Source organism: Acinonyx jubatus, chromosome B4, assembly GCF_027475565.1.
Source record: "Acinonyx jubatus isolate Ajub_Pintada_27869175 chromosome B4, VMU_Ajub_asm_v1.0, whole genome shotgun sequence".
Taxonomy (NCBI): Eukaryota; Metazoa; Chordata; class Mammalia; order Carnivora; family Felidae; genus Acinonyx; species Acinonyx jubatus.
This window is the reverse complement of record NC_069387.1, coordinates 38,553,189-38,663,107: the sequence shown is the minus strand read 5'-3', so window position 1 is coordinate 38,663,107 and position 109,919 is coordinate 38,553,189. Positions and strand designations below refer to the sequence as shown.

At 44.9% G+C, this 109,919-nt stretch overlaps 2 protein-coding genes across 2 annotated transcripts; both read right to left on the bottom strand.

Annotated features, from left to right (window-relative positions):
* Positions 1 to 793: 793 nt before the first annotated feature.
* TIGAR (TP53 induced glycolysis regulatory phosphatase) lies at positions 794 to 27,102 on the bottom strand. The gene is made up of 6 exons (XM_015061425.3): positions 26,263 to 27,102; positions 18,839 to 18,876; positions 14,574 to 14,695; positions 6,935 to 7,012; positions 3,705 to 3,815; positions 794 to 2,853 (listed from the first exon to the last, which is right to left on the bottom strand). The coding sequence occupies exons 1-6, from the start codon at positions 26,766 to 26,768 to the stop codon at positions 2,422 to 2,424; spliced, it is 1,287 nt and encodes a 428-aa protein (XP_014916911.2). The 5' UTR covers positions 26,769 to 27,102; the 3' UTR covers positions 794 to 2,421.
* Positions 27,103 to 40,177: 13,075 nt separating this feature from the next.
* CCND2 (cyclin D2) lies at positions 40,178 to 70,515 on the bottom strand. The gene is made up of 5 exons (XM_015061426.3): positions 70,019 to 70,515; positions 67,992 to 68,207; positions 65,173 to 65,332; positions 55,769 to 55,917; positions 40,178 to 45,712 (listed from the first exon to the last, which is right to left on the bottom strand). Exons 1-5 carry the CDS (start codon positions 70,211 to 70,213, stop codon positions 45,563 to 45,565), a joined length of 870 nt encoding a protein of 289 aa, XP_014916912.2. The 5' UTR covers positions 70,214 to 70,515; the 3' UTR covers positions 40,178 to 45,562.
* Positions 70,516 to 109,919: the final 39,404 nt, after the last annotated feature.

Sequence of the window (109,919 nt, the reverse complement as noted above, 5' to 3'; positions counted from 1 at the left end):
TAAGAACCAAGTCCACAGACTCCAGCAAATATGGGCCCATGGGGGTATGAACAGAGTAGAATCACAAATCATTTGGAAAGTAGAGACACCTAATAATGATGATGGGGTAACTTTTTCACCACCCGGAAAAATAATACAAAATTGAATTCTTACCTTATGCCATACAAAAATAACCTCCAGATAATCTAAAGATTTAGCATTCAAATAATCATCTAAAGCTGTAAGAAAGCAGGAGGCCTACCTTTAAGAAGTAGGAAAGGCTTCTTAAAGACGAACCATAACAAAACAGGATACAGGGATCTGACTTAATAACGAAAAAACACTGACATGAAAAAAAGCTTGATAAACATATGTAAAAGGCAAGTAAATTGTAAGATGTTACAATGTTACCTCTGCAGCTCACTAAGAAAAAGCCAAATTGTCCAACAAAGAAACTAAGCAAAGAACATATATATACCAGTGATTCATTAGTGTGGGGATCCTGTCAATACACACAAGAAAAAACACCCAGAGTCCTCAGCAATCACACAAAAGCTCATTAAAACAGTGACATTATACTCTTCACTCATCAGACTCACAGGATTTCACTAGACAGTATCAAGTGCTAACAGAAATGAGGAAAATAGGAACTTTCGAGTATTGCCAGTAAGACTGAAAATCAGGACAGCCATTGTGAAAACCCATTTGACTCTTGTCAAATTGGAGACGCACCATTTTTTATGACACAGTGCAAAGAGAGATGCAGAAGGCTGTTTCTAGAAGGACATAATGAACACACCCAAATGTCCACTCGTAGGAGGCAAAATGAGCATGTGCCACATTTATTTAATAGAATACAGTGATAATAAATGGATCCATACATACCAACATAGATAGAACCCCATGATATAGTAAGTGAAAATACAGAATACAGACTGGTGACATTTATGTACATTTTAAAAAACTCCGAGGCAACACCATTTCCTTACGATCGTGGGTAAAAACGTAAAGAATGGATGCACATATACAGTTGCGTTGCGGTGGTGGCCTCTGCAAGGTACAAGGGGGCACTGAGGGAACTGGTTAAAGAATTTCACTTACATCTCAGTGCGTTACTTCTTTAAAAAAAACGGAAGAAGAGGGTAGTTATTACTTCTGGATGGTGAGAATGTGGACATTTACTATTGCTCGTCCTTTTTAATTCCCTTCCCAAGTTTTCCCTTGTGGAGTACTCCTTCTAGTGCTCAACCACATGCTCTCTGCAGGCAAGGGGCAGGGGTGGGCATGCTGAGAACACTCTAACACTGGATCTTGACGAGAGACTTAAGTGCTGTCCAAGGTGAATTTTGACCATATGTGATTTTAGCCTTAACTGACAAACTTGACTATTAATACTCTTGTAAGTTTAGACTCACAGCATTCATGAGCATGATAACTTAAAAAAAAAAGTGTAAAACACTTCAATTTAGGTAAGGACTTTTGAGGGGCCAATCTTATGTACAAAATTCAGTTAAATAAACTCCCGCTTCTCCAGTGCCATCTGGTGGAAAAAAGAGGCAACTGTACCTTCCACAAAAACCCACAATTGTGGTTATCAGAGCAAGAGCAACATTCTTTCCAAGGAAGAGTCTTTTCCTTCTGAGGTTACTGTGTACTACACTAGTAACCATGTACGTTCTTCAGAGCCTTCCTCAAACTAAATTCTTCAGCCTGTAAGTTAAGAAAAGGCTGTTCTTCTATCTTCTTTTGCTCAGATTCCTTCTTTAATGTGTCTTAGTCAAATGATGTTTTAAATTCTTCCTCACCAGACCAATCTGCAATCATAATCTTTATTCATCCACGTTTCATACCCTCCAGGGTAAAAAATTCCAACAGCTGATTTCTAGATTAAAAATTTTAGTGTCATTCTGCTTTATATAAACTGAGGGTGGTTAAGAATTTTTAATTTAAAAACTTAAAATACAGTGTGTTCTCACTATAAATATGCAGTGGGAATTATAAATAGTTCCTTCTTTCAAGCACTGAACGAGATAGTAAAAAACATACAGTATCTTACCAAGAGCCAACAAAACAGGCTAGATTTTTTCAGTTATTAAAAAAATCAACATAAAACAAAAACAAAAAACCATAGTAACAAGGTCATTAATACCTCAATTTGCAATACCGAATTGGTTGATCCATAAACAATCCAGAGATGTAACTGAACAGGGTGGTAAAATTACTTTGGAAAATGACGACTGTACTCAAGACAAAATAAGTCAGTCCTAAATGGTTTCTTCCCTTAGTGTTCTCTGTGACCACGATTCCAGTCAAACTTCATAACCTGCTGTCATAGCTTTTTAACGGTTTCCAAATCAGCACTAGCAGAGGATGGAAATAAAGCCAAAGGCACTCCACTCCCTCAGAGGTTCAAAACTGCTAGATTTTGATGTAGACTTAAATTTAGCAAGTTTCAGTCATTCCACTGAGATGATCCTGTAGGTACATGCAAACACACTGAACTGTTGGCTTCCCTTCTTGTCCCTTCTCAAAGTTTATGATAAAGAGACTAATCCCTGTATTGGGACTGACTGACATAAATTCGGATTTGTTCAGACTTGTGGGTAAGGAACACTTAAGGTCAGTCAGAAAATAATTAAACAGGCTTTTCATGTAAGCGCCATGACTCACAACTAAGACACTGGCGACTAATCCTGGAGCACTACTGTCTGAATTAGATTCAGAGGGACAGTTTTTTCCTAAGGGAAATATCTCTGCCAGAGAAGTTTCCAGACAGTTGCTTGGAGCTCCTCGGGAAAACTGTTCATTTTCACCTGCCTCCTGCAGAATCAGCTGACAAAGAATATCAAAAAAGTCTTTTCCACGCATTTTTACCTACAAGAAAAGAAAATACAAATTAAAATAAAGTGCCACTAATGATAGTCTAAAACATACACATAAAACATAACTGACTGGATTTTCTAATATGTCAATGTAAGTACTACATAAGCAGATGAAATTCTGTTTCTATGCATTCAATCAGAAGTAAATGCCCAGGTATTTCTGGAACTATGGAAGCACATCTAGGGGCAAAGATGAGTAAAATACCATTTCTAATTCTTTCCTTCAGAGAGAGCACTTACAATCTAATTAGGGAAATTTACAAGTAAAAAGAAGCCCATAAAAGAGTGTGTCTAGGAAAGGGCACCTAGAGCAACCACAAGGACAAAAGCTCTTCTTGCCTTTACTAAACAGAAAGTCTTTAGGAGAAAATTATGAAAATAAAAAATGGTGGTGGGGGGGTGGGGATCACCAATAATGCAGTTTAAAAGCAGGACACTTCAAAGAAATTCAAGCACAGTGATGATGTCACTTAGGGAGCATTGAAGATTTTGAGACCGCAGTTACTTTGCCTGCCGCCCTCACTGAACGGCACTGCACTCACCTCCTTCCTGCTAGTACCACTGTGGGAGTTACTGCTTCATATTCAAAGAGTTTTCTTCAAGTATCACCTTAACACACATCCTTTAAATCCATTATTGGCAAGGACTGCCAACTTAATAAATAAGAAAGACAGCTTAAAAAGGAAAAATAAACACACCATATAGAATTGGTTTATGAACCAAACAACTTTCAAACCACTCAGCTGAGATTTAAAGACATCTCATTTATAAAACAAACTCAGTATTAGGTACTCTGACCTTGGCAGGTTCATGCATGTGACAACCTGCCCCAGGGCTACGTACCTGGTCTAATGTCTCTCCTCCAGGTGGTGTGAACACAGGGCATTCTTCCCCAGCTGCTTTGGCCATCGCCCTTAGCTCACTTAGTGCCCTGCCTTCTGCAACCCCGTATTTCTGCAATGGTCCAACAGACAAAAGTGCCTCAAATCAATTTGCAATACAACAAGTAAATACATGCTTATGACAAACTTGGAATAATCATTCTGGCAAGAAGCCTGGCTTCCTTTCACTGACTTCATTCTATCTTTTAAACCCATAATGAGAATATACTCAGTAGAGGGCCGTGAACCCTAGAAAATACAGTTGACACCTTGAACTAGACACTGTGTCTAGATGCGTTATAGGGAACAACACACTCAACTAGACAGTGTGGCTTTATTGGACAAATAGATCTGCACAGATTCCAGGACCAGAGACTAATGTATGCAGCAACCAAGTCAGCCACCTCGCATGCCATCTCATCTGGTCCCAATAATAGCACTCGGAGATGGGCATTTTCATCACCATATTTATGAATGGGAGAGCAGAATTTCAGAGAGGTTAAGCAACTAGCCTATATTCCTATATCTAATAATCAGCAAATTTGAAATTCAAACCCCGATCTGTGTGATTTCAAAGGTTATTAACTTTTTAGATTCATAAAGAATGAGCCACAGCAAAGGACACAGAAGTCACAAACAAAATACAAACGGCCAAGAAACTCCTCAGGAATCCATAATGTGAAAATTAAAATGGTACCTTTCGGAAGCTATTAAATTGGAAGACCAAAGAGACTACCAATAGCTACTGTTTATGTGAGAAAAACTCTCCCTCATCATTCGTGGAAGTACAAACTGGCACAGCTTTTCTGGAAGGAAATTCAGCAGTGTGTGTAATAGGCTTTTCAAAAAGTACACCCTCAACAATTTCATCTGTAGGAAATCTATTAGGCATGTGTATAAAGAATCAACTACAAAAAGATGTTTATTTTAACATTATTTACACCAGTGGAAAATCGAGTCACAACCTAGGTGTGCACCAGTAGTGGCAGCCAAGCAATATCCATTTACGGGAATAATACAGTCACTAATCAGGTGGTCGTATCCACATGCGTGTTTGGGCACTGATAAACACAGGGAGAAAATCCGGTTAAAAACCAACATATAGAAGGGGTACACTTAGAAAAATACATACACAACCAGACAGATAGACAGACAGACTGACAAACATGAAAAAAGCCAAGAGCACACATACCAAAATGTTCACCATATTTGGCATGGTAGAAATTTTAACTGTATTTTTTCCCAAACTATTCTTACTTTTAGTTCCCCACAATGATAACAGATTGCTTACAGAATAAAATATTTAAAGATAAATCATTATTTATGGTTTATACTGATGATGCCTCAAAATTCTACCACCACCAGACAGAAGTCCAACAATTAATTAAATGTTATTTATAGGAGCATATGCACATTTGTCAGGTGCTTTTCCAATTCTTAAGTTCAAATTCTTTTTCTTTAAGTGTATTTATTTATTTTGAGAGAGAGAGAGTACAAGCAGGGGAGGGGCAGAGAGAGAGGGAGAGAGAATCCCAAGCAGGCTCCGCACTGCCAGTACAGAGCCCAATGCGGGGCTCGAACTCATGAGCCATGAGATCGTGACCCGAGCCAAAATCAACAGTCAGACGCTTAACTGACTGAGCCACCCAGGTGCCACTCAAGTTCAATTCTTATATCTTTAATTATAACTGGAACAACCTATTTTATAAAGGAGAACATTAAAAATCATTAGCTCTATGACCATGGACTTGACCTCTGTGTGCCTTGGTTTCTGCAACTGTAAAAATGAGGTTTTAAATCTTAGGGGTATTGTGAAGATTAACAAACCTGCAGTTCTGAGACCCTTGCCAGAGTGTGGTGGGCACTGTGCAAATGCTCACTAATACTACTAAGGCTGGGCAGTAAGCACAAGGAAGGAGGAGGCAGATGGAGAAAACAGATCATATCCTACACTATGCTGACAGCCAGGCTGGAGCTTGGATGGGCTCCGAAGGTAAAAGAGAAACAGTGAATTGTTCTATACAGGAACGCAGCAACCAAGTTTTCCAAAGATTACTCTGGCTGCAGTGTGGAGATTAGATCAGAAAGCGAGAGCAAGGCAGAAGACAGGAGAACCACTGTTCCAGGTGATCCAGGTGACAGGGGACACTGAATACAGTAGGATGGCAGCAGTGGGTTTGCAGAGGGATGAACGATTCAAGAACTATTACACAGTGGCCAAATTGACAAGATGATGGTAGGATGTGCAAGTGGGAAGCAAGGAAGTCAAGAATGCGTAGTTTGAGTGACTGGGTAAAGCAGGAGCTACGTGGAGAAAAGATGGTGTGCTCCACTGAGCTAGAAGTAGATGTGGGGCACACACACAGACATCAAAAGTAGGCAGTTTGATATGTGAGCTCAGGCAAGAGATCTAAGCTAAAAATATATATTTGGAAATCAACTGAAATCACAGGAAAGGATGCAGTGATTCAGGGAGAGGGCACACAGAAGAATGGCCCGGACAAGGAGACCGTCTCTCTACTGTGTGATCGCAGGCCTCGTCCAGTGTTCCACTGAACTTGTAATGCTTGTATTAACACTGGAGCACTAGTTCTCAGGCACAGACTGAGCCTTTCCAAGCAGCACCTCTGCGGGAACTCTGGTATGTATTTTGGACAAAAACAGAGAACACAGGCAAATTATGAAAAGCAATTCTCAAAGATGCCCTAGCCATCGACACATCTAACCAGGTACAAAAGAAATCACAGGGCTGATGGGGACATTAGCCAGCTCATGGGCCCATAGTGAAGAGCAAAATTACTGCTCTGGGAGGACAAGCTCAGATCTGAAATTGAGATGTGGCTTTAGCTAAGTCACTATCTCAGCAAGTTTCATTTCTGGTATATAAAATGGACATAAGACAGTCTATTCAAGCTTAAAATTGGGAAGTAGGATGGGGAGGCCAAGAAGAGAACTTTGCACTTTACCTCACACTCTTCTGTACTAGTTCTTATGAGGAGACCTTGCTTTTATAATTTGGGAATTTAATAATTAAATATGATACTATCAGTGAGAATCCGTAACAGCCACTGACACATAGCAGGTTCTTAACATGTTAGCTGATTCCACATCCCTATCAGGAATGCGTCTGATAAACTGAGCTGGTTTACTGATGACTTATTGTGAAGAACAATATGTAAGTACGTTACTTACTCTTTCTCGAAGCCTTGAATCATACTTTACTGTCATATCTTTGCAAACTTTGCTCTTCTCCAATATCCCATGCACAGTCTGAAAATGGAAAGACAATGGTTTCTTTTCTCACAAAAAGAGTCATTCTAGCCAAAATGTCAAAATACATCATAGTATATAAAAAAAGAACTAGAAATAATTTTCCTTTGTGAAAGTTGCCTCTCTTCACACAGATCTGGGTATTTCCTTGTGACCGATCTTCTAGTTTGCAGGTCAGCAAATTAGAGCCCAAATCTAGACCACGGCTTGTTGTCATAAATGAAGATTTATTAGAACACAGCTATTTATGTATTGTTTGTGGCTGCTTTCACAGTACAACAGCAGAGTTGAACAGTTGTGACAGAGACCATACAGCCCATAAAACTTAAAAAAACTTACTATTTGGCCCTTTACAGAAAAGGTTCCAGTTCATTAATTCTCCATTCAGGTGTTGCTACATTGCTGTGAAACCCATCTATTGAGTCTTAATTTCAGTTATATTTTCAGTTCTAGAATTCACACTTAGCTCTTGTGCATAATTTCCAGTTCTCTGTTGTAATTCCATATGTCATTTTTTAATCTGTGCATTCAATAGTTATTTTAAAGTCCGTGTCTGGTAACCAGCTATCAAATAAATCCTGAGGCTTGTTTCTGTCATCTTTTGTTTGGGCTCATTTTTGTTCATGTTTCCTTCTCTCCTGGTGTGCCTGGTTATTTTTGATTAACAAGAAACACTGTATTTGCAAAACTAGAAATAATTTAAGTCCACAATCTGACTTGTTTTTTAACCCTCTCCCCACAAATTAAACATTATCATCATTATGGTTCTATATTGTCACTATTTGTTTACATTTCCCCTTACTTTTACCAATATCTTTGCTCACCCATCTTTTCTGAAACTCAGACTTCCCTTCTGGAATTATTTTCCTTCTTCAATTATCCTTTGAAAGTTCCTTTACAGCCTGTTTGTCTGAAATGTGTTCATTTCACCTACACCCTAGAAAATGTTTTCCTGGGTATAAAACTCTAGGTTAGTCTTTATTATCTCTTCAGTGCATTAAAAAAAATTATTACTGATACTGACAAATTTGTTGATAGTCTAATACTGGACATTAGTGGATGACGTTTATCCTTAATCTTTGGACTTTGCAATTTTGTTATTGTAAGTGTAGATATGGGTTTCTTTTTATTTATCTCCACTGGGATTTGTCACACTTTTTAGATCTGATAATGTGTTATCTTTCAAAAGTTCTGTAAAATTATCAACTGTGACTTCTTTGACCCCTTTCTCATTCTAACATCTCCTTCTGAAAGACACCAGACCTCATATCATGTTCTTCATTTTTTTTAAATTCTCAAATGTTTAATCTATTTATCACATTGTGCTACATTTCAGTTATTATTTTACATTTACCTATGAGCTAATGATCATTTCAACTATGTTTAATCTGTAATTTAGTAAATCCACTGAGGTTTTCATTTTTGGTTTATCAACTTGTTCTGTGTTTTTAAATCAATTTCATTGAGGTATAATTTACAACAAAAAAACATACCTATTGCTAAGTGTACAGTTCATTGAGTTTCGAAAAATGTATACGACTATCTACATACCACCAAAATCAAGACATGGAAGAATTCTATCACTCTAAAAGATTCCTTTGTGTCCTTTCTAGTCAATCCCTCTCACTCCTGGCCCCTGACAACCATGGACCTGCTCTACATAACTGAAGATTAAATTTATCCTTTCTGGAGTCTCATATAAATGGAACCATACAATATGTACTCTTTGTGCCTGGCTTCTTTTGTTCAGCATGTTTTTGAGACTCCTCCATGTTTTTGAGACTCCTCCACTCCTCCTCACGTTGTTGCTGAGTTGTATTCCACAGCATGAATGTATCACAGCTCATTTATCCATTCATCTACTGATGAACACGGGTGATTCTGCTCTTTGAACAGAAGCTGTTCAAATGAACAAAGCTATTATGAACAAAGCTGTTAATTATGTGTACAAGTCTTTGTGTAAACATATGTTATTTCTCTTGGATAAATTCTTAGGACCGAGATTGTTGGATCATATGATTAGTGTATGCTAAAGTTTCACTGTTTTCCAAAGTAGTTGTTCCACTTTACATTCTCACGAGCAAAGTAGGAGTCCTAGTTGTTCCACATTCTTGTGCATTTTCAAATGTTCATGTAATAGAATCTCACTATGGTTTTAATTTGCATTTCTGTCAAGATCAATTATGCTACACATCTTTCAATCTGCTTATTGACCTTCCATATTCTCTTCTTTGTGAAGTTCCTGGTCAAATTCAAATCTTTTGCTCATTTTAAAGTGTTATTCTAATTACTAAGCTGAAAAAAATTTATAAATATGGCTATATACGATACATATATATTATATATAAAATAAGATCCTTGCACTAAGAACCTTTATAAAGCTTTTTCTCTTGTGTTTTCTTTTTTTTTAATTTTTTTTTTCAACGTTTATTTATTTTTGGGACAAAGAGAGACAGAGCATGAACGGGGGAGGGGCAGAGAGAGAGGGAGAGACAGAATCGGAAACAGGCTCCAGGCTCTGAGCCATCAGCCCGGAGCCTGACGCGGGGCTCGAACTCCCGGACCGCGAGATCGTGACCTGGCTGAAGTCGGACGCTTAACCGACTGCGCCACCCAGGCGCCCCTCTCTTGTGTTTTCGTATAGAAGATATATAGATTTAGCTTTTAGATTTGTGCTGAGATCAAGTGTAAGTTAATTTTTTTGTGTTATATGCAGTAAAGGTCAAAGTTCATGTTTTCCTATATGGATAGTCCATTGTTTCAACAGCTTTTATTGAAAAGAATCCCTGTCAAGTGCTGTATTACCTTGGCACCTCTGTCAAAACCCAATTGACAAAAAAAGATTCTGACTTCCAGGGAAGATGATGGAGTAGGAGGACCCTAAATTCACTTCCTCCCAGGAGTACTACTAGATAACATTCACATCAGTATAAATAACCCAGAAAATGACCCAAAGACTGGCAGAACAAATGCCACAAGTAAAGGTAGATAAGAGGCCACAATGAAGAGGGTAGGAAGGGTAAAGACACAATGGGGAATTAAACAGACCCATGGGCCAGCCATGCGCAGGAGGGAGGGAGCAGAAGGACTGGAAAAGGAAGAGAAACACACAACAGTAAGCCCACGTGGGGAAGACAAATGCCCATTACATTTGGCTTTGAAAACTAGAGGGGTTGAATTTTCTGAGTTCTTAGAATCAGCCGGACTTAAAACTTGGAATTTTAACAACCAGGGGGTGTGGCTCTGGGAGAGCCTGGAGGACAGAGGACATAGAGCCCAAGCTCTTAAAGAGACAGCACAACCAACAGCCCAAGATACAGCATAGAAGCAGCAGTTTGAAAACTGCCTGGGGTATACAGGAGAGAAAGTTATTTACTAATCTTAGAACATGTCCAAAGGCGCAGCAGTCACAGGGACACTCCCCCAGGAAGAAAGAAGCTGACATGCAACATTTCCCTCCCCTGCTCCACAGAGTACACACATGGCCAGCTGTGAGAACCAGTGTGGCAGACATTCACTATCTAACTTGCTAACACTGCCACCTACCCCCCAGCACCTTGCAGATTCACCCCCTCCAATACACTCCTGGCCCAAGCCCATCCAGGGCATTGCCACAAGCCTGGCAGTGTGCAAGTAGCTCCTACAGTGGCCAGCACCACTCCAAAGTGACTCTGGCCCTAGGGAGAGGGAAAATACCACCAGCACCACCACCCCCACGCCCCCCCACCCCCCCCCCCCCACCAGACTGTGGCCCTAGCAGTGGGCTGGAGGCAGACAACTAGTCTGACCGCAGGTCCTGTCCACCAATAAAAGCTTCTCAGGGGACAACACAGGGAAAGTGCCCTGCAGTTTGGTGCTACCACACCTCTGGAAAATGCCTGGTCTGACTCAACTCAGGCCCAAGGCAGCCCCAAATTGGCCCACTAGCAATAAAGGGACCAAACCCTGTCCACAACAGATAAAGAGAACCTCTGCAGATGACTGGACTGGCTCAGCCATAACAGCCAGGTGCACACAGCACACATAGTAGACACCCCTGCAGTGTCAGGTTCTAGTAAACAGGGGACACTGCACTGCAGGGCACTACAAGACCTCTTCTTCACAAGGCCACTACCTTCGAGAGCAGGAGACACAGCTGACTTTCCTAATACACAGAAACAGACACGAGTTACACACAAATGAAGAGTCAGAGAAATATGTCCCAAATGAAAGAACAGGACATAATCACAGCAAGAGAGCAAAACAAAATGGAGATAAGTAATATGCCTGGTAGAGAATTTAAAATAATGCTCATAAAGATACTCACTGAACTTGAGAAAAGAGTGGAGGACATCAATGAGACCCTTAACACAGAGATAAAAAAGAACCAATCCAAGATGAAGAACACAAGAAATGAAATTTAAAATACACTAGATGGAATAAATAGGCTAGAGGAAGCAGAAGAACGAATCAGTGACCTGAAGACAGAGTAATGGAAAATAATCAACCTGAGTAGGTGAAAGATAAAAAAAATTATGCAAAATGAGAATAGATTTAGGGAACTCAGGGACACCATCAAGCATAATGGTGTCATTAATGGTCATCAAGCATAATGGAGGTCTGACTCCTTTCAGACCTAAAGACACATGCACACTGAAAGTGCGGCAATAGAGAAACATTTATCATGCAAATGCATGTCAAAAGAAAGCTGGGGTTTCAATACTTATATTGGACAAAACAGACTTTGAAACAAAAACTGTAACAAGAGACAAAGAAGGACACTACATAATAAAGGGGATAATCCAACAAGAAGATACAACTATTATAAATATTTATGCACCCCACATGGGAGTAACCAAATACATAAAGCAGTTTGTAACAAACATGAAGTAATCGATAGTAATACAATAATAGTAGGGTACTTCAACACCCCACTTACATCAATGGACAGATCTGAAAAAAAAAATTAACAAGGAAACAGTGGCTTTGAATGACACACTGGACCAGGTGGGTGTACCAATACAGAAACAACATTTCATCCTAAAAGAGCAGAATACACATCCTTTTCAAGTGCACGTGGAACATTCTCCAGAACAGATCACATATTACATCACTAAACAAGTCTCAAAAATTCAAAAAAATCAAAGTCCTACCAAGCATCTTTTCTGACCACAACAGTATGAAACTAAAAATCAACCACGAGAAAAAATCTGAGAAGAACACAAATATATGGAAGTTGAATTACATGCTATTAAATAATGAATGAGTCAACAACAACAACAACAAAAAAATCAAAGAGGAAACTAAAAAATACATGGAGACAAATTAAAATGAAAACACAATGGTCGAACATCTTTGGGATGCAGCAAAAGCTGTTCTAAGAGGGAAGTTTATAGCAATACAAACCTACCTCAAGCAAGAAAAATCTCAAATAAACCACTAAACTTACACCTAAAGGAGCTAGAAAAAGAACCACCAGGAGCTTAAAAACAGCAGAAGGAAGAAAGTTATAATAAAGAGGGGAAATATATAAAATAGAAACTGAAAAAAAAAGAGAATAAAACAGATCAATAAAACCAAGAGCTGATTCTTTAAAAAATCAACAAAACTGATAAACCTTTAGCCAAACTCATTTTTAAAAAATAATAATAAAATAAAGAGAGCACTTAAGACCAACTGACAAAAAACAATTGAGAGGAAAAAAAACCAAAACCCACAACAACAAAAACAACCTGGCCATGTAGGTGTGGGTCAATTTTAGACCCCTCAATTGAGACTCCTTTTTTCCTTTTTTCAGTCTTCTTTCTTCCTTAATTTTGGAATGTTCTGTTTCTTTAACTTCATGTTCACTGCTCTTCTACAGTGTCTAACCTGCTAATAATCCCCTACTATGTAATTTTCATTTCAGAATACTGTTATTTTTGATCTCTAGAAGATGAATTTGATTCTTTTTATTTCTTCTATTTCTTTCCTCATTATGTTCCTCGAGCACAGATGAGCTTCACTGTTTTTTTTTTTAATGTTTATTAATTTATTTCGAGAGAGACACAGAGAGCGTGAACCAGAGAGGGCCAGAGAGAGAATTCTAAGCAGGCTCCACACTCAGCACGGAACCCAATCAGGGTTCAATCCCATGACTATGAGATCATGACCTGAGCCAAAGTCAAGAGTCAGATGTTTAACTGACTGAGCCTCCCAGGCACCCCATTAATTAATTAATTCATTGTTTAAGAAAGCTCAATGCCCAACATGGGGCTTGAACTCACAACCTGGAAATCAAGAGTTGCATGCTCTACTGACTGAGCCAGCCAGGCATCCCAGCTTCACTATTAAGGTGTGATCTTTCTGAAGTGTCCACTGTATGCTTGATGTACTTAACAAGTCTCTCCACTTTGGGTGGAAGGAACACAAATGATTCCCAACCTGTGTGAACACTTGAAATTGTCTGGCTTCTGGTTCCCCAGGGACTGTTCTCTCCTGGCCTCATGAGGTTTCACCTACGCATGTGCAGACTGTAATCTACCAAGAATTTAAGGGGCTTCCTATACATACTTCTAGAGTTCTTTCTCTGTGTTGCTCCCTCTTCCAGCACTCTGCCCGACGATCTTTATTTAACCTCCCCAAATTCCAAGCTTTGTCTCCTCAACTCCCTGAGACCACTGGCTCTATCTGGCCTTTCCTGCCAGCATTGGGAAATTACTTCAGGTGGAACACCAGGACAATCCAAGGGTTGACGTTACTTGTCTCACTTCATTCGGGGACCACAGGCCCACACTATCTGAAGTCCAATGTCTATAAACAGTTGTTTCACAAATTTCGCCCTGTTTCTCTAGTTGCTTTTGCAGGGAGACTATATCCTAACCCTGTTATTCCCTCATGGTTGACACAAAGTCACCTTCCATTGAGTTTTTAGACATTTATTTGGTTCCTTTTTAATTCCCTGGGGTCATTTTTATAGTACTCTGATCCCTAAAGATATTTCAAACGTGTCATTTATTTCTCTACAGTAACATAGTTCTTTTTTAGCCATGTCTGGATTCTACTATTTGATGTCTTTGTGAGTTAAATTCTCCTACCTGGTGTTCCTGCTGGCTCTCTCATAAACCTTCTTTGTCTTTTTAAAGATATTTCATTAGGTATTTTTCCCACGCTACTCTAATTTAAAAATTAACAAGGGGCACCTGGGTGCTCAGTCGGTTCAGCGTCCAACTTCAGCTGAGGTCATGATCTCACAGTTCATGAGCTCGAGCCCTGTATCAGGCTCTATGCTGACAGCTCAGGGCCTGGAGCCTGCTTTAGATTCTGTGTCTCCCCCTCTCTCTTCCCCTCCCCCACTCAGGCTCTGTCTCTCTCTCTCTCAAAAATAAATAAAAACATTTAAAAAAATAAAAATAAAATTACTAAATCAAAATAAAGTACAAAAGTAAAATGAAAAGAAAGAAGTTCTGTTGGTGGGGGAAGGAGAGGATTGGGGGTGTTATCTGCATGTGATTTAATTTCCTACGATTCTGGTAGCAGTTTTCAAGGTTATGACTGTTGATACTCTTGACTCATCAGTCTAAACCTTGACTGTAAAACTTACCTGCCTTGTCCTTGTGAGGTCACTGGAGAAAACATGAGTAAATTTCACATTATTAAGAAATATGCCAGCAGCAGCTGCTTGTTTAAATCCAGTTTCCGAAAGAGGCTCGTCTACTCCTTGTCCTGTAATAGTAAGAGAAGGAACAATAACATTCAAATATATATACATAAGGGATGCAAATAAAATCACATTAAGAGAATATAATTTATCTACACTTTATTTAAAATATTTCTTTGGAGGGGCAAGTGCATGGCTCAGTCGTTAGGCCTCAGACACTTGATTTCGGTGCCCGTCATGATCTCATGGTTCGTGACACTGAGCCCTGCGCTGAGATTCTCTGTCTCCCTTTCTCTCTGCCCCTCCTCTGCTTGCACTTGCTCTCTCCCTCTCAAAATAAATAAATAAACATTAAAAAAATATATTTCCTTGGTTATTGTTCTACATAACTTTTCAGAGAACTGGAAACAAGTAAATTTAAGCTATAATCCTATAAAGACTCAGGTATTCAAATGTTTCCCAAAAGAATGTCTGCCTAATGGGAGTAAGAGGATGAGAATTCAGTTGTCTCCAGCTCTCCCCTCTCTTGTGTGTGTCTGCCCACCCCTTCGTTACCTGTATCTTATTAATACTGGCTCTAATCTTATGTTCTCCATGCAGGTGCTTCATTTGAATGGTAGGATCATAACCTAAAAAGTTTCCTTTCTTAATCTCCATTGCCCAAATGTCCAATATTGTATTATTCCCTCTCTTCCTTCTTCCCTTTAAAAAAAAGGTTGGAACCTCCGTTTCCAGGAGAAAGGCTGATTAAACACTCTGAAGGGTCCTCCCATAACAAAAGAACCAAATAGGTGCGCTGTGTGTGTGTGTGTGTGTGTGTGTGTGCGCGCGCGCGCGCGTCTCAGGGTATAAGGGAACTCTCCAAGAGGAGATGCAAAGCAACCAAAATACTCTGAGTTGAAAGCTAAGTATAAACATTAGAAAACAGAGACGACTTGGTAATCAGCACAAGCAAGGGAGTGTTTGGAGGAGGGAGGCTGCTACATGGAACAGCGAGGTAGGAGAACTGAAACTCCACATCCCTGGATGCCAGAGATCCTATAAGGAAGCTAGTATAGTTTCAGGTCCGTAGTAAAATCAAATGCAAATTCTCTTCAGAGCAAATCTGACTTAACAAAGGCTAAGAAGTGTTCTACTAATTTATACTTAATAATAATTCAGCCAATGGAGGTGCCTGGGTTAAGCATCTGACTTTGGCTCAAGTCATGATCTCCAGGTCCCTGAGTTCAAGTCTCTCATTGGGCTCTATGCTGACAGTTTTGAGCCTGAATCCTGCTTCGGATTCTGTGTCCCCCCTCTCTCTCTGCCCCTCCCCCACTCGTGATCTGTCTCTCTCAAAAATAAATAAATAAATGTTAAAAAAATTGTTAATAATTCAGCCAATGACTTAACATACAAGAAAACAATCCTCCATGAACAAAAGTCACCAGAAACAACAGATAACAGATTCAGAATAATTAATACTTTAGACATTGAAATCAGCATATAAAGACTATAAACTGTGACTAAAACATAAAGACAGAGTAACAAAAATAAGCAAGTAACAAGAAGCCATCCAAAACAACCAGACCGCTTTCTCAAAGAATCAGACAGATCTTCCAATAACGAAAAATAGAATTGCTGAGGAGGGAAACAATCCTTCAGTGGATGAAAGGAGATTCAGTAACAGAAAGGCTTAATGAACTCAAAGACAGGGCTCAGGTTTTTACCCCAGATGCAGCACAGATAAAGGAGATGAAACACATCTCAGATATATTAGACACACGAAGGAGAGAATGATATTCCTTAACATATTTCTGACTGGAACTCCAGAAAGAAGAAAATGAAGGAGAAAAAATATGAAGAGATAATGGCTGAGAATTTCCCAGAAATGAGAAAAGATATAAATCTACAGATGAAGAAAACACCAAGCAGGATAAAATAAAAGGGAAAAAAAAAAAAAAAATCCCCCCTAGGTATAAGAAACTGCAGAATACCAAAATCAAATAAAAGATTTTAAAAGCAGTTACAGAGAGAGACAGATTGCCTACCATGGAACATGATTTGGCTGAGAGAAGACTTCTTAACAGGAGCAATGGAAGCCAAAAAAAACCAGCACACTAACATCTCCCAAGTGCTAGGAGTTCTGTCAGTCTAAATTGTCTAGGCTAAAAAAGGTTGAATAGAATTAAAATAAAATTGTCTGGAATGGAAACAATTAAAACTCTCTTTACCACCAACCAATCTGCACCATGGGACCTTTTAAAGAAGATACTTCAGGAATGCAGGTCTGAGATGCAAAAGAAACTATGAGAGAAACTGGTAAATATATATGCAAATCTAAACAAACATTATCTAAATAACAAATTAAATAATACCTATGTCATGTGGTTAAAAAAGGATAGGACTAAGATACTAAGCGATAATCATACAAGTTCTTTGTATTTGGGGGGGGAAAGATGCATAGATATTATACTTCATTAGGTATGAATGGTAAAAATTTAAAGGTAACCATTGAAAGAATAGGTGGGGGTTGAGAGAGGGGAAGGAGGAAGAGGAAGAGGAAAATCAACTATGTAGTATCTATGAAGTAACACTGAAGGCAGCACAGAAAGGTTGAAAGGAAAGCAATGGAAAAATATATACCAGTCAAATTCCAACCCCCAAACAGCTGGAGAAGCTATATTACACTCAGAAATGCAGGACTTTATGACAAAACGATTGTGAGGATTACTATAAATAATCAATGATCTAATTCACTGGAAAACAGAATGACTTTTAAACCTGTATGTACCTAATAAAATAGTATGTAACTATACAGGAGCGGAACACATAAAGCACAAATTGATAGAATTTCTGGTATTAAAGGATAAATTGGCCATCACAGTGGGATATTCCACATCTCAACCATAAAATCATATTTAGGTCATGCAGGCAAATCTGTAAATTGACAAAATTAGCAAAGCACACAAGATTAGAACAATAAAACAGAGGTTGCTTATTTGACACCTAACTCCAAACCCAACAATTAGAAAATACAGATTTTTGTCAAGCATAGAATGGTAGATTTATAAACACTGACCGTGTTCACTGATTTCAAAGAGATATCAAATAAACCATCTTGTCAGAAAGAATACAAAATATAATTGGAAGTCAACCAAAAAAGATGAACAAAAAAAAAAAGCTTAGCCATTTGGAAATTTAAAAGATAGTTCTAAATAATTCATGGGTCACCGAAGACAATTTAAGACACCTGATGCCGATACTTACAAAATTACTACATTATCAAAACTGTAGGTATGCAACAAAAGTGGTACTTGGAAATACATGTCTTGAATGCTGTAACTTAAAGAACTAAGCATTTAACTGACAAAGTTAGGAAAAGAACACAAATGTGGAAACAGGTGTGACCACAAACACTTTTATTCCTGCTCCATTGTCAGCGTGGAATGAAATGAGACAAGTACTAAAGAACCAGGTGTTAAATCCAAAGGCTAATTTGGGTGGGGCACGTGTCACCAGAAAACAAAGGTTCATTTAATTATCAGACTAGTTTTCAGAAGCGGGAGTCAGGCACACTGGGTATGAAAATCAGTTTCTGCAAACTCCAGATGTCCCTAACCAAAAAAATAAAATGAAATGCTTTTGTAATCACCGCACAGAAATAGTACGTCTGACTGAGAGTTCACCCAAGATATACACGCTAGACTTGCTGGATCACAGGGAGATTAAGATCTGAACCCAAATTAGCAGAACAAGGGAGGAAGAATCTGTTCGGAATAAAGCAAGAATCCTGTATGAGAACAGGAATTCGCTTTTTAAACCTCTTCTTTGTTACTACTAAAAATAATATAACCACCTTAAGCAGAAAAATACCATTAACTAACTAGCCAGCAAACTTCATGTTTCCAAATATGAAATCATTTTAAATCACAGCAGTTACATTTTAAGACCACTAGACCCAACATAACTCTTTAATCAGCTGACTGGGCCACTGTGAAGCTACCCATAAGCAACTTGGAATCCGGTTCTTTACATCCAGTTCCTTAAGAAACTTATTCCTCCTAGTTACCATCTGCTCTGATCCTATTTCTGTAACTATGATGCTTTAATTCTTTAATACTGCTCACAATACAGAGCTGTCCCCAGGCCCCCCTCCCCCACCAACTCTGATTTGCTTACATATCACATTAACACTAGAGGAGACAGCTAAAATAAAGTATACTAACCTTGAATTATTTTCTCCTTGTTAAATCTTGTTTCTCCACTAAAATAGAGAGAGGGGGGAAAAAACCTTTATTACCAAATAGGTTATTTTTGAAATCAGAAAAAAAAATCATCAATGAAAGGTAATGATATTCACAAAGGGAGCATATGAACCTTGTAGCATACTTCACAATCTAACCTATAAACATAAAATTTGTTCTAAATTGATATTTACAAGCATCTACTCTAATGTACTTAGTTGATTTGGGCTAAGAATTTCATACTGACCCAAATTAAAATGTATAAATCATGAATCCATCATAATTGTAAGTAGAATATTCTATTAATATGTATATATAATTTTCATTAAATAATCTTGTTAAAATAAATGTTAACTAAAACTCCTTTCACAAGCAGCAGGAGGAAACCATGAGAGTTGGTTTGTTGCTGGATTGAAGGAGCAAGTGCGAGGAAACCCGAATGTGGTGGGAAAGAAGTGGACAACCTTTCAGATGCCCTGGCTTCTTCCGGTTCCTAGATCTCCACCTGTTCCTTTTTGTAATGCTGACAACTATCTCGGAGAGGACACTAAAAACTGAGATTGGGGTACTATGCTTTTAAGAATTAAAAAAACCAAACCAATTTCAAAGCAACTGTTAAGAGTGAAGGACTGGAAACTTTGTCATAAAATAACCATCAACTGAGGCTGGAGGGAACACAAAGTGGAAGGGGACGGGGATGTGCTATCTGGATGAGACCGGACAACAGTAAAAGCAATCAAATACCTGAAAAGCTATCGAGAACTGAGTTCAAAATTCTTTGAGCTCTTTTTATGTGCTAAGTACAGTGCTAGGCACTGGAAAACAGAGATGGGAAGGACTGGTGGCTGCCCCGGGGGAAAAAGGAGTTGGCTTGTTCTGTGTAGACACTGGACACAGAACTGGAAGGGTGGGTAAAAATAGTAAATAGGTTTCTTTGGATCAAGTTGTTTCCTCATTTGGTACCAAATGTCTACAGCTCATATTGATACATTTCTATGTCAAGGGGAGATGAAAATCCTTTGAAGTAAATTTCACTGCCATATAGCAGCCTGAAGAACAAAAACTGCTTTGGCTATATACTTAGGAACTTGGTTAAGCTTGAGTGCCTCTGTTCTTTGTCTGTAAAACGGGGATGATAACAGCCCCCATTTCACAGGACTCTTGGGGTAACTGAATGAATATAGATAAAGTGTTTAAACACTGTTCAGCTTTTAGTAAGCACTCAATAGTTCTGTTTATAGGTCATTTTTGGACAGAGCTATACAGAAATTGAAGATTCAACATAATGCATTTAAAATCTTGTAAAAATCGTGAAATAAACAATGTAAACAAATAATATACCATAAAGTCAACACCCTTGGTGACCCCACCCAAGTTAACAGATCACCACTGCCAGCCTCCTAGAGTGGGTCTCTTTCCAACCACAATGTCCTCCCACCCCCAGTGGATCCACTACCTGGCATTTATTTAGATGCTCATTTGCTTTGCCTTTCTTCATAGCTTTCCCATCCAAGTACAGCATAGGATTAGCTTGCCTGTTGTTGAACTTTATAATGAGTTGCTTTTTGCTGTATGCAGTCCTGTGTTGCTACCATTCCTCAACATTGTTTGGGAGATACACCACTGTTGTGACCAGTGGCATACTCTTACACTCTCATTACTGTGTAATACTCAAGAATTTCCCAGTGTTATTTATATTGTTGATATATTTACATTGTTTCCAGTTTGGAGCTAAGCTGCTGTGAATAGACATGTTTGTATAGAGCACATCAGATTCTCTAGGGCAGTGGGTGGCAAAGTGGGGCCTCTGAACCAGCATCACTGACACTGCCTGGGGCCTTTTGGAAATGCAAATTCTCAGGCCCCACTTCAGACTCCCGAATCAGAAGCTCAGAGGTTGTGGCCCAGTTCATCTGTTTTAATAAACCCACCAAGTGATTCTGATGCACATTCATGTTTGAGAACTACTCAAAGACCGGCACACGATCTTGGTAGAGTTGTACTGGAATACAATCATACCCATTTGTTTACATGTTGTTTATGGCTACTTTCACACTATAATAATGGAACTGAGCAGTCCAGACAGAGTGATGGCTTGTAAAGCCTAAGCTACTTCCTACCCCTTAATTAAAAGTTTGCAAAACCATACCTAGTGATCTAGGCCTAGCACTAGAATTGCTAAGCCACAGAGTATGCAAACATTTAGATTTATCAGACAATAGCGAAGTGGTCACAGCAATTTACAACCCCCAGCAGTGTTCCACATCCTCTCCAACATTCAGTAATATCAGAGTTTCCCATTTGTGCCAATTTGGCACAGAACAGTTCATCTCAGTTTTATCTGACTATATTTCCCTGATTACTGTGAAGGCTCAGGCTCAGGCTCATCACCCCTGCTTTGTTTTAAACAAAGCACTAGTTTAAAAAAAAAAAGCCTTCACATGGATTGATTTACACAGTCTAGAAAGGAACTCCATCAAATCTTAAGAGTCAGAATCACAAACCCGGGCCTCTGCCTGGAACCTTGTCCCTCATTTACAAAAATAGTTGTCTGCCAACCTCTGCCTAGAACAGTGTTTCTCAAACTTGAGAGTGTATCTGAATCCCCTGGTGAGCTTATGAAAACAGAGACCACTGGACCTGACCAGTATGTTCTCACTCTTCCAGACCCAATACAAACAGCCTGCTCCCTGAGGAAGCATTCCCTCCCAGGCACCATTCCCCACCTACCTATCCCATTTAAACATACCCAGGCTACACTCCCATTCCCCCCCCCCCCCCCCAGTACTGTCACTTACCACCCATATGCTAATTAACCTTTTTAGATGTGTGTCTAACCAGGTTCCAGCTCCTTAAAGGCACAGCCAGAGGTTGCCTTGCCCTAACATACTCATTGCCTAGAGAAAACCCAGGGAAATAACAGAGCCTCAGTGTATGTACTCTGCCAATGGAAGGTCATCTGGAAATATCAATCAAAATAATAAATCCGTTTGCCCTTTAATACAGCAACCATAATACTGGGAATACTTGCATTCAACCTTATTTAAAACAGTATCTGCCACAATATTTTTTCTAGTAGCAAAAGCTGGTAAATAACCTAAATATCCACTAACAGAGAACTGGTTACATTAACAAATAAATGGTGGCATATATACATAGTGGAATACTAGGTAATTGTGTCCCCTAAAAAAGAGAATGATTTATGGAAAGGTTTGGAAAAATTACCAAAATATATTAAAGAGCAAAAGCAAAGTGCAGAATAATCTAAAAAGAATGCTATCTTTTTAGAAAGGTGGAAAATAAGAATAAACATTTGGACCTGCGTGCACGTGTGCACACAAACACCGGAAAGATACATAAGAATTGTTCTGATTTCTAAACATGTGGATGTAACTTTAAAAAAATGTATGACAAATATATCAAGATTTTCATAACTATTTACCACTGATCTGCCATTGTCATCATTGTGATTAATATTAATAAAATATGTCTTTTACTCCAAAATTCATTCGAAATCATACACAATGGATGTGAAAGAGGGTATTAATCTCTACCATTCAGACAGATAAAGTATCCATGGTGATGATAGAGAAACTGCCGTTTAAAAAAAATTCTTTTTGTTTATTTTTGAGAGAGAGAGAGAGAGAGGGACAGCACAAGCAGGGGAGGTGCAGAGAAACGGGGAGAGAGAGACAGGGAGACACAGAATCTGAAGCAGGCAGAGCAGGAATCTAGAAAGAGAATTTTTTTCCCAAAAACTTTCATAAATATTTAGTTTTACAGCTATCAGCTTTATCAAGAGGTTTGTATAAATCCTTAAGGCAACTGTTTAAAGTTTGTTTTGGGAGTGGGAAAGAAAATTAGGTGGCTAAAATAGTTTTACTATTAATCTACTTCCCTTAACCAAAGTGTGGCTTGTGATAGTGGCAGAGAAGGTGGAAGGAGCTGAAAGGTCAGAGGAATACATTTTGAAACAGTCAGGAATAACACTACTCATTTTCAAAATCTCCAGTGTGATCCATTTCCAAAACAGAACACCCGACTCTGCAAGAATCCAAATGCTTATGCCAAGAAGTTAAGTCTTATGACCAGCCATTTATAGGTCCCACAAATATGCATCATTCATTTTGTAGGTTATTACACTATTCTTCACTTTAAAAGATTTTATTTTGTTAGTTCTCATTTATATTCTATGGCATTTCTTTAGAAGTCATTTAGAAAGCTTAATTTCCCGATCATATTCTTTTAAAGAATTCAAATTCAATAGATGAGTACTGTTTGCCACAAGACCAAGGCAAATCATGGGAAATTAGTACAGATTTGGGGCATGTTTTCAAAATAGATATGCTTCAGTGTACATGGAAATGCAAAGCCTCACCTGATATTTAATCAAGAATACAGCTTTATCTTAATTCCTCTCTACCAATTAATTCACTCGAAAATATAGAAGATTTCGAGGGCTAGTAACATGGAAACCGTCACTAGATGGTCGGGGTGGGGGACGTAACACACCCAACTCATGATATATTTTTATTTATATGTCAGTCCTAGTTGTAAATGCTCTCCCAATTGATCAATCCTATTCTCAGAAAACAAGTATCACAGTAACATAACAACTAACATGTATCTTTATAAAAATTCACAGGTGCCCTAACACTTACTTTGCTTGCTTTATTTATGACCAGAACAATTATTGGCATTCAACAAAAAAGTAACTGCCAATAGAGGTAGCATAAGAAAAGCAAATCAGTTTTGCTATCATTAACTTTACTAATTTATCATCTTTAGGTCATTAAAAGCGAATTAAATGAGGTTTGTAAAATTTTTTGTTTTAAGAGCTAGTTAAAAAGGAAGCGAAATGGGATGGCTTTCCAGGCAACTAATTGCAAACAGACACAAATAATATTTCAAGGAACTGGGGCCTTCAATGGGTTATGTAGGTGATGGAATTCCCAATCTACATATATTGGGGTTTTCAACAATGCTGGACTAGAAGATCAGAAGTTATAGTTTAATAATACTAAAAGACTTGAAATTTGCAATCTTGGATATTCTATTCCAAAATGATACTTCTGAGCACAAGTATGTCGAAGATAAACGCACAGGTAGTTACAGCATAAGATTCATACAGAAACTGCATTTTAAAAGCTTTCTGGAATTATCTGAAGAGGCACTGTTCACTAAAATTATTCATCTCTTTAAAAATACCAATCATGCTATCAGTTTCAAAGCACTGGACTATCTTAGTTATACAGAATCAGATAATAGAAAAGTCAAGTGCTATTCCCAATATTATGCTAAATGACCCAATCCTGTGGATTCATTATATTTAACTATGGTGATTATTAATCAAGTTTGCAATCGTTTCGTTTCCTGAAAGCGTCATTAATTCTTAGCTTGGAGAATTTGGAAGAGGAAAGAGGGATGATCCAGGCAGGAAAGGCAGCTCACCATAACCCTATCAATTATTTCTACACTTTAACTCCACTCTCCCATGAATAAAACAGAACAAAGCAAACTATTCTAACACTCTTCACAATCATATTAGCAGAAATAAAAAGTAGCCACTAAAATGGCTGGTGATATTCAAGCAATCTACAAACACTAGGTTTTAACTCAATAAAAAAGGAGGCAGAGAGGACAGTGATTAAGAGGATGGGATGGGCTGTAGAGTCAAGCTCCTTTGCTTCAATTCCACCACCCCACCAGCCACGTGACTTCAAGCAAGTTACAGGACTTCTGCATCTGTTTCCTCACCTGCAAACTGAGAAGCAGTCCTCACCTCACTGCACTGTCAGAACTTAATTACAACAGTGCCTGGCACATAATAATGTATAAAGACTTACTTTTAAATTGATTCCTCAAAGGATTTCTATAAGGAATCAGTTTTTTAAACCAAGCCCTTTTTTAAGAAGCACGGAGGAGACAAAATCCAAATTCATGTAACTACTGTCCATAAGAATCTAAACAGAAATCACCTTACTATCAAGGGATGGTTCAATCCAGATTTCCTGCGACTTGTGAACTTCAATTATATGTCAGACACAGTACTGGCTGAGTTCAGGCATCCATAAGGTGCTCAAACACTGGAAAAAGAAGGGCTCTACTTCCTGCTCTGCTACCAATGAGCTATACATGACCTTAAGTAGGTCATCAAATGGTCATAAAGCAGTCTATAAAATGGAAGGGTGGGGAAGAGACAGAGAGGAACTCAATTTCTAGTTTAGTCATCAAAATCCTGTGAGTCTTACAGGGATAATTCTGATGATTCCTAAGATTATCCTCCCATAAAGGAAGAACAGGACAAAAAAAAAAAAAAAAAAAAGATACCAATTAAAGTCAGCTCGACAAGGTTAAGTCCTATTACTGTTCCTTGTGAACTCTGGAAGTCAAAAACGGTATCTTATTTACCTGTATAATCCAGTCCACGGGCACCTAGCACATATTCAAAATGCGGGTCTGATAAAATTATACATACATCCTAAGGACTGACTACATTTTTATTACAGATGCTCTTACAGAATTAGAAGTTATTTAGTTCTTGAGACACATATCTTCCCCTCCGTTGCACTATACACTCTGCCTCACACTAGTGAGGCAGGTATTTTCACTATCCCCATTTTATGTATTAGCAAACTGACGTCGTAAAGATTACGTTAACGGAAGCCGCGGTTACAAGGTTCCTCCTAACCAGAGCCCGGATTCTAACCCAGGTCTATCCTGCTTGAAAAATCTGTGGTCTTAACCACCCTGCACTGCACTTCCATTAACAGTCGGCAAATAAGCGTTACGAAGGAAAAAAGATGAGACATGAAGACGTAGCAGCCTTCAGCTCCACCGTGGAATGCTATGATAAAAATATTTGTTCGGGGTGATGCGGGTTGCAGAGACGAGGGTGGAGGCCCTCCGCCGCCGCCAGCAGTGTGATCTCGGGAGGGAAGAACTAAATCTCAGGTCCACGCCTGCGGCTGCCCTGGCAAGCGAGGGGCGGGGGTGCAGCACAGACGGAGAGGCACAGCGGCGGAAGGCAGCCAGCACACAAATACTGGCCTGGGACGAGCTATCCCGCAAACTCTTCAGGATCCGTTGGGGCGGGGGGTGGGCAACCAGCGGCGCACGAAGTCCGGAGCCAAGGCTGGCTTTTTTCAGCTTTAACTCCGCCAAGTGGCTGCGAACCTCGGCCATTTACTCCTCCGGACCTCAGCGTGCTCATCTGTAACGCCGGACTCCAGATATTTACGACCCGCCTTCCCGGCTCAGGGGCGCCGGGGGAAGAGGGGTCCAACCCTCCGAAGGGCGAGCAAGCAGGGAAGAGGAGGGGTGACAGGTCAACGGTCTCTTCACCCACTCCTCAACAACTCCCTGACGAGAAGGCGACAAGGGCACCCTGCGACAGCAATACTCACTGCCGCACAACGGTCAGCGCGAAGCGGGTCATCTTCCGGGCGCCCGGAGGGAGGGGAAATGATGGCCCCAGCGCAGCTCGCGTGCCCAGCACCCTCCGGCGCGAGGCTTCTCCGCACTGCGGGACACCTCGCCCACACCACTTCCGCCAAACCCGGCCGGCCGGCCGGCTCCGCCACCATAGGCCGAGGCGGCCGTCTGCGTCATTCCAGGAGCGCCAATCAGGGCGGCGAGAGGCCGACAGGGCGGCGGCGAATGGTAAGCAACGAGGCCCCGCCCAGGGCCGTGGCGCTTGCGCCCCTGCGCGCAGGCCTATGATTGGCGCGCGGCAGGTGCTTGCGGGGCCCGCCCTGGAGTCCGCAGTGGAGGTGGTTCTTGCCCGGGCAAGTTTGGATCCTGGAGACTCCGGATAGAGGAGTGAGCTGGGGCACGGATGTGGAGTTGATTTCATTTGAAGCAGGAATGCAGCTAGTAGTCTTACTTCCGGAGTGTACAGCGCCAGACACATTGGGTCGTATGAGGTTTTAGTGTTAACCCGTAATACTGGGGATGTAGGGTCAACAAGTTCTGCGGATTTAGATCCACCTAGTTCCTCTCCCCGCCTCGACGGGCACAGTCCTGCAGCAAACTGAAGTCAGATTTTTTTTTTTGAGCGCTCTTCCAGACTGGGCCTCATTCTTGGCCTGCTGAGCCCGGTTTTACCAAAGACTTCTGCGAAGACAGTTTATCAAGAATCCCCTTACCTTTAGTATCTAGTCAAGCTCCTCTTCCTCCACCCTTGGTATTTAATGGAGCTCCTCTTCCCCCTCAACCTTGATATCTAACCAACTTCCTGTTAATAAGTTTCCATTCCCTCCCTCGCCCTGACCCCTGGCAATAAACCCTATTGGTGCCTGTTGTACTTGGAGTTGAATTCAGTCTCTCTGACACATTGCAATAGTCTTGACCCCAGTTGCAATGGTCTTAAGGTTCTCCTGTCATTTTTGAAGAGCATCTGGTGAATAATGTTTCTTTTACAGCTTTCAGGGTCTTGAGACAGCTACTTAACCTCTCAGTTATATGATAAGTAAAATGGGTTAACAGGTAAAGCTTACTCGTGTTAGCTTTACAATGACAAAGTTTAATGATGTTAACTTTTACATTGTTTTCCATGCATTTTTACTTAACTTCTCATATATGATAATGCATTTCTCCCCAATTGTATATGAAAAGTTGGGTTTAAAGAACTTAAGCGATGCATGGGATTTATAGGCACACATTTCAAATGTTTTACATGTGTGATCACATTTGTCTCTCAGAACAACTCTGAGGTAAACAGGGTATCTTCACTTAAGATACAAAGAATCTGGCCTAGAGAGAAACTAAGCAATTATTCTAGGCTTACAGTTGGTCAGTGGTGACACAGGACTGATTCGGAGATTTTCAAACCTGCCTACACATTGGAATCATCTAGCACCTTTTGAGTGCCGCGCCCCAGAAAATTAAATCTGAATTTCTGCAGGAAGGATCCAGGCATCGGTAAATTTTTTTTTAATCCCCAAATGTTTCCACTGTACAGTCAGCTTGAGAACTAGAACTTTAAAACAGTGCTTCTCGAACTTGAATGGGCATACAAATAACCTGGGGATCATCTTAAAATAAGATTCTGATTTAGTAGATTGGGAATGGAGGCCAAATTCAGCATCCCTAGCAAGATCCCAGGGAACAGTCAGTTTTGCAATGAGAGAGGAAGGATAATTCAAAGTTCTAAAAGGGGGCCCAAATTACCATAGGGATACATTGCCTACACATAGTAGGTAGTTCATATAAATGTTCTGAATGCCTGAATGAATGAAGCAGTCCAACAGATTCTCCTGGAAGTTTGAACTAGAAAAAGGAAATTAATTAGGTAGAGAAACCATAAGATTGAACTATAAGGGAGCATGCAGATTGAAGCTATGAAGAAACAAACCACAAATAATACAAGCTTGAGAACAGATTTACAGAGTAGGGAGTAAGAACAGGCAAAGGTAATGGAAGAAATCAGAAAGAGAAAAAAAAAAAAAGACAGAAGTAGACATAAGTGTGTAACACAGAGACTACCTGGCCCGTAGTCCCGCAGGCTGCCATAATACCAGATACTTTGAAGGTTCTATTTTTACAATAAAATCTCTTTCTCTTTAAGGTAGTCTGAGTACATTTCTTTTTTTTTTTTTTTTTAACATTTATTTTTGAGAGACAGAGAGACAGAGCACGAGCAGGGAAGGGACAGAGAAAGAGAGAGAGACAGAATCTGAAGCAGGCTCCAGGCTCTGAGCTGTCAGCACAGAGCCGAACACGGAGCTCAAACCCACAAACTGTGAGATCATGACATAAAGTAAGTACTGACCATGTTTCATTCTCTCCCTGGCTCCTATCAAAATGTTTAAAAGACAATAGAGACTAAATTAAAATTTATTAAATGAATGAATGAGGTATATTTGTTATGATCAATTTGTCAAATGAATCATACATCTAAAAATTAGCTGATGAATGGGAGAGTATTAATCTAGGAGAAATTTAGAAAATTATAAAGCACCAATATTAACATAAAGAATTTTCCAAGAAATGTGCATAAAAAGAATGTTTCATAAACTTTAAGAATCAGAAAAAGAAAACAGGTGAGAGATGAGGATCTTGGAAAGAATGGACATAATCTTGCATTATTCACTCAACAGTTCTGGAATTGCTCTTCAGCTTCTAAAATGAACAAGGAATTTGTTTAAACTTTGTTTTGCTAGAAGTTTTAAATAACCACTGATATACTTTTGTTGGCAACCTATCAAATCACATATGGCCCCCCCCCTCTTTTTTTAATGAAAAATAGTGCTTTGTTATGGTATCGCATATGACGGAATTCTGAATTAGGATCGGCCAAGGTATGCTGAGGTAACAAATTAACCCTGAAGTTTGCCATGGCTTAACACATAATAGTTTCTCTGTCATGTAACATGTCTAACATGGATCAGAAAGGGGCTTTGTTCCACGTAGTTACTCAGGGATTATGGCTGACAGACATCAGTTGCAACACATAGATTCATGATTCCTGGGGCAGGAGAGGAGAACAACTGAAGGTCTTGAACCAGTTCTTAGATGCTTCCTCCATGCATTGTCCAGAGCTATTGACATGGCCCTATTTAACTGCAAATGTGACAGGAAATGTGGGGAACACATAAAGGCCTGCAAGTGGACAATGCCATAAATACTGTGCATGTTGGCGTATCCCAGGATTCTGCCCTTAGCCCTCTTTTTCTCCTTAACTATGCAGTCTCCTAGGTGATCCTATCCAGTGTGTAGATGTTATTTATTTCTCTAGCCTGCAAGTTCCCCCAATCTCCACCTACATTTGTCCAGTTACCCACCCAGCATCTTCACTTGGAGCTCCAACAGGCCTCTGGGGCTAACTTTTCCCACACAGAATCTTTAATGTTTACCTCCTAAGACCGCTCACTCCTCAAGTTTTTCTCATCTCATGGCAGTACCCAGTTGCCCATGTAATCCTTGATTCTATACCTTAACCTATCACTCCCCATCAAATTCACCACAAATTCCTGTAGCCTCTGTAATGCAGGGAGTGCTGGACTTTTAGTCATGTTTTCAAATAAAGATTTAATTATAGTCTTCACTGAAGATGCGCCAAGTGTGAAAGGGCTTGATCTACTCAGAATGTAAGATCAGGGAGGAAAGAGAGCATGGGTTTCCCAGGCACTTAAATACTTTCAACAATAGCATTAAGGGTGAAATTAATTATATTGGTACCAAATGCTGGCCTGTTGGTTAATAGGAGTCATGAAATTTCTATTCTTCTTGTTTATAAGTTTTTTAACTAAAGGGTTTTTCTTTTCTTATTCTGAGATTAACACTAAAAGTAATAGACTTATATCTACAGTACTTCAAAGATCTTTGAAGATGCACGTCTTTTAAACTTTAGAGACTCATTTTTGTCATCTAGTCTGTGGTCGTTTTGTGTAAATGTCTCATGTGTGCTCATGAAGAATATGGGTTCACTCGTCGTTGGATGCAAAGCTCTTTGCATGTCTAATTAAGTTTATTTATTGTGTTGTTCAAATCTTCATAAGTCAATACATAAATCTAAAACTTAAAAAAATTTCTATGGGGTTTATCACCAAGTTATGTGTTGAGTCCATCACTCTTCCCTCTTCCTTGTGACCTTACTACATCCTGTCCTGAGCTTCGTTGTCTCTTGCCTGGATGATTGTGAGAGCTTGTTAACACAGCTCTGCTGCCTGTGCTTTTGTATACCATACACCATCTCCTACTCAGCTGCCAAAGTGATGTCTTTATAATCACATCGTGCCAGCCCCTTGCTGGAAAATTCTCTAATGGAGTCTTATCGCCTCTAGAATAAAGTCCCACCTCCTTATCCAACCTCCCACAAGGCCAAGGTGACTTGGGTCCCCTCTATATCTCTAAACTCATTTCCCTATTCACTCCCCTTCCCCACCAAGCTCCAGCTATAATGCTTCTCTCTGTTCCTAGACCACGACATGCTCACTCATGTCTCAGGGTCCTTGCGTTTTTTGTTACTTCTGCTTACAAAGTTCTTTCCCAAGACATTGAGTGCTTTTCTCTTTCTCAGCTTCCCAATCCTAACTCAAGTCACCTCGTCAAGAGGGCTTCCCTCAAGCAAAGTAGCCTGCCAGTCACCATCTATCATCCTATTTTATCTGGAACTATATCACTTATTCACTGTTTTTACAGGTTTATCACCTGTCTCTGCTAGAATATAAATTCCTTGAGGCTAGGGACTATCATGTTCTTTTTCATGTCTTCAGTGCCTAGAACAGTGCCAGACACAATTTACGAACTCAATCAATATTTGCCATCATTGGAAATCATGTTCCTAAAGAATATCTAATAATATGGTAACATTCCCCTGATAGGTGAATAAATGGGAGGTGGGGGCGGTGGCGGGAAGGGTAAGATAGAAAACTATTCACTGTGAGACTGATTTTATAAGAAAAAATTCAGGCATTTAAAAAAAGACAAGAAGAAACATGTTATTTGTGTCAAAGATTTCTCTAGGCAATATTTATAATGTTAAAAATTCTTGTGCTCTTTTATTACTAAAGGATTTTTTCCATAAATATATGTGAGAGGTCTTTCACAAAGAAAATTATTCAGAGGGCGGATGAGAGAGAATGTATATATTGTTCTTTGTATGTAGCCACTCACATGCTAAGGCAAGCCAACTTAGTATTATTACCATTTAATAGAGTAGAGCTGAATATTCAAAAAGAAATCTGAGTTGATAGTTATGTGTATTCTTGATTTATTCTGTTTACTTTTACAGACTTTGGCTCTGATTATGTCACTTTATGATTCTAAGATCAAGTTCTTTAAGACCAGAATAGAGACAAGAAAATTTTAAGACTAAAACTGGACAGACAAAACTGACATCAGATATCAGTACAAACCAAGAGACTCCAGGACCAACTGAGAATTGTGGTTTTGCAATTACCCAAGTTATTTCTAACAACACTACTTTGCTTTGTCCCACTATTGCTTTCAAGTTGGAAATTATAGTGGTTTATGCAAATTTAATAAAAGAGAAAATCTTCGACTTTTACTGGCAGGGATTTTCTTGCACCACCCACTGTCATAATTGATTACATGCTGTACCCTGATGGAAACACAGAATTTCTAGACCAACACAAAATCACAAATACATGGTAAACCATCTGCTTTGTCCAGTGACTGAGAAATAATAATGTGACCGATGATCCGAGTGAGAAGGGGCTGCCAGTCCAACTGTGCCCAGTCCTCCATCAGCTTGATGTCTGAAGGTGGAGGGAGATTTGTTTTGGCAGCCGCTCTGCCAGCATCTGACATCTGTCACCCATAGTTCTCCATTATTGCTCGTTCCAAAAAATCATATCTGTCAGTCAAATAGCTTTTCTACTGATGGACAGTCGAAGGATGCCTTCTCAGCCTGACGTGCTTCTGGGGAACTCCCCTTTATTTGAATACATGTATCCACTAATCCCTTTTCATGCCTTGCCTTTGAGCCTGTCACTTAGTGGGGAAAAGAACTCTCCCCAAGCCCAAGTTCATTGCTATTTGGAAGAATGGCAGCAGCACGGAGGGGATACAATGAAGGTTATAAATGCTTACAGTTTCACTGCTATGGTATCAAGAGTACTCTCCTCTAGCAGGATCCACAGAAAAAACAACATTCCCCCCTCCACCGCTGGCCTTTTGGAAAATTAACATATGCATATATAACACCTTTAAAAACAATTCACACAGTATTGATGTGTTTGCATGTATTGGACTGGCCCATTCTTGTTCTTGCTGTGTAGTACACTTTACATAGACTGCCTCACTTAATCCTCTTAATCCAGCGAGGTCTCCTGTTTTATAAAAGAACAGTCTCAGAGTTCATACAGTGGCAGCCTTGGGATTCAAAGGCAGATCTTCTTGCTTAAGTGAGACTCTTTCCACTATGGCACCCTGACTCTCCCCATCACAATACACATGACAGTCTGTATGAAACATACAAATGTATGGTACAGTCAGTAGTACTCCAGGCAAATAGGAGGTACTAGGGAGGTGGCGAGTGGGAAGGTCAAGGCTCTTGCTTTTGCCACAGCCTGGACAAAATGCTAAGAAAAAGAGAAGACTTAGGACCCTAAAATCTTGGTCTCTTGGTCCTAGTATCTAGAAAGATGTAGAGTGTGAAGCAAGTAAGGCAGTAGAAAATGCCATAGCAAAGCAAATTTTCCATAGTGTCTTCATTTTGATTTTACAGAGACATATGGAAAATGTAAGTTATGATTGCTTTTTCTTTTCCTTTATTATTATTATTATTATTTTTTTTAGTAATCTCCATGCCCAACATGGGGCTCAAACTCATGACCCCAAGATCAAGAGTCACACACTCTTCCAGCTGAACAAGCCAGGTGCCCCTGAATGATTGCTTATACAATATCTAAGGCATCAAGACCTTCCAGGAAAGTATTGACCAAAATGCCCAGAGGCTCATTGAACTGAGCCATGAATATAAAGTTGCAGAAGCCCGAGTTCTCGGACCACTTCAATGCCTCCCCTGCTGGGCAACCCTAACCTAAGAGTGTCATGGACCCATTAGGGTCCCCAGCTCCTGCATCCCTGGTAGGATGGTATTTTTTGAAACAGTACTCAGTGTTTTTCCTCCAGTATTTGTCCCCTGCATTTTTTGGTACTTTATCCTGTGTCCCCTTTTTCAGGAAAGGGAAAGTGACAATAAAGAGCCTAGGAAAAGAATCTCTCCCCCAAGGATAATGAAATAATCTTGACAGAAACAAAGGCTTACACAAAGGTGATAAGAAGGCTCCCTTCCCTGAATGAACTAGGATTCTCCATATTGGTGGGTCCCTGAGAAATAGGGACAAACTAGTGACGTGATTTTTTTAATTCACTAATTTTTATTTTTAAGAGAGAGAGCAAGGGGGGAATGAGGGAGGCGGCGAGGAGCGGGGAGGGGGGGTGGGGACAGAAGACCCGAAGCAGGCTCTGCATTCATGTCAACAAGCCCGATGCAGGGCTCAAACTCAAGAGCCGTGGGATCATGACCTGAGTCAAAGTCAGACACTTAACTGACTGAGCCACCCAGGCACTCCATGGTGATGTGATTTGTAAATGACATAAGTTTTGGGGCTTGGGGGGAAAGGATCCCATGCTCCTTTCCCAGGAGGAGCTCCCCGGGTCAGGGGGAGAGACCCCCAGAGAAGCGGTAGCTGTGCAGTGCCCTGGACAGAGCCCACAATAATCTTTTAGTTCCAAGCCCCAGCATCATGTGGGAACAGCAGAGTATTTCTTTTACATCCAAGAGCAGCAAAACGTCACCAAGAAAGGCCCATTTGCAATGTCTGCAGTTTTCTTTAAACATTATAGAATATATGGCCTGTATGGGTGATTCAGGTAAGCTATAACCCAGATACCACAAGCATTCTGTCTTGGTTGGCTCCAGCTGCTGTACCAGAACACCACTGACAGGGTGGCTTAAACAGCAGATGTTGTTGATCTCTCACCATTCTGGAGGCTGGACATCCCGGGCTGGGTACTAGTACAGCCAGGTTCTGGAGAGAGCCCTCTTCTGGGCTGCAGACCACCTGCTTCTCTTTGTATCCTCACAAGGTGGAGAGAGAGCTAGCTAGCCCTCTGGCTTCTTCTTTCAAGGGCCCTAATCCCATCCGTGATCCAATCACCTCCCAAAGGCCTCACCTGCAATACCATTACACTGGTGATAAAGAGTCAACATATGAATTTAGGGGTGAGGGGAGACACAAACATTTAGTTCATAACACATCCTAATCAAGGATGTACAATCTAGGGGTGGCCCACAGCTATCCTTTTTTTTGTTTAATGTTCATTTGTTTATTTTTCAAAAAGAGCAGAGGAGGGGCAGACAGAGAGGGAGACAGAGAGTCCCAAGCAGACTCCAGGCTGTCAGTGCAGAGCCCCATGTGTGGCTCGAACCCACAAACCATGAGATCATGACTTGAGCCAAAATCAAGAGGCAGACACTTAACCAACTGAGCCAACCAGATGCCCCTGATCCACAGGTATCCTAATCAGAAGAACCATAGTCCACAAGAACTTCAGTTATCTGAGTCTTGATTTATAATGGATACTTTAATTAATATCCTGAATTTCAGAAATGAGGTTGTATTGGTGAAAATAGCAGCCTGTCAACTCTAACAGTGCAAGTTAGTTATGGGCCTCACTGAAATCCAAATAGGTATATTAGACACTCCTCCTCCGAATAAACAGAATGAGGGATCTAGGGGAACTGGCCTAAACCCTCAGGGTGTCATGGAACCTCATACGTTAAACAGCCCTCTGTCCAGCCATAGGATCAGGAGGCCTTCTGGTTCCTTTTGCTGACTCTAAAGGTCAGATAATCCTACCTTTGGAACGTTTACCTAGAGGAATGAAACCTTCATGCAAGGTAGTGGTAGAGACAGAGCCCTGTGCTGTTACAGCACTGGAGGACAGACGGTGTGAAGCATTTAGGGCCTTCTGTGTGTCTGCTAAATGTCTGCATGGATGTGCTGCAAAATTTAGTCCAAGGTTTGCTTGTAAGTGGATAGCAAGGTTGCAAGGGAGTGGCCAATACTCACACACTTAAAATTGTTTAATGGCTACAAATATCAACCAAGACTTTGAGAATCTACTTACGTCTGTATGCAGTCATTGATCCCGAAAGGGCTCTGCAGGCTTGAACTGGAGGCCTCAGGATCACTTCCACCCCACCCCTGCACCCCACCCTGAGTGCTGGGGCTAGGCAAACCCAAACAAGAATGCAAACCTGGGAAGATAGAAAGCACACTAAGAATGGCCCCAGAGGCAGAGTCTTCCGGTCAAAACTAGTTTTAGGGGAAAACTATTGCACTCCTGCTCCTGTGAGCTCTGGTTAACAATCGCAGTGGCTACACTTGTATAAACCACATGTACTGAGAGGAACCTGAACAGAATCACTGTGAAGAATAACCAAGAAGCAAGTCAAAATGCTGGGAAAGAAAATGCTACTTCCAGGATATAAATCCACCAAAACTTCTCCTTAGACCGTAAGGCCCTTTTCTTTCTTTTTGGACCTTGTCTTCACTGAAGGTGACATTCCACCTGGCGATTTCAACAAGCAGTATCATCCAATCCACCCCACCTCGGCTGAAAGTCTCACTCTCTCAGCTCAATCCTCAGTAAGCAAAATACAAATAAGTCAAGCAGCCCGGCGTGGCAGGAGATACATGGTATCTAAGTAAGCCACATCCGGGTTCTGGTCCTACTCTGATTCCTTATTGTGAGCTGTGTGACGCTCAAGTCACTTAGCTACAAAATGAAGTATCAGATGCATAGCAGGTTGTGAGGATTACATAGGATGCTCATGAAAAGCTCTCTTAAAATCTCACAAAAAGCACTTAGCTGCTAGTTATCTAAAAGTCTCCCGCATCTCAGTGCCTATGTTGGCCGCGTTGAGTAGCTAAACAATTGGTACCTGTGACATTAATTTTTCAAAAGACCGAATTAGGTGCCTGTCTCATGTGCCACTTTAGCCTGGGGACTGCTACCGTTCATCAAGCTCTGGCTGTGTGCCAGTCATGAGGAAGTGCTCCAATGAGTTAACTCACGAGGTACTGTTATTATTTCACCCCATTTCACAGATGAGGGAACAGACTCACTGAGGGGAAAAGTGACATGCCCAAGGCTACAAAGCTAGTGGGTAGACCAATGGGGATTCCAGAGCAGGCAGCCCACGAGACCACCCTCTTCTTTGCCACCACGCTCAAGTAGCAGCTGTTGTGTGACTTCTCTGTTTCTGCCATTAACCACCAAGACCAAGCAGTGCAGGGACGTCATTCCTGGAAAAGCAGGTACTGAAGAAACATCTGTTGAATGAAGTGTTTGGTGCAGAATGCCTGGCATCTAACCAGCCCCATGCAGTCTGTTGGAGGAATGAGCAGTGTCCAGGAGCCTCACATGTGAAAGGAGGGGATAAAAAGTCATCATTTTAAGGGACAGGATACTGAAACAGCCATGGTATTTGTGCTTTTCCTTTTTGTAAAAAATTAATTTATTCAAGTAAATTTATTTATCCCCCACACCCAACGTGGGGCTCAAACTTATGACCCTAAGATCAAGAGTCGCATGCTCCTCTGAGCCCCTGTACTATTTCAACGGATTGAAAAATCTTACAGGTGCATCTCCTCATGGGGTCATTGAGGTACCACGAAAATGAAAAGAGCCTACAAAACAAACAGAGAAAAAGCTGATCTTGAACCCTGTCCACCTGGCCCACCTGCAGACCTCAGTGTGGACTGAGCACAGGGGTCTCAAAGGAATTTCAAAATCTGGCCCAGCCCCTGGTTATCTGATCTAAAAACCCATAAAGAGAGAAAAGCAATTCTGAAGGCTCATGGGGAGTAGAGGTCTTTATTTGGGGCAGAAAAGTGGACTAAGGATCCCAGGCCTGTTCCACCTGGGACTTACGGGGGTCCTACATCATAGCAGAGAGGTTAAGACTGACATATTTTAGGCTGCAGAGTGGCAAACACAGTAGGGGACAGGCAGGTGACATCAATGAGTGAGTCAGGCTCGGTGGATGCTAGGGGGCAGAAAACGGGTCAGACCATCATCAGCTGCAGCCCTTATTGTCCCTTGGGCCTGTCGTTGCCGGGAGGTGGATTTAGCAAGAGTAGTTAAAATCCTGACTTTTATGTGGAAGCTCTCATCTTACATTGGCAAGTAAGTCCAAGGCAATTTAAATCATGGTGAGAGTCAAACTAAATGTGTCTGCAGGCTGCCAGTTTGCCAATCACTGAAGAGAGTCAGAAGTCATGAATCACACCAGCCCCTGCCAGATGGAGTCAGAATGTAGTAGTAACAGAGAGAAGCAGGTGAGGGAATTGCTGGTCCCTCTGGTGGCCGGAAAGAGGGGTTCCTTCTGGGCAGTCATCCTACACCTGTTCACACAAGCATTTTTTTCTAAGTTGTTCCTGTCTGTGGTATTAGTGCCACCTTGTGGATTTCCCAGGAAGCACCGCATGTTTAGACCTGTATGTTGACTCCTACAGAGGCCAGAGGGTAGTCAGGGATGGGGGTGACCAGTTGAAGCCAGAGCCAAAGCAAATCACCACACATGAAACGGAAGCCATGTTTTGGATAAGCAGAAACTCAAGGCTCTGGTGGGAATACTGAGGTGGGGCCAGAGGGGCCAGCGGAATTCTGTCTTGCTGTTTTTTCAGGCAACTTAGTTCTGCTGGACTGAGCCTTGGGTCAGAGCTGATAGACTCTGCCCCTCCTCCGTGTTGGGGAGGCCCTCAGAGCCCAGAGCATGAAACCCTCCAGTCCATCATCTTCAAAGTGCCAGCCTTAGTTCTTTAAGCCTAGGAGAAATTGGGTAGGTAGGACTCAAAAATGAGTGTCTGTTGCCATGTTCATCCTGTTTCGTGAGGACAACGTCTGTTTACGGCATTTCAAATTCATTACATGTGTTCTTAAGCTTTTTGAATATTTTCTCTTCATATTTTAATGTGCGTTACCCATTCTCTTCCCATCCCCTTATTTTTTGGAAAAGGCCAAACTGTTGTTTCTACTTTTTTCCAAACTATGCTGCATCTTACCAAAACTGTTTTCCTAAACCTCATTTGTTTGAAGAAACCTGTCCCATCTCAGAAAGTGTCCCCTCCCACACTTGGGGCGCCCTGGCCTTTGCTGTTAGAGCTCCACGCAGTCTTATCGGCTATGTGTTTTGTTTCCCCATTGAAAGCTCCTTAGCCGCAGGGCACGGGTTTTTTCTCTGCTCTTCCTTAAAGGCTCAGCATAGGCCCTGCACACATGTTGGCTACGGATAGGCTGGACCTTCACATTCATGGTCACCAGTTGTTTTGCTGTTGTTACTGCTGTAAGGGCAGGGGAGAAACAGTCTGGTGCAATATTCAGTTTTGAATACTCGCTTCATGACAGTGTGTTGAGAAGATTACTAAGCCAACTGGAACATTTTATTCTGGTGTTACCTCTGTGTCCTGCATAAAACTTCCAGATCTTTGGAAAGCATAAGAAATACAACAGTAGTCACCAGAGCACAAAAGACCTGGGATTTCTGGTTCTTTACTCCATCACAAACTCCCACTTTCACAAAGGGCACTTGTGTCTCAGGTTAGAGATTTTTCAAGTGTAGGATGAAATGGCTCTGAAAAGAACCTGTAAAGGGGACCTTAGATTTGTCAATAGCCAGCTGTGTGGAATGTAGCACCTGCCTTGTCTTCTTCCCACACTTAGACATCCACAGTTCTGAATGGGAGAAGCCCTCGGGGTTACTGGAAGGCATTTGGAAGGAGTGGTGTTGTCCTGTAACAGACAGGCACCGCAACACTGCAGGACAAACAGATGGGGGAGGGGTGGGAGGGAGGGACCTGGCTGTACAATGGGTCTTGCAGAAGAGAATTCCAAGGATGGTTAGGAGTGGCAACTGGGGTCCTTGGAAACTCCCAAGAGGCCTTACGGACTCCACTAGGCAGAAACCCAAGAACAAAGTTATCCCTGCTTGTCTCCAAGAATGGTGGGTATCAGTGGGGGAATGGAGACAAAGGGAATTTTCTAGGGTCCTTGTGAGACTAGAAATCCTATTAAGTGGAGTTGGTGGAGAATAACTGGCAATCTTAATCTGGACTTTCCCAATGACCAGTTGCAACTCAGGTCAGAATTAAACGGGAAAACAGCCTCTAGTCACTTTGAAAGAGACAGGGATCTATAGAGAGCATGAGTGTTTATAGCAACATCAAAATGGCCATGAAGCCATTGCCTTTCGCATTACCCTCAGAAGCTGGTCTGAGGAGCTGTGGTCCAGGAGCAGCTAGGAACAGAGCCTGGCAATTCATCAATGTGTGGACTCTCTCACCCCCTTCCTAGGCTCTGCCGTACCACCCCCCCCCCCCAAAGGGTAGCTATGGCTCAGTCCTCCTGGGAGAGCTATCAGTGGGGCGCCACGAAGAGTAGCAGAATGGAGTCAAGAAAGCTACAGAGGTGGAGTTCTTCACATCCCCCCTAGAATAGAATCTGGAGATGGCACTCAGGGCCTCTGGTGCCTCCCAAGGCAGGGATGCTCACTCACAACAGGAGTGAACAGCTGGCAGAAGTCAGGGATAAGCCCAGTCGTGATAGCAGGGACCTACCCACCTTAGGAGAGAAAGGTGGGCTGAGGCTTCTAGTGCGTAAGATGGCTACACGGGGGCCCCAAAAGGGAAAAAAAGATTACTTGTCTTGTGATAACACAGACACATGTAGATTTGTGTTTTATGCCACTACCAATTGTTGCCAACAGAGTTCTGACATGAGAAAAGATATGTTCTATTCCGAGGACTGCTGGTCTAGAAATAAGTCGAAGTGGCCAGAGAATTTAGGTCAAGGTGAGTTTATTGTCCAAATAGCATAACCTAATTGCATCCAAAACCATTTGCAAATCCATCTTTAAGCTAGTCAAAATAACAGGCCATTATTTTTAAAAATCACTTAACACTGAACAGACAGGACCTCTTAAAAGGCAGCTGACTATACCATGTCACCATCATAACCAAGAAAACACTTTTGCCACACTTCCTAAAAAACCATTTGTTTATACTGATCATGCTACTTTAGCACTTGCTAGCATCCTGACCAAATAAGCACCCACACCTCTTATAGAGTACATTGTGAGAGAATAACATTGACTCGATATGGCATCACACTCATTTTAAAGCAAAAAAAAAAAAATTATAATAATAATAAAAGAAGTCCAAGACGAGAAACTGTAACTGAGAGAGAAAGAGATCTGAGGTACATGGTACAAGGGTAATGAACATAATGGAAAAAATCCAATGGCCCAGTGATTTGCTGGGGATTTAAGAGTTGGCCAACGGTAAGAACAAACCCCAATTAAAAGAAACAAAAACAAAACAAAACAAAACAAAACAAAACTTTTTTTTTTTAAAGGACAGGCACCTGTCAAAATACATTGGATGCTGTAATGTCTAGTCAGTAAGGCACTTTTTTCCCCAAAGTAGGCTGCAGGCAGAGGAAGGCATGCTGCAGCTACAGTGTGCACGGATACAGTTGCTGATGGCTTCTTGAAACCTGAGCCAAGAATCGGGTCTGACAGTCCAGCCAAGTCTAAAAGCAGAGACACACAAATGTCTGGCTGAAAGGACTGTTCTGGGCTGTTTAGAATCCAGAACCGTGAAAAGCCACGTGGTATGAGAAAGTCATAAACCTCCTCCTGAATCTTCCTGCCCTATTTTGTACAAACGGACGACAGCACGAGTAGCTCTTAAAAACTGCTCCGAGCCCACACCACTAGAAGCCTGCGCTCACTCGTTCTATAGCTACAGTTTGTTGGCTTAAGGGGACTTTACCGTCTCAGCACTAATTTCCCTTTTAAAGCTATACTCAGGGTTGGACTGTCTCAAAGATAAACAAAGAGGAATCCTTTTGGCTTAGAAGCCAACTGGCTTACTCAGACTTCCTCCCCATTCCTCCCTCCCATTCCCACACTACCAATATTATCTTCTTGAACTAGAAAATCATTATTTACATGATATAAGGTGCAAGTCTATTTCTTCTCCCAGCCCTGCCCCCTATGGCCCATGGAGAGAAAATTCCCCCCACCTTCTTTGAGAAAGTCATCCAATCCTGCCTAATGCTCTTTAACATCATCCCCAGAGCCCCTGGGGTAGCGTAGAAGGCCCCAAGGGTGCCAGACCGCAGGAAAGCGACAGTTCCCCATGAAGAGGAGCCCATCCTGCTGGCGAAGGGACGACAGTGTGAGGGTTGCTTTACCTGACCCACCTCTTGTACAGAGCACATAGACCAAAGGGGATCTGGCTTTAAGACATGGTGAACTCTTCAGTGGGGTCCTGGGGCAGTTCCAGAATAAAGCCTCCCCTAAGATAAGCTCCTTGCTCTGAGGAGCCCTCCTCTCAACACGGGAAGACATTCTACTGAGGGACCTGTCCCCAGCTTCCACCCTGCAGGGCTTCTTGGCTGTTACAAACCTGCATGCAATTGAATTATGCTTAGCATATATTTTTGGCATACTAGGATTTCTCCCCCGCCCCCGGGATTTGGCCAAACTAGGGGAGGGAATAAAATTTGGCAGGCCAGGGGAACAACTTAGCCCCCACTGATGGAGAAAAACAGTAATAGCAATGACCAAAAAAAACCAAAAAAACAAAAAAAAAAAAAAAAACAAAAAAAACCCAAAAAACCGAAAACTGAAACAGAGAGGAGGAAGAACAGATAGAAAGACAACAAAGTAGAAAAAGACCAATAGGTTTGGAACCCCATTTGTGGGAGGTGAGAAAGAGGAAAAAAAAAATCTGTGGGGGAGAGCTGAACTCCGTCACATAAAAACTCCTACCAAGGAAACCAAGATCTAAGGAGAGGGCATCAGCTACTTTAACAAATCCAGGCTTCCTTCTTTTATTTAAGGAGGGAGCAGGCAGAAAAGCCAAACAAACTAGCACCTTCCCCATCAGCCACACCACACCTCCCATCACACCAGGCCCCGAGGACAAGAAGGAGAAAAAGATCACCCCAGTGGCACCCAGGAAGTTACAGACTGCAGGGAGAGTCTGCAGGCCTGTTCCCTTCCTTATTCATCAGGTTCTCTCATTTGTTGCTTCTGTTTGAGCCAGGGACAGTCACTGTTAAGTGACTTAATACCTCGCTTTCTTTAGGCTCCAATACTCCCAAGGACTTTAGGGACCATGTATCCTTCCATCCCGTGTTACTCCTCACGGCCCCAAAGAGTATCCTGTGCAAAGTGAGCTCTTGACAAAACACTGGCTGCTCAGCTTTCCTCTCCAAAACTTCAGAATTCACAACCCACCGCCCTACCAGAAACTCCCTAGAATTTTAGGGTCATGCTAACTCACCAAATCCTGAACCCTTCCAAACATACTTCAAGAGAGACTGACTCCTCTGGAATGGCATCTCTGTAGAGACACAGCCTCTCCACCTCCCTTCCACTACCAACCCAATACTTATCTGACCTATTTTCCCAATCTTGCCAACTCAATGCAATTTAAAACCTGAAGTCCATGTAGTGCCACTCAGCAGAGGGGCTGGCTGTGCACAGTGCCAGCCTGCTGCAGTCAGACAGGTAGGGGAGAAGGAACCCCCACGATACCACATGCTGCAGATTCACATGCCCACAGATTCAGATCTAGAAGGGCCTCTGAGATTATCCTACACTGGGGATGCCCATGTCAGGGAAGGGGAAAGCTAGAGGGGAAGCTTTCAAGATGAAAGGACCCTAAGCAGATGAAAGCCCTGCTTTATGAAAGGGCCACAAAATGAGGGTCTCCAAATAGCCTGCTGGAATTCTTTTCAATCTGTCTCCAGATACCTGGTACCTAAGTGCAAATTATGACTTCCTAGTTCACTGCATAAAGGTTTTGCTGAATGTCTGCCTTGGGGGGGAAGGGGGAAGGGAAATCCCTTGGTTCAATTGTATTTTTTCCATCATGATGAGGATACCGGAGTCAAAATGGAAGCCTGATGACCTTCATGACTGAAAAGGTCCCTGGGTGTGAGACCCAGGACCCAAACCACCCTACCCTCCACTGAGAGGGGCTTGAAGCCTCCTCCCCGACTTCTTTCCCCACACTAATGGCTTCCAAGCAGAAACTATGCGGCTGTGAGGTATTATGAAAACAAAAATGTGAATCATTTTCTTTTGTAGCTATTGATTTTGTCCAGTAAACCTGAGGTAAAGAATGTTCTGTCTTTGAAGAATGTGATCAGAGAGAGAGAGAGGGAAAAAAAAAAAAAACCCAAATGGAAAAAAAAAAAAAACAAACCAACAACAACAAAAAAAACCAACCATGAATACGCTACCAGAAGAAAATAAACTATGGAAGGGCTTTTCCAGTACGAAGAACTCCTATCTCAACCATCTACTTCAGGACTTGGGATTTAAGCAGTAAAATAATATATTATAAAAATGTTTATAAAATAGCAGCACACTCTGTGAAACATTACAGCTAGGTACTGTTAATGTGAATAAGGATGAATGATCTTAGCTTCTTAGCAGCGCAAAAAAAAAAAATAATAATAAAAAACTGAACACAATAAAATGAAAAATAAGAGACCCTTAGATTTTTCTCCATCTTCAACCCTCATACTACGAAACAAGGCAGAATCTGTGTATAAAATAATTCTTCAAAGCAGCCCTGTTCTGATTTTTCTTTTTTACTCAAAAAGGCAAATATTTTAATAGCTTCATTACCTGTCAATTATAATTGTGCAAAAAAAAAAAAAAAAAAAAGTTGTTGCTCCAACCTCTTTGCTAACTGAATGCCTCCAAGAAGTGGAGAGGAAAAAAAAATTCAAGTACGCTGAATACAACTTTGCAATGAAATTAACAAAAAACGGAAAAGGGAACACAATGCCACACTCTGATATTCATATTCAGCTGTCTGTCTGCACCAGCAATAACTTTTTCTTTCCATGTCCAAAGGAGAAGTATATAGGTGGGAATTCAGATCCTTCTGTGCCATCAAAATGTAACGGCTTTTTGTTTGTAGGCTTTATGGAGGAATGTTGTGACAGGGATGTTGGTGGAAAGGGGGGTCTCTTGAGTCCTGGTAGGGATACCAGAACTGTGTACCAAAGAATGTCAGATACCAGAAGTGAATAGTCACCTGACTGAGGGCTGGAGGGGGAGGGGCACAGGACAAGGGAGGTGTCTATCCAGCATGATTTGCATAAACCATCCCATCTATCCCTCGGGAACAATTTTTCAAAGTGCTTTTCGAATGGAATGGTTTATAACAATGCTAAACTGTGGACCAGACATGCCAATCAGCACCAAAAATCAGTTGTTTTTTTTTTAATAAAGGATGCCAAGGTCACATTACCCTCTTCAATACATTAAGAGAAAAGATTCCATTCCAGATCCCACCCTCGGTCTCCATCTGCCTCCATTTCATAGGAGTTTTGGTTATGGCCCAAAGCGAAATTGCCCCTTTTGATAAAAACACGGTGGTGTCTGCCACGAACCATGTTTGGAAGAAGAAGCATGATGTCAAAAAGACACGTGAAACCCAGGACCCCATCACCTGCGTCCGACTGGCAAAATAAAACCTCTCTTTTAGGTAGCAGCTACTGTAGACAGCAAGAGTTCGCAACTAGAGATTCAGCTATGCTCCTGACTTAGTGACAAACAGGTGGTCGAGAGCAAAGGTGCTTCCACGTCCAAAATGGTTCGACCGCGTTAACAGATTGTTTTGTCCTCCCTCCCTCCATCATGTCCCTTATTTCTAATTCCTTCTTGAGTTCATTGCTTCGCAATCTAATGACGCCATAACTGGCACACGCAGTTCCTTGAAATTATCCTAAAAGGGGTGTGTACGTGCTAGTTCATAACATGAAAAAAAAAAAAAGCCTCCTCTAATTTGTTCCCATATTTGCAGGCGTACATTTTTCTCTAGCTACTCTGCAGGGTCTCCTGTAAGCATTTTACTATTACTTTTAACATAATCAAACAATAACTGTTCGCATATACAAGGGATTCCCTTCTGTTGTACTTCAAATAGGCACCAAATGCTTTTAGTTATTCCATTTATATAGGACCTTTTTCTCTCACTTCTAAAAGATCTTTCAATATGATCTAGGTGGGGGCAGAATTTTTTTTTTTTTTTTTTTTTTTTAAGTTTCATCCTAAAACATAAAGAACAAAACACAACCAGAGAGAAGGAGAGAGCAGATGTGAACGCGTCTCTCCCATTCGGCCCGACTGCATCCTCACAGGTCAATATCCCGCACGTCTGTAGGGGTGCTGGCCTGGTCCAGTTCATCCTCCGACTTGGACCCATCCCCCTGGTCCTGACGGAACTGCTGCAGGCTGTTGAGCAGCACCACCTCAATCTGCTCCTGGCAGGCTTTGAGGCAGTCCTAAAAGGAGAACGGGTCAGACCAGAGCTGTTAGCAAGATCAACAACGTGCAGAGCGTTTCTGAAGAAAATGTACACAATGTAAGCCTTGCATATTGCATGCTAGTTTCCCAGTGGTAAGAAACTTGAAGTAAAGGAGATGTGTCCCCGTGGTGCCCTGGGACCACACTGACTCATGGGGCGTCCCCAGCCGGCCGCGTCAGTACCACCTGGGAGCTTGTTGCAAATGCAGAATCACAGCCCACTCCTGATCAACCTATAACAGAATCCGTATTTTAGCAGAAGGCCAGGAGAGTCGAATGCACATGAGAACCTGGCTAAGGTGACGAGCCACTTATGGACACGCAGCACCTGGTAATCAAGGTGCCAACTGGATGCTTTCTGCTTGTGGACACTGGGAGGTGACGGAGAGAGAGGAAAGGCCAGCACCACAGACAGCTACAGAACTAGGCAAGGGTAGCACTGGAAGAATGGATACAAAGAGAATGGATTGAACTGTACTCACACAAACCAGGTCTAAGTTCTTAAAAAAAACATTTTTCTGCTTACTTACCACCCTCAATTCTCATAAAAATGCAACACAGAAAGAATGTTTACAAAACTCCGGACACTTGAACCGTCCAATTTGGAAACAAGTAAGAATTTGCAGCATTGTCTGATATTATAGTCTATATTTGGTAGGGAAAACTCAGAGTGGGTTTGCCCCAGGCAGATGCTTCTGTTAGCCGGGTGCCTTGGAAGGCCAAGGCGACTCCTGGCTGTCACTAGGGAGGGGCTGGTTCCTCCAGCAAGTGGGGTGGGTGTGAGCTAAAGAAATCATTCTTACCAGACATCTTCCCCCCCTCCTTTGCAAGGCTGCTTTTCTGCACTCAAGCAGCATATGCATATGGAAAATACGTTAACTGGATTCTGCTTGGGTCTTTCCACAGCTTAATCTATGCTTCCCTTCTGTTTGTTTCACTGAGCAAGTTTCACTGCCCAGAAGTTACTGTTTGCCAAGCACAAAAGCATTATCTTTGTTTTCCGAAGATCTAAAATAGAGTTGGAACTAACTACTCAGGGACACGGTTTCCATACCCCCCAAATTTTCCATTCGTATCTTGTCCATCCCACATTTCAAACTACAGCTTTTTACGAAAATGAAGGTTAGGAACAACAGCTATCACCCAGAATGTAATAAAAATGAAAAGAGGGACGGTAATATTTGCGACCACACACCGCACTTGTAGGCAGCGGCTACGTTTTGTCCGCTTGTAAAGTAAGGATCAAAAATGCTCACAGGGTAAAGGTCAACTGAGATCACATATATAAGTTGTTAAATTCAGTAAATGATGACAATTTATTATGGAATGAAGATCATTCCAGGCCTGGAGTCTGGAAGAATTCTTTAGATTTCTTTAAGATGTGGTACAGAGAAGCATGTGCTTCAGACTGGTAAAGGGAGCACCATGCGTCTGCCACAGGAGGTGGATTGTGCCACAAGACACACAGAACCTGGCCGCAGAGGTCTGCGTGCCACCCCAAACAAGCTGAGGACTCAGGGACTGGCAACCAAGCGCCCAGCAACCTCTCTCAAACTTCTGTGGCATGGTCACATCTCCCACCCTGTCTGACCCTCTCTACCTTCCCTTTGTTCCTCCTCCAAGACCCAGCCTCCAGGGGCTGTGCTCCCAGGTCACCTACCACTTGTCCAACATGCTTGGGGGTGAAGGCCAAAGGCATAAGGTTTCTTAATTTTTTTTACTATTTATTTTTGTGAGAGAGAAAAAGAGAGGGAGAGAGAGAGAGACAGAGACAGAGACAGAGTGTGAGTGGAGGAAGGGCAGAGGGAGAGGGAGATACAGAATCCGAAGCAGGCTCCTGGCTCTGAGCTGTCAGCACAGAGCCCAATGAGGGGGCTCTAACACACAGTGAGATCATGACCTGAGCCAAAGTCAGATGCTTAACCGACCAAGCCACCCAGGTGCCCCTAAAGGCATAATGTTTCTAAGGGCACTTATGTTTCAGTGAGGGTTTCTGAACACTGTAAAGGCACACAATCTAAAGAAAACTGATCATAAATAAAGTCAAAGCTAGTGTGGGGATAAACACAGCAAACAAGTGACCATCAGCAAACCATGGTCGACTGTCCCTTGGGAAGGTTCTGTGTCAGAGATGGAGAGCAGGGCCCACTCTGCCAGTCTTCCTTCCAAAGCTGGAATTAGGTTGCTCTGTTCTCCATTTGAGCACCATCTGAAGGAGCCGACTTGTTCTTAAAGGCCGTGTTGGCATAACACCATCTTCACACACCCCGTCTCACATCTCCGGCTCCTTCAGCCCCCTCCTCATTCAGAAATGCGGGGCGGCAGAATTTAAATGAATATTAATTTCCTCTTTCTTTTTCCTTGCAGAGAATAAGAAGTTGAATCTAGCCAGTTCTTATGGGACACCCCTCCACTACAGAGGTCCTTCAGGAGCTGTTGAAGGTTACATACAAAAGTTTCTTTTCTGGGTGGCTCAGTCGGCTGAACGTCCAACTTTTGATTTTGGCTCAGGTCATGATCCCAGGGCCATGGGATCAAGACCTACATCGGGCTCCACACGGAGCATGGAGCCTGCTTGGGGTTCTCTCTCCCCCTGACCCTCTCCTCCACTCATGCTCTTTCTCTCTCTCTCTAAATAAAAAAAAAAATAAACAAGTTTTTTTCTAGGAGGCAGGGAGAATGAGTCAGAACCCCTCCACACCATAAGGATGGTAACCATATGTTTGCCTCCATGGAAGACAAATCCTATCCAAAGCATATGGCATAAAGAGCTTTTTTTTTTTTTTTTTAAATCTGAAGTATAATTAACATACCGTGTCATATTAGTTGCAGGTATAGTGTAAAACAGCTTTTGTTATCCTCACTTCTCAGCCTTTCGGCTAAGATCAAGTGAAGAGCTTTTGTTATCTAAGGAGGGCGGCAGGATTCTCAGCTGATTGAGAAGGGGGAAGGGGCAGACAATAGCTCTGAGCCATTAAATTAAAAAAGAAATGCCTGTCAGGTGTCAGGAATGAGGCCTCTTTAAAAAGAGGGCTTCCCATGGCACAGCCATTTGCTGAAGATTTCCTGATGTCAAGTTTGTGTAGAAAACCTTGCCCACACCACCACCCCCTCTTCCCCTCCCCAGGAAACCTCATGCCCCCTGGCCAATCCTGTCCAGCATTCCTTCCTCAGAAGCTGTATTTGGGTGCCATGGGGAGGTAATCAGGGTCAGCACACCTTCCACCCCCAAGATACGACCATCTCAGGATTCCATGATCATCACTGCATTGGCCACATCAAGCATCCCTGAGAAAGATCGTCCTCCAAATGAGACAGAGCTCAGGAAAGCTAAAGAACCTGATTTCAGGCTGTACAGAGTCTTCCCTTGTGGGTCACCAATGTTTCTACTGTTTCTGGTATTTAGTCTTCCCCTCCAGCGGCCTGAAACTGGAAAGAAAGTTCTGGAAAAATCCTACAGGGAAGGCTGGGACATTTGGCAGTCACTTCTACTGGACAACAGAGCCAAGGGCCTTCAAGATATGAAGTGTCACATTTATAGAAGTTCCAGCCAAAAACACGTGTATAGGCTTTCCCGAATAAACTGAAGGAAGTTTTCGTATAAAACACTTCTTCAACCCTGTTTTAATTTTAATCTGTACTGTTACTGATGATGGCCAGCTCTTGACCTTTGATACCTCTTACTTGAAGAGTTAAGTAATGACTACAGCAGTTGTCCCAGAAATGAGGGACCCTGAACCCCATTCCCTGTTCTCTTCTAGATGTACCCGGGACAGAGCAGGAAGTTAAATCTCTCTGGGGCCACTCATGTCCCCGCTCCTGGAAAGCTTTCTGGCGCCTCTGCCTAACCCTGCTCCAGGTTCCCCTTCTTCACAACTTGGCTGTTACCAGCTTGACTGTTAACTGCGGATACTACCATCCTTATCTAGATGAAAAACTTCAGGGCAAGAGCCTCTCATAGGAACAGTGTCGAACAGTCTGTGATGGTGGGAACAGAGAAATCGGCACCCTCCTGCCCAGACACAGAACTCACTCTCTGTATTTTTAATGCCTGCCTTTAGCATATTGTTAGGAGCCTTCTTGGGCCTGCAAAGAGCATGAGGACTTCCTGTGAGCTGATGGAAGAGGAAAACGTGTGGTGGCACCACTACCTGCGGCCAGACATGCCTACTTCACACATTCCTGCCCAAGGAGCCCCTGCTCTCCCGAGCAGAAGGGCAGGACAGTGCATGGACCTGGGGTGGGGGAAGTGGTGACCTGAAGGGATGGGGTACCCTGCCACAAATCCAGCAGGGCCTGGGAAGAAGGAGACAGAGCCGGAGAGGAGCAGAACTAAGGTCATTTCCAAAGGGCAGAACTGTGGGACAACACACACAGGCGACTACAGAATCGGGGAATTTGGGGGTCTGAAGGGCTTTTGGAGCTCAGACAGCCACATGCCCTCATCTTGCCACTAGAGAACAGAACTAAAGCCTGCTTGTCCCCCAGTTACATCTAGTTAAAAGCTAAGCCTGGCTTTAAATGGGCAAGCCTCCAGCTTCAGAACTGCTTCCCCTGACACCCTGTGCTTCTTCCCAGCTCTAAGTAAAGACATATAGGGCAGAGAATCTCCAAGAGAGGGAGTCATAGCCCAAGTGGCTAAGGCGGAGGGGGGCACGAGTGGGGGGGGAACCAACAGAGCTTCCAGTGAAAAGATGCTACGTGCATGCAAAGTGCAGCGGCTCCGGGACCTCTGCTTTCCGGCAGCCTCCGAAAGCACCAGTCATTGTGTTAAGATGCCCCAAATTAAGCTGATTAAAAGGAAAGCCATAATGCTCGTCTGTCAGCCCGGACAGGTGGCACTCCACAGTGCTGGAGGTCGGGCAAACCTCCAACTTCGATGATGATAGGCCCCCTCCCTTGGCCCTGCATGCCCCCCCTCCCCCCCCAGCCCCGGAGCCCTGACAGCAGTGTTTGTGATCTCCAGCTCGTTACACGGGCCTCCGACTTCCTCTGCTTGCTGGCTCGGGCTCCGCGCCCTGCACCCTCCTCGGCCTCCATGAATGGGCTGACGGAACTCCTACCATTAGCCCTCAGTGTAACTGCATCACTCCATTGTCACCACACACGCACTGCACTCAACAGGGGGACAAAGGGCTGAATGAACCCCAGACCCGCGGCCAACTCAGGCAGAGACAACTTAGGAAACTATCTCATTCTTCCTTTCTTCACAGGCTGTTTGGCTATTTCCTTGCATACCAAATGAGGCCCGCAGAAAAAATAAGGCAGGAGAGGGAAGCATCAGCCTCCACTTCTATCCCGTCCCCCTCCCCACCCCCAGCCTCCCTTCCAGCCACTCTTCACAGGGTTCCTGACCACAGGCCCTGTGGAGTCTGCAGAGCCCCAGTCCTACAGGGGTCTTTAGGAGAAGGTGCTGTGAAGGTGTCAGTGCCTCTCACTAAGCAGGACAAAGACACAATGCTGGGGACCCTGTGAAGAGCATGTAGCCAAAATCGAGACTTCTTCCACAGCAGAGCTGATGGTTTTTAATAGCTCTTGGACAACCAAGATCCTAGCATGCCAGGATGACCCTAAGGAAGGGATGTTCTAGAATCTTCTCTGGGTGATATTTAAGAATGCAACAGAGTTTGGCTGTAACCCAGCCAGAAAAGGATGACCTTAACGATCAGGTGACTAGCGTCTAGATCTTCTTCTGTTAAAGATCTCTGGGTAGCTTCACAGCATCGTCATGGCCCAAGTTCTGCTCTTTTTATTAGGCGACTTGTAAAACCGTGTCACGTGAAGGTGATGTGATTTGCTCAGGACCCTGACATGTAATTAGTGCTAAGAAATCTCAGGCTTTCCGAAAGACCTGGGGGAGACCAAAGAATTAGAAACCCACTGGAAGCCCATCTGCCTGGCCTTTGTCTGCCGTTCCTTCCTTCCTGCTTCCCTCCCTCTCTTCAGCATCATTCCCAAGACTCTGCCAGGGGCTCTGGATAAAGAGCGCAGTAAAAGTTGGGTCCTGTTCAAGAGGCTCTATAGACAAGCGAACAGAGAGATAAACGCTGGCACAAAGCAGGAGCCGAGCGCGGAGGGGACGGAAGAGGAGCCCCGAGTCTGCCTGGCGAAGCCGGGAAAGGTCCACTGGGGAACCGGGACGCTCGGTCCCTCCTCTCAAACTCACCCCTGGCAACGGAAGGCCCGGTAGAAGTTTCCCCCAAAGCCAGCACTGCCTCGCTGGCTGGCGTCTGTTTTTAGCAACACTTATGACTGGAAGGAAAAAGTACTTAAAATATACCACCCTCTGAGACTTTTATTCCCTGTAAAACTGTCAGGCTTCTCACTCAGCTTTCTCTTTGGAATGAAGCGTTCCGGTTTATTTTGGCAACCAGAGGGAGCAACAAAGACCAACCTTCTCAGAACTGCATGGGTCCCTCCTGTCAAAGCTATCTGCCTCCAGCCAGTGAGCCAGAGGAATCAGGGGGGACTGGCTGTCTCAGAGGACTCAGGGTTGTGGGGGGGATGTGCTCTCAGCAGTTTGACCCCCCGACAATGCACAGACAGAAAACACCGTAAGCTTGAAGACATCACAAATAACAAGGTGCACTGGCGAGTGCACCACTGTGGGGACTCCAGCGTGACACGTCAGCTCTTTCTGACTCCTGTCTGTCCTATCTCACCAGAGCCCATGTGCAAAACGTGGTGCTGTGTACTTGACTTCTCCATGGGAGAGCTCAACACAAACCTGTGGGCATTTCACAGTGTGGGTCTGAGAGCACTGTGTGTGTGTGTGTGTGTGTTTTAATTGTGGCAAAATAAGTTGAACGTAACATTTACCATCTGAATCATTTTTTAGGTGTACAGTGGCACTTAGTGCATTTACTTTGTTGTGCAACCACCTCCACTCTCCATTTCCAGAACTTTCTCATCATCCCAAAGTGAAACTCCATACCCATTAAATGACTTCCTCTTCCCCCCGCTGCTGGGGCCCTGGTAACCTCTATTTTACTTTCTGTCTCTGTGAACTTGACTACTCTAGGTATGGCACAGAGGTGGAATCACGTATTTTTGTCTTTTTGGGTCTGGTTTATTTCACTTAGCATGTTTTCAATGTTGTAGCCTGTGTTGGCATTACACTTCCTTTGTAAGGTTGACTAATATTCCATTGCACTCACCAAGGTGAACACATCTAAGGAGAATACATACCACATTTTGTTTCTCCATTCCAAGGACATTTTCTATCATCAAGTGGACTCTGCCAGGAGGCCTGCATTTTACAGTAGGCCTAGTAAGCTCCTTCCTCTGCATTTAGAATATATAACACTCTAGCATTCATTTCCTTATGATCTTAATTTGCTAGGATTTTGCACATTTCACTCTCGATTTGTCTTAGGATCGCTAAGTTCCTTCAGGCCAGGAACATCAGGTCTCATCTTCCATGCACTACCCACCTGCCTCCACTTCTACCTCCAAGCCATCCAGGCCTTCCTCATAATGCAAGTCTGCGGCTAGTGAGCCCTCAGTCAACACTCCCAGGAATGAATGGAGAGTCAAGTGCTTCAAACACCCCACCTCTCGACTCATGAAATAGTAAATGAGCTCAGGAAGCAAAACTTGCCTCCCTCCAAATGCTAATGCTTTCTAAAGCCACTCCTTTTATTTTCCTTCACTCTGAGCCTCAGCACTTCAGAGAGCACAGGCAGACAGATGGGAGGAGACCCAGCAGAACTCACGGAGGGCTCAAGTGGTTATCTGAAAAAGTGCTATGGATTTTACATTCTCCTCTGCTCATGCTTGGTTTTTGTTTTTGGGGGGCTTTTTTTGCTTTTAATTTTTATTTTGTTTTTGAGAAAGAGAGAGACAGAGAGACAGTGCTAGTGGGTGAGGTGTGGGGGGGGGGGGGGGGGTGGGGCACGGTAGGCAGAGGATCCAAAGCAGGCTCTGCGCTGAAAGGAGAGAGTCTGATGCGGGGCTCAAACCCACAAGCTGTGAGATCATGACCTGAGCCAAAGTCAGAAGCTTGACCAACCGAGCCACCCAGGTGCCCCTCATGCTTGGTTTTTAAATATTAAGATATGTAACTGAGGGCCCACCGGTAAGCATGTGACATGTGCATGCAAGTCCAGTGCAACAGCTGGGATTTCTAAGAGACCTCTGAGCGGGTTTGCATCCATTTAACTCAGTCTGACAGCTAACTTGGATGGACTGGCTACATAGTATCTGAAAGGGGCAAGCACTTTCTCCAGTTTGCCATGAGAAACTGGTTTGCAGTCTTGAAAAGCACCCCAAGAGACTCCCAAGAGACTCCCAAGAGACTCTTGGAAAGCACCCCAAGTGGCACCTCAGGAGTGACCTCTGTCCATCTGAAACCAGTAAGGGGTGATAAAAGGACATGTGGAGAAGGCGGGAGACCCATGGGGCAACCGGCCAATTGGAGCAGATCTATAAATATCTTAAAGAGGTTACAGTGCCTGGGGTCAAACTGTTGTCACTGACATTCTTGTCTCTGGGGGGTCAAGGAAGAGCTGGTCTTAAGCTGGTTGCTGCTCGGGACTCCTTTTTGTAAGGCAGCCTTAATAGGAGATATTCAGAAAAGGAAGGAAGCTTCTCATTTCTATAAATGTTAGGTCCTGTCCACGATTTGTCTCTGGAGGATTAGAAAAGCATTCTGCACGTGAAGCTGCCTGGAGGGGTCTTTTCAATCTCTATTTTGGAAACCATGTTTTTAAAGCCTATGTTTTGGACCTAGAATTTTAAAAGCCTAAGAACTGCTTCACAGCAGGCCCCTAGGTTCCATGAGGCCCTTTAACACCTCCCTGCACTACTTCCTTGAGATGGTGATAAAGGCCAAGGCAAAATACAGATACGTAGGTGAGAAAGCCAGGAAGCTGCAGCCTCACACTCTCTGAGCTTCAGCCTTCTGCTCAGCATCCCTGTGGGGCATCAGCCACAGGCCCGCAAACCACATTCTCTCTTAACTCAATATACTCCCACAGCAGGGCATTCGGAATCTCCCTGGAACATCCAGAGGGGGCATCTTCGTGTGGACTCTCCAGGGCCTCTGAGCTGACACACCTCTCGGAGTTGGTCTGGAGCAGAGGCCCTTCCCCAAACAAAAAGCTTTGGGAGCAACCACAAGGGTGGAGCGCAGAGTTCCCAGACAAGGAGTCTGAGCTTCCTGGGTCCAGTCCCGGCTCTGCTAGCGCCCCACCCCCAGCTGCTTCCCTCAGCCCCTCCGCATGGAAAAAGCCCCCACTGGAAGACGCAGGAACTGCCTCGCTGACCTCTCAGAACCACCCCGGCTCGGACCTTCTAAGGACTGCAATTTCCTACCAGCTGAATCAGAGCCTCACTTGACCCTGGTCTCTCAAGACCTTTCTTCTAAAGAGCTTCAAATTCTGGCAAGCAGAACTGCAGCCTCTGGGCAGTCCACGGGGCACAAGAATGGAAAAATCTATAGCTAATAATAGTTCTTTGAATTACTATGGCTCTTTATTCTTTTAGAAGTACTTTTTAACCCATTACCACATTAAACAAAAGGGAAGTGAGAGGCGGGTGGGGTTGAGAGGTGTGTCAAGGCCAGACACCATTCTCGTGGCGGGGCACCTCTTAGATCCCCACCGCCCCCAGTGCAGCAGAGCCAGGCTCTAGTCCCCTCTCCACGCTGTGTCTCCGCCTTAGTGGCTGTAAGCAGAGCAGCACACTGTGGGGGAGAGGCAGCCTGAGGACATGTACATAAATGGAAATGAAGCAACGATTCAGACCCATGGGGAAGCCCACACCATGAAGGAAAATTAGTAAACAGCCCTCCTCCCACCTTGTTATCTGCCTGCTAGGCTCTTTTCTCTATTTAATGGCACACAGGCTTTCAAACCCTTAAGAGGAAGCCTCATCTGTTGGATTTTGTACTACCTTGGATGTTGATTTTGGAAAACAGAAAACCACCAACAAAGAAAAATATCTCCAACACATCATCGTCAGGCCAACTGTCTCCCTCCCTGGGCTGAGAAAAGAGACATCTGGTTTTAACCAAGAAGATGGCATCCACCTACCACATCTGTGTTGGTGATCTTGGCCAGCAGATCTACCAGGGCATCACCAGTGAGCGAGCTCACGTCCTCATCCTGCTGGAGCCCACAGATGGCGGCTCCCACACTTCCAGTTGCAATCATCGATGGCGGGTACATGGCGAACTTAAAGTCTGTCAGGACAAGAGGCAGAAGGTCAAGGCACAGGAAGAATCTGGATCCGGGAGCTCCCCAGCTTGAAGATACTCAGATATAGGGTGGTGATAGGTCAGCTGCACAGGTAACCCCTTACCCCACAGACACGTTCTCTTTTCAGTCTTCCTTCACAAGATGCCCTTTATTTATTTATTTATTTGCCATCCCTGTGGCAGGTCCAGAGCTAAAATGGGAAGACTGAGGCAGGGAAGGTAGAAAGCCTATCTGAGTGCACAGTGAATTCTCAGAGGATTCGGGTCCCCCAATCCCTCAGTCCACAATCCTGTGAGGGGTTAGCATGTGCAAGGGGCAAGAAACATAGTCTCCTCTGGGGGTCATGGCAGGAATAGAGGAGGGAGGTCTGAGACGAGTCCAGACAAGGTAACCTGTGTGCCACAGAAGTGAGACAGACCAGGGGATCTAGACGGTGGAAGGCAGGAAAAGTGTAAGTTGTAAAATTTTATAAACAATAATCCTGATGTGATCTTGCCATATTCTGTGTCAAGTCAACAAGGACTGATATGGCCCATAACAAAACAACAGATGATTTCATTAAAAAAAGAAAAGAAGGAAGTGAGAAAAGCAGTAATGCAGGAGACAGTGCTGAGGGCCAAGTTTTGCACAATCCTCAACTTCTAACCCAGTGCCAAGGGCCCTCAGAACATTAGCAGAGAAAGCAGGCACCCAGTATTAACCACCGCATCACACGGATGACTTGGTTTAGATTTTATGGTTCTTGGGCCCTAAGATCGCATTTTCTTGAGGGAGAAAAAGAGCGGTTTGCTAATGAGACGTACACCAAGATCAATCAGAGGAGCTCAAACACTTATCCACTTCCAGTTCTCCACAAGCAAAGAGAGGGGAGGCTCCTGTAAGGCCTCAGCATGGGAGACCGAACGCCTCAGCTTCCTCTGAGCACTCCCACAAGCTCTCAGGCTGGGGGATCGAGATCAGCCACTGCCCAGCCATCAGGGAGGAGACAAGGACACCCACACCTTACTCCCGTTGCTGCTGCTACTAACTGCTAACTACCCACACGTGTACAGTCCCTTCCGGGCTATGTCCCAGTTAATCCACACATCCACCACATAAGGTGGGCACAAATGCCCTAACGTTGCGGATAAAAAAGGGCAGACTTCTGAGAACTTAAATTGCCTTTACCAGTGCCTTATGTTGATAGGTTAAAGAGGTTCCTTCCATCACTCACTGTAGTCAGTCCTGGAGTGGGGTAAATCCTCCAGTGTGCTACCTCTGGTTCTAGCATCACTCCAGAGAGTTTACTGTACAGAGCAGTGCAAGGAGGGGGGTGGGAGGGAGGGACAGAGGGAGGACATGGGTCACACTTCAAATTACAGCATAAACGTTAGGTCGAAACATAAAGTTCAACCTAACATTTCCCCTTTTACTGTAAATGCCCTATTACAACAGCATATTCCATAAAAGCACTTTTATAGGTGACCCCATTGTCCAGCGTCACGTTGGTAGTGTTGTCAGAAACACTGCTGGAGCCCTGAACCACGCACACACCTCCCATGTTGGCCGAATCCCATGAACAGAGCGAGCCTGGCCGCCTGTCAGTCTGTCTCTATCCTTGGCTTTCTTTCCTTCGCTCGCTCACTATTTCTACTTCTTGAGGGATGTATACTACAGTGTTCTGGCCAAAGCCTGCTGTCCACTAACCCCTTCAGTTCCTTCTCTAGCCCCATGGATGGTGCCAAAGTCGGCCTCCCTGCCTCCTGCTCTGCTGTAGGTCTCTTCCACATGGGCTCACAGGAGTGTTTCTCTGCCCAATAACCTCGTTAGCTTCCCCCTGTGACATTCATAATGCAGAGGAGGCAGCCAGCCCATGGCCTTGAGCCCACAAAGGCCCTGGGTGGGAGCATCTGGCAGGGAAGGACAGGAGGATATCCCTGGCCCTCCCTTTCCTCTGTCCCAGGCCTCAGACCGGGAAGCACACCTCATACATGCCTGTCTTTTGTCACGCTGCTGCACGCAAAACTCACTTCCAATTTTAGCAAACTAATTAACTTCTAGAAGCCAGGGGGTATTTACAGGGTGGTCCTGGGGTGCAGCAGGTGCCAAAGTTGCCGTAAGGACTCTACGTCCCTTCTTGTTTTGCTAGGAAAATGCTGAAGGGCATCCTCCTAGGGATACGGTCCCCTGCCTCCTGGAATTGGGGAGCACCATGGACAAGAACACAGCTGCTTCTTGGCAGCTCAGACTGGGGAGTGCTCCCGCAGCAAGGGAAGAGCTGCCGGAAGCTGGGCCAGTCACTGCTCTGCTCCTCTGCCACCCACCACAGTGGCAAACCAGGGTCTCCTACTAGATTCCTGAGCACCAGCCAGGCTCTCCTCTGGGTAAATCCAAAGGAGGTAACATTAGAACTGAAAACCAGATCCACATTGTGGGACCTTGGGTGAGTCACTTCCTCCTCCAGTCCCTGACACTCCATCTGTCTAATAAAGGGTGGGGTTGGATCGGTGTTTTTCTGACTTCCAGTGTTGCAGCTCATTGTTGGGTCATGAAACCCATTTGTGGGTTGTTTTTGTTGCTGTTTAACGGAACAGAACAAGATAGAAAGTATCAGGAAGTAATCATGTAGTAGGAGTAAATACTCTCTTGAAAAACTTTTGTATCAGTCTGATGTACATTTATGTACATCCTGAGTTATGTTATAAAATGTATTTTCTTTCTTCACAGCTTAGGTCAAAAAGTTGGGAGACAGCAGGCTGGCTCATCTCCCAGGTGCCTTCCAGCTCTACTTTGCTCTTCCTTAAGGATCTACAAGAGCCACCCCCGAGAAAAGGACAAGCAAGAATCACTAGAACAGAGCAAAACTTCCGTCAGCCAACAAAGTCACGAGGCATCTCTCTCCACAGAGTGCAGTGCTAGTTCCTCACGGCATCAGGGGCTGCCCCAGGACTAGGCTCAGGGACAACCCCTCTCTGCTGGTGGGGGAAACAGCAGAGGAAGAAAACACCAGAATAAAACATCTGAAGGGTCGTGTCCTCGTACTAGCTCTAGTTAGCTAACCTCCACGCTCACCCGTGGAAGGTTTCACCCACGGTGGCCCATTCAGCCACTCCTGGAAACCATAAACTTTGGCTTGAAAAGTGTTCACACCATATCCACTTGGGCAGGGGGGCTGGACAGAAAAATCAGACGGCATGCACGCTATGACCAAGAATATAACCTCCCAGAAACATGTAAATAAAAGTACATACATGCACACGCATGTGGTTGAAGCAGGAGGATTCACAGAAAACATTTTAAACTTTCCCGCAGTTAGATGGAAGAAATGGTAAGCAATTTTATAATACTTTCTCTTAATATTATTCTATTTCAGCAAAAAGAAAATACCAAGTAAAAAATCTCTTAGAAATCTCTACACGTCTTGGTCAAAAATACCAACAGGTTGTATCTTGGTGCAGAGGCATATTCAGGGGCAAGGGTCTCTCTCTAGCCTCAGTTGCCCACCTGAAAAGGTAAGAGGTGACATCCTGAGCACCCTCCTTCCTCTGCAGCAGAGTGAGAGGCAATGAATTGACCAGTGATCCATTCTGACAAAGCACAAAGGGTTCCTCCCCATTCCAGGCAGCTTGGATTAATCTGCCGCCCCAGTTGAAAAGCATAGTAACATAATACAGCACGGTGCCTTCTAAATGGCTAAGTACATCCTACATGGGTAGCTTATAAAAAAAACTTCTCAAAGAAAGGGGGTGGTCAAGGGGACAGGAGCATGAAGATACTTAGGAGGACACTCTCCGAGGGCATGAGAAGGATTTGGGCCAAGCAGCTGCAACAACTGGAAGATGGAGAATGTGGAGGCCGATGACCCACCACCTACCAGCCGTGTGAAGATGGACAAGTTACCTGAACCCTATGAGCTTCCATTTTCTCACCAGCAAATTAGAAGAATAATTATACCCACCTGGTAGGGTTGTTCTGAGGACTCAACTAAAATGATCCATGTAAAAGCACTGTGCTTGGCTCGTGGTAAGCTATCAAGTGTCATCACCATCACTATTCTGACGACGGGAACCTCCAACGGAACCGTGAAGGGGAATTCTGACTGTTGGAGATTCTGTTTAGCATCGGCAGGGGAGAGGAGGAAGGTGCCCAGCATCCCTGGGCAACAGGCGGATGCTGACAGCAGGCCAAGGGCACCAAGACCATCAAGAAGAAAGGCTCTGTGCTGCCTGTAGAATCTTTCACTGTCACTTGTGTTGTGGGTCCCAGAAATGACCTCACTGAGTCCCCGAAGCCTCATGCTGGTTTGTCAGGAGTGGGAGAAACTGAGGCCCCCATACGATGAATGGAATACAGAAGTTGGCAATGGTCTCCCCGATGTGCCCCATATCCACTCAGCTGCGGTTTGCCCAGAGCCAAGCAATGCCCACATACCGGAAGCCTCTGACATGATGTTCCCCCCTCCCGGGGAGGTGGTGGAGGCAAGGGGCACACCTTGGGGGAACCCCAGCTCTACTGGTTGCTTACTCATCCATGTAGCAGTAGTGGTGAGGTATTAATAAACCGTAAAACTCATCTGTTTCAAAACACTTCCTTTCACAAGTGAATCAATGAATTCTTGAGAGGTTAGGTGACTTGTCCAATGTCCAGTGCTGGGCCTGGGGTTAAGGTCGGGACTTCTGGACTGTAGACCCAGTGCTCTTTATAACTTACCGGAATGTGAACAGCTCCTCAAGGCCACCTCCCACATCCCACTAAGGAACACAGGGTGATTTTCCTATCAGAAGTGGGAGAAAAGCCCCCAAAAGCAAGCCCTAGCTCAGGAGTCAGAGAGATAGGTCCTAGCCATGGCACCAGTGATCTGTGTGGCCTGTACAACCCACTTAACCTCCCAAGACCACCAAAGGCGCTCTGGGGGCCCCACTGGGCTTCTTAATCTGGGCAAGGGCAGAGAGGGCTCCATATTCATCAACTCGCTATCTGCAGGTCTTGGTAAAATTTCACTGAAGAAAGAGTTCTGAGCTAAGCAGGTCTAAAACCACTGATTAGATGGCCCTGCATGTAAGTTTAGTGTAGACTGTTTTGGCTACGATGTGGAGGCCTTGAAGTAGAAGAGAGATGGCCTTGCTTCTGACCACCACTAGGGGGCGGGAGATACTCGGTCTGAGGCTTAAGACCAACAGGGAAGCCCCCGTTTCCCATTTCCCCCATCTCTCCCCCTCCTCCCACCTGCAGCAAGGTGGAAGGTTAAAAGGCCAGAATCCCAGATGCTCATTGGCCAGCAGGTGATGGCCACAGCACACACCTCACCTACCACCCCTGGAATAGGTTCAGCACACCCTGTCCTTGTGGGGAAGGACCACGGTGACATGGAACACTAATATAACTCCAAAGGCCTAGGTGGCAGGAGGAGGGGAGGGAGACGGCTGGAGAACAGCAAGCAGCCTACTCCTCATTCATTGTCCGGCCAGAAGGGAAGTGAGATAGCCCTGCCACACTGCTGGTCCCCACGGGGTGCGCTTGCAGAACTGACACTGTTGGCTGCCCACGCCACTTCCTCTCAGCTCCGTGCCCTGTCAGCTGTGGGGGCAGCACAGAGACAGGAAGGTGGCTTAAATTCTTCCCACCTGGCAGCCACCAGGGCAAACCTTTTTGGGGTAAGGGGACAACCCACCTACCCTCTCCGGGCCCCGGCTATAATTCTATCTTATGATAGGTTATGAAACGCCTTTGGGTAAAGCCAGGAAGGCTGGAAATACAGCAGTTATCATCACTGGGGCTTCACTGGGGCTTCATTGGGGTTCCAGGGCTCAGGCCTCAGGGTGGGGAGCCTTGGGCAGGGCTACTCTAGTGCATGCTGCAAAGAGCTAATAAGCAAAACACCCTGAGGTGGGGCCCGAGGCAAAAAGAGGGAGATGTGGGATACCACGCATAGGTAGGGAGGTTAAGCACCTCCACCCCACCCCCACACCAAGTTCAAACTCAGTATCATTGGCGTTTCTAGACTAACTGGAATCATCTGTTGAGCGTGAGATCCCGCATCAAGAATCCTCCAGTGCCAGAGTGTGATCTTGAGTCATATTAAACGGTACTTCTTTCCTCATTTGCAGACCTGGGGGACTCTACCATCACACCTACGAACAGGGGGACACTAAGGCTCAGTCCTGTTTCCCCAGGATCAAAAGCTCCAGGAAAGGAAATGCCAGGGGCTGTCAGTTATGAAGGTCTCCCTCTCCCTCCAGTGCCTTCACTAACCAGGACTGGCCCAGAGAGGGACACCAGGCAGGTGGAGGCAGTCTCTCCTGCCAGAAGCCATTTTGAGATGAGTGTGGGGGGGGGGGGGGGGGAGGGGGAGAAGGGCATCTCTCTGCCTTGACACCATCTTACCCTCTAGCCCCTAAGGAAAACTGCAGCCTCGCTCCCCTTCTCATGGCCCCTCTCTGCTCTCCTGCTCTCTCTTCCCCTTTCACACACACACATGCACTCCCCGCACAGACTGAGGAACTACTGCCAGCTCTTTCACAACCAACTTATCCCATAAACTAGCCACACAGCCTAGAGGATTGGCTACCATCTCCTCCAGACCCACTGTAAGTCTGCAAGACCCCGGCTACAGGTGCCTCTTGGGCTTCAGGGCAGAATATTCAGGATTGAGGGACAAGGACAGAGGCGTGAGGTGCAAGGAGCAAACTGGACCTTCTCGGTATCACCTACCTTTGGTTCTCAGTTACCTTGTGCCTGCCGCTTGCCAGACAGTCCTAGGCACTCAACCATTTGTCACACCCTGGCCCCAAAAGGAGGCATTTCATCTAACTGGAAGGTGTTTCCTCCAAGAAAAGTAGATCTGGGCTTTTATACCATCAGGCCATCTGGTATAAAACTCCACAAAGTGAGGATTCTATGTAACTTGGTCATTCATACAGACTCAAGCACAGATCAAGAAAGAAAAGCCTTGGGAGACAGAGCCATCCTTCCTAGACTCAGGAAACTTCTGAGGAGCCCCCTCTGCTCTGACCAGTCCACACCTAAGGCTTAGTACATGGCTGGTGGTCTTCATTTGGTTGGAGTTATTCCCTGTATCCTTTCTTAGCCCTTGCCCAGAGCTAGCTCATGGCTCCCCAAAGGCAGTCTTCGTGACTTCCTGTGCCACTCCTTGGACCTCTGTCCTCAGTGCCTGAGTTCCAGCTCCTTATTCTGGCCCCAAAGTTGGCAGCCACCCCAACGATCTGGGCAAGAAGGCCAGAAGTGGGGGGATGGGACCCCCAATTTTAGAGAATGGGCCTTTACAGAAGCTGGGGATCTGCCCATGCCTGGATAATTCCACCTACCATCTCTACCCCAATCAGAGATCAGAATGGGGGAATGGGTGGACAGACCCCAAAAGATCTGTCAGTCAAGAGACAAGGTCAAAGCAGAATTCTGGCTAACAGCTGGGCAATGGGGGAGCTTCGGGTCAGAGGGTCGGGGGTCCTAGGGCTAGAGAAAAAAGGACTGGTTGACCCCTCCCCCACAGTGAATCATGACAATGGAGATGAAGGGACAGCAGGGCCTGGGAGACAAAATGACAAGTCAATGAGGGATTGACCTCTAGGGCCCCAGGCCAGACAGCAAGAGAAGCGAGGAAGCAAAAGAATGGCTACTGTCTAAAAGTCAGCAAGGTATCCACGGGGGCTCTGAAGAATGGCCCCCTCAGGGCTGCAGGAAGGACAGCTTACTCTCTCATAAAGGGGCACAAGACACATTAACATGGCCATGGGCCCAGTCTGGATCTGGAAGGGCAGGACTACAGAAAACCGGTGAGAAAAAATCTAAGCCCTAGAATCAAATGTGGGTGGCTGGGAACCCTACATTCACGCCAGGGAAGGCAGAGAGTAAGGGGTCCTGTTGAATTGGATTAAGGCAGTTGCAACAGTTAAACATGGAGATGGTGGCATTTTCACAATTAGTACCACAACACATGGTCTACACGTTCCTTGGTTCATAAAGTACCTCTTTGCACATTGTCTCTTTCTGATTTTTGTTTTCCTAACCACCCTGAAAAGGCTGTTAAGATCATGTATCAACAGGTGTGTTTTGCAGATGAAGAAGCTCAAGTTCAGAGAGGTTAAGCAGCCGTCCAAGGTCATCCAGTGATAAGTAGCAAAGCCTGAACTTTTGACTGAGAACACAGAGCATATACACTATTGCGTATTGTGTGATCCATTTGTACATACTTACAAATAACATGTAACAAAACATTGGAAAAAGGTAACCCAGGAGTCCCATCTCTAAAATTCAACAACTCTTAGTGAACTTGGGCTGAACCCTCTGGATTCCCCCCCCCCCCAACCTCCCCCAACCCCCCCTCCACCACAAAACAAAAGACCTGCCCAGTCAGTTCTTTACCTATGATGTCTTTACCTATGATTAAGGTTTCAGGGTCTCTCCCATGGCCACTACCAAGGAACAAAAATAGTAGAAACTGGCCAAGGCTCAGTTTAATGAGACAGTTGTCAAACCACTGCCTTTAGTTTATTAGGGAAATGCAAAGCAAATGGGCCGGTAAGAACTATGTATCAATTGTGGGATGAACGTGGTGGGTGGAAAGCTTTTAATATGAAAAAGCCACTTGCGCTTGCTGGTAAAGGCTGCAACCAATTCAAAACAGCAGCACTTAAAGGGAGGGCATCAGAACTTAGTGCTCAGAAGGTGAGTCCTTGATGAGAGCCAGCCAGGTTCACTCCCCCATCCACCAGTTACCCAGCAGTAAGTGCCCTACAGTAAAGAGAACTCCTTCGACCTCCCTTACTGCTTATCAGGGCAGGCAGCGTATTTATCAAGACAGTGTTCCTTTAACCTATATTTGCCCCCACCCCCCCAAATTTCCTCTTGGCCTTATCTCCAAGCATCCTTTTCCTCAAAAGATTAAAGATTTAAACACAACCAGAGAGCAGTATATATAATCTTCAAAGAGCACTTTAGACATCATAAAGAATATTTTAACAGGCACTTTTTTTTTTCCGCTTACCACACCTGTCCTCATAAACCATTTATGAGTTTAGTAGAAAAAAAGAATACACCAGCTCAGATAAAATAAAGAACACACAGCCTGGGAATGAAAACCTTGTACTCTAGATTACTTGGGACCACCCCTCTCCTGAACCCCTAAGCCCATGCCAGTTAGTACCCCCGTCAGTCTCTCCCTGACCACCCCCCACCAAGGGACTCTTCAGCCTGTGTCCCCGCCCCCCACGAGGCCCCCTCTGGCTCCAGCCTGCTCCTACCGGTAGCACACAGAGCAATGAAGGTCTGCGCATGCTTGCGGATCAGAGACAACTTCTCGCTGGGCTGGGGCAGCTTGCGAAGGATGTGCTCGATGAAGTCATGAGGAGTGACAGCCGCCAGGTTCCACTTCAACTTCCCCAACACCACCAGCTCCCACTCCTGATGAGGGAGGGAGGGAGGGAGACAAGAGTATAAAACCCAAAGGCTGACCTGGTGTCAGGGACCAGGGGCTGGGGTCCGGACCAGTTCTAATGATGTTCAGGAGGATGCTGCTAGATCCTGAAGTGGGCCCATTTGTCCAAGCCCCCCACCCCCCCACCTGCCCCCCAAAGCCTGGAAGTCGCTGGCATCTCTTCTTCTGCCTCAAATGTGAGGCTCCACCAAAAATAATGAGAGCCCAGGTAGCTGTTGCCAAGATTCTACTTTCTCCTAGTTCTTTTCCTCTTCGGCTCCCCCCACCCCCCCAGCCAACATGGACCTCCATGCAGTCCTGTTGCCCCCCCCCCCCCGAAAGCTGAACTTACAAGACACTGCCAAGGTCATTGTGGCCCTTAGGTAATAATTTATTGTACAGATCTCTACCGCTGGATTAATAGTCTTTTTAATCCTCAGGGAAAAATGATGCACACAGATAAAGCTCAAAATAAGGTTCCTTGGCTCAACTCCTTGGCAACCAATTTACTTGTAATTGGTGCCAATAAGTGCCACTTTTCTCAGCTTTAAAGCTCTCCCCTCAACACATAATGCAGAAGTCTTGGGGAAATGACATTCGGCCAGGAGAGTGCCCTTTCTCCTACATGTTTCATAGGCCTCTGTCACCGAGACTGGAGGACCCACCAGGATGGTCATTAGCAACCCCATGCTGCAGCTGGAGGTTGAACAGGGCAAAGTGAAGGTGCCTGGGCAAAGTCATGGAACCCCTCAGTCCAAATGCTGAGGGGGGACAATATGACCCCCTCTCTCACGGACTTCTCACCATTGGTCCACCTAGTGAAAATCCTTTTTTCTCCCTTACTGAGATACATTTGGGGAATTGTGTTCAGAGTCCAACAGGCCAGAAAGGAAACTTTAAAACTACGTGCGATCAGAGGGAAAACAGGCCTATCCATTAATCATCTTCAGAAGAGACAGGAAGAGACCACCGTGCCAGTGCACGCTACTCCCGCATTCACCCTAAGAACCCCGGCTCTCTTCCATTTGCTACACCAGCAACCAGAGCCCCAGTCCCCTCCTGTAGCACTAGGTGGCTGTGTGATCTGAGGTGACTCCCTTCCCCTCCCAGAGCCTCAGATTTCTCCTAAGTAAATAGGAGGATTCCTGTACCTCCCACCTTCTGGGATCAAGAGACAGGGAAAGGGGGACAAGGCAGGGTGCTTGTGAAGCAACACGAATTGGCTTGGCCGGTCCTGGAAAAACTGGGGTGTCCCAAAGAACACCACGACCCACCATCACGTTGAAACAAATGAGCCAAATGGAAGATTCATTTTCCTGGTTTCCCGTTGAGAAAAACAAACTGGTGATGAACTCTAACGACTTTTCCTTTACATGCTTTAAAGTCCCCCTTGGCTTTTTACAGAGGATTGGGGTTTAAAAAGAGGAAAAAAAAAAACTGGTAAAATTACTACACAACCAGTGTCTTCTAAGATGGCTTGAAATTCCAGCCCTTTCTTCTCACAGGGGAGTGTGAAATAAACCACTCGCCTTGTACTATTATTAAAGGAAGCAGATCTCCCAGAAGAAAGCACCTTTCTGGGCCTCCCGGACCAAACCAGAAGCAGCTGAAATCTGGCAGCGGTTCAAAGGTGAAGTCATTCATGCCCCTCTCTACATTCCCCGCAATTCCTCCCCCATCCTTGCACATGTCTGCCACTAGATGGCAGCACAGCCCCAGAAAGGAAGGCCTTTTCACAAAGAGCTCAGTTCTAGGAGCCAGTCCTAGCCCTGTGGACTTTGTGCAGGCCTTCCCATTAGGAAGGGGGAGGGGCGATCAGAAGGAGGTGGGGGAGGGGGCTCTTCCAAACAGTGCGGAGAAACTGTGTGCAGACCACGGAAGGTGGGCTTGGGAACCACTCTACCATTCCACACTGCTGCCACATGGACGCCTTGAGTGTGAAGCTGTGGGGAAAATGAGTTAGACTGGGTGGGGAAAAGGTTTGCTGTTAGAAAACCTGAGTCAAGACAGGACCCCTGTCACCATACAGAGGTCATAGCCCGCCTCCCGGAGAACCAGGCCTCAGATTCCTCCAATTAAAGGACAAATTCTGACTTGGCTCAAACGTCAGTGAGCTGGTATTTAGTGAACAGCTACTATGTGCAGGTATCTTGAAAATTTATAGATAGATAAGACATTACCTTTGAACTCTGGATTCTTAGGAGACGCACCAAAACACCCTTTTACCACGGGAACACATGCCTACCATGTGGGAAGTTGAGCTATTTTCTCAAAATTCAGTGGTTGAAAATTTGGAATTTAATTAAAATGTGATCACCATGTTCCAAGTCTCCCCTACACACACCCATGCATGCACACACACGCGCGCACACACAAGTGCAAATGAATTCCCCCAACACAAATGTCGCGGGGATCTTATTTGTGGATGTAGCCTCAGGGCTTAGCATGGTGGCTGGCACGCAGTAGGAACACAAAAAAATTCATATTAAAAGCGGTATCTCCTAAAGTGTGAAAATTCCAACGATGTGGTAATTTGGGATCCTAAGGATTCCTTTGGGGAGCAGTGGGCAGAAGCTTATCAGGACAGGAGAGAGCAAAGAAGGAAGGAAGAGCAGAAAGGGAGAAAAGAAAGGAGGTAGGCATTACCAGCAGCTCCTGAGGCTTGATGGAGTTGTCGGTGTAAATGCACAACTTCTCTGCTGTCAGAGGGATGGTCTCTTTGAGCTTGGAGGCCAGGAACATGCAGACAGCACCCAGGAGCTGCAGATGGGTCTTAGGAGTTGGGACCCCAGCCAAGAAGCGGTCCAGGTAATTCATGGCCAAAGGGAAGACCTCTTCTTCACACTTCTGTTCCTCACAGACCTACAATGGGAGTGGGGAAGGGTTGGGGGGTTGAGGGAATAGTGTCAGGAAAAGACCAAAAAAAAAAAAAAATGAAAGGCACAACCTATGGAAACAAGCAAAAATATTTAATTTTTGAGTGGGGAGGGGGAGGGGAGTAGGCTATGTGATAAGAATAAAGAGGAGGAAAACGGGGTAAATCTAAATAGTCCATCCGTGCTGGGGTATTCCCCAAGAAGGTAAAAAAAAAGAGGTGAATTGAAGATCCGAAGCCAGGAGGCAAACAAATGCGCAGTAGCCGCCCGGCTCGGCGACGCTCCCTTTGGCTACTGACTTCTTTGCTCACTCTAACTCGCTCACACTCTCTTTTTTGGATTTCGTCATCTTTTCAAAAAATCAATAAAAATATTCTGGAGGCTCCGGGGGTCTTCTTCTTGGTCTCATTCGGATCCCCGGACCCTGCTCTATCATTCCCGACAATTGGAAAAAATGTCCGGGGGGGTCCCTGCGGCCCAGGCGCCGCTATTGGGGGGGTGGGTGGGGAGAGGTGGGGAAGAGAGGGGGAGGGAGGAGAGGAGGAAGAGCCGCAGCCTCGGCGGCTGGACTCGGGAGCATGGGGAGACGGTTTCAAAAAATAATGAAAAATCGAGGAAATATCCTAGAAAAGCCCTTTTGGCGTGAAAACCCCAAAGAGGATCCAGGCTTCCCGAAACGGAGGTTTCGGGTGCCGGAAAGGTCTGTATCTCGACCCCTGGGGCTTTGGATCCCGAGGGGAAACTTGGAGGGGTGAGCGCCGCGGCAAGAGTGTCCGGCTGCGGCCCACAAGGGCAGAAACTGGGGATCGTGGTGACGAGCTGGGGGAAAGCCGAGGAACGGGGAGCCTCCAGAGAGAGGCACGGGGGACTCTGACCTCTCCTTTAGGGGTGCCCCGACATCTCCCCCCACACACACCTCCTCCCCCCCCTTCCTACCCCACCCAAATCTCCGCAGCGAGGAAACTGGAAAGCCAAACTGTAAGTAACCTTCCTGAGGTGGGGGTTGGGGAAGAGGGCACTATTACAAGTGGGGTGGCCGGAATAATGGGGTGCGCGGAGGGAGCGGGCGACGTTTTCCAGCCTTCCCAACCGGAGTTTGCAAAGCAACATGGCGAAACCACGGCAGGTCCAGAGCTGTGCATACGTGGGCACACGGCTTGCTCGGCAAAGATTTGGAGCAAGGGTAAAGAAGTGGTTCTTTTGGGTTCCCCTAAAACACATGTTTCTTCAATGCGACTTCCGGGGCTCCTGAATTCTCCGGTTCTCTCCTCCTCCCTCCTCCCCCTCCCTCTTTCTCCCCCCCCCCCCCTTAAGTGCCAACGCGGAGTCGCGACCACATGCGGGGACCTGAGGCTAGGACGAATTTTCTCTGGCTTCTGGGGGGCTGCTTTTTGGCTTTTTTTACGTTTGGGTCCCGATTTCACGCTCCTACTCCCTTCTTCACTGCACCGAAAGCAGTGGCGGCCTCGCAAAAGACAGGTCGGGCTGGGGGTGGGAAGAAGAGGCAGCCACATGCAGGCACACGCGCGCGGGATGCTCCCCCACCCCCGCTCCAGGACAGCCTCGTTTATCCCAGATTTTCCTCCTCCCTTCCCTATCCCCTTCCCCCTCCCCCAGTTAGCCTTGCATCCTGCAAGGAACAGAAATGAAGCCACGCGTCTCGCCAAAGGGCTCGGGGTAACCTCGCGCACAGGAGCGGGGAGGCGAGCACGGAGCCTGCCCTCTCCAAGTTTTAGGTTCCCTGCGCTGGGGGTGGAGTGGGGGGGGGGGGAGCGAGTATCCTATCTGCAGACCTACCTCCAGCATCCAGGTGGCCACCATCCTGCGCATGTAGGGCTGGATGTCCTTCTGCACGCATTTGAAGTAGGAGCACTGGGGAAGGTAGCGCTCCTCGATGGTGAGCAAGTTCTGCAAAACGCGGTCATCGTAGAGCAGGTTGGCGTCCGGCACGGCCCTGCGGACCGGGTCCACCTCGCAGCACAGCAGCTCCATGGCCAGCCGGGTGCCCGCTCGCTCCCTGCTTTCTCCGGACTGGAAAATTGGGGGTTTTTGGAGGGGGGAGGGGAGAGGGTTCCCCTTACCTCCTTCCTTTGGCTGGGTAGGGGGTTTTCGGGAGAAAAGTTATGGGGCAGAGAGAGAGAGAGGCTGAGGGAGAAGAGAGGAAAGGGATGGGCGGTGGGAGAGGAGAGCCTCGGGGGCTGCAGACTCTGCCTGCCCTCCCCTTCAAACTTGTCTCGCTCTCCCCTGCTCGCTCTTCTCTGCTCTGAGAGGCAGTGACGCAAACTGGCTGGGCAGTTAGTTCTCCTCCCTCTCGCCTCGCTCCCCTCTCCGGTTCCTCCTCCCCTTCCCTCCCCTCCCGTCCCTCCCCTCCTCCTTTCAATCTCTCCCTCCCTCCCTCCTTTCCCCTCTTGTTATTAAGGAGAACAGCAGCTGGCCCGACCTAACTTCAAACGCGGTCCCCCGCCCCCCCACCCGTCTCCTTAGCTCTCCGAGGCCCTCTCCCTCCATCCAGCCCGGCATGCCAGGGGCCCCGATAGGGGAACCCACAAAAAAACCCACACCGATTCCTCTTTAGTCCCTCTAATTTCGCACATTCTGTAAGTTGTATCGTGCCAAAATACGACCAACTTGGGCTTTTTCAAAATTGATCCTTACACTCCTGCCCCTGTATGTAAGATCCGAGAATGACGGGTAGATTATTGGAAGATGGGGTAGGCTCGTGCAATTTTGAAACAGATCCCTTAAGTGAAAAATAAGGAGAGCGATTTTAGAAAATAGCAAGCTCGGATATCCAGAGATAAAGGTTATATCCCGGACGTTTAAGTTCCTGATCACTGCAAGGCTGTTTCAAAAGTCCGATTAAAGGGACCAGAACAACGTCCCCCCCCCCCAACCCCCACGCCTGCATTTGTGTGTGGAGAGGAAGAAGAGGAAGGGGTGGGTGTTAGGAGGGAGGGGGCAGCTTCTTCGACGTGATAGAATGTGACCCTAGAGCAGAAACCAGCCCATTCTTGGGGGCGCTACAGGCGCCTTGGGGAGCAGCGGAGAGACACCCAGGGCTGCCGCAGGCCGGCGGGGGGCGGGGGGGCCGGTTTGCAGGGCTACCATTGGTTCCTCCGCGGCCGGCGGCCACGCAGGAAAAACCCGCTTCCTCGCCCCTGCATCTGCTGACAAGCTGCCCGAGGTGTCTGCGCCGAGCGTGGCCACACTGATACAGCTTTCTAGGAAATAGCCCGGGAGGGGGAGGGGAGGGGAGGGGGGCAAGGGAGGGATTAGGTCTGGCTCCCCCTCTCTCCCCCTGCGCAAACAACACCACCCCTTCCTTTCCTCGGAGGCCCAAGACTTCCACCCAGTGTCCTTCGCTTGCATCCTCGCCGACCCCTCGGGGTTCACGCCTCACCCGCCAGCCAGGGCTTTCTCCCCGGGAGCAGGATTGTGGTGGAGATGCTGCCAGCCTAGTCGGCTCAGACATGTGCTCAAATGCATCCCGGGGTCAACGCTGCTTTTACAGGAGATATAGTGGCGCTTCCTCACCTCCTTCCTCCCACCACCCCCGCCCCCACGACTTTCAGTGTTATTATACTTTGGGGGGATGGGGAGGGAGCCCAGAGCCCCCAGCAAGTTGGCCGAACTGGCACGTGCAGCGAGCATGGCGTGGGTCAGGGCCCTGGAAACACCATGGTCAGCTGTGCACCTCCTTCACCGAGAAAGGGGGCCCAAACCGGGACGTGGAGAGTTAGCGGGGCGGGAGGGGGGGGGGGCGAGCTGGGTGAGCTGTTCACTAGATTCCCTGAAAGAAGGGGCCGAAGTGGAATAGAGAAGGCCGGGAGTGAATAAACCAGAGGTGCAAGCGATTTGCTCAGGCCCTGAAGCGAGCCCCTTTAAACGAGGGTGGGGCGGAAGGGGTGGGGGGGGGACGAAGGGGGGGGCATATCTCTTTAAAGTGTGAGTAAGAGTTTGGGGCGCCGTCTCCCCTCCCTCTATTTGCATAGCCAATAGCTCTGGGGCTCCTGCTACTGCGCGCTGATTGTTACCGGGCAGATTACTTTTTTTCTTTTTTTTTCTTTTTTTTTTTCTTTCTTTTTTTTTTTTTTTTTTTTAGTAGGACGCGTTCCCCGCTACATCAAAAGGAAGCCAAGGGAGGGCGGAGGGAAAGCGGGGACTGGGGCGGGCGAGGGCTGGGGAGAGGCCGCGGTGCCTCCGACCTTATCAATAGCCGCGGGAATTAGTATCCAATCTACCTTAGGTAAAGAAAGGGGAGGGAAGGGGGCGGGCGAGGAAAATGTCTAATTGCTGTGGAAGCCATTAACTTTCGGGAAGAAAAAAGCTCAATGAGAAACCCAAGTTGCAACTCAAAATGAAACAGCCCTGCACAGCGGATGACACTCCGGCTAAGTACAGTGTTCCTCGGAATAGAGTCGGTCCCTAACAATTACCTATTGATTTTAGTCAACTTGGACTTCCCGACTCCAGCTTGAGTCACTCCGGATAAATATATTAACTTACATTTTAAGACCCCATAAAGGAATTACTCAAACTTCACCTCAGCCACCAATGAGCGGTTCAAAGAAAGCTGCTGGGGAGGTGGGGGGGGGGGGCAGTGGGGGTGAGAGAGGTATTTTTAAAGTATAAATCTAGCCCGACAGGCAAGGACAGAAGTCGGCGAAGGCTTCCAGCCTCTTGACATCACTTGATAACTAACCAAGCACGGTCTTCTCTCCACCTCCCTGCAGGGAAAGCATCCCCAGCCCTGGGGCTCCTGAAATGGGGAGGAGGGGGGAGGGGAAGAGGCGGGTGGTCTTCCTCCCGGCCTGGCCCACCCTGAGGGGAGGGGGGAGAGCCTGGGTGGCGACGTCTCGAGTCTCAAAAGCAAGCCGAGGGCCCCTCTAGCCCCTTTCCTCCCCCCGTACCCCTACCCCTACCCCTGTCTGTCTTCTCGGAGAAATTCCGGCGGGGCGCGGGGCTGGGGGAGCGGCGGCTGGGAGGGGAGGGGCGCAGAGGGGCGCGGGCGGATGCCCCCTCTCCCGCCGGCCTTTGCATTCACTCAGCCCCACGCGGGCGGACGCTTCCCGCGTGGCAGGCTTGCTTCTTCGAGTTCCCCCATTCACTTCCACTTCCTATTACGGACTGTTCCCGAACATTAACCTCGCTTCGAATCCGTCCCCCAGTTGGGTTTCAGTCTCCAACGCACGGGGTGGGGCGTGAGAGGGTGCGGAGGTTGGCAGGAATGTCTCCGGGAGGCTTGGACTGGAAACTGAGTTTTCCCTTTCGGTCGCCACTCCGACCATGTGTTAAAACCTTAATTTTGCTTGTTAAGAAGCACAGCACCTAGCACGCGGGAAAAGGCACGTTGCCTTCTGGGCAATTTGTGCGAATTTTCTTTGAGTATAGACTCGGGTTTGGGGCGGGGGGGACCCAAGCGCCTATGCTCTGCCTTTTAAGTCAAAACTGGTCCCTGTGGAAAAAGGGGGGAGGGGAATAATGTTGGTTCTTCCTTATCCCCTTTTCGCCCTCAAGGAAGAAAAAATCCTGTCCTTCATAGGATCAGTGATAAACTCTGGTGAACATAAGTTTTATTGGACTTTTATTCCCTCCCGTGCAGGCTCCCCACCCCCTGTTCCTCGCGTTTTGGAGTTTCGGTTGGAAAGTGTACAAAACCCTGTAGGTGTAGGGTGCAGCAGGGTGTTGGGTGTTTATAGGCACATTTCTGCAGGAACCTGCAAACACTAAGCACACACACTCCCAAGCTCACCTGGCAGATGCCCGCAGGCCAGGTGATCACGCCGTCGGCTCACAGCTTCCGAGCCGCGCGCTAGTTCGAGCCCCGCTGCTGCGTCGCAGGGGCGATCTAGCCGGGTGGGGGGAGGGGAGTGAGTTCAGGCTCCGGAATGGGTACCATCGCCCTCCCCCGAAGTCCCTGAAAGGGCAGGGCTGTGTCTGTGTTTCTCCATTGAAGGATGGTTAGACAATGAAAACCAAAAACCCGACGGTTACTTCAAAGTAGGTGGCAAGTGACCTAGTCTCAGTTCCCGGCTCCCGGGACACAGGAAAGAGCTAGAGAAGGGAGAGAAAGAGGAATTGGGGAGGGGGGCTGTCACAGGAAAAGAGTGAAAGCAAACTGAAAAAACGCGTGAAAGGAAAAGGACAGGTCGGGAACTGGAGGGCGCAGAGCGAGGAAGGTGGGAGGGGACGAGCCGGAGGAGGGCTTCCCAACCTGGGCCCTAGGACTCCAGGTGAGAATACGCTTCCGGGACCCTGCTGCCGCGGCCCCCACGCCCCCGCCCCGCCGGTCGTCTCTCTGGGGCGCCCGGGGTCCAGCGGGGGGCGGGGGGATGGGGGCAGCGTCGGGCCCGGCCCGTGTGTTCAGACTGCCCTTTCGGTGTTTCAGCTCGGACCGGGGCTGTGTGCCTGATGCAGCAGATGCGATAGGCGTGGGTCCCGACGGCTCGCGCCTGCCGTCTGTTCACCCACCTAGCATCTCACTCCCCTCCCTTGGAAAAAAAATAAAAAATAAAAAGACCCGAGCTTCCCCCTCTTCCTGTCTGATTCAGCCGCAAGACACGCCTCGAGAGGCCGAAAATAGATCTGGAAATTCATTAGCTTTATAAAAGTGAATTTTCCAATAAGATTTGGGGCGGGGGGCGCCTGGCTCGCGGCGTCGGCGGCGCCCTGCCTCCCCGGAGGAAAAGGAACCGGCCGTCTCCGGGCTTCGCCCTCCTCCCCCCTCCCCTCCCCGGCGCGCCCGGGAGGGGGCCGCTGGGCGGCGGAATCGCGCCTCCGCTCGGGGAGCCACCACGCGGCTTTTTCGCGGAATTTTGACGTCACCCACACGTGGGGGGAAGGGGCTGGGAGAGCTAGAGGAAGCGGCGGGGGAGGGGGCCCGCCGGCAGGGGAGCGGCGCGGGGTGGCTGCGGCGTGTCCGGCACAGCGCGGTGGGCGCACGAGCGGCGGGGCAGGTCCGCGGCCCCCGGCCGGCCGGCGGGGTGGGAGAGGCGGTGCGGGCCTGCCCGCGAGCCGGGGCGGCGACCTTCCTTCCGCACCCTCCCCTCCCCGCCGCCGCCTGCCACCCCCTCCGACTTTATTTTTGCACTTGGAGGTCGGGAGCAGCTCTTGGCTGCAGAAAAAGCTCATTGCTTTGGGTCGTGGTCCGGTTCCGCTCCGTATCGACACCAGACTGAATATCACGACTCCTAAGTCGCGACGCCCCGCCACTCGGCTATTTTCTACCCTCTCTCCTGTGGGGGAGACGGGACAGTGTTTTTCTGTTCTTCGGGGCATGAGTTCTGCGTTTGCTTTTACGCCAGGAGTTTTTCACGCGCGGCATATTCGTTCCTGCCCCCCGCCCCCTTCACCATTTAAACACCAGCTGGGTTGGTCGATGCTCTGCCTCCCGAAAATGGACATGAGCGATATTAGATGAATTTTACTGCACGAGGAGCGAATCCGTCCAGAAATATGCTTGTCAAAGAGTTCCACAAATAGACCGGCAAAAGTGCAGGGCGACTCCCCTCCCACTCTCTGGGTACCCATGTGGTGTCCGTACTCATGAAGAACCTTCTAGACTGCAGGGGCTGGAAACTCCAACTGCAGGCAGAGCCCAAGCACCTTCAATTTCCCCTAAATTTGGGCAAAGCCTTTTTAAACTTTGAGTCCGGGGAGGGGGGTGAGATCTAAAATATGTCATTTTCTAAACCCACAGTGATAATCCTGATTTTATGCTGAAATTTACAAGGAACTGTAGTGGGATGTGTTTGGGGGGGGGCGAAAATAGTAAATGTGAACTTGATTTTACCTCAATGAGGTAGAGACTGTTGAAAGAGCCAGATGCAGAAAGCTAGGGGCTTCTTTGAAAATGTGGATTTGAGGTGCAATTATTTGTCTCAAATGTAAAGGAAAAGCTTTCTGTCCCAATCAGATATGAAGTGTGGAAGTGTTTCTTTTTTAAGATGACAGAGTTTGGTTGTGAGTATTACTTTCTTCATTCATTTTAATACATTCCCTCTATTTTTAACTTATTATTTATTTCTTTTTCGTTTAATGGTTGCTGATCTGACCCAAGATACTTTGTTTTGTTTCTTTTGAAAAAAAGAGAAGAGTTAAAATTAGTGATAATATCAATACTTGCTGTTGAAGTTCAGTCTGAGTGAACTGTATGTTAGAGGGCTTGCTTCTGGGTGCCTGATTTTATGGACACTTGGTTTGTTTATACAAAGGTAAAAAATTAGAATAAATTATTGGAAAAAAAAAAAAAGGAAAGACCCAAAGGAAGTCCTTAAAAAACTTAAGAGATAACTGCCCTTTAAATTTTGCTCCTGCTTAATTTCAGACACCTAAGTTGTGGAAGGTCAAGTTAAGCACTTTGTAGATCTAAATTCTTGGTGAAATGTCAAGACTACCCCTACCAGAAATTTTTTTCGAACAATAGTGATTTTTATTTGTTTTCTAAACACTTCAGTTTTGTCCAAGTTCATTCATTCCCCTTTAAAATATCCACTTTCTGAATGTGATTGAATATTCTTTTGATTTCATGGTTTTATTCAGCTGTGCATTGGTTACAACCAATTTGGAGCCATATAAAATATTTCTAATAAATATTCCTTATTTCATATTTTATTTGGCAATCATGAAACACAAGGATTGCCAGCATCTGCTAGTACAGTGTATACCATAACTCTACAACATGCTGAATTCATATTCTCCAAATTTGTAAAAACTAATTAATAAAAACCGGAGAAATAGTTTTCTTGTTGAGGCTTTTGGGATTTATTTGTTTGTTTGTTTTTTGCTGGTGGCAAATTTCAGGGGGCAGATTAAAAATTTTTCTAAAATTATTTTCTTGGTGGTCTTTTGGTGGCATTAAAAGGAATGAGTTTTGAAATGTGAAAACAGGTTGTTTTAAAATTTTTATAATTTTCAAAATGTGCACCTCTGGAGAGATATATTCTTTCTATTTTAGGACTGACCTGAAAGCAAGCAGTTTGTATAAGTGTGCTTGACAATCCAAGCGAGGTTGGATTTAGGCTCTTAGGAGGAATGCACTTCCTCTTTGCTCAGCCTTAAGTAAGGGCATCTGCTCTTACATGAACTTGAAACAAAATCTGTGCCTGTGCATTGTGTAAACAATTTAGGAAAGCACAAATCCAAAGCAGAGGGGTTTATGTGGAAGGTGAAATTAGAGCAAAAAGTCCTAATTTATTTCTGCTGTTAGCCATCTCATATCACACTTTCATTGTGGTCCCTTTAAGTATAAACCAAATACTTCTTTCTTCGTGATGTACAGAGGTGAGTTCCTTCAAGCTCTATTTAGTGATGATGATGTTGATGATGATAAGAATTCCCCTGTCTCCTTCTTTCAATGAGTGTATGTGTGAGCCTTCACGTTATTTTTCTCTAAAAATTGTCATCAAATTGTAAGAAAAAAGTTGTGAATACTAAGTGAAGTTTTTGTCCTGGGAAATAACACCAAAAGCATTCAGTTTTGCACTTTTGAAAATAAAAAGTCACCAAAATTTAGCAGACCTATTGCTTAGGGGGAGAGAAAAACATACAAGATTAAAAAGGAGCAAGAAAATTCCTTTGCCTAACTTCCAAATCCTTTCCTTCATCGTGCCCACATATGTTTCCATTTTTGAGAGCAGCCAGCCAGTCCGTCAGGCAAATGCAGACCCATGACCAAAACTTTTTCCTGGTGTCAAGGAAGATGTCCTGAAGAAAATGGTTTAGGTTAGTTTACATAAGATTTCAGATGAAATGTCTTAACATCTGGCCACCAATTATTTCAGGATCATGAAACATTATTTTAAAAAAATATTTTGAGAGAAGGGAGTCTAGACCTGTACAGGCCATTCTGTGTGGGGATCTTCCTGAAATCACTTAAACTCAGGAAATTTAGCTGTATCAAGTAACAGTGCACGAGATCGCTACTGTGTGATTCCAATAAACTGGGCTAATCGTAAGTTTTTCTGCCCCCCCCCCCATTTCTGAATATGTTTTTCTAGTGCTTCTCTTTTTAAATAAAGTGGTGTATCTAATTAAAAATTTCCCTAACAAAGTACTGAAGAAGGCTCAAATTTACTTGCCTTTGTACAAGAAAAGTTCATATAAATACTCTTTGTAGTGTAATTGCCAGCAATTTTTTGTCATCTAGCAGATGATGTAAGTCAGTCAGTAATGGAACTCTGGTGAAATTGGCTACACTTGGGATGAAAATCATACCCCAAGAAATCAAAATCTCACCTTCTATTTAGACACTTAAGACTCTACCTAGGCTGCCTGTATGTTTCACTGAACGGAAATCTTTCAGATTGAGGAAAGCCTTGTTCTCTACTGTAGGTTAGATGCAGTCTTGCTTAGAAACGGGAATGTACTGTAGGACCTCATGACATTTTGTCCAGTCACAGAATATGCCTCTGTGTCTAGGAGCCTGCAGTTGAAATTCTATATTGTATTCATGCTGAGCAATCACATATGTGTTAAACTGATAACATCACAGGTCTGTGCACAGATATATCAGAGCATGTCGGGGGCATGCTTCGGATTTGTGAGGTAGAATTTTAATGGTTTAAATGGAGGAGTCAAACATGCAGAAGTTTCTGTGCTTTGGAGAATGTCTTTAGCTTTTGTGATTTATTCATTCATATCTTTAAATAAAAACTGAGTCCTTACCACGTGCCAAACAGTGTGCTAGGCATTGGGAACGTAGTGGGCATACAGTTAGACACTCAGCGAATGTTTTGGAAGGCAGGCAGGAGAGAAAAAAGAGTTGAAGAATACAGTCCCTAACTCTGAAAAGTACATTTTCTAGTGGGTAAGCATGAGAAATGAGTGTTTTAAAAATAATAAATTATAGAGCAAAAGACATAGAATAAGATGCTGTGTTTTACCCATCTTACACAACCCACCTTAAGCCAGGGACATGGAAGTTTATCTTCCCTTTAAAACTCGGTCTAATCAAGTAGTTATTACTTGAATTACATAGTGTTTTTTACAGTGTTCTTAAATTATTCTTAAATTAAATTCTTAAATTATTCTTAATTTGTCTATACTCTACTGGAGCTAGTTGATTGGATGTCTGGGTTACATGTTTGGGGTCTGGTTAGTCCTTTTAAAGTTGCCAAAGATAGAGCTGCTTTCTTGGTCCATCATTCTGAGAACATTCCTTTCTTTGAGTAGCTGTATTTCCCAGAGCATCTGTTTCTCGTCTGAATGAATCCTCATTGAATCCGACAGGGTATTGATTAGTGTTTCACTCCTTTGGTTGAGAAGTTGAGGTCAGAGTAGCTCATTTACTTGTCCCTAGTCACCCAGACGTTGATAGAGCAAAATATAGACCTCTAATTAGTAGCCTGGATGTCTCCTAAAATTGATGCATAAAATAGTGTCCTCATGGCATCACGTTGGTGAAATGGCACTAGGCTAGAATTCAGAATATTTGCATTCTGGTTCCTACTTTGCTACCAAGCAGTACTGTGACGTTCAGGTACCTTAAATATTTCTATTTTCACAGCTCCCCATCTACAAACTTAGCTAGCTATAGTAAATGATCATTAAGATCCCTTTCAGCTTAAAGTTTTTGTTATGTTCCCATGGCTTTATCATCACCATCGTCGTCATCATCATCATCATCATCATCATCAAAATAGGAATTATATCTTATAGCATCTTTTATATATTTTATGTTTTACATAACAATTCTTAAATTGTGAATTTAGGCATAGTCTCCCTCCCTAAGTATTCGGGAGATGTTAACTCATCACAGATTGGAACCTTTAAAATTCAGTTCCCCCTATAGGCAGGCACTTTGATGCATGTTGTCAGCTAATAGAGAATACCGTTTTCCTAATCCTAAATTAATAGAATAGGATGGCAGTCTTCAAAAAATATATGGAATGTAAAAATATATAGAGGATGTAAAAATACATGAAACATATATCTGTTCCAGAGTGCTTAAGGAAATCCTAGCACATGGGTTAAACTAACCAAATGCTTTATTCCTACAACTCAAACACAGTCCCCATTAGAGCACATATAAACATATAGTTTTGAATGGACCCTAACTTGCAGGTCCTTCTTTAGGTAACTAAGAGATGGCTCAGAGCCTTATGGGAAACTTTAAATGAGATTTATTCTGAGGTATGCATCAGATCTCATGTGCATCAGGTGGCTTCTTTGGTGGAAAAGGAGTACAGCAAATTTCAAGAGTTGCCATCTTTACACAAGATATCCATCCCTGCTTTCTGGAATGTCCTAATAACTAAGAATGAGCAAATAAGGCTTTCTGCTGGGTCCTACTTTTCTTCCTCACTTTTCAAAGCTTTGAACATGTGAGAAACTTCATTCTTTGGGATTATTTGTACTCCAGTGAAATCTACTTAGATTTAAACTATCGGGGCGCTTGGGTAGCTCAGTCAATTAAGCATCTGACTTTGGTTCAGGTCATGATCTCACAGTTCGTGAGTTCGAGCCCTGCGTCGGGCTCTGTCCTGACAGCTCAGAGCCTGGAGCCTGCTTCCGAGTGTGTGTGTCTCTCTCTCTGCCCCTACTCAGCTTGCACTCTGTCTCTGTCTCTCAAAAATAAATAAACATTAAAATATTGGTTAATAAAATTATTTAAATTATCTGCTTTATAAAATTATGTGTTTGTAGACATGTTTCCTTCTTAAAATGTGGCTACTGAGAAAGAGAAACTTGTAATGAATAAACAGATACACTTGGAATAGTTTCTAGACAGTGTTCTATATAATTTTTTTAATGTGTGATATGTGGGCTGGTGAAGAGAGCACTGGGCTTGGAGATGGAAGGGGTGGGTTCTGTCCCCATTGTGCCACAAACTATGTAAATTAGGGCAAGACTTATATGGGATGACAACATTTTAGGGTTGGAAGAGACCTCCATGGGTCTCCCAGTCCGTACCCTATCTGTCATAGAGGAACCTCTTTAGAGTGTCCCTGAAAGGTAAAGATGATGCCTTTGCTCAAACATTTCTGCTGATGAGAACCTCATGTCCTCTAAGGTATCTTCATTGTCTATTCTATGTTTATACAGTGCTTAATAGGTTGGACAAGACACTTCAGAGGCTAAACTCAGTAGCATTGGTGTCTGCTTACTCTCAGTGGGTCTTGAACTAGGTTCTTTGCCTTATAGGATCTTCCCAAGAACCATGTGCCACTATGATCCCAAAGGATAACAGGTTAAATGACTTGTTGAAGATCACAAAGCTAGTCAGGTGCCCAGAATTTTCTGCTTCCTGGCAATTTCTGCCCACAAATGGTGTCTTTGACCTCTGACACAAGGCAGATTGGCCATCTTCCTCATTTATGCTAGCAGTTGGTCAGATACTTGAAAATGCCATCCCTTCATCCATTCTCCCCTAGGCTAGGTTACTCTTTCCCTTCAGCTCTTCAGTCGGATGATAGTCCCTTATTAGCAGGCTGTCCTCCTCTGGATCCTGACTAGGTCACTGATACCCATCTTACAGTATGGTGTATTTCTTAGCATGTGACTAATGAGAAGAGCAAAGTGTAGCAAGTCCAGAAACCGGCAGACCATTAGAGTGGTTACGATGAAACACACTAGGGCCATGAGCCACATTTGCCTTCCCTCACCCACTTTTCTGGTACCACTTTTCTGGCATCCCCAGTACTATTGAGGCATACTAGTCTAGACAGGAAATAGAAAATGCTTATCTCATCTTCTGGAGGCTGGTTTTGTAATGAAACCCACAATTGCACTCCATTTTCTCATCTATAAATTGGGTGAATTAAACTACAGATGATCTTATGTTTTGTGGCCCCAGGGAACAAAACTAGTGTCTCTGATAAAACATCAAAAGGAGGAATATTTCTGCTCATATAATGAGCTTTCCCTACAATACATTCCAACACAGCAAGGGTTACCTCCCAGGATTAATTAAAGGACCTATAGGAACTCATTAGGGTGTTACAAGAGGATTGATGAGTCATTTATTTGCTCTGAGCTTGGGTTTCCTCATCTGTAAGATGGGGATAATAACATCTACTGAGGAGACTGTAAAGAGTAAAGGTTGTGTGCTTAGCACAGTGCCCTGGCATACAGTAAGTGCTGAGATCAAGCTAGGTCAAACTCTACTGCGTCATATTCTTTTAGAATCAGTTCAGCTCTGGTAGATGGTATTATTAATGTCTTTCATCTACTCTATGAAATCATGAACCTTTCTGTCCCAGATGTCAGCTCTGGGGTATCTCCACCCACTTTTTACCACCACCATGGGTCAGTGACTCAGTGGCTGCTGCCAACATGGCTTGGTCACACATGTAATCATGTAGTCACATGTAGTCCATAGTAGACTCCAAATTACCTTGTCCTCAGAGAGACACATACTGAGAGGTAACCTTCCAAAGTGAATAGGAAGGATAGGGGAAAACCCATCCACACAATCATAGATGTGGAAAGAACCTTACACATCAAACCCAGTGTTTATTAAAGTGAGGTAGTTGAGATGAATGGATAAAGAAGATGTGGTTTCGGGGGCCTGGGTGGCTCAGTCAGTTAACCGTCTGACTTCGGCTCCGGTCATGACCTCACGGTTTGTGGGTTCGAGCCCTGCATTGGGCTCTGTGCTGACAGCTCAGAGCCTGGAGCCCACTTCGGATTCTGTATCTCCCTCTCTCTCTCTGCTCCTCCCCCACTCATGTTCTGTCTCTCTCTCTCTGTCTCAAAAATAAATAAACATTAAAAAAAAATTTTTTTTAAAGATGTGGTTTATATGTACAATGGAATACTACTTGCCAATGAGAAAGAATGAAATCTGGCCATTTGTAGCAACGTGGATGGAACTGGAGGGTATTATGCTAAGTGAAATAAGTCAGGCAGAGAAAGACAGATACTGTATATTTTCACTCATATGTGGAAACTGAGAAACTTAACAGAAGACCATGGGGGAGGGGAAGGGGAAAAAAAAGTTACAAGAGAGGGAGGGAGGCAAACCATAAGAGACTCTTAAATACTGAGAACAAACTGAGGGTTGATGGGGGGTGGGGGAGAGGAGAAAGTGGGTGATGGCCATTGAGGAGGGCACCTGTTGGGATGAGCACTGGGTGTTGTATGGAAACCAATTTGACAGTAAATTATATTTAATATGTATAAAAAAAACCAAAGTGAAGTAGTTGGTACATGAAGGACCATTGTGTATTTTAATGGTTTGATATTTATTTTAATGAGTATTAGAAGAAAATGTAACATATCAAACTGATGATTTGGCAAATACTATATTAGTGTTGAGAAAAGGAATCAGTTTTTTTATTATTTATTTATTTATTTATGTATTTATAGTTTTAATGTTTACTTTTGAGAGAGAGAGAGAGAGAGAGAGAGAGAGAGAATGCAAGTGGGGGAGGGGCAGTGAGAGAGAGAGAGGGAGACATCGAATCTGAAGCAGGCTCCAGGCTCTCAGCTGTCAGAGTAGAACCCCACACCGGGCTCAAATTCATGAATGGTGAGAGCATGACCTGAGCTGAAGTCAGAAGCTTAACCAACTGAGTCACCCAGGTGCCCCGGAATCAATTTTTTAAAAAGTTAAACTTACAGGGGCCCCTGGGTGGCTCAGTCAGTTGAGTGTCTGACTTCAGCTCAGGTCACAATCTCATGGTTTGTGAGTTCAAGCCCTGCATCAGGCTCGCTGCTGTCAGCATAGAGCCTGCTTCATATCCTCTGCCCCCCTCTCTCTCTGCCCCTGCCCTGCTCTCACACTCTCTCAACAATGAATAAACATTAAAAAAAAACTATAAATAAAAATTAAATTGACAAAGTGGGATATAGATATGGGGAGTTTAAAATCAGGAAGGTTGTATACAAATAAAGTTTGGGAGACAAACTCCAAACTCCGGTTCTTCCATGGAAAACTAAGGGATAGCATCTCACTTACACCCACAATCATGTGGCATGTTAGTGACAGTGCTGGGATTAAAGTAGCACCCTTCACTTTAAAAACTAAAGAGGTTAAGGGGTGCCTGGGTGGCCTAGTCTGTCAAGTGTCAGACCCTTTGTTTCAGTTCAGGTCATGATCTCACAGTTCATGAGTTTGAGCCCCATGTCAGTCTCTTTGCTGACAGCATGGAGCCTGCTTGGGATTTCTCTTCCCCTCTCTCTCTTCCCCTCCCTGGATCACTCTCTCTCTCTCTCTCTCTCTCTCTCTCTCTCTCTCTTTCTCTCTCTCTCTCTCTCTCAAAAATAAATAAATAAATAAATAAACATTAAAAAAGTAAATAAAACTAAAGTTAATACTTTGCATGGATCTTTTCATTTAAACTATATCATTACAATTTCCCTATTCTTGTTTCTTCTGTCAGTATTTTATTGTGTTTCACAAACTTATTCTGTTCTCTGAATGGCCTTAGATACTTATTGCTCATTTTAATTTTAATGATTTTCCCGACTTTGAAGTTTCGCACTGGGTACCTGGCTTTTTACCAGATCATAACTGCCTGTGACTTTTGCCTGTCCAAGTAGGTTTTCCTTTTGTCCTGTCACTCGTCCAAACTTCTCTGCCTTTTTAAAGGCAGAGAAATGTCATTATTTGACTTATTTGGCAGTTCTCTGGAAAAGCTGCAATCTCAGGGTTTGTCATTATCTGACCTGAGTCAGAGCTTGCTTTCTGTGAACAGCCTTATCGCCAGCATGTTCGTCCAAAACAATCAATTGCAGTCGTTTAACATTCCAACCACCTGAGGTGGCAATACCCATTGGGTTTAATAAGAGGCTGGCTAAAAAATATTAAGGAACACTGGAACATGTGCTGTCCACAGGGGCTTTGAAAAGCTCTGATATGTTCTTGGGAATCTAAAAGGCTACATTCATGTGCATGGCTTTGCATGTGCCCAGGAAAGACCTGAGAAAGCCCTAATTACTTGCCACCAGCTGATCTTGAGCATCTGTGCAAACAGAAAGTGATAGCTAAGGTAGAGTGTTAAACTGCCTACCAGATTGTTGAAGGTATGCCCACACATACTCTAGAGTCCCTTGGCAAAGGCTAAGAGACATATTGGTTCAAGGCATTTAAGGAAGTCTCCGTCCAATCATTATTTGACCATGAAGCAAGCTAAACAGACTTCCATGGTTGGGCATGACCAAGAATACAGATTTTACAGAATTAGTCAGGAAAGTCACTAGTCAAACAAACAGCAACAAAAGCAATAAACCTGGTACCATGTGTGTGTGAGTGGTGGTGGGAAGATCTGATTTGCAGAGTTGCTACCTTATATTATTTCAGATGTCTAGTTTTCAATAAAAAGTTATAAGACACACAGAAAAACAGGACAATACGACCAATACACAGGATAAAAAACAATCCATAGAAGCCATTCCCAAGACATCCCGGGTATTGCATTTATTAGACAAAGATATTAAATCAGTTATTTAAAGTATAAATGGGTTCAAAGCACTAAACTATCTCTAAAGAATTAGAGTATAAAAATAGAAAATATCAATAAAGATAAAAATTATTAAAAATATCCAAATATGAATTCTGAAGTTGAAAACTATAACTAAATGAAAAATTAACTAAGTGGCTTCAACAACATATTTGAACTAACAGAAGAAAGAGTCAGCTAACTTGAAGATAAGTCAATTGAGATTACCCAGGCTGAGAAACAGAAAGAGGGATGAAGAAAAATGAGCATCTCAAAGACCTGTGGGGTATCACTAAGTATACAAACATACACATAGTGGGAGTTCCAGAAAGAGAAGAGAAAAAGGGGCAGAAAAAATATTTGAAGAAATAATAGCTGAACACTTCCCAAATTTATTTTAAAACATTAACCTATGCATTCAAGAAGCTCAAAAAACTCTAAATAGACTAAACTTAAGGGCAGTCACACCTACACACTTCGTCATCAAGTTTTCAAAAGACAAAGAAGGAATTTTGAAAACAGCAAGAAAAAAGTAACTCATCCTATACAAAGGATCCTCAATAAATTTAACAGTTGACTACTTATCAGAAACCATGAAGGCCAGAAGCAGTGGGATAACATTTTCAGATAAACAAAAACTGAGAGAGTTTGCTGCTAGCAGACCTTCTTTGCAAGAAATACTAAAGGGGCACCTGGGTATTAAGCATTTGACTCTTGGTTTTGGCTCAGGTCATTATCTCACGGTCTGTGAGTCCTCAAAAACCCTGTGGAGCTCCATGCTGACGGTACAGAGCCTGCTTGGGATTCTCTCTCTCCCTCTCACTCTGCCCCTTCCCTGCTGTGGTCTCTCATTCTCTCTCTCTCTCTGAAAATAAATAAACTTAAAAAAATACTAAAGGGAGTTCCTATGGTTTATTTTATGTATGTATGTATTTATAGAGAGAATGAGCAGGGGAGTGGAGTAAAGGGAGAGAGAGAGAGAGAGAGAGAGAGAGAGAGAGAATCATAAGCAGGCTCTGCACTCAGTGTGGAGCTCCATATGGGACTCGATCCCACAAACCTTGGACCATAACCTGAGCAAAAATCAACAGTTGGACACTCAACCAACTGAGCCACGAGGCACCCCTAAAAGGAGTTCTTGTGGTTTAAATGAAAGGACACTAGATAGTAACTCAAATCCACCCACATAAATAAAAAACACTGGTAAATGTAAACACAAAGGTAAATACAGAGATAATATAGATGTCAGTTTTTTTCTTTTTGATAATAATTTTCTTCTACCTAATTGAAAAACCAGTTGCATAAAGCAATAATTATAAAACTGTGCTAATAGGTTTATAATGTATAAAGATGTAATTTGTATGACAATAATAGCAAAAAGAAGTGAAAAACAACAGTACTAAAATTTTGTGTACTATTGACATTTAGTTGATATTAATCAAAACCATATTGTTTTAAGGTAAAATGTTAATTGTAATCCCCAAGACACCCACTAAGAAAAGAATTTTTTTTAAAAAGGAAATGAGGGGCACCTGGGTGGCTCAATTGGTTGAGCGTCCAACTCTTGATTTCAGCTCAGGTCATGATCTCACAGTTTCATATGTTCAAACCCCACATCGGGCTCTGCACTGACAGCATGGAGCCTGCTTGGGATTCTCCCTCTCTCTCTGCCCCTCCCCCACTCATGCTCTCTCTGTCTCTCTCAAAAAAATAAACATAAAAAAAATTTTTTTAACATTTATTTATTTATTTATTTATTTATTTTTAACGTTTATTTATTTTTGGGACAGAGAGAGACAGAGCATGAACAGGGGAGGGGCAGAGCGAGAGGGAGACACAGAATCAGAAACAGGCTCCAGGCTCTGAGCCATCAGCCCAGAGCCCGACGCGGGGCTCGAACTCACGGACTGCGAGATCGTGACCTGGCTGAAGTCGGACGCTCAACCGACTGAGCCACCCAGGCACCCCCCAAAAAAATTTTTTTTAATAAAAAGGAGAAGTGCCTGGGTGGCTCAGTTGGTTAAGTGTCTGACTTCAGCTCAGGTCAAGATCTCACAGCTCTTGAGTTTGAGCGCTGTGACCTAACAATTATAAACATATATGCACCCAATATAAGAGCACGCAAAATTCATAGAAAAAAAATCTGTTTTGTATTGAGCAAAACCTACCCCCATTGCTTTTACTTGTTGGTCTTATTTCTGCCATCTAGAGCCTCACACAAAGTAGATCTAATCCCTATGTGACTTGAGAGCTGTTCAGATATTTGAAGACAACTCTCATGTCTTTTCTCACTTAATTTTTTAAATATGACCCTCATCCTTTCTTCCTTCCTTCCTTCCTTCCTTCCTTCCTTCCTTCCTTCCTTCCTTCCTTCTTTCTTTCTTTCTTTCTTTCTTTCTTTCTTTCTTTCTTTCTTTCTTTCTTTCTTTCCTTCCTTCCAATTTGGTTATGTTCTATAATAAAGAAAGTTACTGCAGTGTTAAGAGTGGAACCTACTTTCATAGACTTGCAGAGTTGGAAGGAAACTAAAATTATTTTTTTCACAAACCTCTAATTTTATAGATGAGTAAATGGGAGCCCAAGCTGGTTAGATCCAATTGAACTGATTAATGGCAGACCAACATCCATAATCTAGACTTCCAAACTCTCTTCTAATGCTTGTTGTAACATTTTCCTTGTATGATCCTTTTCCCCACTTTGGGTACTAAGAAGGGTTTCTGGCTTTGGATGAGTGAGCAGCTTTATAACTTTTCTTTCTCCCACTTTCTTCAGTAGAATTTGGCATCCTTCATCTCAAATTTGCCATAGAAGAAAAAAAGCTAAAAGTAATGGAAGGAACTACACTGAGCACTAAGAAACATAGGTGCTCATGTTTTTTTGGTCACTAACCAACTTCTGAGATCTTGGTTAAGTCACTTCAAAAGTAATAAGGATTATTATCTGGGTGCCTGGGTGGCTCAGTCCGTTGGTCATCTGACTCTTGATTTCAGCTCAGGTCATGATCTCACTGTTGGTGGGATCAAGCCCCTTGTCAGACTCTACACTGACACAGCCCCAATCCTGCTTGAGATTCTCTCTCTCCCTCCCTCTCTACCCCTACCCTGCTGGCACACAGGCTTTTTCTCCCTCTCTCTCAAAAATAAATAAATAAACATTAAAAAAAATTCTTATCTATTCAGTAACTACTGTTTACCAGGCACTGTGTTAGAAACTTTACCCACAAGCCTCTATATTTGTGTTCAAATGTGTCTCCTTTCTTGTCTATAAAATAAACAGGATGTATTACATGTTGCCCACTGACTCATCCAGTTCCAGAATTGAGTGATTGTGAGGGGCTATCTTTATTAGGATATTCTTATAGTTCCTAAGGCTCCACCTTATTTCCCTCGTTCCTATTTCTTAGCTGGCAGTGTGAGCTTGCTGTTGAATAATTGCTCCAGACATATCACTAGAGTGAGTCCATGGGCTGTGGCTTCTCACCCTCTACCTTCCCAAAGGGCTTTCCATTTTCTGTAGGAATTGACGTTACTCTTACTGGCCCATTTCAGCGTTTCCAGGGTTGTATTCTCTCCCCTTTTCTCTCTTTAGATTCTCCTCATAGGCCTTTGTTTCACTCTGATGACTTCTTACTTCACCTGAGGGCTCAGAGAAGTCAACTTGGAAAAGGTCACTCAACTTCTATCAAAGTCGCTGACTTGGCAGCTGCTGACATCATTGCCTTTGTTATTTCTATGATTCCTGTCTCTAAAAGTCCACTTGTTCTAAGTTTTTCACACTTGTTTAAGACCTACCTCAAGCCCTGTCTTTTCTATCATCACCTCACTCTGGCCAAGTGCTCTGCCCTCTCAATTTACCCTGCATGTGTTGTCTGCACTACCCACACAGCAGGTGCCGCCTTGGGACTTCTGCCTTGGGAGCCTCTATGGTCTAGTGGTTATGAATGTGGGGTCTGGAGTCAGTGAGCCAAAGGATGAATCTCAGCGCTACTACTTATTAGCTGTAAAACCTTGGGAAAATGACTTAACCTCTCTGGGCCTCAGTTTCCTCAACTGCAAACTGGAGATGCTAATAGCACATACCTCATAGGGTTTTTGTGAGGATATATGTGTAAAGACAAGTAGAGTGGTGCCTAACCGAGGAGAGAAGTACCCAATAAATTGATTCCATCTCCAGATCTGGGGATGAACCCTCATTGGCTTAAGCTGATCAACAGAATCCCATCTGTCTTGCCAAAGTGATTGAGTTAGGGATGGGTACATGAACTTGACTGGTCCAGAGGAACTTTCAGGACTGTAGTTTGATGATGTGGTCTCAAAATTGAGAGCAGAACAGCTGGAGCCATTTTTTTTTCTGCTAGCAGGAAGCCAGCCCAAGAACAAAGCTGACACCTACAATACGGCAGAGCTAAGAAAGCCAAAGAGAACTGGAACCACAGTTCTGATCTCCTGAGGTGCCTCAACCTCTTGAATTTTCCATTGCTCCAGGCAATTAAAAAAGTTACTATTCAGGGGCGCCTAGGTGGCTCAGTCGGTTGAGTGTCTGACTTTGGCTCAGATCATGATCTCGCCCTTTGTGGGTTTGAGCCCCACATCAAGTTCTGTGCTGACAGCTCAGAGCCTGGAGCCTGCTTCGGATTCTGTGTCTCCCCCTCTCTCTGCCCCTCCCCTGCTTGTCCTCGGTCTCTCTCTCTCAAAAATAAAATAAACATTAAAAAATTTAGTATTCAAGATACTTTATTAGTTTCTTTAAAAAATCATTTGCAACTAAAAATATCTTAATTGATCATATTATTATTATTACCTTCCCATGCGTATTCAACCCTTTGTCATGAGATTATAATGTCATTTGGAACAGAAACTAACTTACTAAGCACCATGTTGCCGTGCCACTGGGCACGGTGCTGTCACATCACAGGTTCTCATTCACTTAGGATTTATGCCATGATATTTGCTCCCCCTGGTATTTCTGGACTTTGAGCATCTATGAGGCAGAAAGAGACAGTGGCCAGAGTCCCCAGCAGAATGATTCCCTGTTGCTTCTTCATCTTCTTACTGCACCATAATAATAAGAAAGTAAAATACTTCATAGATTAGCTAAAGCTAATCTTACTACACTCTAGGCATTATATACACAGAATGATCTTTTTTTCTCTCAGTCACCCATGGCTGCTTTTACTGATGCTTGGCGAGGTTATTTAAGCATGTAGTTCACACATTTTCTACATATCATCATTTGGGATCCTGCATTCAAATGACTGTATCCACGTCTTTAAGTTCCCATTCCACCTCACAGAAAACAAAACTGGAAATCAGAGACAATACATAATGGGTGTGGCTTACATGTGAAAAATGATGTAGAGCTCTGTGTCAGATGCACGCTGAAAAATGCTTACGACTGGGGCACCTGGCTGGCTCAGTCAGTAGAGCATGCAACTCTTGATCTCAAGGTCGGGAGTTCAAGCCGCATGCTGGGCGTGGAGCCTACTTCAAAAAAACATGAGCTTGGGGTGCCTGGGTGGCTCAGTCAGTTAAGCATCTGACTTTGGCTCAGGTCATGATCTTACTGTTTGTGAGTTTGAGCCCTGTGTCGGACTCTGAGCCTGCTTTGGATTCTGTGTCTCCTCTCTCTGCCCCTCCCCCACTTGTGCTCGCGGCTCTCTCTCTCTCTCTCTCTCTCTCTCTCTCTCTCTCTCTCTCAAAAATAAATAAATGTAAAAAATATTTAAAAAAAAACATGAACTTGGGACTGATATCAAGAGATGGATAAATAAATGCACATTAACTTCAAAGAAATATCCAAGGTACATATGATTCATTTTTTAAAAATAATTTCTTCCAACATTTTCAGATAACCCATCACCTGCTCAATCACATCAGAGATCTTTACTTTTGGGTATATTTTTCTTTTGAATAAGAGTTTAAAAATCTAAATAGGACCATGCCAAACATACTATTTTGTAACTTGATTTTTTTTTTTTTGTAATTAACAATAATCTCAGGAGTCTTTCTATGCCAGTACATACAGATGTACTTCATTCATTATAAATGGTTTTCAATAGCAAGAATGTATCAGAATATAACCACTTCTTACAATTAATAAGCATTTGAGAACTCCCTCACCAATTTTTTGCTTTTATAAAAAATGTTCCATCCAGCATCATTGTACTTTGCTTCTTTATTCGTTCAGGTATCCATGGGAGGAGAAAAATCTTGGGGTCTTGATGTTATAAATTAAGTGGTCTGAGATAGAAAATGAACATCTTGGGGTAACTGGGTGGCTCCATTGGTTCAGCACCCAACTCTTGATTTTGGCTTAGGTCATGTTCTCATGGTTCCTGAGATCAATCCCCATCTGACTCTGTGCTGGGAGCTCTGAGCCTTGGGATTCTCTCCTCTCCCTCTCTCTCCCTGCCCCTCCCTTTCTTGGGCTCTCTGTCACTCTCTCTCTCTCTGTCAAAATAAATAAATAAATAAATAAACATTAAAAAAAAAAAGAAAATGAACACCTTGAGGTTCCTACCTTCAGCAACCTTATAGTCTATAGGGGACCAGACACATGCATACATAATTTTCACATTAATATAAGGGAGAGGGAGATGGGGTCACCTCAATGTTATGGGAGTGCAGGAAAACAGAAAGTAAAAGGTTTGGTCAGGTGGGTGAATGACAAGGCGGCATGGAGGAGGTGGCCCTGAAGTCTGGGTTTGGAGGATAGGAAGGTTCTGAGGTTTGGTCTGCTTGTCTTCCTATCATTGCCTGGCAATGTGCCTGTTATTTGTCTGGACTCTTTGTTCGACCATCTGGTTGGATGAACAGTGACAGAGATGGAAGGGAAAGGTGCTCTGGAGAAAGGAGACAAAGCTCAGGAACAAAAGTGGGAACATGCATGGTGTGCTCAGAGGGCAAAGAACAGGCTGCCGTGGCTGGAGCACCTAGAGTTTCGATTGCCTCAGGGGAGTGAGGGGCTGGACAGAAGTCGGGAGTTATCAAGGGCATGGACTAAAAAGCAGCTGGGAAAGGGGCGCCTGGGTGGCTCAGTCAGCTGAGCATCAGACTTTGGCTCAGGTCGTGATCTTATGGTCCGTGAGTTCAAGCCCCGCATGAGGCTCTATGCTGATAGCTCAGTTCCTGGAGACTGCTTCAGATTCTGTGTCTCCCTCTCTGTCCCTCTGCCCCTCCCCTGCACATGTTCTGTCTCTCACTGTCTCAAAAATAAATATAAACATTAAAAAGAATTATTTTTAAAAAAAGCACCCAGGAGGAACTTAGGTTTGCCTGGAAGAAATTTTTCTTCAGGGTGTGGGATGAAGGCTGGATAGAGAATTTCAGGACAGAGGAGACAGCTCTCTGATCGGGATGATGGGAGCCAGAGAGACGGATTGCTGTCATTAAAAGTAGCCCTGCAGCTCCAGGTTTTACTGAGTCTGTTACTATGACTATGCTTCACTTTTGGGGGGTTGTTTCTGCTCTGAATTTAAATGAAATAGCTATGTGGAAGAAAAACTGCAAACTCCTAGAAAAGAAAAAAACCTACCTACTTTCAGCTGCCACTGAGTCCACATCCATAAAAATCCCCTCCACTCCCCATGGATTTCAACACGCAGTTTATCTCATTCGTTCCATAAAACATCAGATGCAACGTTAATGGCCTCACCCCAAAAAGATAACTGGACAGCCCTCAAACATTCAGCAGCATTCCAAATAACCTTTTGCTGGAGCCGGCCTTCTACGGGGCCGTGTGGATGTCAGACACACACAACGTGAGTCACGCTGACATAGCTGAGATGCCTGGGTTGCGATGGCATCTCAGGGGTACCAATCACAGGCCAGAGAGAAGCCATTGGCTGGAAGAAACAATGCCAGAGTGTTCACATCAATGCAGAAGGAGAACTGGCAATAATGACTGCAGCCAGAGGAAGACGAGGACCCCGAAGCAGGGTGGGCACATGTTGGGGACGCCGGCCCCACTGGGCAGATGCATTCCAGAGGCTCAGGCCATGGTCACACGCCCTCCTTATTCTGGACTTGCACCCAGAAAAATGAAGAAGGCACAGATTTTCCCCCAAACGACTTCCTGAACAGAATGCCCTCCCGTCTTCTGGAGTTCAGAAATCCAGGGTTGATACCAATAGCCCAAATCTAGTAAGCCCTTACATCTATCAGGCACGGTGTTAAGGCATCTGGCAGGTAACCCATTTAATTAACTCACAACTCCAGAGTGAGATGATTTTTACAACTCCCGTTTTATGAAGGAGGGAACCGAGGCTAAGAAGGATTAAAAATTTACCCAAATCCCACAGTCAGTATCTGGCAGAGGCGCCACTCGAACCACAGTCTTTCAAAAGCCAAGGCCTGGGCTTCTGACCGCTGCGCTCGCAGCCACGTGGCCAGTGCGTCGCATCTGCACCACCCACAGCAGCTGCCCTCCCAGATGGCGGAGCTCTGAGCATTGGGCAAGCAAGACAAATTCTAAGAGGGATTCTTTTTACACTCCTGGTCTCCTGGGGGTCCAGCAGGCACGTTTAAGGGTGCCGTTCACTCTGCACTGCTTTATTTCAGTGCCGAGCTGTTTGAGTCGCCAGGGGAGGCACGGTGGGAGCAGGGGGAGGGGGTGAGGGTGTGCCGGGTGGACCTGGATGTGGCAGCTCTCAGGAGGGGCTGCAGACTGCAGACAGTGTGGCCGGCTCCCGGATTTGCAAGGCCAACTTGGGAGATTCTTCCGTCTCCAGCAAGTTTGCTCATTACTTTTCTGGCCTGGGTCTGTCTTCGTTTGTTTTCCTTCTTTTTTTTGTTTTCTTAATTTTTTTGATGTTTTTATTTATTTTTGAGACAGAGGGAAAGCACGAACCAGGGAGGGGCACAGAGAGGGAGACAGGGGCTCTGTGCTAACAGCAGAGAGCCCGATTTGGGGCTCGAACTCACAAACTGTGAGATCCTGACCTGAGCTGAAGTCAGATGCTTAGCCAACTGAGCCACCCAGACGCCCTGTTTTCTTTCTTTCTTTAAAGATTTTTTTCCCTTTATGGTGTAAACCTTTTTCTGGCATTATGTATGCCAAGTACTGGTGCTAAATCATTCACATTAAACCCTCCGTAGGCAGCATCTCGTTTGGTCCTGTAACAGTAGAATGAAGTAGGTACTGTTATTATTCCCATTTTCAAATGATGAAGATACTGACCCTGAGAGAGGTTAAGTGATATCTCCAATGTCTGACTGATTCCGTGCCCTGCACCCTTAACCTTGATGACGATGTGCTGACGATGAGTTGTGCCCTCACGCCGTACAAGGCACCGTTTCAAGTACTTGTCTCGTGGTAACTCATTCAGCCCTCACATCACTGTGATAGGGACCACTATCATCTCTGTCCAATAAATGGGGAAACTGGGCACAGAAATTTGCCTACCCTCACCCAGCCTAGAAGTGGCAGAGCTGGCTGGCATTCTATTCGACTGCTTATATTCTGTGATAAAATAGGAAGACATCCCCTGGTTTTTGTTTGGCTTTCCACTTGAAGTCTCTGGTGATAGCTTGGACGGGGAAGCCAAGGTGCTGAGAACAGAGTCTCCAGGCTGGACTGGAAGAGGGTGCCAGTGACGCTGCATCCCTGCAGCCCCGGGATGGGGGCGGCAGAGACAGCAGCCACAAGCTGGGGGCCCTGCCAGGAAAGGCCACAAAGCCCACTGGTGGGCTGGCACCCCTGTGCTGGGTGGTGCACAGGGACGAGTCGTGGCTTCTAGAAGGCCAGCAGAACATGGTCTTTGGGAGAGGAGAGAACCCAAGGGAAGGGCTGGCGTGACCTCAGCATTCAGATCTGAGAAGGGCTGCCCTGTGGGATAGGGGATGTAGGTAGCAGCCCTCCCAAGAGCCAGGCGAGAAGAAGTAGGTTTCTGTTTAGACGACAGAGAAGACGTTTCAGGAAGAAAGCAGGATACATCCCCAACGGGCCACGGAGCCTGTGCCCAGAGGAGGGGCTTGTAAGAGAGAGGAGATGGTCCACCCTGAAGCTAATCTCTTCATTATCTCTGCCCCTAACCTTCTGAAGCCCTATCCATTTTTGGAGTTTTGACTCCACTGTCATTTCCTCCACACAGCCCACCCTGACCACTCCCCACACACTTGTAGAACTCAGTTTCATTCAGGGGACAGAAAGACTAAGTATTCTGAGGTCTAGGCTAGTCCATGTTCATTCAGAGCAGGGGTCCCTCCCCAGTGGGCTGGGACCAGTCATTCAGGTGACTGATGCCTCAGACACTCTGGAATCCAGCCCAGTCACTCCTGGGACCTCTTCTCCCAATAAGCCCATTCTCACGGCAAATATGCCCTCTCTGCTGTTCATTTGGGCTTGGACGTTGGATGCCTGTCACCTCTCTGGGATGGTGTCTCCTGGTGTTAGCAGCTTCTTGCAAACATATGTGCATTTCTCAGGTGCTCCTGCCACACTTATTGACCACGTACCATATGCTGAGCACTATTGTAATGGCTTTCCAGGGGTTATCTCATTTAACCCTCCCAACAACCCTGGGAGTTGATGTTATGATCACAGCAAGTCACAGAGAAGGAGATAGACACCCAAATCCTCAGCAGCCAAGGAGCAAGCCCTGGCCCAAACACGATGTCAAAACCTTGGGCATCAACATCTGGGATTTGTTTCTGACTTGTCCTCAGTAGAAAGAAGTCAGAGACCTTCTTTGTGTCTCTCCTAGCAAGTGTCTTTGCGTAGCAGTTGTTCCATAAGTGTTAGCTTATTGACTGTGCAAAGACATTTATCATCTGCTTTTTCCATGTTTGGTGAGTGAAAGTGCTTTTGAGAGGGCAAGAGAGTGTCGAATCCTTGCTAGACAAACTCAGGTACTTCTTGAAGAAGTGAGAGATTTGTAGGCAGTGTCCTAGAAAATTGTGTTCAAAGTCATTATAGGAGCTGTGATATAATATAAAATTGATATTTGGTTTTTGTCCCTGGATCCTGACACAGAGTTCCTAACTCCCTTGGAATTTCCTCGGTGAGGGGAGTGATTGGAGCATTCTTTGTTCTAGGAAGACCACTCTTGGTGGCCCCTACATAGCTTCAGGATGGAGGCCTGTCACCAAAAAGACGCAGGCATGATTAGAATGTTGGAACTTTGAGCTCCTTCCCCCAGCCTCCTGAGAAGGGAGAGGGGCTGGAGATTCAGTCAGTCACCAACGGCCAGTGATTTAATCAGTCATTCCTAGGAGTGGGGAACACCCCGACTCCCTGGAGACAGAAGCTCCCGTGCTCTGGATTCTTCCAGACCTCACCCTATGTACCTCATCATCTGGCTGTTTATTTGTGTCCTTTATAGTACCCTTTATAATCAACTGGTAATAGTAAGTCAACTGTTCTTGAGTTCTGTGAGCCATTCTAGCAAATGATCAAGCCCGGGGAAGGGTCTTATGGGAACCCCTGAATTTATAGCTGGTCAGTCAGTAGTGCAGTTGGCAACCTGGAACTTGTGACTGGCGTTGGACATAGGGCAGTCCTGCGGGGCTGAGCCCTTAAACCATGGGGTCTGCGCTAGCTCTGGGGAGTTAGCATCAGAACTGAATGAATCCTAGGACACCCAGTCAGTGGGAGAATTTGTTGGTTTTGGGGAAAAGCCCCCACATTTTGTGCCAGAAGGGTTGTGAGTAAACACAGTTCATAGAAGCAAACAGAAAGGGGAAAAACAGTTGGGAATGAGGGGTACAGGGAGACGACCCCATATCAGCATAACCTTGATTAATTGACTCAGCCCATCAAAACCACTTTATTAACTGCCCTTCCCTCTCTGTCTGCTGCTTTTAGGAGAAAACTGGCTCATACCAGGATTGATGTTGAAAATGCACCTTCCAGGGGCGTCTGGGTGGCTCAGTCGGTTAAGTGTCCAATTCCTGATTTCGGCGCAGGTCATGATCTCATGGTCATGAGTTCAAGCCTCAAGTTGGGCTCTGAACTGATGGCAGGGAGCCTGCTTGGGATTCTCCATCTCCCTCTCTCTCTTCCCCTCCAACTCTCACACACACACACTCTCTCTCTCTCAAAATAAATAAAATAAACATAAGAAAGAAAGAAAGAAAGAAAGAAAGAAAGAAAGAAAGAAAGAAAGAAAGAAAGAAAGAAAGAAAATGCACTTTCCAGAAAATGCCAAGGCATCAGTGTAGACTTGACTTGATCTCTGCCCAGTCTGTCTACATCTCCAGTCCTGGACAGTTAAGATCTAGTGCCCAGTGGTGACATCAAGTCAGAAGAAGTCTCTGGGGCACCAGGATGGCTCAGTCGGTTAAGTGTCCGACTTTGACTCAGGTCATGATATCACGGTTCATAAGTTTGATCCCGAAGTTGGACTCTGTGCTGACAGCTCAGAGCCTGGAGCCTGCTTCGGATTCTGTGTCTCCCTCTCTTTCTGCCCCTCCCTGTTCACGCTTTCTCTCTCTCTCTCTCACTCTCTCTCTCTCTCTCTCTCAAAAGTAAATAAACATTTTAAAAAATTAAAAAGAAGAAGAAGAAGAAGAAGCCCCTGAGATCACCATGAAGGTTGCATTCATTTCTCTTGCTAAGATAGGAAAGTAGCCTCTTGGTTGTGAGACTTTTTTTTGTAAGAAGAATTGAAACATAAAAAGGGTTTTTTTGGTGAAGTTCACATCTAGCTCATAAAAATGATGTTTGAAGAACTTCTCCAAACTCTGTATGCTTTGGTCAATTGACCTGTTACTGTAACGAGCAAATCGGAAGCCACAAATAAATTGAGGAAGAAGGTATACTCTTCACCACAAGATTCGTTGCTTATCTAGACACTTTATCATGGTACTTCTTTGTTTCTTTTTAATTGTTTTTTAATGTTTATTTTTGAGAGAGAGAGAGAGAGACAGAGAGACAGAGTGTGACTAGGGGAGGGGCAGAGAGAGAGGGAGACACAGAATCCGAAGCAGGCTCCAGGCTCTGAGCCATCAGCACAGAGCCTGATGTGGAGCTTGAACTCACAAACCATGAGGTCATGACCTGGGCCAAAGCCGGATGCTTAATCCACTGAGCTACCCAGTCACCCCTCGTGGTACTTCTTTAAATTGAGAGCGCTTCTGGTACATTTTACATACTTTCACTCACTTATAAGTGAGATTTATATATTGTATCCAGAAAATCTGGTGAAGTGTCCTCAATTTTGAAATCCTTAAAAGTCTTATCATGTTAAAGCCAAAAGGGGCATTTGTGTCTCTTTTCCTCACTTCAAAGATGAGGAAACAGCAGCCTGGAAAAAATTATATGGCGTGGTCACATCGAAAGGCTTTGTCTGTGACAGGCTGTCCAATTTCAAGTTTTTCCCCATTACTGTGCATCTTCCTTGTATCCAACATATCTGTTAGTCCCTGTTTAGGATCCTCTGTTTGGTCCTCAGCTGCTGTCATAGATGCTTAATCATTCCCTGATTCCCCTTTTGTATTTTTTCCCATTTGTTATTGAAAAATTTCAAACATAAAATAGAGAATATAATATAAATAACTCCCATGTGCCCCTCACTCAGCTTCTACAATTATTAACATATGACCAATCTTCTTTTATCTGTACCTTTCCCCAGCTTCCCTTCCTGCACAGATGATTTTAAAGCAAATCTGAACAATCACATAATCTCATCTATAAATACTCCATGTGCAACTGTGTAAGAACCCTCTCATACAAATACCTATATCTGTATCTACAATACAATTATCACAACAAAAATTAACAATAATTCCCTAATAGCATCAAAATTCCACAATTGTCGGTTCACCTCTCTGTCTGCATATGTGTGTCTCTCCTTCTCTTTTGCAATTGATTTGTTAGAATCAGGCTCCAAACAAAGTTGGAAATCAGATTTCAGGTAGCAGGTGGAATGATCAGCTGACCATCCAAAGTTCTTTCATTAGAATGTTTGGAAACTAGGGGAAATAAATTTGCATACTAAGAATACTTGATAATAATCATGGATCACATTTATGTATGCCTTTACACTTCATAAGCTACTTGAGCCATGGAATTTGTGTCAGATAAGGTACACAGGTATCATTTGCCTCAGAGAGAGGAAACTGAGGCCTGGGGGGTTTTATGGGACCTAATTAAAGGTCAACTGAGACCACCCAAATTTCCTGCCTGGCTCTTCTGACTGCAACAAAATAACATTATAACCATAGAAGCTCATTAACCTTTACAGCAACCTAGGAAGTACGTGCCTTTATTCTCATTCCACAGATGAAGAATCCCAGGCACAGAGGGGCTGAAACACTTTCTCAAGGTCACCCAGCACCAGCATTTAAACCCAGATCTTTCTGATTCCTGAGCTCAAGCTTGTAACTCCTGTTATATACCAGTATTGCATTGCAAGGCAGCTGTAATCATCAGTGTTGAAAGTTACCTATTGACTTTATCTGTTTTCCCTTTCAGAATTTGGCTTTGATTATGGACTCAAATTCTGTTAAAAACAATGTGTACTTTTCAGACATTGCATAAACGTGGATGTGATTTTCCTTTATCTGAAGTTCTACATGACTCCCCGCTAAATAATTAAGAGCTGAAAATAAATCCTAGGCTTTGGACCTGTCTGCCCCAACCCCACACAGCCAATGGCTAGCGACACACAGTCCCCGCCTTGGCCTGGCTGGGCTTAGTCTGTCTTGTGCTTTCAGGAGCAATCAAAGCCCTTTTTAGAAAATATTTCCTGGGCTTCTGTGGCCTTGGGTGGACAGAGTTTTCCACTAGGCTTTTTTTTTTTTTTTTTTTTTTTCCAGCCACACTGGCCCTTAAGAAGATGTTACTCAAGGCTCCACACCTACTTCAAACATTTTTAGGGGCCCTGGCTGGGGCCTCGTGCACGATTGCCAGGAACCCTCCAGAGAGGAGGAGCCCAGCGTTGGGCCTTGCCTTGGTCACAGTGTTTACTGAGAGTTCCAGAGGCCCGCTGTCAGTGTGGCGATTCTTTTTTTCTCACACTTCCCCAAACAGCATACTCTTGTTAGGCAGCTGCTGCTCCCAAGGCCGTCTTTCTGCCCCCGGTTGCTTTTCCCATGTTTGTATCCCTGGTGGGATTTTCTCCCCTTCCTTTTTTTAAGGGCTTTCTCCCTAAGTCTCTCTGTCGCGGAACAGCTGTGCTCTGATATTAGATAGAATGTTTTCTGTGCTCACCACAAGCTTATGAACAAAAGGGTTTTAAGAACCCTGATAAATGAACAAGGTCTCTGGGAAGATGAAATGTTACCAACATTTCAAACAATCACAATCCTTGTGCATCTCTAAAGCTTTGCCCTTTCAAAGCAGTGCTGGGTGGGTATTTGGTTGTGGAGTCTTGTAGACTGGGATTTTTTTTTTCCAGTCTCCCCATCGACCTGACATGGGAAAGTCGGTCAGAAGATGGCCCTTCACCGGCATCAAAGCCCCACGCTTGCTTTCCCATCGGCTGATTGTCTCAGAGTGAGGCCCCTCTGGAGAGTTTCGGGGAGTTTGGTCAGCAAGGGGAGCAAGGCAGAGCTTTCTGGCTTCTATTACCTTCCCGGTGCTGTTGAGGCTCTATCCTCATCTGAGGGTACAGACCGTCCCTGACTTACTATGGTTCAACCTACAGTTTTCCAACTTTATGATGGTATGAAAGCCATACCCATTCAGTAGAAACCATACTTTGGATTTTGAATTGCGATCTTTTCCTGGGCTACAGATACGCAGCGTGATGCTCTCTCACAATGCTCGGGGGCAGCAGTGAGCAGGAGCTCCGGGTCACCCACGCTATCACAGGTCAACAACCATTCTGTACCCAGACAGCAATTCTGATTGTCACTTTCACGACAGTATTCAATCAATTACATGAGCTATTCAACACTTTATTTTTAAAGGGGGATTTGTGTTAGATGATCTTGCCCAACTGTAGGCTAAATGTCAGGGTTCTGAGCGCGTTCAAGGTAGGCTAGGCTAACCTGTGATGTTCGGGAGGTTAGGTGTATTAAATGCATTTTCAACTTACTGTATTTTCATCTTATGATGGGGTAACTGGGACACTACCCCATCATAAGTTGAGGCAGACCTGTACTGGAGATCAAGAACACTTAATCAAGAGTAGCCACTCTTGATTATGAGCTACCTGTCAGCAGGTGCTGCGTTGAGCACTGGATATTATCCTATTCCATCTATAAAGCAGTCCTATGAAGTCTATATGTATCACCCCTAACTTTCAAATGAGGACTCTGAGGCTTGAGGACGTTAAGCACTTGGCCCAAGATCATTACAAGCAAGGGGCAGGGTCAGTTTCTAAACCCAGATTTTTGGGACTCCAAAGCCTCTGCTTTCTTTGCCCAGAATGGCATCCCTGAGGTGTCTGGCCAGGGGTGACTGGGGTCTCCTTAGACTGTTCTGATGTCCTCCTACATGTATTTAGGGCTTTATCCTAAACTGAGGGGCTCTTCCATCTTTAAACTCTTCTCGTTACCCGCATCCCCACATCCCATCTATGCCCTCTGAAGTGTCTTCCTCAATTCTGCATTTTAATACTATCCACACCCTAGGATGCTTGCTCACAGCCCAGTCCGCGGTCCCAGCTCAGACGTTCGCTCCCCAGCCCACGTTTCTTCCTGGTACTGCTTTACATGGGAACAGAAAGGTCAAGGCTTGAAGTAAAATGACAGATGGAAAGAAAAGCCTCTCCCGGCCTGTGGAGCTCCGTGAAATCCTTCATTATGGGATTTCCCTTGTTGGGGCTGCAAGGAGAAGCCTGGAGGCTCACAGCAAAAATCTATAACACATAAAGGCACTGTATACACAGGCATTGCTCATCACAGTGAAAACATCTGACAAGCAGTCCCAAGGGTGGGGGCAGCGGGGTGATGGGAAGGAGGAGGGAGGAGAGGAGAGGAAAGAAAAGAGGAAAATGACCAGCATCATGATTTCATTTCCTGCCTGTTGGCTCTGTGCCTGCTCTCCTCACAGAGATCTGAAGAGGTCTTTTAAAAATTCAGCCGGAAAGATTTAGGCTAGACCAAAGAACATCAAAGCCACCTGAGCCTAGAGACTCAGGTATAAACCATTAAGGTATCTCCTTCTCTGGCAGTCTTTGACACTGGGTCCAGGCTCAACATTTGGGGGTATTTAGGGATGGGCCGGCACAGAGGCAGGGGCATGGACTCCACGGTTTTGGTCCTGTGGATTCAGGAAAGAGTAGTCATGGGTTGCCTTGAGGGGCATTGTCTTCCCAAGCTGGCATGGTGTGAAATCAGTAAGCCCGCACAAGAAACTCAGGAGGCACCTATGGGGCAAAGCCCCCAAACTCCCATCTCTAGCCATACGCGTACACCCCTTTTCCCTTCTGCCATTGTTCTTCCCCATCTTTTCTAATTTCCCATATTCTTTGAAGCTTCCCATTACCCCTAGGGAAAAACCCAGACAATGCATCTCTCCTTCTGGGATTTTCATGTTGATGAAGAAAAAGACTTCCCCCAGGACACAAAGTTAATCATAAATCACATGTTTCTAGCAAACTTGGGAGGGGTTTCATTCTTGGGGGGAGAAGGAGGGCAGGTTCCTGGGCCCAGACGTGGTGAGGCTGCCCAGTCCCAAGAGTCAGCTGCCTTCCCTCCGCTGCTCCAGTGCACCCTACATGGGACACCTCCAGGTTCTTTTATGCAAAGGCAGGCTCTGAAAAGAGCAAAGACCTTTTTGCAGCCATCTCAGGGAGTAGTCTGTGCCACCTGGCGAAGGCGTGGTGGTGGCGATGTGGAACGTGGAAGATTCCCCTGGTTCCAGTTGAGCCATGGGACCCCGGACAAGTTATTCCCTCTGGTCTCTGTTTCTCCTTTGGCCCAAAGGGGTTACGTTTGAATTATCCTGCTTGGGAAGTCATGAGGATCAAGGGAAATAAAATTCGGGAAGTTCTTTGAAAGGTTGAAAGTGACATTTAAGTGACTGTTGTTATTCAGGATTTCAGCGAGGGGAGAAATAGGAACCCAAGGCAGGCCACCCCACCCCTTCTGCCCGAATTTGCCAAGCCTCTGTAGTGGCAGTGGCCATGCCCCGCTGGGAGCCGTGGGAGGAGAGGGCTCCAGAAGCCAGCAGTAGTTGGAACTGCGGCTGGCCGGGCCTGCTCCAAACCCCAGGAAAATCAGAGTTTCTGTGGAAACTTAAGCTGTGCCTGCTGGACCAGACTGGGATGGGGGTGGGGGCTGCACTCTGCCAAATGGTGGGCAACCAGTGGAGTGACAGCTGGAGGGTAGAGGGCTGGAGGGCGCGGGAGCCCTTCTCCTGCCAGCCTGTGCTAGGCCGGACCGCTGCCTGCCCACGGCGTAGGCAAAGCCTGGGGGCTCTGAGCGGGGGCAGGGTGAGGCTGGGGAGCCTGTGTGTGGGATGCTGGAGAGGTCTGGGGCCAGCCGGCAGGGCATACGGTGGTGTGCATTGCCCATTGAAACCAGAAGGAGGACTGAGTCCGGCCTGGCAGTCCCTGCCTGGCCTTTACAGGAGGAGGTTTCCTGCTCTGCTCGAATCATATGAAAGCCCAGGGGCTCACCTGCTGCTCTTGATGTACAAAGACCCCCTGTATCCCAACCCCCTGACTCTCACTCTCGTTCCGCAACACACATTCTGCCCCCCACTTCACACACACATACAGTCCCACCCTCAGGAGGACACCCAAACAGAGAGTACTTTCCCGTTTGCTCCTGTGGGCACTTGTGCATGTCCTCCCCGCTCTCCGTCCTCCCCATTGCCTGGCCACCCGGCAGAGCAAGATGGCTCACAGTGCGCAGCCAGTGACACGGGGTCGACAGAAAAGTCTGCCTGAGGTGTGACTGCTGTCACTCGGTGCTCTGGGATTTCGGGGTCAGCCCTCGGGACACAGTGCTGTCCTGCAAGACACCCGCTATCAGTTTTTATAGGCTGGCCCCTGACATGAACTGGCCTCTCGTAAAAGAGTCCATGACCCTTTCTGCAGGACACGACATTTTAAGACCCATTTAAAAAGCACATAACATGGTTTTAAAAACTAAAAGGTACAGTTATTTCTACACGTGGAAGCTGAACCAATGTCACTGGTGTCACTGGCCCAGGGAGTCCCCAGGACTTCATTCCCTCCCCCACTCCTCCCCCTACCCCCACTGCTGGTCTTGGGAGAGTGATTCAGCCTCTCTGGGCCTCAGCTTTTTCATCCTGGAAAGGAGGGGGAGTGGGCCAGGTTTCCCTCCAGAAGGACAACTCAGTAATAACAGGAGGAATTATGCTAACATAATTATAGTTATAATATATAGGATGCAGGGGCATCTGAGTAGCTCAGTCGGTTTAAGTGTTCAACCCTTGACTTCGACTCAGGTCATGATCTCACGGTTCATGAGACTGAGCCCCATGTCAGACCCTGCGCTGACAGTGGGGAGCCTGCTTGAGATTCTTTCTCTCCCTCTCTCTCTCTCTCTCTGCCCCTCCTCTGCCCACTTGCTCACTCTCAAAATAAATAAACTTTAAATAAATAAATATACATATATGATACCGTATAATATATAGGATACCATACATCCTTCATTTTTTGTCTTCTAATCTTCACCAAAAAAATGTACAATTTTCGTTGGTAAAGGCTTCACTCTCAATTCCTTTTCCGTATCAGTTACTTCATTCAAGTTTTACCAAAACTCTTGTACTGCCAGCACGGCCTCCAAGCCCCCCGAGTCTCCTGAGCCCTGCTTTCCTGGAATATTGCATTTGCCTGAAGGTGCCCCTCTCTGCTGCTGCCACCTTCCCCCTATTGGTTCTTCTGACACTGACGCTCCCCCACCCTGAAACCCCACAGCCTTGTCAACGAAGCCCAGGAGACCTGTCACAGGCTAGCATTTAGATGCAGTCTACTAAATCACCAGTGTTTATTACTGGTCGTAGCTGTTGTTTTCCTGCCTTTTTTACAGATGAGCAAAGGAATTCGCTCCAAAGCTTGTGCCTTTTCCTTCCGCCCACACGGTCTCCTTCTCCTGCCTCATTCCTACCACTTCTCACTTCCCTTTACCTAATTATTCCTGCACCTTGAGGGACCTGTGACATTTAAAGCCTCTGGGTTTTTGTTTTGTTTTGTTTTTTTACAGGGTGTTCCTTCTGGCTAGTGTGATACTTACCTGTCTGCCCAGGAAACTCCTATTCAGGTTCCAGACTCTTGCTCAAGCATTTCATCCTTTGTGAAATCTTCCCAGACCTCCTGAAAGTTGTTCCTTCCTCTGGTTAACACTGTCTTTTCATCCTGCTGTTAGTCTGTCCTATTATGAGGTTGCCATTGAATGATGTGTCTGCCTCCTCTAGGGACCAGTGAGCACTTCAGGGTAGGGACCACGTTTTATTTGTTATGGATTCCCTTATCCCCAGGCACAGTGCCCGGGCTAACATGAATTGAACAGTTTTTCGAGATGCTAAGTACTTTACACAGACTATCTTTTTTTTTTTCTTAATGTTTATTTATTTTTGAGAGAAAAGAGATAGCGAGCAGGAGGAGGGGTAGAGACAGAGGGAGACAGAACCCAAGCAGGCTCCGTGCTGTCAGCACAGTGCCTAATGCAGGGCTTGAACTCACAAATTGTAGATCTTGCCCTGAGCCGAAATCAAGAGTCGGATGCTTAACTGACTGAGCCACCCAGGCACCCCTACATGGGCTTTCTTAATTAACTTTCCTATAACTCTATAAGATATCATTTCCCCCCTGCCTTTTCCAGTTGAGGAAATTGAGAGGGAGGAAGGTTATAATCGGGTTGTGGTGGTACCAGGGGATTTGTTCTGAAGCTGGGTTTCTCTATGCATTGTTTTTACTTTACACTGTGTGTTTGGGGAGCGGCTATCACAGACTAAAGCTCTCCCTTAGTGTCACTCAGCCACTCTTTGGTGCCATTTCTAGAGGGGAAGTTAAGTCATTTGCCCAAGATCACATGGGTGGACAGGAAGAGTCAGGACTTGAACCCTGGGTAGTTGCTGGACAAGACCTGAGATGGTTGCCAGGAAGCAGTTAGTGAGAAGTCATTAGGTAATGAGTCATTAGCATGGGGTTTACAAGAAGAAACCCACAGGACTTATTTTTTTTTCTAGCTTATAGGTTAATAGGGGAAGTAAGTCATTAAAATGTACACAATGACACACACAAAAAGGACACGCCCGGCAGGTGCATAAAATAGGAATTGGGCAGAAGTTTCTGTGTTGAGGAGCTGTTGTGTGAAGGGAGCTGAGAAGGTAGATGATTTCTGGGTAAAGGGGAACATGAGTCAAAATTCTGATGAAGAGGAAGAGATACGCTGTTGTGTTAAGCTGCAGCCTGCCTACCATGTGGGTCCCCTTTTCTTCATCTGCATAAAGTGGGGGTTGGATTTAATGGTCTCAGAGTCCCCTTCCAGCATTGATACCTTATGACTCTGGTTTTGTTTTCAAAGCAGAGGAAATATTAAACAGATACAGACAGCACTTAGAGTCTCTGCAATTCCTGTGACTTTTTAAAAACTTCTCAGAGAACAGCCTCTCAGACATTTCCATGTAGCTGTCTGTTTTGAGACTTGTCTGTGGCCAGATCTCATCAGGAATCAGCTTTCCTCCATCCCTGCCCAGGGACTGTATGGGTTTTCATATTCAATAGTCAGGAAAATCAGCTGCAGGAAGAGGGGGAAAAAAATCATAAAGTTCTCCAGAGACGAACAGAACTGGTTTCAGGTTCTTCGTGATTTTGCATTATCTGGGCCAGTTCGTTCTTATGGTAGTGTGGATAATCCACCACTTTTATCTAGGAGTTGTGGGTAATCTGACAGATGATAGAGGGAAAGTCAGGTGTGTCTCCAGCAGGTGAGTGGGCCCTTCTCAAGGAAGCATGGAGAGCTGAATCCTCGGCTCTTTTCTTGCTCTTGCCCAGAGTCAGAAGGCCAGCATATTGCACAGGGTGGTGGTGGGGAGTCTAGTCACTTCCCAGAAGCCAGCCCACCCCACCCCCTTTGGAGAGTAAGAGGGAGATGAATGTAATGGTTTTGGTTCCAAGCCCAACCAAGGCTGCACTGGGGCGAAGGTTACCAGTGCTCAGAGTCTAGGGGAGTAGCAGCTGCCTGGGAAACCCATGGAGCTGCCAAGCGCCTTCCATTCGAGGATCCCAGCAGCACTTGGGGGGGGGAGAAAGGCCCAGAAAGAATGGGGGAAGGGGTGGCATGGGGGATGCTGGGAAAAGGCTGCTGATAAGAGCAAACTTTGCTGAAGCTCTGCGAGCAGTGACTTCTGAGTGGGGAAGAGGGAGGCAGGTGGGCGGTGGTGACCATGGACTGTGCCCCTGAACACCGCCTAATATATGGTCGATGCCACAAGAGTCCTCATGGCCGGCTGCAGGAGACCTTCCTACAGAGGAAATAGTTTTAAACATTAGTGTAACAGATTTGTTTGTGCCAGGTACAGATGGCTTACAACTAACTTTATATGTTTTGTGCTGTAAAAGTTGGAAGGCGCCTGGGTGGCTCAGTCAGTTAAGTGTCTGGCTCTTGATTTTGGTTCAGGTTGTGATCTCACAGTTCCTTGGGTTGAGCCTGCCGTGGGGCTCTGCGTTGACAGTATGAAGCCTACTTGGGATTCTGTTTCCCTCTTTCTCTACCTCTCCCCCTCCTCTCAAAATAAACTAATAAAAACCTAAAAACTGAAATAAACTAAAATAAAAATTGTGGGTGGTAAACTTGGAGCCCATCCTTACAAGGGTAATGAAGAAGATTCCAAAAAGGGAACATGTGCATGTTCATGATCTTCCCACTTCTGCTCACTCCTGCCTCTGTCTCTTCTTCCTCTGGGCAGGGAAAGCAGAGCAATGGGCTATGGAGGACGAGGGAGCAGGAAGAGGGCCTGGGTGGGTTCACAGCCATGTCTGGACTTGCTCCCTCTCCTCTTTTGGGTCTACTGAGCCTCCTGGGATTCCATAACTCAGTCCTCTTGCCCATTTGGGGAGCTAGGTGACCTTTCCCAAGGACTGGGCCAGCCAGTTTCTCCCAGCCCAGACTCCTCCTCCTGAGGCCAGATGTTCCTTCCATTGGACAGGCTAATTCATATGATCCCTGCTTAATCTCATGGTTCCCGAGATCCAATATCACACCCTCACACAGTGGTGGCTTCACCTAGCTTAAGGGAAAGACAGTCCATTTGGGATGTTCTGATTCAGAGTATGAGCAAATAAGAAAGCTCTAATTTTCTAACATAAAGAAAATGCTACTGACCACTCTCCTCCACCTGCAGTGTAGGAGGTGCCAAGAGTCTCTTCTGGGTTCAGTGCTGGAGATGGGGATGAGGGGAACAGCAAAAGTGGCAAGCATCCATGCTCCCCATAGCTCATAGTCTCTTGCCAGACACAGATGTAAAAGTAGCAATAATACTGGGGAGTAAAGGTGGCTCTTAAAATATAGACAACACAGGGTGGGCAGGGATTTCACACCATCCAATAAATGGCCAGAGGAATCAGGAAAGCTCGGAAGGGAATTTGATTCAGAATTCAGAGAATAAGATTTTGGTAGGGAGAGATGGGGGTTGGCACTGCTAGTGGTAGGAATATTTGAGCAAAGACATTGGGAGCAGGAAATACTGTGTGTAAGGAAGGTACGTGTTATGTTTGACCAAACCGCAGATGTTTGGGGCAAGTGGGTGATTAGAGCCAGCATCCAGATGAGAGTTGATGGACATATAGGGGGCTCCAGCCAAAGTATAGAGGGCCCTAGTTTCACCGTATAGATTTTGGATTTTATTTTCTAGGCCCTATGGACCCATTGAGTGTCATGGGTTTGAACACAACTGTCAGCACTTGTTCATACCTTCCGATCTACAAGACAACTGCCTAGAGCCAGGAACTCAGCCTGGTCAAAGTTAACCAGCTCAGATGAGTAATGATCTTGTGACTACAACTGTCTTCATTAGCTCCATGCTCTAAAGAGCCCTGTTGAGAAGCAGGCATGGATACACTTGGAGTGGAGGAGCAAGATGGCTGGCAGAACCAAAAGGTACCTTGAACTTCTGCTAAGCCAGACTGAGGTCCAGAAGCAACTCAGTAATTCAGTGTAGTGAAAAGAACAGTAGAACCCAAGGCTCAGGATACCCAGGCTCCTGCCGGTTCTGCCACGAATGAGGTAAGTATGTTTATTTATTTATTTATTTTGAGAGAGAGAGAGAGACATGGAGAGAGAGGGCAGAGAAAGAGAATCCCAAACAAGCTCTGCACCATCAGCGCTGAGCCCAACGTGGGACTAGAACTCACCAACTGTGAGATCATGATCTGAGCTTAGATCAAGAGTCAGATGCTTAACTGACTGAGCCACCCAGGTGTCCCAGTAAGTATGTTTAGATGGGCAATTCAT

What these genes read in the sequence shown, in the direction of transcription:
- TIGAR (XM_015061425.3), bottom strand. Translation starts at nt 26,768, where the DNA reads ATGTGTCTGGCGCTGTACACTCCGGAAGTAAGACTACTAGCTGCATTC. An exon ending in GCGCTGACCGTTGTGCGGCA is followed by an intron (nt 18,877 to 26,262) that starts GTGAGTATTGCT and finishes TCTCTATTTTAG; the next exon opens with TGGAGAAACAAGATTTAACA. An exon ending in ACCTCACAAGGACAAGGCAG is followed by an intron (nt 7,013 to 14,573) that starts GTAAGTTTTACA and finishes TTCCATTTTCAG; the next exon opens with ACTGTGCATGGGATATTGGA.
- CCND2 (XM_015061426.3), bottom strand. Translation starts at nt 70,213, where the DNA reads ATGGAGCTGCTGTGCTGCGAGGTGGACCCGGTCCGCAGGGCCGTGCCG. An exon ending in CATTGCTCTGTGTGCTACCG is followed by an intron (nt 55,918 to 65,172) that starts GTAGGAGCAGGC and finishes TTGTCCTGACAG; the next exon opens with ACTTTAAGTTCGCCATGTAC. An exon ending in AGATCACCAACACAGATGTG is followed by an intron (nt 45,713 to 55,768) that starts GTAGGTGGATGC and finishes TTCTCCTTTTAG; the next exon opens with GACTGCCTCAAAGCCTGCCA.